The sequence below is a fragment of the Pseudophryne corroboree genome, chromosome 1, assembly GCF_028390025.1.
Source record: "Pseudophryne corroboree isolate aPseCor3 chromosome 1, aPseCor3.hap2, whole genome shotgun sequence".
NCBI classification, from domain to species: Eukaryota; Metazoa; Chordata; class Amphibia; order Anura; family Myobatrachidae; genus Pseudophryne; species Pseudophryne corroboree.
The window spans coordinates 464,888,662-465,032,840 of NC_086444.1; positions in this window are offsets into that span (position 1 = coordinate 464,888,662).

The window sequence follows — 144,179 nt, forward strand, 5'->3', positions numbered from 1 at the left end:
CTGACCACCAGTATATATAATATTAGTAGTATACTATCTCTTTATCAACCAGTCTATATTAGCAGCAGACACAGTACAGTGCGGTAGTTCACGGCTGTGGCTACCTCTGTGTCGGCACTCGGCAGCCCGTCCATAATTGTATATACCACCTAACCGTGGTTTTTTTTTCTTTCTTTATACATACATACTAGTTACGAGTATACTATCTGTTTATCAACCAGTCTATATATTAGCAGCAGACACAGTACAGTGCGGTAGTTCACGGCTGTGGCTACCTCTGTGTCGGCACTCGGCAGCCCGTCCATAATTGTATATACCACCTAACCGTGGTTTTTTTTTCTTTCTTTATACATACATACTAGTTACGAGTATACTATCTCTTTATCAACCAGTCTATATATTAGCAGCAGACACAGTACAGTGCGGTAGTTCACGGCTGTGGCTACCTCTGTGTCGGCACTCGGCAGCCCGTCCATAATTGTATATACCACCTAACCGTGGTTTTTTTTTTCTTTCTTTATACATACATACTAGTTACGAGTATACTATCTCTTTATCAACCAGTCTATATATTAGCAGCAGACACAGTACAGTGCGGTAGTTCACGGCTGTGGCTACCTCTGTGTCGGCACTCGGCAGCCCGTCCATAATTGTATACTAGTATCCAATCCATCCATCTCCATTGTTTACCTGAGGTGCCTTTTAGTTGTGCCTATTAAAATATGGAGAACAAAAATGTTGAGGTTCCAAAATTAGGGAAAGATCAAGATCCACTTCCACCTCGTGCTGAAGCTGCTGCCACTAGTCATGGCCGAGACGATGAAATGCCAGCAACGTCGTCTGCCAAGGCCGATGCCCAATGTCATAGTACAGAGCATGTCAAATCCAAAACACCAAATATCAGTAAAAAAAGGACTCCAAAACCTAAAATAAAATTGTCGGAGGAGAAGCGTAAACTTGCCAATATGCCATTTACCACACGGAGTGGCAAGGAACGGCTGAGGCCCTGGCCTATGTTCATGGCTAGTGGTTCAGCTTCACATGAGGATGGAAGCACTCAGCCTCTCGCTAGAAAAATGAAAAGACTCAAGCTGGCAAAAGCAGCACAGCAAAGAACTGTGCATTCTTCGAAATCCCAAATCCACAAGGAGAGTCCAATTGTGTCGGTTGCGATGCCTGACCTTCCCAACACTGGACGTGAAGAGCATGCGCCTTCCACCATTTGCACGCCCCCTGCAAGTGCTGGAAGGAGCACCCGCAGTCCAGTTCCTGATAGTCAGATTGAAGATGTCAGTGTTGAAGTACACCAGGATGAGGAGGATATGGGTGTTGCTGGCGCTGGGGAGGAAATTGACCAGGAGGATTCTGATGGTGAGGTGGTTTGTTTAAGTCAGGCACCCGGGGAGACACCTGTTGTCCGTGGGAGGAATATGGCCGTTGACATGCCAGGTGAAAATACCAAAAAAATCAGCTCTTCGGTGTGGAGGTATTTCACCAGAAATGCGGACAACAGGTGTCAAGCCGTGTGTTCCCTTTGTCAAGCTGTAATAAGTAGGGGTAAGGACGTTAACCACCTCGGAACATCCTCCCTTATACGTCACCTGCAGCGCATTCATAATAAGTCAGTGACAAGTTCAAAAACTTTGGGTGACAGCGGAAGCAGTCCACTGACCAGTAAATCCCTTCCTCTTGTAACCAAGCTCACGCAAACCACCCCACCAACTCCCTCAGTGTCAATTTCCTCCTTCCCCAGGAATGCCAATAGTCCTGCAGGCCATGTCACTGGCAATTCTGACGAGTCCTCTCCTGCCTGGGATTCCTCCGATGCATCCTTGCGTGTAACGCCTACTGCTGCTGGCGCTGCTGTTGTTGCCGCTGGGAGTCGATGGTCATCCCAGAGGGGAAGTCGTAAGCCCACTTGTACTACTTCCAGTAAGCAATTGACTGTTCAACAGTCCTTTGCGAGGAAGATGAAATATCACAGCAGTCATCCTACTGCAAAGCGGATAACTGAGTCCTTGACAACTATGTTGGTGTTAGACGTGCGTCCGGTATCCGCCGTTAGTTCACAGGGAACTAGACAATTTATTGAGGCAGTGTGCCCCCGTTACCAAATACCATCTAGGTTCCACTTCTCTAGGCAGGCGATACCGAGAATGTACACGGACGTCAGAAAAAGACTCACCAGTGTCCTAAAAAATGCAGTTGTACCCAATGTCCACTTAACCACGGACATGTGGACAAGTGGAGCAGGGCAGGGTCAGGACTATATGACTGTGACAGCCCACTGGGTAGATGTATGGACTCCCGCCGCAAGAACAGCAGCGGCGGCACCAGTAGCAGCATCTCGCAAACGCCAACTCTTTCCTAGGCAGGCTACGCTTTGTATCACCGCTTTCCAGAATACGCACACAGCTGAAAACCTCTTACGGCAACTGAGGAAGATCATCGCGGAATGGCTTACCCCAATTGGACTCTCCTGTGGATTTGTGGCATCGGACAACGCCAGCAATATTGTGTGTGCATTAAATATGGGCAAATTCCAGCACGTCCCATGTTTTGCACATACCTTGAATTTGGTGGTGCAGAATTTTTTAAAAAACGACAGGGGCGTGCAAGAGATGCTGTCGGTGGCCAGAAAAATTGCGGGACACTTTCGGCGTACAGGCACCACGTACAGAAGACTGGAGCACCACCAAAAACTACTGAACCTGCCCTGCCATCATCTGAAGCAAGAAGTGGTAACGAGGTGGAATTCAACCCTCTATATGCTTCAGAGGTTGGAGGAGCAGCAAAAGGCCATTCAAGCCTATACAATTGAGCACGATATAGTAGGTGGAATGCACCTGTCTCAAGTGCAGTGGAGAATGATTTCAACGTTGTGCAAGGTTCTGATGCCCTTTGAACTTGCCACACGTGAAGTCAGTTCAGACACTGCCAGCCTGAGTCAGGTCATTCCCCTCATCAGGCTTTTGCAGAAGAAGCTGGAGGCATTGAAGAAGGAGCTAAAAGGGAGCGATTCCGCTAGGCATGTGGGACTTGTGGATGCAGCCCTTAATTCGCTTAACAAGGATTCACGGGTGGTCAATCTGTTGAAATCAGAGCACTACATTTTGGCCACCGTGCTCGATCCTAGATTTAAAGCCTACCTTGGATCTCTCTTTCCGGCAGACACAGGTCTGCTGGGGTTGAAAGACCTGCTGGTGACAAAATTGTCAAGTCAAGCGGAACGCGACCTGTCAACATCTCCTCCTTCACATTCTCCCGCAACTGGGGGTGCGAGGAAAAGGCTCAGAATTCCGAGCCCACCCGCTGGCGGTGATGCAGGGCAGTCTGGAGCGACTGCTGATGCTGACATCTGGTCCGGACTGAAGGACCTGACAACGATTACGGACATGTCGTCTACTGTCACTGCATATGATTCTCTCAACATTGATAGAATGGTGGAGGATTATATGAGTGACCGCATCCAAGTAGGCACGTCACACAGTCCATACTTATACTGGCAGGAAAAAGAGGCAATTTGGAGGCCCTTGCACAAACTGGCTTTATTCTACCTAAGTTGCCCTCCCACAAGTGTGTACTCCGAAAGAGTGTTTAGTGCCGCCGCTCACCTTGTCAGCAATCGGCGTACGAGGTTACATCCAGAAAATGTGGAGAAGATGATGTTCATTAAAATGAATTATAATCAATTCCTCCGCGGAGACATTGACCAGCAGCAATTGCCTCCACAAAGTACACAGGGAGCTGAGATGGTGGATTCCAGTGGGGACGAATTGATAATCTGTGAGGAGGGGGATGTACACGGTGATATATCGGAGGGTGAAGATGAGGTGGACATCTTGCCTCTGTAGAGCCAGTTTGTGCAAGGAGAGATTAATTGCTTCTTTTTTGGGGGGGGTCCAAACCAACCCGTCATATCAGTCACAGTCGTGTGGCAGACCCTGTCACTGAAATGATGGGTTGGTTAAAGTGTGCATGTCCTGTTTTGTTTATACAACATAAGGGTGGGTGGGAGGGCCCAAGGACAATTCCATCTTGCACCTCTTTTTTCTTTTCTTTTTCTTTGCATCATGTGCTGATTGGGGAGGGTTTTTTGGAAGGGACATCCTGCGTGACACTGCAGTGCCACTCCTAGATGGGCCCGGTGTTTGTGTCGGCCACTAGGGTCGCTAATCTTACTCACACAGTCAGCTACCTCATTGCGCCTCTTTTTTTCTTTGCGTCATGTGCTGTTTGGGGAGGGTTTTTTGGAAGGGACATCCTGCGTGACACTGCAGTGCCACTCCTAGATGGGCCCGGTGTTTGTGTCGGCCACTAGGGTCGCTAATCTTACTCACACAGCTACCTCATTGCGCCTCTTTTTTTCTTTGCGTCATGTGCTGTTTGGGGAGGGTTTTTTGGAAGGGACATCCTGCGTGACACTGCAGTGCCACTCCTAGATGGGCCCGGTGTTTGTGTCGGCCACTAGGGTCGCTTATCTTACTCACACAGCGACCTCGGTGCAAATTTTAGGACTAAAAATAATATTGTGAGGTGTGAGGTATTCAGAATAGACTGAAAATGAGTGTAAATTATGGTTTTTGAGGTTAATAATACTTTGGGATCAAAATGACCCCCAAATTCTATGATTTAAGCTGTTTTTTAGTGTTTTTGGAAAAAAACACCCGAATCCAAAACACACCCGAATCCGACAAAAAAAAATCGGTGAGGTTTTGCCAAAACGCGTTCGAACCCAAAACACGGCCGCGGAACCGAACCCAAAACCAAAACACAAAACCCGAAAAATTTCAGGCGCTCATCTCTAGAAAATATAGGATAAACCTACAAAGATCAAGTAGGATCTGTGTCTTGCTGCTGATGCCAGCTCACTCTTGTCAACTCAGCGGACGGGGGTTTTAGTCGTTGTGGTTTAGGAGAGGCTGGAGTAGAAGAGGTAGGGTTAGGAAGCAAGTTCAGTTTGGGTAAAAGGTCTTGACCTTGGGTTAAGGTCTTTATGGGGAACATGGTGTTGTTGGCAAAAACTTGTAGAAGAAAGGGAAATACCCATCTATAATGAACTTAATTTTGATGCAGTATCTCCATAACAGGTTGTAGGTCTCTTCATTTCTGAATGGTAGAAGGAGCCAGGTCCTGATATATTTGCAATTGCATATTTTGGAAGTAGATAGTTGAAGAGTCACGGGTAGAGAATAGAATATTTTCTTTCGACTTGTAAAATAATCGGGCTATCACATCTCTAGGAGGTTGAGAAGCATAAGATTTTCCCCTCAGGGCTCTGTGTGCTCTATCGCACAGGCAGATGTCATCTGTCAATTCCGGAACTAGATGCTGAAAGAAATCATTAAGAAAGGGTTGCAAGGAAGAGTTGGATATTGATTCTGCACTATTCCAGATTCTAAGGTTATTCTGTCTGGAGCGATTTTCCTGATCTTTCTCGTTAAGTAATTAAATTTCATCATGAAGTCGAGTAAGTTCTGTATCCATACGTTGTTGGTACCGACATAGGTCGTCGTTTTTTTCTCTCTAAATCATCAGTCCTGGTACCCAATGAAGCAATTTCTGTCTTAAATTCTGAGATCACTTTGGTAAGTTCTTGGTTAAAAGCGGACTGTGCACCCTCCAATAGATTGGTCATTACGGCTTGTATCTGTGGATCAATACCAGAATCTGAGGAATGTGGTGAAGAAGGTTAGTCCAGGAGAGAACCCTGGGTCTGTGCATTTTTGGTTTCCAAAAAAAATTGTGGAAGAGACTTGGCCTTTTTTGTTTCTCTGTGCCATGGTTGGTGCTAGTAGGTAAACGGTGATAAAGTACACTGTGAGAGAGAAAAAAAAAAGGGGGGGTCATTCAACAGGTAGCACTACAACAGAATTGGGCACCAGGGAGAACGCTGATCACAATGTAGGGATGCTTTACATTAAAGCATCATTGATGATCTACCATAAAAAATGCACTGGCACACAGTAAAGCTGAGAGCATGTGTCTAAATATATAAACTTGTCCTTCCACTGGCTCCTGAGAGTAGCTGAAATGGGCTCACTAGTGAAAGTGGGTGGTAAACTTATTGTTTACCGGTTGAGTCTGCGGGACCGCACCCCTTAAACAACTCCAATAGTACAACTGTGGCCCCCGGGGAGGGAAATAGGTGTCTAGGGGGCCCCGAGATCCTCCGTCGATGGGACCCCAGGTATCTACAGGCTGCTGAAGACTGTGTTCTGTGGGCCCCATGTGACCCAGGTGGCACTGCCGGTGTTGACCCACAATCAGCAAGCCAAATGCAGATGGTGACTAAGAATGAACTTACAGGCGTTGGCCGAGGAATTCTGAATCACATTACGAATGTGGGTAAGGGTGTCCTGATGTACAGGCTAACTCAGGCTGGGCGTCCACCTAAGAAAGTATTTATATAACAATAAAAGAAAGTGGCTGGTAGATCCCCTTCTGCCACCGTACTGCCTGCCCAATGTTACAGTCAATACTTCAGGAGGGGAGACACAATGAGGCTGCAGGGACTAAGCCTGCTTTATCACTCACCCCTCCTCTGGTGGATGTGATAGTGGCATGTACAAGTGGAGGGTATCGATCACGGGCCAGCCAGTGACCAGGACACCACAGCTGACCATCTGGGAGCTACTCCAGTTGGCACAGGGATCAGAAATAGAGAGTCCAAGATGGCCACCGTCTGCAGGAATCAGAGCCTGAGAAGCAGCAGCTGCAGCATCGGAGACCTCAGAGACAGGTGAGATAGGCTCCTGCCAGCATGCGGCGGCTTCAGTGAGGGTCCATGACTTGAGAGGAGATGGATACAGGGAGTCTGGCCGGCTCTCCGGCTCACAGTGCTTCCAGACCCACAGCTCCGGGTGACCCCGTCGGCTGATGGAGGAATTCGAGGCCCCAGCTTGGCAGGGACTGGCAGGCCATAATCCACGGAACATGTAAACACGTCCCCCGATTCCTCAGACATAACCCGCCGATCCTGTATGGTATAAAGGGGATTGGGTGTGGCAATGAGCCGAGAGTGAGTGCTCTGGGAGGGGATACGAGAGTTTTCATACCCTGTAGAAGCAGGAGGGAGAACACATCTGTGCAGTTCAGCGTCCAAGCCACGCCCCACATTTATCAACTATCACACACCGAAAAAATATAAGAACATTTGTCAATGTTTCACCACTGACAGTATCTGAAAATTATTTCCCTCTACGCAATTACTATAATTCTCAAAGGCTCTCTTTACTTCCCTCAAGTTCAAGTAACTTTAACAAGCCTGCATAATCCGTACAATAAGCAATTTCAATACAACACATATAATACAGTTAACCTATACTGCGTAGGTGTTCAATCAGGTACCCGTTAAATTACCAATGTCCCAGAATAAGTCCCCTTTTTTAATTACCTGTCGACTGGTTGGAGGTCCCGGACTTTTTTGATATGTATATATGCATATATAAAGAAGTTCAGCTCTATATGAGTGTTTCTTTGAGAGCCACAATGAACTTCTGATGAGTCCTTAACTTTTGTAGAAATATAGGGAGCAGGGACAGAGGTGACACTGGACAACCACTTGAAGGTCGATAATTCCTCTTCTTGTCTCCCTATTATTCTGGTAGCCTAGCAGGGAATCATATAACCAGATGTGAAGGCATATGGGATGATACACTAGCAGAATATTGAAATCACAATCACAACGCTAGATGAGCACAATTTCAGTAAACGGCCTCCCACAGTTTCATTCACTAGATGGTGCTGTTCCAGCACTTGTAATCACAATTAAGGCATGGGTGGTAGAATCACTTTTATGCTAAACCTCTCATCTACAGGGGAATGGTCTCTGGTACAGTCTTAGTTGCACAAGTATACAGCCACTTGACTTATTCGCCCGTGTCAACTATATAGGAGTAACTCAGCCCCTTCATGCCTTATAATTCTTTGGCCTCAGAACAATATACAAAACAGTCATTAGGGGAGGTTATGGCTACCTGGGAGCGTGGAATGCTGACGCTTTGTACAGCAAGCGTTGGGTAAGGTACAGGCCCCACATGGACAGAAGCCCTCCTACTTGTAATAGGCTCTCCTCCGTGTCTCTGCTACTCAGACCCTAGGAATGCTCCCGTCCGCTGGGATGCCAGCTCCCTGTACAGTTCTCCAGGTGCAGCCTCTCTGCTACAGACCTCTTCCAATAGCAACCATGCCAGGTAACTTTCCACTCTTCTGCCTTTCGCTCGGCACTGCCCGCTACAGTCTCTGGTTACAGATTCCCCGCAGCGGTTCACTGTCACAGGGACCAGAGTGTGCAGACTCTGCTTCCAATGTTTAGACTTCTCTATGGCACTCAGATCCACTCACTGCGGTCCACACATGCTGCTTTCCTTCTATCACAGTGTTCCAACACCCTGGGCTTCTTCACTCCACTGGAGAACTGTCCGTGTCCAATCCAGTGGCTCCCTACATGTGTCAGTTGAACATCACATGTTCTGCCCCTCCCTGCATTACCATGACACAGTGGAGGCCAGTAAACTCTCTACTGTTCACCTACAATGTCTAAGTCTTTAGCATACCAGTCAATGGGGCAGATGTATTAACCTGGAGAAGGCATAAGGAAGTGATAAACCAGTGATATGTGCAAGGTGATAAAGGCACCAGCCAATCAGCTCCAATATGTAAATTAACAGTTAGGATCTGATTGGCTGGTTCGTTTATCATCTTGTACATATCACTGGTTTATCACTTCCTTATGCCTTCTCCAGGTTAATACATCTGCCCAAATGTCTGCTGAGCAGCTTGGTGTCACACATGCACCTCTTTATTGTATAGGAACACAGAGGTGTATCTACCCATTGGCCAAGATGGCACTCACCAGGGGCACCGGGCAAGTAGGGGCAAAACGCGGCGGTGCCACCCGTGGTCAGGGGGTAGAATCAAATAGTAGTGTCAGTACTGTACCTGGTAAGCCTCTGTTACTGCCGACGCCGGTGTCCGGCATCAATGCGCTAATGATCAGACTCAAAATAAACTACAGCTCCCAGCAGCCCTTGTTGCTGGGAGCTCGCAAGGGCTGCTGGAAGCTGTAGTTTATTTTGAAGTCTGATCACTAAGGAAAAGGGGGGCCACAGGACTGCACGGCTTTGAGCTGTACTAAGGAGGTGGACGGAGTGGAAGCAGGGGGCGAGGCTACATGACACTCAGTGACTGCCAAGCAGCCTAGCAGCATGGAGGAGGGGGGTCAAGACAGAGCTACTACATGCAGTGAGTGTACCCTGTGTGTGATGTGAGAGAGGAAGCACTATATAGTCTGTTTGTATGTGTGTCTGTGACATACATACATAGTCACATATACAGTCAGGTCCATAAATATTGGGACATCGACACAATTCTCATATTTTGGGCTCTATACACCACCAAAATGGATTTGAAATGAAACAAACAAGATGTGCTTTAACTGCAGACTTTCTGCTTTAATTTGAGGGTATTTACATCCAAATCAGGTGAACGGTGTAGGAATTACAACGGTTTCTATATGTGCCTCCCACTTTTTAGGGGATCAAAAGTAATGGGACAATCGGCTCAAAAGCTATTTCATGGACAGGAGTGGGCTATTCCCTCATTGGTTCATCATCAATTTAGCAGGTAAAAGGTTTCGAGTAGATTCCAGGTGTGACATTTGCATTTGGAATCTGTTGCTGTCGACTCTCAATATGAGATCCAAAGAGCTGCTGCTATCCGTGAAGCAAGCCATCATTTGGCGGAAAAATCAAGACAAACCCATCAGAGAGATAGAAAAAACATTAGGTGTGGCCAAATCAACTGTTTGAAACATTCTTAAAAAGAAAGAACGCGCTGGAGAGCTCGGCAACACCAAAAGACCCGGAAGACCACGGAAAAGATCTGTGGTGGATGACAGAAGAATTAATTCCCTGGTGAAGAAAAACCCCTTCACAACAGTTGCCCAGATCAAGAACACTCTCCAGGAGGTAGGTGTATATGTGTCAAAGTCAACAATCAAGAGAAGACTTTACAAGAGTGAATATAGAGGGTTCACCACAAGATGTAAACCATTGGTGAGCCACAAAAACAGGAAGTCCAGATTAGAGTTTGCCAAACAACATCTAAAAAAGTCTTTACAGTTCTGGAACAACATCCTATGGACAGATGAGACAAAGATCAACTTGTACCAGAGTGATGGGAAGAGAAGAGTATGGAGAAGGAAAGGAACTGCTCATGATCCAAAACATACCACCTCATCAGTGAAGCATGGTGGTGGTAGTGTCATGGCGTGGGCATGTATGGCTGCCAATGGAACTGGTTCCCTTGTATTTATTGATAATGTGACTGCTGACAAAAGCAGCAGGATGAATTCTGAAGTGTTTCGAGCAGTATTATCTGCTCATATTCAGTCAAATGCTTCAGAACTCATTGGACGACGCTTCACAGTGCAGATGGACAATGACCCGAAGCATACTGCGAAAGCAACCAAAGAGTTTTTTAAGGCAAATAAGTGGAATGTTATGTAATGGCCAAGTCAATCACCTGACCTGAATCCGATTGAGCATGCATTTCACTTGATGACGACAAAACTGAAGGGAAAATGCCCCAAGAACAAGCAGGAACTGAAGACATTTGCAGTAGAGGCCTGGCAGAGCATCACCATGGATGAAACCCAGCGTCTGGTGATGTCTATACGTTCCAGACTTCAGGCTGTAATTGACTGCAAAGGATTTGCAACAAAGTTTTAAAAAAGTGAAAGTTTGATTTAGGATCGTTTAGTTTGTCCCATTACTTTGGTCCCTTAAAAAGTGGGAGGCACATATAGAAACCGTTGTAATTCCTACATCGTTCACCTGATTTGGATGTAAATACCCTCAAATTAAAGTGGAAAGTCTGCAGTTAAAGCACATCTTGTTTGTTTAATTTCAAATCCATTTTGGTGGTGTATAGAGGCCAAAATATGGGAATTGTGTCGATGTTCCAATATTTATGGACCTGACTTGTATATGTGTGTGACTATGTATGTATGTTTGTGTGTGTCAGGGGCGCATCTAGAGAGGAGGAGGCCCATGTATAGGCTCCATCTAGACTCTCCTCTCTAGCCGACAGCGCTGTAGCTCTGGGAACTAGGGTCACTAGGAGACCCTAGCGCTGTCCCAGAGTCTAGTGCATATGTGCAGGTCTCTGGAAAAATGGTGTGGTGGCCATTTTCCTAGTGATTTCCTAACCGCGCATGCGCGAAATGTCAGGAAAATGTCCGGCGCTCCATTTTGCTGGTGATTTCTGCAGTGCTGCTATTGCGGCGCAGTACTCTGGAATGTAAGTATTGAAAAAAATGGTGCAGAGTGTGCAGTGTGTGCCTCCCTGGACCCCAGGGGCCCATGTGCACAGGACACACTGCACCCATTATAAATATGCCAGTGGTGTATAATTATCTGACTGTATTTTAGTGTGTATTATTGTGTGACTGTATGAATGTAAATAAGTGTGTAAGTATGTATGTGACTGTATACAGTATGTGTGCATGTATGTAACTATGTACAGTATTTGCTATGCAAAGCTTCAAATGGCACTGAAAACCCACCTATTCATCAAAGCGTACCCTTCCGATGCATAGCCTAGTCCTGAGGCTGCCCCTCCATCCCCCTGCCTCATGCCTTGACCATCTCTGCTTTGCTTACATACTGCCATCAGGCTACGTCCCGCTTGCTTGCACCGCACCTTGCTTGCAACTAGATTGTTAGCTATTCTGTGTAGGGCCCTCTTTCCTCTTGTTGTCAAAGCCCTCTTCTCGACAAATTTCACTCACAGCTCTCTCCTACTCAGTGATCATCTTTACCCGCTCTTTCTCCTGCTGGTAAAGGCTCCTCTGTATCTATGGCCACCAGCCCCAAGTAGTATGATGATTACTCCATCGCTACTTACATCTTAGCTGTATTATGTTTTGAGAATTGTGGTGCTCTTTGTTACCTGTACTCTATTTTTGTTATTTATTTACTGTAATGCTAAGTTTTGTCTCCCTGTACTGTCCTTTGTATGGTGCTGCAAAAAACTTGTGACGCCTTATAAATAAAATTTAATAATAATAATAATAGTGCTATATGTGTGACTGTATAGCATATGTATGTGTTTTGTGTGTGACAGTATGTATGTAGGTGTATATGTGTGTGCCTATGGGTGGGATCAGATGTACAAATGGCAAAATGCGGTTTGACCCCATTCCCCATTTTAAAATAAAATTATATTGGGGGGCGTGGCTTGGAGGCTGAACTGACTGGCAGCATTTTCAGTGAGCTCATTCATACTCACTGGGCTTTTGGGCTTAATATCATTCCAGAAGTGACCTACGAGCCACAGATTAACCACCCTTGCAGAGGAGACGGACGTGCTTGTGGTGGGCCAGTGCTGTGGAATCGGGCAGCCGGTATCCTGGCTCCTGCGGGTTGCGGCCTGCCACCACCTACAAGCCGGGGCCTCGATTTGTGGATGGCACCTGCGGCCGTGTAGTTATCCTTCCTGGAGTGCCTGACGGGAGCCTCTGCTCTTTGCTCCCTCCGCCGGACCATCCCTCCTGTGCCGCTGGGACCAGCCACACAGAGGGAGAGAGGTGAAACGCGCGGGTGCTGGTGACTTAGAGCTCCATCGACGGCCATTTTAGAACCCGGGTGCCGGTGGGAGACGCAGTGGACACTCAATGGGGGCGACCCCCTCGTGGCAAGGTGAGCTTCTCCCACTGCTCCAGCCTGCTTGCGGTGTCCTCCTCCTCCACAGCCTTGCACACACATTTTGCCGGCAGATACTGCAGTCCTTACCAAGCCGCCGGACCAGACGAGATGCCGAGCCTTGCGCGGGCTCACCCTGGGGCTGGCCCCTTGTTCCCCTACTGCCTTTATTGAGTACCCTGCTCCCCCTTGGGACACCCCGTCCGACCTCTCCTTGCTCCCAGGAACATTACAGCAAGAGGTGGGGAACGAGCCTTCCAGCTGCGGCTTACAGATAGACCTCCAACCGTGTCCCCACTCATCTGTGGTCCCTGGACAGTGGGCCTGCCTCACACAGCATTGCGGAGAGCAGACCTGCCTGAGATACCCCCATGAGGCTTCATAGAGGCTCTGAAGTGTGGATTATAGGTTACACGGGTTGTCTGTTTCCTGTGTTCGGGGCCCCTCTATTAGGGGATGCTGCTGGTCGCTCTCGTGAATCGGATCTATCAATGTTGTGCTGAGATGTGACCTCCTCTGCATTATGTTCTCCTAGTGCCTCCCTGCAATCACTCTAGCCGACACATTTCTACACGCGACACGGTTGTTCTTCTATTGGATAGAGGTCCCGCTCCTGCGACTGGCTCAACATCCCCGACCATGCTGTCCTCTCCTCTAGCATCTACTTCCCCTTCCAATGACTCCCCCTCTTCACCGCGTCTAGAGGATGGCGAAGCGTTAACAGTGGGCAGTATGAAGCTGCTGTTGCATCAGTTTAAAGACGAAGTGACATCTGAGTTTAGAGCCATGTTGAAATCCTGCCAGAGCTCTATCGAAGATCTGGGCGAGAGGGCCGGTCAGATGGAAATGAAAATGGGTGAGATGGTGAGCTCTCATAATTCTCTTATTGACTCTCATGATACCCTCGAGGGAGAAGTTGCTGCCCTGCGGGATAAAGTAGCGGATTTGGAAGACTGCTCACGCAGAAACAAGCTTAAACTCAGGGGGGTCCCTGAATCGGTTTCCAATAGCAGCCTTCATGACTATACTATAGAGATCTTCAAGAAATTGCTGCCTTCTGCCACTTCTTCGGATTTGCTTATAGACCGCATCCATCGGGTTCAGAAGGCCCAGAGTGCTCCAGAGGGTTCGTCAAAAGATGTTCTAATGAGAGTTCACTTCTTCCATATTAAAGTCCCTGCTTAAAGCGGCTAGACATTCTTCTGACTCAGCAGAGGCCTTAGGCCAGCTTCAACTCTTTGGAGACTTGTCGCAGTACACCCTTACCAAAAGACGCTCTTTCCAACCTGTTACCGTAGCTCTTCAGAAGGCTGGCGTTGTCTATAGATGGGGCTTCCCCACGCATTTACTAATCTCCAGAGACGGTTCCACTATTGCTATTTCTTCAGTTGAAGATGGTATGAAACTTTTGCGTATATGGAATCTGGTGGGAGATCGCGGATCTGGCTCTCCTGACTGCCGACTCCAGCAGGACTGGTCGACGGTTGAGAAGTAGAGCTATGCTTATGTTACACCTATTTGCCAAGAACGACCTACGTTTAGCTGATATTACCTTTCCAGGATGTCTTACTGCAGAGACTGCTATAGTTAATGCATATATTGATTATTGTCATTGCGTTTGCTCTGTTGTTCCTTTTCTCCAGGTTTGACCATGTATGCGCAGTTTGGGGTTTTGTTTTAGGAGTCAAGGATATGTATTGTATTATACCTAATTTTTATGTTTTTGCTGTTGACTTTAGGTTAACCTGTCTATTCTGGATCTCAGTGATTTGCTTAGGACAGCATGCTTAAGTAGGTTTACATTTATATGTTATGTATGTCACGTGGATTTATGCATGTCGAGACTCACAACCCTCGGCTGTTTGATTGTGGGGAGGTTGGCCACCAACCTCTCTATCTAGTTGTGTGAGGCGCTGGATTTTTGGGCGCCTTACTATGGCTCTGTATCTCTACGGGGTCTGTTTCTTTCCTTTCTTTCTTTTCTCTCTCTTTTCCACCCCTGTGTGTTCCCCTTGTGTATCTTGTCTCCCCCAGGGTTTTGTTTCCACTATTTCACAAAATTTAGGATACGGTATTCTTGCTGATTACATCTGTTGGTCTAAGCGGTCACTTCGCTTCCCAATTAATTAGCTATGGTCCAAATAGTCTCACTAAATGTTAAAGGGTTGTACTCCCCACAGAATCGTAAATTGGCTCTGTCCTCCTTCTATAAAATGAAGGCAAATGTGGTTGCAATTCAAGAAACTCATTTTAGGAAATTAGACCCCCCCAGTTTTCTGAATAACCGTTTCCCTACCTGTTATATCGCCAATGGTCCCACAAAAAAAGCTGGTGTAGTGATATTATTTTCCCTAAACTGCTCTTTCACCCTAAAATCTCAAATTGTAGACCCTGAAGGTCGGTACCTCATATTGATAGGATTGCTTGAAAATGTCATGGCCACTTTAGTCTCATGCTATGCACCTAACTCTGGTCAGCTTGTGTTCTGCAAGAAATTATGTTTCTTAATACAAAAGCACACTAAGGGGGCAGTTCTGATTTTGGGGGATTTCAATCTAGTTGTTGATCCTATTATGGATAGATCTCATACTACTACAGGTACCCTATCCGGGAATCAGTCCATTCGAGATGGGAAGACTGGCCTACGCCACCTACTAGGTGAATACGATCTTTATGATGCATGGAGAACCAAACATCCCGCTGTGAGAGACAACTCTTTCTACTCGCATGTTCACTCCTCGTATTCTAGAATAGACCTCATTTTGAATAATAAAAAGACTCTAACAGCCATTCGGGAAATAACTATTTTGCCAATTACTTGGTCCGACCATTCCCCATTATCGGTAATAAGGGATCCGGAGGCCTGTAAAGTTTCTCCAGGGCCCTGGAGGCTGGGGAATTTCTTACTTAGCCGCCCTGAAGCTTTTCTCGCTAACAACAATTTATTAAGTTACAGTATACCTAGACACTAATAAACTGGAGGATACCTTGATCTTTAGTAACTGGTGCTCCTTTAAGGCAGTAATTCGGGGATCGGCCATTCAAACAGCTTCTAGGCTTAAACGCTCTCAACAACTTGAGCGCTCGTTAGCTGATAGAGAGGCTTCCAGACATGAATTGCTGCTTAAAGCTGACCCCCAAAATAGGTCTGTTTTCAAGCTGCTACTAACTGCTAGGGAAAAGGTTAACGTATTCTCTCTTCAGGAGGTGCAACGTAATATCGCACGACTGAACCAGAGGTTTAATGTACATGGTAATAAGCCGGGTCACCTCTTGGCTCGGAAGCTGCGAGGTAGGAGAGCAAGAGCTAGAATACACTATGTTTGTTCCTCCACGGGATCTAGAGTGTCTGACCCTTATGATATTGCAAACACCTTTGCAGAGTATTATTTCCGACTATACGGTTTACAATCGGACCCAACTACTCCCCAACCCAGAGCAGCTGATATCCAGTCTTTCCTGAAGGGAATCTCCCTCCCGATGCTGAACTCCGCGACCTGCCTGTACCTTAGCTCCCCTTGGACAATAAATGAACTGGAAGCAGCTATTGCTGATCTCCCGAGAGACAAGGCCCCTGGCCCTGATGTCTTCCCTTCTAATATTTATAAATCATATAAAGCAGACTTGGCCCCTGTGCTGTTGTCTGTTTTTAATGAGGCATCGGTTGTAGGGAGGTTTCCGAGGGAAATGCTTTAGGCACAAATAGTTGCTATTCCTAATCCTGGTAAACCCCCTACATCCGTCCAAAATTACCGCCCCATAGCTCTATTGAACACAGACATTAAGCTTTTTGCAAAGCTTATCGCCAACTGACTCTCCCCGCTGCTTCCATCCCTCATAGCTGCTGACCAGGTTGGCTTCATTCCAGGCAGGCAGGCCACGGACAACACTCGGAGAGTGTACAACATATTGGAATATTGCGATGCACATAAAACGCCCCTTCTTATTCTTTCATTGGATGCCGAAAAGGCGTTTGACAGACTCCACTGGGGATATCTGAGAGCTGTTCTGGATAAATTTGGATTTGTTGGGAGGTTTTTGGACTCTATTTTGGCTTTGTACTCTGCTCCCTCTGCAAGGGTGTTTGTCAATGGTTGTTTGTCAGGGGGCTTTGACATATTGAATGGCACTAGACAGGGCTGCCCCTTGTCGCCTCTCATATTCGCCTTAGCTATTGAACCTCTAGCCGAAACCATTAGGTCCGAGCCGACAGTTACGGGTCCAGAGATAGGAGGTCTGACTCACAAAATTAGTTTATTTGCTGATGACATTTTGCTTTGTTTAACCCACCCTGATACCTCCCTTCCTGCCCTCCATAGTATCCTGGATCGATATTCCAGAATTTCCTAATATAAGTTAAACACTTCCAAAACGGAAGCTCTACCGCTTCACACTACACCACGCACTGTGACTTGGCTCAAAGACAGGTACCGATATGCTTGGCAAGGGAGATCTATCAAGTATTTGGGTATTCATCTCTCTTTAGATAGGGATTTATACACCCCTATTAAACGCTTTTGAAAAAGAATGGTCCCTTCATGAAATTTCCTGGCTAGGATGTGTATCTGCAACTAAGATGATTTTACTCCCTAAACTCTTATACCTGTTTCGGGCTATCCCTCACAGCTTTCCCAAACCTCTTAACATAATGGCTAACAAAATTATTTCTCAATATATTTGGAAGGGGTCTAGGCCTCGCATTGCTAGGCAGGTTCTGATGTTACCCAAGAATGTTGGAGGGGTAGCTTACCCTAACCTAGGAGTGTACCACACTGCCTGTCTTCTCAGTCAGGCTCGGGATTGGTTCAATATGCACAACCCCAAACCGTTTGTCCTCATCGAACGCTCTTTTCTGGGTCTGATAGACATGAGAGATCTTTTTTGCTGCCTATTCATAGCATCCCAAAATGGCAGGGACCAGGAGAAGCGATTAGAAGCACCTTGAAGCTTTTGCATTCGGTTGTTGCATCTGACCCAACTATTTCGCTGCCGTCGGCTGACTTATCTATTAGAACTATTGCATGTATCATACCTAATCTTGCGCTGGACGCTTGGATTGATGCTGGGATTGTGCATTTGAAGAATCTCTGCTCGGAAGGAGGTTTAGTGACCTTCTCTAGCTTACAAACCCATTCAGTTATACCAAAATAGGACTTTTTTAAATACCAGCAAATACATCACTGGCTTCATTCCTGTACTGGTAGATTTGTGGGCCCCGTTCCCCTCCCTACTTCCTTACACTCTAGACTGTCTTCCCCTGCACATGGAGATGGGATTTCTAAATGGTATCAGTACATTGTTTTTCTGACTAAGCAGGGTAAGACTCCCTCGCAGCTGAAATCAGTGGCGTGCGGTGAGGTCAGTGGCTGGTGAGGCACTGCAGCCATAATGTCCACCGGATCCTGGCGATGACCCCTACTGCCACCGAGCCAATGCCCGCTACTGCCTCTGAGCCAATGCCTGCTGCCACCGCCAATGGCTTACAAACTTGCCTACCATCAACTGACCCAGCCCTCCGCCACTAATTTGCATCTCAGTCCGATGCCGCCAATGCCCGCTGCCTGCCTGCTGTCAGGAATCGTCTTACCAGACTGGCATCCGTCCGCCGCTGCGGACTCCGTCCTGGCTCCCTGCGGTCACCTGTCACCTATGCCCCTGCCATGGGACATCATCTGGATCCTGGGGGCACTCCTGAACCAGCGGGCGTGTGCGCGCCGCGTCCCCGCTAGGCCGCGGCGTGGGCGCCGCCATGACAGTCTCCAAACAGCTAGTATGCTGCGGCCAATCCGGTGCGTGGCCGCACCCACTTTCCTTTTCTCCATCCAATCCCTGCACACCATGGGGTATATAGGAGGCACAGTTTCACCTCACAGGCATCCTGGACTTTGTGTCATTCTGACAACCTGCATGAAAGGATCAGCTCCTGTCTCTCCTGAGTTCCTGCTAGAACTTATACTCCTGGTGATTCTGCTTACTCCCGTGGAACTTCAAGGCTCAGCAATACCTGCAACCTGCATTGGGCTTCACACTCATCACCACCTTGTGTGCTTCAGCCTGCGGTTGAAGACTAAACTCCAGGTGTGTTCATTTCCTTCACCTGTGACACAGCTTGCTGCTGCCAGTGCCCCATCACCTGCACTGTGAGTTGGTCTCCTGCTAATGCTCAGGTTTGCAATACTTATCATCTGCCTTAGTTCTCCGTTTTAAACCCTGCTCTGGTTCCCACACCAGAATCATTCCATTGACTTTCATTCCGTTGTTTATAATTCTGGATATGATTTCTCAATTCACCTATCACCCATTGCCATAGACTTTGTTATCATTTCAAGTATTGACTTTTTCATCTGCTATTATTTCTGCTGCATTTCTGTTATAATTATCTGCTGAATAAATACCATTGCGCTCATGCGCAAGAACGTGTTACAACCTCCTCGTCTCTTTCCTCCTACCTCCACTGACCCACTAGCGCCCCCTCCGGGGACACAGACCAAACACAATCTGACAGTAAGTCCAGGATCGATGGACTCGGATGGTGGACGGAGTGTGGGGTCAGAGGCCTTGCAAAATCTGGTCTCCCGTCTGGATGGTCAAGAGGTTGCGCAGCAGCAGATGCTTCACTTTCTACAAGGGATGTCCTCCCGATTGGATACACTGCAGCAGTCTCTGCCAAGTGTACTCTCACCTACTGTTACCCCAGCACCTGCCAGTGCTGCAAGTTCTTCTGTGTCGGCTGCATCAGCTCCAGTGTCACGTCTGCACCTGCCCGTGCCGAGCAAATATGATGGCAGTCCTAAATCATGTCGCGGGTTCCTAAACCAGTGCGAAATACAGTTTGAGTTATTGCCACATAACTTTCCTACACCAAGGTCCAAGGTTGCCTACATCATTTCCTTACTCTCTGGATCTGCTCTGAATTGGGTGTCTCCCCTGTGGGAACGTGCTGATCCCCTGATCAGTAACTACTCTGACTTCGTGTCAACCTTTAGACGGATCTTTGACGAGCCCGGTCGTGCAACATCAGCTTCGGCAGACCTAATCCAAATTCGTCAAGGTAATCGAAGCATGGGACAATATGTCATCCAGTTCCAGACGTTGGCTGCAGAGGTTCAATGGAACAACCAAGCTCTGGTAGCAACCTTCTGGCACGGACTTTCGGATCGGATCAAGGACGAACTGGCAACCCGTGACATTCCTGTTCAACTGTCTGACTTGATCTCCCTGTGTATAAAGCTGGACTCTCGCATCCGCGAACGCAATAATGAACGCGCTCGGAATGAGTCTCGCAGAGTAAGGTTTATACCTCCTGTACAGTTTCAGCCTCCCTCTTCTTCTGACGAGCCTATGCAGGTAAATAGGTCCCGCCTAACCCCTGAGGAACGGGCAAGAAGAATACGAGAGAGGCTCTGCCTATACTGTGCTGCTGCGGGTCATCAAATTAACTCCTGCACAATGCGTCCGGGAAACGCCAGGTCCTGACTTGTATGGAAGGAGTCAAGTTGGGATCATTCTGTCAAGCTCCTTCTCAACAGGATCTCATTCTTCCAGTGACGCTAGAAACTTCTGCTGGGCTCCAGTCTGCGTCAGCATTAGTGGACTGCGGTGCTGCAGGAAATTTTATCTCCCAAGCTGCGGTAAACAAATTCTGCTTGTCTACCTGTGAACTTTCTTGTCCTGTTTACATTACTGCTGTGGATGGTAGTAGAATCACCAAAGGGAACATTTCACATCAAACTACCCCAGTGGTTCTGGGAGTTGGATTTCTCCATTCAGAAATTATCAAGTTCCTGGTCATTCCTCAAGCCACCCAGGAGATTGTCTTGGGTATGCCTTGGCTCCAGCTACATAACCCACAGTTCGACTGGACAACGTTGCAGCTTACCTCATGGGGTTCACACTGTCATCAATCCTGCTTAGCCCAAGTGTGTCCTCTTAAGTCCACCGAAGTGAAGTCACAGCCAAGTCTCCCAGCAGTCTATCAAGACTTCGCAGACGTCTTCTGCGAAAAAGCTGCTGATATCCTGCCGCCCCATAGGGAATGGGATTGTCCCATTGATCTCCTTCCTGGCAAGAAGCCACCCAGGGGGCGCACCTATCCTTTGTCTGTTCCTGAAACAGAGGCGATGAGTAACTACATTAAAGAGAATCTTCAGAAAGGATTCATCCGTCCGTCATCGTCACCCGCTGGCGCAGGTTTCTTCTTTGTCAAAAAGAAGGATGGAGGACTGCGTCCATGCATTGATTATCGGGGTCTCAACGACATTACTGTCAAGAATAGTTATCCCTTACCACTCATTACCGAACTGTTTGATAGAGTTAAGGGGGCTCGCATCTTCACCAAGTTAGATCTCCGCGGTGCCTATAACCTCATCAGAATCCGGAGTGGTGACGAGTGGAAGACAGCCTTCAACACTCGAGATGGCCATTATGAATACCTGGTAATGCCATTTGGGTTGAGTAATGCTCCAGCGGTATTCCAACACTTCGTGAACGAGATTTTTCGTGATGTCCTGTATAAGTACCTCGTTGTTTACTTAGATGATATTCTTATCTTTTCTCAAGACCTTCCATCTCATCGCCTACAAGTCTGTGAAGTTCTCCGACGTCTTCGTGAGAACCGTCTCTACGGGAAGTTATCCAAATGCACCTTCGAAGTTCCCTCTATACCCTTCCTGGGGTATATAATTTCCGGATCGGATCTTCAGATGGACCCGGCAAAATTGGAAGCCATTGCCAATTGGTCCATTCCAAACTCCCTCAAGTCTATCCAGCGATTCCTGGGTTTTGCCAACTATTATAGAAAATTTATTCGAGGATTCTCCACTCTCATCGCTCCTATTACCAACCTGACTCGGAAAGGGGCAGATCATTCCAACTGGTCAGAAGAAGCCTTGGCAGCCTTCCGGAAGATCAAGCTAGCCTTTATGTCTGCTCCAGTGCTGTCACAGCCAGATGTCAACAGGCCGTTCGAGTTGGAGGTAGATGCCTCTAATGTTGGGGTTGGAGCTGTTCTCTCCCAGAAGGGATCTGATGGGAAAGTCCACCCTTGTGGATTCTATTCTCGCAAGTTTCTACCTGCAGAAGCTAACTACTCCGTGGGAGATCAAGAGTTATTGGCAATCAAACTGGCTCTCGAGGAATGGAGATATCTCCTAGAAGGGGCCAAACATCCGTTTAACATCTTCACGGATCATAAGAACCTGCTATACCTAAAAGCAGCTCAGTGCCTTAACCCCCGCCAGTCCAGGTGGGCTATGTTTTTCTCACGTTTTAATTTCAGGCTTCATTTCCGCCCAGGTTCACAGAATGTGAAAGCCGATGCATTATCCCGGTCCATGGAATCAGAAGAGGGAACATCTGACTCTGTGCCACATTCCATCCTGAGTCCCGTGGTTTTCGCTACCTCTCAAGTCTCTCCAGCTCCACCTCCGGGTAAGACTTTTGTTTCCCCAGAACTCCGTCCCAAGTTGCTAGCTTGGGCCCACCAATCCAAGTTTACTGGTCATCCTGGTGTCCTGAAGACATTCAAGTTCCTTTCTGCGTCATATTGGTGGCCAAAGATGAAAGTGGACATCCAGGATTTCGTGGCATCCTGTCCAAAATGTGTGCAGCACAAGACTCCTCGTCAGTCTCCAGCAGGTCAGTTACAACCCTTATCAGTCCCCAGTCGTCCTTGGTCTCATCTATCAATGGACTTTATCACTGATCTTCCACCTTCTCAGGGACATAACACTATTTGGGTTGTAGTGGACAGATTTTCCAAGATGGCTCATTTCGTTCCTCTCCAAGGTCTCCCTTCTGCCCCGAAACTAGCCCAGATCTTCCTACAGGAGATCTTCCGTTTACACGGGTTACCCTCCGAAATAATATCTGATCGGGGGGTACAGTTTGTTGCTAGGTTTTGGAGGGCCCTCTGTTCTGCCATGCAGATAAAATTAAAATTCTCGTCTTCATACCATCCTCAGACGAATGGGCAGACAGAGAGAGTCAATCAGGAACTTGAGACTTTCTTACGGCTATATGTGACATCCTCCCAGGATGATTGGTTTAATCTGCTCCCATGGGCCGAGTTTGCCCATAACTTTCGTTACCACACTGCTACAGACACGACACCCTTCTTTGCAGTCTATGGGCAACATCCCCGAGTACCTGAGTTTCAAGAACTTCCTCACGTAGATGTTCCTGCTGCCACTACTGCTCTGACCCAGTTTTCCTCCATTTGGAAAAGAATCCACGTTTCCCTCAAAAAAGCCTCCAGTCGTTACAAGGTCTATGCCGACCGTAAGAGACGTGCGGTTCCCCATTTGAAACCGGGGGACAGGGTTTGGTTATCAACCCGCAACCTTCGTCTCAGGGTTCCATCCATGAAGTTCGCACCACGCTTCATTGGTCCTTACCCTATTGAGAGTGTCATCAACCCAGTGGCTTACAAGTTAAAGTTACCACCTACACTTCGTATTCCTAATGCCTTTCACATCTCTCTCCTCAGACCTCTAGTCCTAAACCGCTTTCAGAATACTCTTCCAGCAGGTCCCAAGGTTCGAACTCAGCGGGGCGTGGAATTTGAGATCAACAAGATTCTGGACTCTCGTTGCCGGTATGGACGTCTCCAGTACCTGGTCGATTGGTTCGGTTATGGTCCAGAGGAGAGAAGCTGGGTGAATTCATCTGATGTCCATGCTCCTAGGTTGGTCCGTGTTTTCCACAGCACTCATCCCTCCAAACCACGTGGGTGTTCGGTGTCCACCCCTAAAGGAGGGGGTACTGTCAGGAATCGTCTTACCAGACTGGCATCCGTCCGCCGCTGCGGACTCCGTCCTGGCTCCCTGCGGTCACCTGTCACCTATGCCCCTGCCATGGGACATCATCTGGATCCTGGGGGCACTCCTGAACCAGCGGGCGTGTGCGCGCCGCGTCCCCGCTAGGCCGCGGCGTGGGCGCCGCCATGACAGTCTCCAAACAGCTAGTATGCTGCGGCCAATCCGGTGCGTGGCCGCACCCACTTTCCTTTTCTCCATCCAATCCCTGCACACCATGGGGTATATAGGAGGCACAGTTTCACCTCACAGGCATCCTGGACTTTGTGTCATTCTGACAACCTGCATGAAAGGATCAGCTCCTGTCTCTCCTGAGTTCCTGCTAGAACTTATACTCCTGGTGATTCTGCTTACTCCCGTGGAACTTCAAGGCTCAGCAATACCTGCAACCTGCATTGGGCTTCACACTCATCACCACCTTGTGTGCTTCAGCCTGCGGTTGAAGACTAAACTCCAGGTGTGTTCATTTCCTTCACCTGTGACACAGCTTGCTGCTGCCAGTGCCCCATCACCTGCACTGTGAGTTGGTCTCCTGCTAATGCTCAGGTTTGCAATACTTATCATCTGCCTTAGTTCTCCGTTTTAAACCCTGCTCTGGTTCCCACACCAGAATCATTCCATTGACTTTCATTCCGTTGTTTATAATTCTGGATATGATTTCTCAATTCACCTATCACCCATTGCCATAGACTTTGTTATCATTTCAAGTATTGACTTTTTCATCTGCTATTATTTCTGCTGCATTTCTGTTATAATTATCTGCTGAATAAATACCATTGCGCTCATGCGCAAGAACGTGTTACAACCTCCTCGTCTCTTTCCTCCTACCTCCACTGACCCACTAGCGCCCCCTCCGGGGACACAGACCAAACACAATCTGACACCTGCTCATCATACTTGTGATATATTGCACATTTTTATAGAAAAAAAAATAAAAATTAGTGTTTGGGACTGGGAAGGGAGTGGGAGGAGGACATGAATGCAATTTTGTTGTCCAGGGCTTCCATTAACTTAATGTAGAAGGGTCTTAATAGGTTAAAAAATGTAAAAAAAAAATGCATGAGGTCTCACCTCCTAAGCATAACCAGCCTCGGGCTCTTTGAGCCGGTCCTGGTTGTTTAAATACTGGAAAAAAATTGGACAGGGGTTCCCCGTATTTAGACAACCAGCACCAGGCTCTTAGACCGGTCCTGGTTCCAAAAATATGGGGGACAAAAGATGTAGGCATCCCCCGTATTTTTAAAACCAGCACTGGGCTCCACTAGCCAGGGACATAATGCCACAGCCGGTGGACACATTTATGTAGGTCCCTGCGGCCATGGCATTACCCCCCCAACTAGTCACCCCTGACCGGGGTTACCTGGAGGAGTGGGGACCCCCTAAATCAAGGGGTCCCCCCCAGGCACCCAAGGGCCAGGGGTGAAGCCCGAGGCTGTCCCCAGCACCCCTGGGCGGTGGGTGCCGGGCTGATAGCCATAAGTGTGTAAAAAAAAAAGAATATTGTTTTTTGTTGTGGAGCTACAAGGCCCAGCAAGCCTCCCCCGCTTACTGGTACTTGGAGAACCTCAAATACCAGCATGCGGGGAAATAACAGGCCCGCTGGTACCTGTAGTTCTACAACAAAAAATACTCAAATAAAAACACAACACACACACCGTGAAAGTAAAATTTTATTAAAACACACTTACACACTCACACATACTTACCTACATCCCACGCCGGTCACGTCCACTTGTCCATGTAGAATCCAATAGGTGGTTCCTGTAAAAATGAGAGAGAGATTACTTACCTACATCCCACGCCAGTCACGTCCACTTGTCCAGTAGAATCCAAAAGGGGTACCTGTAAAAATGAAAATTATACTTACAAACGAAGTAATCCACAGGAGGAGAGAGAGAGAGAGAGAGAGAGAGAGAGAGAGAGAGAAATGAATGAATATTATGCCCTCACTGACGCGGGAGGACGTTAGCACAGACAGGGGAGAGTGCTGCTGCTGGCTGGGAGGATGGAGCAGGCGCCCCCAATAGTTATGAGCCCAGTAGCTGTGCCCCTCAGTAGTTGTGACCCCTCTAGCTGTGCCCCCAGTAGCTTTGCCCCCCTGTAGCAGCGCCCCCTGTAGCAGTGCCCCGAGTAGTTGTGACCCCTGTAGTTGTGCCCCCAGTCGCTGTGCCCCTTGTAGTTGTGCCCCCTGTAGCTGTGCCCCTTGTAGTTGTGCCCCTGTAGCTGCGCCCCTTGTAGTTGTGCCCCTGTAGCTGCGCCCCTTGTAGTTGTGCCCCTGTAGCTGCGCCCCTTGTACTGTGCCCCTTGCAGTTGTGCCCCTGTAGCTGCGCCCCTCTTACTGTGTCCCTTGTAGCTGTGCCCCTGTAGCTGCGCCCCTTGTACTGTGCCCCTTGTAGCTATGCCCCAGTAGCTGCGCCCCTTGTAGTTGTGCCCCTGTAACAGCGCCCCTTGTAGTTGTGCCCCTGTAGTTGTGCCCCTGTAGCTGCACCCCTTGTAGTTGTGCCCCTGTAGCTGCACCCCTTGTAGTTGTGCCCCTTGTAGTTGTGCCCCTTGTACTGTGCCCCTTGTAGTTGTGCCACTGTAGCTGCACCCCTTGTACTGTGCCCCTTGTAGTTGTGCCCCTGTAGCTGCGCCCCTCGTACTGTGCCCCTTGTAGCTGTGCCCCTGTAGCTGCGCCCCTTGTACTGTGCCCCTTGTAGTTGTGCCCCTATAGCTGTGCCCCTGTAGCTGCGCCCCTTGTACTGTGCCCCTTGTAGTTATGCCCCTGTATCTGCGCCCCTTGTACTGTGCCCTTTGTAGTTGTGCCCCTGTAGCTGCGCCCCTGTACTGTGCCTCTTGTAGTTGTGCCCCTATAGCTATGCCCCTGTAGCTGCGCCCCTTATACTGTGCCCCTTGTAGTTGTGCCCCTTGTAGTTGCGCCCCTTTACTGTGCCCCTTGTAGTTGTGCCCCTGTAGCTGCGCCCCTTGTACTGTGCCCCTTGTAGTTGTGCCCTGTAGCTGCGCCCCTTGTACTGTGCCCCTGTAGCTGCACCCCTTGTACTGTGCCACTTGTACTGTGCCCCTGTAGCTGCGCCCCTTGTACTGTGCCCCTTGTAGTTGTGCCCTGTAGCTGCACCCCTTGTACTGTGCCCCTTGTAGTTGTGCCGCTGTAGCTGCGCCCCGGCTTGTACTGTGCCCCTTGTAGTTGTGCCCCTGTTGCTGAGCCCCTTGTACTGTGCCCCTTGTAGTTGTGCCCCTGTATCTGCGCCCCTTGTACTGTGCCCCTTGTAATTGTGCCCCTGTTGCTGTGCCTCAAACACACACACATAAAAAAAAACAAATACACACACACACATACTTACCGCTCCTGCAGCGCTGCCTCCGTCTCCGTCCACCGGCTCCTCTCTGCTGTACTATGGGAGAGACGTCATGACTCACGACGTCTCTCCCACTGTAGCGCCGCTCGGACACTAGGGGTCAATTATGACCTCTAGTGTCAGTCAGCGGCGCCGGCTGCAGCGGGCGCCCACACAGCCCACGGCGCCAGCTGCAGCCGGGAAGGGGGATCGCTAGTGATTGGAGAGCGGATCCAGCACTGGATCCGGTGGGCCAATCACATCTGGGGGAATGACAGGGGCGTGCATTCATCGGGGCTGAATGCACGCCCCTGTCTTTGAGGCATCAGTAAAGGTGCCACTTCCCCGTTCTTTTTCAATGGGCTTTCACAGTGCTGCGCCCAGCCCCCTGCCCGCCCCCCGCTGCCCGGACTTTAATGTTAGGTGCGGGAGGCACCTCTCCCGCAGCCTCCCAGCCTAACATTTTCACGGGGGGGAGATTATTAAAATAATAAAAGAATATATTTATCACAGACTCTGTAATAAATATCTTCTTTTTATTATTTTAATCATTATGACAGGGGAGGCACTGCCTCCCCTGCCTTCCCTGACTGCACGTCCCTGGCTGAAATGGGAGAGAGACCTTTCTATTGTTCTTCGAGGGGAAGAGTGGGATTCCATTTCTTCAATGTGCTTTAAGATTTCTAGATGCCTCCAACATTCTGAAATGTATTATAAATTATGCCACAGAGCGTACTTTACTCCGCAGCGGCTTCATAGCATTTGGCCATCGGTCTCCCAGCTTTGCTGGAGAAATTGAGGCCATGTGGGTAATATTTTTCATATTTTCTGGGAATGCCCGACTCTGAGACCACTGTGGACCGAAGTGTTCTCTCTTCTGCGGGAGGTGCTGAGGGTGGAGGTACCAATGAATCCTATGTTTGCTTTATTTCATTATTCAACGTTTGACTTACTGCTATGTGACAGAATTGTTGCTGGCCATGTCTAATATCCACCAAGGCGGCAATTGGACAGCTGTGGAAATCACAGTCAATACCCAACATCCAAGCCATTATCAATAATACCCACAAGCATTTCTTATTTGAAACAGCGGGTGGGATATATTCAATGTTGCTTCCTTTAGTGCAGAAAAAATGGTTAAAATGGAAGGAGTTTCGGAAGCGGCGAGGGCTTCCTATGGCTATTAATGGCTCTACAGATCTGTCACAATTACATTCCCCACAATCTGATACTACCTGATTACAATTGACATTTCTTACTTACCTTTACATATCAATGTTTGATTATGCCGTTTTAGGAACACTCCTATAGTGGAATCTGGCCTGTGTTTTTATGTTTCCCTATTTGTGTCACTGTATTGTCTCTCTCCTCCCCTTACTTTTGTAACTGCACTATCTGTTGTTTTCTTTGATCTCTATCTGTTTGTTACCAAATTTAGTAGTACACGATTAGCAAATTGAACATTCTGTTGTATGGCTATTGTATTATGTACATTTTTGTTGGTGGCTCAATTCTGTCACCCTTCTTAGATATCTTATGTAATGTGTACTATTGCTTTTGGTTTTCTGTTTGTTTAAAATCTAATAAAAATCATTATATAAAAAAATAATAATAATTATATTTATTAGCACTGGTCCACATATCTATTTTCTATTCACATTCCCCATATGCCTTCTATAGATGGTATTTCCTATAGGGGTCTACTGTGAGGCACAACGTTAATAGGAGACACTACTATGTGGGGGTAATGTGAATAAGGGACACTACTGTGTGGCATAATTTGAATTGGGGGTTCTATTGTGTGGCCACACCCCTTCCCCACAAGACCACACCCTTTTTGGATACACACACCTTCTGCAATTCAAATACATGTGTGTGTAGGGGGGAAGGGGGGGGGGGGGGCAGACCCTTACTTTGCCAGGGGCACTCAGACCCCTAGATACACCCCTGTATGAACAGTTCATAAATGGGCAACATTTCTATAGTACTTTGTAACACAGGAATGTCAGTACAGATTGGTAGATAACACCATGTCAGTACACCAGAGAGTAAAATTATTATACTGATAGTCATAACATGATTACATTTTAACAAATGTTTGTGCAGGTCCAATGTTGAGAATTGCCATTTTATTTCCTGTTACACACTGACCAAAGCACAGCTGGATTAATGCTTTGGGGGGCCTGGGGCACTTAAGACTGGGGGTCCCTAAAGAGCAACATTGGGATATGGATTAGGTCCTTGTTTGCGTACATACATGTCAAACACCAATACCCATACATACACACATACTTACTGTCACGCATATAGTCATACACATATATAAACAGTCACACATAGATACACATACATACAGTAGTTACTGTCTGTCTGCTCGCTCCGGCATCACAAAAAAACTACTGGATGAATTTGGATGGCATTTTCACTATTGTATAGCTTATTGACATAGAATAAAACTGAGGTATGTATGATCTCGATGTGACATCAGGGACAGGAGCAATAAAGGAAAAAAATAGACGCTGGACACTCAGTACGTGCAGTGTGCAGGCTCCTCAAGTCCAACTTGACTATACAGTATGTGTGGAATTTCTGAACTCAGTGCAGTTGGACTTCAAGCATACAGCACTGCACTGAAAGTTGGTGTTTAGATCATGCTTATGTGGAACTTGACTATGCCCAAGTTAAAGTAACTGCCCTGCAGAGGAACCTACAGTAATTGAGGCAGAGATTCTAAGGGGATGTGGCGCAGGTGACCAAGTATACACTTTATCCCCAATTTTTCTTTTCAATTCAAATGGCTTTAGTTTCCTGTAAGCGTCTGCTTTGCTATAACAATCAACAAGGCGCAGGGGTAAATGCTCAGGGCCGCAGACATAGATCTCAGGACCAGCTGCTTCTCCCATGGGCAGCTTTACATGGCTTGATCACAAGTTCGTAGCCCCAAGCATCTTTTTGTGTTAATCCCTGAAGGAAAAACTGCAAATAGTGTTTACAAAGAAATTTTGTGATTAATATGTATAATCTAAAATATACATCACAATATTACATGGCACTACTGTCTTTGTAAAATTAGTCCCGCTGAGCAGTAACATATCCACATAAGCGAAGCCGCGAGCAAACGTTAGTAGATATATAGACGCACATATATGCACATACATATTCACACATATGCACACAAACATAGTTTCTCTTACTTTATAAACTGGCTGGCCACTAAAGAGTCTTCAGCATAGATATACTGTACAGCAGATCCTCACATTTCTCTCTTCCATGCTGCTGGCACTAACTGTACAGTGCCGTGTAGCCTGACTCCTTGCTCAGACTTCCGTCCCTCTTCTCTTCTCCAGCTTACAGTGCACTGCGGATGTAATTGATGGATGGGGAGGCCTGGCACACATGCATCCTGTGCAGCCCCTCCTCAATCTGGCTCTGGACCTAGGTGGAGCTTCATTGGATTAAGGAGTATTTTGGATATGCTCAATGCACATACAGCTGACCTCTGTTTACATATTGAAGCCCATTGTTTCTAAACTCCATTCCTCAAGTACCCCGAACAACTCATGTTTTTTGGACTTTTATCAACATACACAGGTGATTTAATCTACTTTGCTGCGGCTGTAATTTTACCACCTGTTTCCGTAGAAATCCTAAAAATATTAATTGTTAGGGGTACTTGAGGACTGGTGTTGAGAACCACTGCTCTAACAAATTATAATAAATGATCACCCTATATACAGTATATGCTATTTACTTATGCAGTAAGACATTTAGGAGGATTATTAAAAAATACTGTATTTCAGTAATTTTAGCTAATTTGAATTAAATACAGTGGTGCATTGAGGGGCAGGTATACTTACAGTCAGGGGTGTAGAGAGGGTGGAGCGAGTGGAGCTTGAGCTCCATGCGCCGCTGGGGACAGAAGGCGTCGGCTCTCTGTAACAGAGCTGGAAGCCGGAACTCAGGGTAGGAGGAGGAGATGACTAGAAGAGAGGGAAGGGGTGGCCACCACACTGCCTGCATGTTCCATGTCACTGATTGCAAGAGAGTCAAGTGCAGTGCAGTGTGGTGTGTTATTAAGGAAGAGGGGAGGTTTGGAGGCTTGTCAGAAGAACCTTCCTGGCTGTCAGGTACTGTATCTGCATTCAGTGATATGGAACATGCAGGCAGGGTGGTGGAACCCCTTCCCTTTCCTGAGTCCTTTCCTCCTACCCCCCGAGGCCCAGTCTGTCAATCACATGGAAGCTCCGCCCCTCCATGCTACAATGATGAGCTTCTGCCCTCTTCTTGGTGAGATTTGATGTGTGTATACTGTGTGTATATGTGTGTGTTTATGTGTATGTGTTTATGTCTGTGTATACTGTCTGTTTATGTGTATATGTGTGTATATGTCTGTGTGTATATGTATGTATTTATGTATGTATGTGTTTGCGTGTGTTAATGTGAGTGTGTGTAAATGTGTTTATATGTGTGTATATGTCTGTGTGCATATGTGTATGTTCATGTGTATACGTGTATATGTCTGTGTATATATGTGTGTATATGTGTGGTCATGTGTATGTCTGTATATATGTGTGTGTATTTGGATATTTCTTTATATACAGTATGTGTGAGTATATGTGTGTGTTTATACATGTCTTTGTGTATATGTGTATGTCCATGTATATCTGTGTGTTTATGTGTATGTCTGTGTAAATATATCTGTGTATATGTGTGTGTGTGTGTGTGTAAATATGTGTGTCTATGTATGTCTGTGCCTATATGTGGGTGAATATATATATATATATATATATATATACAGAATCTGAGGGCGCTAGTGACTTATTGCAGACAATCAATATAGTTTAAAATTTATTCTTAAAATACAATGTATGTCTCTACTTCATCTTTTCAAATAACATTGTTATCATACAGGATGGATACAACATCAACAGATTTCGATATACACCAATCAAGTTTTGGCTCAATTACAGTACCCAATTCAAATATATACCAATCAGGTTTTAATCAGATGTAGAACCCAACGCGTTTCGTCCCTTAGGACTTCTTCAGGGGTATTAGATCTAATGGACTCATAGATTGAAACCAGAGAGACAATTCCTTTGACTATTATTTATAAAAACAGTCAAATATTGGTGAAGTAGGTCTATAAAATTAAAACAGACCCATATAATAGGTGTTTTGTACACCACTGGATAGATAAAAGATTTTAGTTGGCCTCAAATCATGTGGTTTGAGTGCTTCAATACTGCCACCTCTCACAAAGTCCAGTGCACTGGACTTTGTGGTGTACAAAACACCTATTATATGGGTCTGTTTTAATTTTATAGACCTACTTCACCAATATTTGACTGTTTTTATAAATAATAGTCAAAGGAATTGTCTCTCTGGTTTCAATCTATGAGTCCATTAGATCTAATACCCCTGAAGAAGTCCTAAGGGACGAAACGCGTTGGGTTCTACATCTGATTAAAACCTGATTGGTATATATTTGAATTGGGTACTGTAATTGAGCCAAAACTTGATTGGTGTATATCGAAATCTGTTGATGTTGTATCCATCCTGTATGATAACAATGTTATTTGAAAAGATGAAGTAGAGACATACATTGTATTTTAAGAATAAATTTTAAACTATATTGATTGTCTGCAATAAGTCACTAGCGCCCTCAGATTCTGTATGTATTTATCATTTGTGAATCCTTGCTGACGAGGGATTCTTCTAGAGGTGCTGCTTTTTCATATCCCGAGCGCAACTTGATACCATTCTTGTGTATATATATATATATATATGTACAATATTTTTTAAAGCGCTATAACATGTATAGTAGATATGACCACAGTATTCCTATTCAAATAAAATGATTGTGCTGCTTCCTCAAAGATAGGCCCCTAGCCAATATGGACCAAAAGAGATATTATCAAAACATATTTTTTGAGGAGCGCTCTGATTAGAATTCTCTCAGGATTATTGTTAAACCTTAGGAATTGTATGGACCAAGGATGAACTTATACTCCCTTATACACAAATATACCAAATATATTTTCAATATACTATTAAAAATAGCTTTATTAAAATGTAACTAAAAGAATTAGTGAATTATTATAAATGATAATAATAATAATAATAATAATAATAATAATAATAATAATAATAAAGTGAACAATTAAAAATTAATTTTTACAGACATCTTTTCACAAGAAATACATCAATTTACAGGCTTTTTTTTTGCCCATTAACTTTTATTTTGCTTATTAATAATAATAATAATAATAATAGACAAAACTTTTTTATCCAACACGTTTCGTCTAATGCGACTTATTCAGGGGTGTCTTTGGATTGTGAAAAAAAGAAAGGAAAAAGGTGTTTTAATATGCAGAACAATTCAATAATTACTAAGATGAATATAATTTTAGAATTCGACAATATTCGGTATGGAGATATACATAATATACTATTTCACTCAATAAAGGATTTAACAGAATTTATACAATCAACAATGTCTTATTTTACTTCCATATGTTGTTATAAATAAACAATTTGATTATACATTATTTATTTCTTAATGATGGTCAGCTGAAAGACTTCATAGTCAAAACCCATTTTTTTTAAATTACTTTATGACGTATTCCAAACTCATGTGAAATCTATACAGATGTACTTACTATTTTCATAACCATCTGATGCTCATGTTTTGATGTTAGAAATAGTTTTCACTCATAGATGACTGGTAATAATAGTGCACCACAAGCAATGGCAAACAAATGTGCCTGTTCAAATAATAATAAAATAATTAAACCCTCATTCTGACTTTGATACTATCCTATTTTTTAAAATTTTAATCATGAAAAGTAATAAAACCAGTTGTTATCATTTATTACCTACTATAGTATATATAGGGGTATATGCAATTCCGGCCGAATTGCGTCTTTTTTTCGACCGTTTTAGGATTCGACTGTACTCGACAGCCGAAACCCTCCACCCGGGACCATGAATTCGACATATTCGATACAAAACGCATTCGACACTCCCCTTGTCGAATAACGGACCAATCGTCGAGTAGTGGGCGTCCTGGATTCGACTTCCCGCCGTTTGGAGCCCTTTATAGGGCTTGTTTGCTGCGTGCTCAGCAGCCATTTTGTGAACCTGCAGAATGGAGTGGACAGAGACAGCCATAGGCATAGGCAAACTAGGCAATTGCCTAGGGCATTTGATATGCCTAGAGGCCTCAGCAGCTTCTGCTGATTAAAATGATATGCGGCATGCCTATATTCTGTGTGTAGCATTCATATGCAGATACAGCCACAGTCTCACACAGTATATAGGCATGCTGCATATCATTTTAATCAGCAAAAGCTGCTTGTGCATCCTAGCCACATACCAATGCAACTAAGATGCATTTTCATAAAAAAGGTGCCCGACGTTAGCATTGAGGCAAGATATATGAGGACACATCTGTTTCCAAGCAGAGGCAAAGGTCACAGTGTTAGTGGCAGTGTGAGTGATGTGTGCATGTGAGTGGGTTGGTTGTGCAATAGTGTTCGGAATATGTGTAAGGAGCATTATGTGTGTCATGTAAAAATGCATTAATAATGTGCAACATATGTGTAAGGGGCACTGTGTGTCATTATGTGTATGAGGGCATTAATAATGTGCGACATATATGTAACAGGGTTCTACTGTATGTGTGTCATTATGTGTATAGGGGCACTAATAATGTGCAGCATATGAGTAGGGGGCACTAGGCATGTCATGTGCGGCATATGTGTAAGGGACATTATGTGTAAAAGGGCATTAATAAAGGTTGTCATAATGTGTAAGGCGCATTATGTTTATAAGGACATTAATAATGTATCTCATATGCGTAAGGGGCATTACTGTGTGGAATTACGTGTATAAATGCATTACTAATGTGTGGTATTATGTCTATAAGGTGCTCTACTATATGGCTTTGCATATAGAAAGGGCACTACTGTGTCGTTTAATGAGAATAAAGAGCAATAGGGTGTGGTGTAATGTGAATAAGGAGCAATTCAGTGTGATGTAATGGGAATAAGGGGCTCTACTGTGAGTAGTAACGTTTATAAGGTAAAGTGATACTACTGTGGGATGTAATATGAATTATGGACACTATTACATGATCAAATGTGAATAAAGTTGCAGTATTGTGTGGCGTAATTGTAATTGGGGTTACTATTGTGTGGCCATGCCCCTTGCCAGCAAAAACACACCCCTTTTTGGGCTGTGCGCTAAATGTGCGTATTGTTCCTATTTAAAATATAGGGGGTACAAACTCCAAAATAAGGACTGCGATGGGTGAGGGGTGATGGTGCTGGGAAAGAGGTGCAAGGTCAGAGGCGGAACAAGCGGTGGTGCTAGGGGGCACCAGCCAAAATCTTGCCTAGGGCATCATATTGTTTAGGGCCGGCTCTGGGAGTGGAGGTGCTGCAGAGCTAGCAAATTGGTTATTTGCTGTGGTATCGTTTGGACACCCAGCAGGCTTTAATCCAGGACGGACAGGAGGATACCTGTTACCCCGGAGGAGAGTCGTTTTTGGAGCGATTTCTACATTTGTAGATAAGTACCACATGTGGTCTGGCGTTGCATGTATGTGTTTGTGTAGTGGGGGGGTGCCATGAGGTGTATATGTGGCGTTGCTTTGGGGTGTTTGGGGTATGTATATGTGTGCAGGTATGTGTATATAGCTCCTGCTTGTATTGCTGCATGTTTTTTTGGGGGGAGTTTTGTGTTTGGGGGTAGTTTTTCACGTTTTTTTTTTCATGAAATGTTTTTTGGGTCATGCTTTTGCATTGGTGTACCTCCAGCATGTGCGGGAATAATTTTTGGCTTGTTTGGGGTGATTTTAGAGTGTGTCGGTATCTGCCATGTGGCTGACATGTGTTGTTGTTTGTTCCCCAAACATGTTTTTTTGCTCCTATTTTAGCACTGGTGCATCCCTGCACATGCTGGAGGTACTTTTTGGCTTGTTTGGGCTGATTTTGACTGTGTCGGTATCTGCCATGTGGCCGACATGTGGTGTAGTTTGTTTCCAAAACATGTTTTTTACTCCTACTTTAGCACTGGTTGACCTCCGGCATGTGCAGGGATGCTTTTTGGCTTGTTCGGGGTGATTTTAGAGTGTGTTGGTATCTGTCATGTGGCCGACATGTGTCGTTGTTTGTTCCCAAAACATGTTTTTTTGCTCCTATTTTAGCACTAGTGCATCCCTGCACATGCTGGATGTACTTTTTGGCTTGTTTGGGCTGACTTTAACTGTGTCGGTATCTGCCATGTGGCCGACATGTGGTGTAGTTGTTTCCAAAACATGTTTTTTGCTCCTACTTTAGCACTGGTTGACCTCCAGCATGTGCAGGGATGCTTTTTGGCTTGTTCGCGGTGATTTTAGAGTGTGTCGGTATTGTTAGGGTCTCCTGCCCTGTGCTGCCACGTCGTCATGGCAACCGGGAGACAAGTGCTAGCGGAGTGACCTGAGCGCAGCTGATACTCCTGTTCGGGTCTTTTGCTGTGCAGTGGTTATAGGCTCTGCGCATGGCAGGGGATCCGGTGCTGGTTTTTGTGCTCACAGTCTGTGAGGTCTGAGTGGGGCGTGGACAGCACCTGCTTTATAAGGCCTCTTCTCAGGGTAAGCAGATGCTGCTGAATCTTTGTTGGTTAGTCAGTTTCTGAAAGTTAGCCAGTACTGTGTAGCTTTGTATTTGTTTGTTGCTTACTGCAATTAGGCCTGGGGATTTGGTATTACACTCTGCCAATCCAGACCTAGCAGTAAGACTGGAGTCAGTCGTTTAGCTTGCTGGGGTTCTGTTACTACTCTGTGAACTTAGCAAGTTTGCGGCTGTATTCTAAGACTTGCCTGTCTAATCCTGTCTCACTGTGCTAGGTGTCAGGGGTCAGTTTAGTGGCAGTAAGCTGAACCTGTGCACTGCAAGTGAGAATTAGGATTGTGGAGACTCTCCTTGTGTCTATCATTCCATCTCTGACCAAGGAGTTTACTGCCACACCCGTTGGTAACCCTTTAGGGTTTTGCTGTTGCCCTTAGCAACAGCATTTCGGGTTCTCTACGTATTAAAACACAACATCTTGCTTTTCCCATTTGAGCAGTTCTAATACAAGGGAGATACCCAGTTCCTTAGCCTCTGGGCTTCTCTGTTCACTTTGTGTGTATTTTGTTACCCTATCACCTTCTGTGTACGTTATGTCATATTCCCCAGTCTGTCTGTAAGTCCATTTGTTTTGCATAACATATTCAGCAGCCCAATACTCCTGTTGAAATTTTGTGGGAATATGGAGCATACCCCTCAAAATACGTTGCAACAGGTGGTCGATCAGGTGCAGGTCCTGACTCGACAATTTAATGATTTGTCCATTAAAATGCACACCTCCCAGGCTGCTGGCGGAGCTCCCGCAGCAGCAGCACCTGCAGGGGTTAAGGAGCCGAAAGTAAATCTCCCGGATCGTTTTTCTGGAGATCGCTCGCAGTTCTTTTGTTTCAAGGAGAGCTGCAAGCTATACTTCCGGCTAAGGCCTCAGTCTTCTGGGTCGGAGATTCAGCGGGTGGGCATAGTGATTTCCTTGCAACAAGGAGACCCACAGGTCTGGGCATATGGGTTGCAGCCTGACTGTCCGTCGCTTAAAAGTGTTGATGCTTTTTTTACGGCACTGGGCATGTTGTATGATGACCCTGACAAGACGGCCTCAGCCGAGGCTCAGATTTCGATCCTTAAGCAAGGGCGAAGGCCAGTTGAGGTTTACTGTACGGAGTTTCGGAGGTTGGCCCATGATACCCAGTGGAATGACCCAGCCCTGAGACACCAGTACCGAAGAGGTCTTTCTAACCAGATAAAGGACCAACTGGTACAATATCCCTTGCCTGATAGCTTGGATCAGCTCATGCAGTTATCCATCCGGGTGGATAGACGGCTGAGAGAGCGTAGGCTTGAAAGGGAGACTGAGATTTCCTTCCTTCCCAAGGGAACCTCAGACTCTGAGGAATTTTCTGAGGAGCCTATGCAGATTGTGGCTACCCGCCTCTCCTCGCGTGAGAAGACGCGTAGGAGACAGCAGGGGTTGTGTTTGTACTGTGGGAATAAAGGTCATGTGGTAGTATCATGCCCAGAAAAGCCGGAAAACTTCAGGGCCTGAGGGTGATGGGAAATATCCTATCAGGCCAGAAGTCAGAATTTCCCAAGAAGACTTTTATCATTCCGGTGACCTTGAAGATCCTCGGTCAAACTGTCAAGACTGAGGCCTTTGTGGACAGTGGGGCCGATGGGGTTTTTATGGACCGCCAATTCGCCCTGAAACACTCTGTTCCCTTAGTACCCTTGGCATCGGAAATTGAGATTTGTGGGTTAAACGGGGAACCATTATCCCAAGGTAAAATTACCTCTTGCACTAGCCAGATTTCTTTGTTTATTGGAGCCACACACTCTGAAAAATTGTCCTTTTATGTGACTGTCTGTACTTTTGCCCCATTGGTGTTGGGGTTACCCTGGTTAAGGGCCCACAATCCTCAATTTGACTGGGTCTCTGGGGAGATTCTTAGTTGGGGTACTGATTGTTTCAGGAGTTGCTTGAGCCTTCCAGTCAGGCTCTCGCAGCTAAGTTTGCCAAGATTGCCAGGGTGTTATGCAGATTTTGCGAACGTGTTCTCCAAAAAAGTTGCAGAGGTACTACCTCCCCATCGCCCCTATGACTGTGCCATTGATTTGTTGCCAAATGCTAAGCTTCCCAAGAGCAGGTTGTACTCCCTGTCACGTCCTGAGACTCAGGCTATGGAAGAGCACATTCAGGAGAACTTGGCTAAGGGATTTATCAGACCTTCACAGTCTCCAGTTGGGTCGGGGTTCTTCTTCGTGGGTAAAAAGGACGGTTCGTTGCGACCCTGCATCGACTTCAGGGAATTGAACCGTATCACGATTAAAAACTCATACCCACTGCCTCTCATTTCGGTCTTGTTTGACCAGCTTCGTACTGCCACCATTTTTTCTAAGATTGACCTACGCGGTGCGTACAATCTAATCCGAATAAGAGAGGGGGATGAATGGAAGACTGCCTTTAATACCCACTCAGGGCATTATGAATATTTGGTGATGCCTTTTGGGCTCTGTAATGCCCCGGCAGTCTTCCAGGATTTCATGAATGATGTGCTCAGGGAATATTTGGATAGATTCTTAGTTGTATACTTAGATGACATCCTAATCTTCTCCCATTCCCTGGAGGAACATCGGAAGCATGTACGCTTAGTCCTCCAGAAACTCAGAGACCACCGGCTTGGGGCGAAGCTGGAGAAGTGCGAATTTGAAGTTCAGCAAATCGCATTTCTAGGATATATTATCTCCCCAGAAGGTTTCCAAATGGAGGGTTCCAAGGTACAGGCAGTCCTGGATTGGGTGCAGCCCACTAGTTTGAAGGCGCTTCAGCGTTTCCTGGGCTTTGCGAATTTTTATAGACGATTTATCGCTGGATTTTCGTCTGTAGTGGCGCCCTTGGTGGCACTCACTAAGAAAGGGGCGGATGTTGCTCACTGGTCTTGTGAGGCTAAAGCGGCTTTTGCCCGTCTCAAAAGGGCATTTGTTTCGGCCAAGGTGCTGCGACACCCAGATCCAGAGCGTCCTTTTGTGGTGGAGGTGGATGTCTCTGAGATGGGTATTGGGGCAGTGCTTTCTCAGATGGGAGTGTCTGATAATCGCCTTCATCCCTGTGCTTACTTTTCCCGTAAATTTTCGCCTGCCGAGATGAATTATGACGTGGGTAACCGGGAATTGTTGGCTATTAAGGATGCACTCGAGGAGTGGAGACACTGGCTTGAGGGGGCTAAGTTTGTGGTCTCAATTCTCACTGACCATAAGAATCTGGCATATTTAGAGTCAGCGAAGCGTCTCAATGCCAGGCAGGCACGATGGGCTTTGTTTTTTGCTCGCTTTAATTTTTTGATAACATATCGCCCTGGGTCAAAAAACATCAAGGCTGATGCGCTCACGCGGAGTTTTGCTCCAATCCGGGAGACCACCGAGGAGCCGTTGCCCATTGTTTCCCCATCATGTATTAAAGTGGGCATTACCCAGGACCTCTTATCATTAGTCCTTAGAGCACAGGAGCAGGCTCCTCCAGACCTTCCGGTAGGTCTTTTGTTTGTGCCTCCTAGGTTAAGACAGCGAGTGTTCCTGGAATTCCATGCCAAGAAGTCTGCAGGTCACCCGGGTATTGCCAGAACTCGGGAGTTGCTATCTAGGGCGGTGTGGTGGCCCTCGGTGGCTAAGGATGTGGATCAGTGGGTTCGGGCATGTGACATCTGTGCCCGAAATAAGACTCCTAGAGGGGTTCCTGTTGGCCCATTACATCCACTCTCTATCCCATCTAAGCCATGGACCCACATTTCAATGGATTTTGTGGTGGACTTGCCCAAATCCTCGGGGATGACAGCCATCTGGGTTGTCGTTGACAGGTTTTCGAAGATGGCGCACTTCGTTCCACTGGTTGGGCTGCCATCGGCCAGACGCCTGTCTGAATTATTTATGCTGCATGTTGTGCGTCTCCACGGGTTGCCACTTGAAGTGGTCTCTGACCGCGGATCCCAGTTTGTGGCCAAATTCTGGAGGGCATTTTGTTCCGATCTCCAGATTTCTGTCAGCTTGTCGTCGGGCTACCATCCGCAGTCTAATGGGCAGACTGAAAGGGTGAACCAGTCCTTGGAGCAGTTCCTCAGGTGTTATGTCTCCAAGTGTCAGACTGACTGGGTTGCTCATCTGTCCATGGCGGAGTTTGCCTATAACAACGCGGCTCACTCTGCTACAGGGATCTCTCCCTTCCTTTGTGTGTATGGGCATCATCCTAAGGCCAATTCTTTTGACCCCCTGGACTCCACGCCTGGTGGTTCCTCTGTGGTTTCGGTCCTTAGAGGTATTTGGCGGAAAGTGAAGAAAGCCCTTGTGTCTGTGTCATTAGTGACCAAAAGGGTTTTTGATAAGCGGAAAAGACCCTGCAGCTTCAAATTAGGAGACTTCGTCTGGTTGTCTACCAAGAATTTGAAGTTGAGACAGCCATCTCATAAGTTAGGCCCCCGGTTCATCGGCCCTTATAAGATCACCAGGGTTATCAATCCGGTGGCATTTCAGTTAGATCTGCCCCGTTCTTTGGGTATCAATAAAACATTTCATTGTTCCCTTTTAAAACGGGCGATTAGTAATCCTTCTTCCAGTGGAAGACCTTCCCCTCTTCTGATACGTGGCCAGAGGGAGTTTGTTGTTGAAAGGATTCTTGACTCCAAGGTGGTTCGGGGTCGGCTGTCATTTTTGGTGCACTGGAAGGGGTATGGCCCGGAGGAGCGGTCGTGGGTGCGCAGTTGTGATCTTCATGCCCCCAGACTGATACGCTCTTTCTTCTCGCAGTTCCCCGATAAACCCGGTGGTAGGGGTTCTTTGACCCCTCGTCAGAGGGGGGGTACTGTTAGGGTCTCCTGCCCTGTGCTGCCACGTCGTCATGGCAACCGGGAGACAAGTGCTAGCGGAGTGACCTGAGCGCAGCTGATACTCCGGTTCGGGTCTTTTGCTGTGCAGTGGTTATAGGCTCTGTGCATGGCAGGGGATCCGGTGCTGGTTTTTGTGCTCACAGTCTGTGAGGTCTGAGTGGGGCGTGGACAGCACCTGCTTTATAAGGCCTCTTCTCAGGGTAAGCAGATGCTGCTGAATCTTTGTTGGTTAGTCAGTTTCTGAAAGTTAGCCAGTACTGTGTAGCTTTGTATTTGTTTGTTGCTTACTGCAATTAGGCCTGGGGATTTGGTATTACACTCTGCCAATCCAGACCTAGCAGTAAGACTGGAGTCAGTCGTTTAGCTTGCTGGGGTTCTGTTACTACTCTGTGAACTTAGCAAGTTTGCGGCTGTATTCTAAGACTTGCCTGTCTAATCCTGTCTCACTGTGCTAGGTGTCAGGGGTCAGTTTAGTGGCAGTAAGCTGAACCTGTGCACTGCAAGTGAGAATTAGGATTGTGGAGACTCTCCTTGTGTCTATCATTCCATCTCTGACCAAGGAGTTTACTGCCACACCCGTTGGTAACCCTTTAGGGTTTTGCTGTTGCCCTTAGCAACAGCATTTCGGGTTCTCTACGTATTAAAACACAACATCTTGCTTTTCCCATTTGAGCAGTTCTAATACAAGGGAGATACCCAGTTCCTTAGCCTCTGGGCTTCTCTGTTCACTTTGTGTGTATTTTGTTACCCTATCACCTTCTGTGTACGTTATGTCATATTCCCCAGTCTGTCTGTAAGTCCATTTGTTTTGCATAACAGGTATCTGCCATGTGGCCGACGTGATAAAGCAAAATATTTATCTTATAACATTTACTATATATATGGGTAAGAGACTCAGTACGCAATTGGCGTATGGGGTACCGTAACGGTACGCACTTAGCGTAGCAGACGCTTAGCCGTGGTCGAGACGCACATGCGGCACGCTCGCCCACAGCTTAACGCTTGGTGTCGAGCACGCTATAGGCGGCCGACTACCGTAATGCTACGCAAACAGCATAGCGGACGCTCGTGACCACGAGGGGAACACGAGCGGCGCAGACGCTCACGGGATGACACTCAGTAAACCTTGTATGCAACACACTGAAAGATTGAGTTTGTACTGTAAACCTTACTACTGAAATACTGTAGCGATATAACGCTGCTTAACCTTGCTAATATAAAAGCTGCTTGAGCGATTGAGACGCTCCGAGTATCCTCAGCAATGTAATAAACACACAATACCTTGCTAAGGTTCCAACACCTTTACTAACAATATTTAGCTAAGTAAAAAGGGGAAAACAGTTAACAGTTCATACACTACAGGCTAACATAAATATCTAACAGAATAACTACACGTGAATATACAATAGCGGCACAATCACAAACACAAATACATAGACTAAGAATGAACGGCTAACATTACATGGGTAACAAAGTGGCCACAGAGAAACATACCATACGGGGAACACTCGCTAGCGCAACCGGATCCAGTCCTCCAATTATCAGAGATAAATGTTGATGAGAGAGAGTACTGGCCGGTCTGGTGACAGTGACCCTTATATACACAATATACAGTGCACTACAAAGGGTCCTACAATCTTATTGTTCATTGGACACAGGAATGTCTCTCCGCATTAAAACAAAAGGTCATAGGTTGGTTTGAACAGGTGGGCTGTGACTATATCGAACTGCTCAGGTGGGAGGGAATCTCAGGATTCCCGCCGCATGGATAATGAACCGCAAATATAGTAAATGTCCAGAAACTACTAATAGACATAACTATACGCAGGAGCGATTAATCTTTACCTAACCAGCGCCGGATTGTTTCTAATAAAATGTTCTTTAGTTAGGTACCAAACACCACTGCTCAAACCCTGTCTGACCCTTCGTATCATGCAAAGAGGAATTCCTCTGTCCAGCGACCAGTTACAATAAACAAACTTACAGTTATTATTAAGGGGAACATTATCTATAAAACATACTATTTGGATTTATTATGTAACGATTGAGTCGCCCGCTAGACGCACACAAACTCTACCGTAAATGCACATACCACGCGCCTGAGCGCACACCTGTGGAGGCGCCGTCACGCAACTGCGAATATGCGCACGCACGGGAGAAAATGTGCACGTGCAGCGGGCACGCGCATGGGGTGAATATATGGCAATGTGTAGCATGATATTTTTCGACTTTGACAGACGTGTCGTTGTTTGTTCCCAAAACATGTTTTTTTGCTCCTATTTTAGCACTGGTGCATCCCTGCACATGCTGGAGGTACTTTTTGGCTTGTTTGGGCTGACTTTGACTGTGTCAGTAGCTGCCATGTGGCCGACATGTGGTGTAGTTTGTTTCCAAAACATATATTTTGCTCCTACTTTAGCACTGGTTAACCTCCAGCATGTGCAGGGATGATTTTTGGCTTGTTTGGGGTGATTTTAGAGTGTGTCGGTATCTGCCATGTGGCCGACATGTGTTGTTGTTTGTTCCCAAAACATGTTTTTTTGCTCCTTTTTCAGCACTGGTTGACCTCCAGCATGTGCAGGGATGCTTTTGGGCTTGTTTGGGGTGATTTTAGAGTGTGTCGGTATCTGCCATGTGGCCGACGTGTTGTTGTTTGTTTCCAAAACATGTTTTTTTGCTCCTTTTTTAGCACTGGTTGACCTCCAGCATATGCAGGGATGCTTGTATGGGGGTTTTGGCTTGTTTGGCTGAGGTTTTTTTCAATTTTTAAAATTTTTTTTGTTGTGTTTGGTCCTGCTTGAGCACTGGGGTCCCAGCAGCATGACGTGTGGTTGCATGTAATTATGTAATGTGTGTTAAATTTGTAAAAATATATTTTTTTCTTTTTACAACAGAGATGTCCAGGGACAAGCGGCCACGATCCCCCCCTTCCCCCCACCCCTCAGAAGCATTTTCACTGCACAGCAATGAGAAGTGGGAGCCGACCCAGGAGGAGGATACAACCAACCAGGTATGCAGTGATCAGCCGCGGTCGTCAAGGGACCAAAGACAGAAGCAAAAGAAAAAGAAAAGGCCTAGACAGGTAAATACTGACAACACCTGCAGACACAATAGCATCCAACTTGACACACCCTAGTTTGCGCACTGCCATGCACACCTACAGTTATCTTTGCGCACTGCCAGGTACATACCAATCTTATTAAATGCATGTTTTTTTTTAATCCCTAAAGGCAAGAAGCCAGCCAGAGGATCAGTTGGAGGAGGAAGCCTATGGTTAAGACGCAGGACAGAAGAAGCCGCATGGACCCAGATACACTGAGGCGGAAAACTGTGCCCTAGTGGATGGCGTCGACAGGCCCTACGACGTTCTGTATGGACCAAGGGCACAGACCACAGCAGCTAAGACCAATCGAAACATCTGGGATGCCATTGCGAGACAAGTCACTGCAGTATCTGGAAACCGCCGGAGCACCAGAAACTGCATGAAGTGGTACAGTGATTGCCGCAGACAGACCAAGAAGAAGATGGGGATTCAGCGCCAACACGAGACAGCTACGGGAGGTGGTCCGGCTCTCAATCTGAAGTAGCTACCCTCGGAGAACGTTATTAGAAGGCGCATGAACCCTGTTATGATCCAAGGAGTTCGCGGAGGTGTGGACTCCAGCTGTCCTGCTGGCTTTCCCGAGGAGGAAGAACCGCCCAGAAGACGGAAGACGGCGGGAGACAAGCAGTCCAAAAGGAGGCCTGATGGTAAGAATACATTCAGATGAGCTGTACTAAATCTTTTTTTTTTTTAAATTTGCTAATGTGTTTGTTCTTTTTCCCCAGACACGCCTGCCAGGAGGACATCACCTGCGCGCATGACATCGGCAGCGCGCGGACCATCACCTGCGCAGCAGGTATCGGCAGAAGCGCGCGGACCATCACCTGCGCAGCAAGCATCAGGAGCGCGCAGATCATCACCTGCGCGCCACACACTGTCAGCGCGCAGACCATCACCTGCGCGCCAGACATCAGCGCACAGAACGTCACCTGCACGCCAGACACCGTCGGCGACCACACCACCAGCTCGGCGCCAAACTACATCTCCTGCGCGCAGGCCATCACCAGCTCGTCATCTCTCCAGGAGCTCTCGGACTGTGACCGAAGAGCCTTAATAAGACACTACCCTTGTGGACCCGTCACCCGAACTGTTTGAGTCTACAGGGTTAACGGACGAGACTTTTCTTGGTTTTGAGGACAGCCATGCAGACGTATCCAGCCATACCCTTGAAAAGTCTCCAGAATTGAGGATAAGTGAAGCTCCTGGAGCAGCGGCACCACAGGATGGAGAAGGTTTTTATTTTTGGGGGGTTTTGGGGGGGGGTCGCCATTTTTGTATAGTTTATTAACTTTATTTTATTTTTTTCTTCTTTTGCAAACAGAGGTGCCACGGACCAGCAGCGGACTTGTGTCGGGGATTGGTCCCTTCTTCAGGCTGGATCTCCTACAGGATTCGTCGGACGACGAGGTGGAAGTGCAGCAGCCTGTTGTTTCTACATTTCTGTGTGAGTAATTATCAAATTGTGAGCCTTCAAACAAATGTATGAATGTGTATACTAATTTCTAATTTTCTTTTCAGCTGCACAAATGCAATTGGTGGCAGACGTACAGGAAGGGCAGGATCCCTCAAATGTTCAGAGGGTACACACCCTGGCAGCAGAGATGACCGCCCGCCAGGATACCTACACGAATGTCGTTGAAACCAGACTGGACGCCATTGAGAAGATAATGGAGAAGATGGCAAACGGTCTGGTTGAAATGCAAAAGGCTCTTGCCGACAGCACGGCATAAACGCAAAAGACCAGATGAGAAGATCACAGGGAGACTATGGACATCCTTCAAGTTCTGGCCACATCCATCAACCGGCTGGTGGATAACACATCATGCCTGGCACACAGCGTTGACAACATGTCGGAGAGCCAACGACATTCGGCATCCAGCCACCAGATCATCGCAACCACACTGCAGATGATGTACAATAAGCTCCCAGAGCCAGCTCATCAACACGCTGGTGAACCACCACATCCGCCATCACAAGCCACATGGACGCCTCCTGCCCTTCCTCCACCACCATCCTGGTATGGACGGTCACATCTGTACCAAGGATGTACAGGGATGTACCCCACCCACCAGATGCCTCCACCACCAACACCGGCCGCATCATCTACACCCGCACGGCCACCGAGGCCGAGTCAACGAACTCCACAGCCGCCCAGGGCATCGACGCCCCATCAGGAGGAAGAGGAGGATCCGGACGGACAACCACCATAAGCCCGGTCGTATTGTTTTATTATTTACTATTTATGTTTTTCATGTTTCCCTTTCTCCCCCTCCCATTAGTTTGTTTTTTTCCATACTATTGTTTTATATTTTGTGTTGGGCTGCCCCACCCGCGACCGGATACTACCAAGGAGCTATGTCTAGGCATACATGCGCGGGCATGTATGTGGGCGCGTGTGGTAACTGATGAAAGCTCCTTGTGGTTACATGTATGATGGGCCAAAGAGCTATTCTGATACCACTTTAAAAAAAAAAAAACTCCTTTTTGTATTGGTGTAAAATAGGCTTTCACTGTTGTGTGAATTTACTATTCACTAGTGTTTATTTTTGGCTTCTTCATAGGATTGGGTGGAAAATTGAAGTGGACGGCGTAGTTCGTGTTGTGCGTACCAAGGTGAGTAAAGCCATGTTTCAATGTATATATTCAAGAAACTTTGGACCGCCTGCCCTTGGGGAACAACACAGTCCAGCAATGGGTCATGCTGGGCTGTGTGGTTCCACAAGTGCAGGTGTGTCAAAGTGCTGACCACTGACACCACTCTGCCACTTTAGAACGCCTGCCCTTGGGGAACAACACAGTCCAGCAATGGGTCATGCTGGGCTGTGTGGTTCCACAAGTGCAGGCGAGTCAAAGTGCTGACCACTGACACCACTCTGCCACTTTGGACTGCCTGCCCTTGGGGAACAACACAGTCCAGCAATGGGTCATGCTGGGCTGTGTGGTTCCACAAATGTTCTTGGGAAAGGAATGAACATGACATCATTACTGTCTTTAGTTAATATGGAATTTCTTTTTTTTCACAGATCTCTACACAAGAAAAGAATGTAAAGAAGAACAAACACTACTTTTTTTGTTTTTATTTCAATTTATTTTTTAATCCAAAAATAAATACAATTTTAATTCTTCAATTAATTTTTAAAATGAGAAGTTTTGTGTGCTTTTTCTTTAAATTATTAGTTGATAAAATGTAAAATGGCATTTCAGAGATGCAGTGGTATTGTGGTAGGTTGCCAATGGTACAGCAGGGGAACTGTCTTGTCCCTTGACATCCACGCTGGTTCCTGTACCTTGGGAAGGATACTCCGCAAGACCTGTGGAAGAGAATAGTATGAGGTTCCAGGTATTTGTGTCAGCCAAAGACAAGGTACAAGCAGGTTACATTGGCCTTTGTCCCAAATGCAACCCTCCGGCACTTGAGAAACTAGACATCCAAACATTCCCTGAAACAGCGTAAGCATTGCAGTGTCTGGGCATGATTGGATGTGCAGTTTTACAAATGCTGGAGGGCTGCACTTTGGACATGCCGGGGTTACTTGGTCAAGAGGGAGTTTTGGGCAATACATCTCACCTGAGGGGGGGTGTCTGCTACATGGCGGAGGTTCAGGTCCACATCACAAGTAGGTCGCCCATGGTACATCAGGGGAACTGTCCGGTCCCTTCATCCACGCTGGTTCCTGCACCTTAGGAAGGATACTCCGCAAGACCTGTGGAAGAGAATAGTATGGTGTCATCCAAAGACAAGGTACAAGCAACACTTGGAAACAAGCAGGTTACATCGGCCTTTGTCCCAAATGCAACCCTCCGGCATTTGAGAAACTAGACATCCAAACATTCCCTGAAACAGCGTAAGCATTGCAGTGTCAGGGCATGATTGGATGTGCAGTTTTACAAATGCCGGAGGGCTGCACTTTGGACATGCCGGGGTTACTTGGTCAAGAGGGAGTTTTGGGCAATACATCTCACCTGAGGGGGGGTGTCTGCTACATGGCGGAGGTTCAGGTGCACATCACAAGTAGGTCGCCCATGGTACATCAGGGGAACTGTCCGGTCCCTTCATCCATGCTGGTTCCTGCACCTTAGGAAGGATACTCCGCAAGACCTGTGGAAGAGAATAGTATGGTGTCATCCAAAGACAAGGTACTAGCAACACTTGGAAACAAGCGGGTTACATCGTCCTTTGTCCCAAATGCAACCCTCCGGCACTTGAGAAACTACACATCCAAGCATGCCTGACACAGCGTAAGCATTGCTGTGTCAGGGCATGATTGGATATGCAGTTTTGCAAATGCCGGAGGGCCACAGTTGGGACATGCCTGGCTTACTTAGACAAGAGGGAGTTTTGGGCAATACATCTCACCCGAGGGGGGGGGGGGGGGGTCTTCAACATGGCGGAGGTTCAGGTCCACATCACAAGTAGGTCGCCCATGGTACAGCAGGGGAACTGTCCGGTCCCTTCAAATCCAGGATGGTTCCTGCAAATCGATCCACAAGACCTGCGGAAGAGAATAAGGAGGTAATTTGAGAGTGTTTCCTCCACCCTGGGAAAGAACAAAAGGTCCCAGCAACACTGCGCATATACACAGGTTACTCAGACAAGATGGAGTTTTGGCCAATACATCTCACCTGAAAGAGTGATGGCGGTGGTTCAGGTCCACATCACAAGTAGGACGTCCATGGTAGAGTGGGGTTAACTGGTCCAATACTGGAGTGGTTTTGCAGAAGTGTATCCTGGGTAAAACTGTTGAAGCATGGGTACATTCCCCTCAGCAGAGTGAAGAAAAAAATATTCTTTTTAAAAATCTATTAAAAAATACTTGTGGGTCAAAAATAGACAAACCAAGTACATAATCCCTTTTAATAAAAATAGATATGCTATTAGCAATAAATAACACACAAAAAAAACATGTTTTTAAATTTTTTTATTAGATTCCGCCAGCAAAGTGAGGCGGAATGAAATTGACGAAATTACTGTCGAAAAGCACTGTGGTCGAATCGACATTCTTCAATTGAATATACTTTTGTCGAAAAGGCGCATTTTGACCATTGCAGACATGTCGAATTTTGAAACTGTCGATTTGCAAAAAGTCGAATCTGAAACGGCAGGTATTTTGTTGAAAAGTACTGTATTGCATTGTCGAATCCAATTCGACAGGTTTTTTTTGTCGAAAATGCCCCGTTTTTCGACTTTCGCAGCAATTCGACCGCAATTGCATATACCCCATAGTGATCTTATTTAATTTCTTCAAGAAGATGAATTTTAGCCTGAGTTCATACTGTATAGGCTCCTGTAATATGCTGTTTCAAATGTAGGAGCCTATACAGTATATATATATATAGTGGTGGTAAGGGGGGGGGGGCATGACCATGCTTCTGGTGTCATGTCTTCATACTAAGCCTCTGCGCACACTAAACACATTCCTTATCTATTACATGGCAACAATCTGTTTAATAAACAGAAAGTGTCGAGCACATTGACCACAAAGTTTGCACTGTGTAAGTTAAAGATTGTGGTCTGTGGCCAGACAAAAGTAAGAGGAAGTAGTTTAGCTAGTACTCTGAATAAATAAGAGTTTCTAAATGTCCTTCATATTTTAACAGTGCATTTAGAAGAAAACTTTACCAAGAAGTTTGAAACTTAACATAACCTAGTTACATACTGATGGTATATTTTGTTTAAGGAATTCTTTAAGAATACACAGGTTGCAATTCCATATGGTGCTGCACAAATATACCCTTATATGTTGATAATATATCACTATAGGTCGGATTCAATTAGCCGTGGCAATTAACCACGGGCTAATTGGTCGGTCAGGACTATTCAATTACAACCCACAATAATTTTGAAGGTTTAGAGTCAATATCAAGCGCTAATTATGGTGGTGTTTGTGTGTACTGAGAAAACATGTGTTATGCACACCAGTGCCTGCAGGAATGTACTGGTGTCAGAACGGATAGGTATGCAAAACAAATGAACTCACAGACAGACTGGGGAATATGACATTACGTACACAGAAGGTGATAGGGTAACAAAATACACACAAAGTGAACAGAGAAGCCCAGAGGCTAAGGAACTGGGTGTCTCCCTAGTATTAGTAATGCTCAAATGGGAAAAGCAAGATGTTGTGTTTTAATACGTAGAGAACCCGAAATGCTGTTGCTAAGGGCAACAGCAAAACCCTAAAGGGTTACCAACGGGTGTGGCAGTAATCTCCTTTGTCAGAGATGGAATGATAGACACAAGGAGAGTCTCCACAATCCTAATTCTCACTTGCAGTGCACAGGTTCAGCTTACTGCCACTAAACTGACACCTGACACCTTGCACAGTGAGACAGGATTTAGGCAGGCAAGTCTTAGAATACAGCCGCAAACTTGCTAAGTTCACAGAGTAGTAACAGAACCCCAGCAAGCTAAACGACTGACTCCAGTCTTACTGCTAGGTCTGGATTGGCAGAGTGTAGTACCAAATCCCCAGGCCTATTTGCAGTAAGCAACAACAAATACAAAGCTACACAGTACTGGCTAACTTTCAGGAACTGACTAACCAACAAAGATTCAGCAGCATCTGCTTAACCTGAGAAGAGGCCTTATAAAGCAGGTGCTGTCCACGCCCCACTCAGACCTCACAGACTGTGAGCACAAAAACCAGCACCGGATCCCCTGCCGTGCACAGAGCCTATAACCACTGCACAGCAAAAGACCCGAACCGGAGTATCAGCTGCGCTCAGGTTACTCCGCTAGCACTTGTCTCCCGGTTGCCATGACGACGTGGCAGCACGGGGCAGGAGACCCTAACAGTACCCCCCCTCTGACGAGGGGTCAAAGAACCCCTACCACCGGGTTTATCGGGGAACTGCGAGAAGAAAGAGCGTATCAGTCTGGGGGCATGAAGATCACAACTGCGCACCCACGACCGCTCCTCCGGGCCATACCCCTTCCAGTGCACCAAAAATGACAGCCGACCCCGAACCATCTTGGAGTCAAGAATCCTTTCAACAACAAACTCCCTCTGGCCACGTATCAGAAGAGGGGAAGGTCTTCCACTGGAAGAAGGATTACTAATCGCCCGTTTTAAAAGGGAACAATGAAATGTTTTATTGATACCCAAAGAACGGGGCAGATCTAACTGAAATGCCACCGGATTGATAACCCTGGTGATCTTATAAGGGCCGATGAACCGGGGGCCTAACTTATGAGATGGCTGTCTCAACTTCAAATTCTTGGTAGACAACCAGACGAAGTCTCCTAATTTGAAGCTGCAGGGTCTTTTCCGCTTATCAAAAACCCTTTTGGTCACTAATGACACAGACACAAGGGCTTTCTTCACTTTCCGCCAAATACCTCTAAGGACCGAAACCACAGAGGAACCACCAGGCGTGGAGTCCAGGGGGTCAAAAGAATTGGCCTTAGGATGATGCCCATACACACAAAGGAAGGGAGAGATCCCTGTAGCAGAGTGAGCCGCGTTGTTATAGGCAAACTCCGCCATGGACAGATGAGCAACCCAATCAGTCTGACACTTGGAGACATAACACCTGAGGAACTGCTCCAAGGACTGGTTCACCCTTTCAGTCTGCCCATTAGACTGCGGATGGTAGCCTGACGACAAGCTGACAGAAATCTGGAGATCGGAACAAAATGCCCTCCAGAATTTGGCCACAAACTGGGATCCGCGGTCAGAGACCACATCAAGTGGCAACCCGTGGAGACGCACAACATGCAGCATAAATAATTCAGACAGGCGTCTGGCCGATGGCAGCCCAACCAGTGGAACGAAGTGCGCCATCTTCGAAAACCTGTCAACGACAACCCAGATGGCTGTCATCCCCGAGGATTTGGGCAAGTCCACCACAAAATCCATTGAAATGTGGGTCCATGGCTTAGATGGGATAGAGAGTGGATGTAATGGGCCAACAGGAACCCCTCTAGGAGTCTTATTTCGGGCACAGATGTCACATGCCCGAACCCACTGATCCACATCCTTAGCCACCGAGGGCCACCACACCGCCCTAGATAGCAACTCCCGAGTTCTGGCAAATACCCGGGTGACCTGCCGACTTCTTGGCATGGAATTCCAGGAACACTCGCTGTCTTAACCTAGGAGGCACAAACAAAAGACCTACCGGAAGGTCTGGAGGAGCCTGCTCCTGTGCTCTAAGGACTAATGATAAGAGGTCCTGGGTAATGCCCACTTTAATACATGATGGGGACACAATGGGCAAAGGCTCCTCGGTGGTCTCCTGGATTGGAGCAAAACTCCGCGAGAGCGCATCAGCCTTGATGTTTTTTGACCCAGGGCGATATGTTATCAAAAAATTAAAGCGAGCAAAAAACAAAGCCCATCGTGCCTGCCTGGCATTGAGACGCTTCGCTGACTCTAAATATGCCAGATTCTTATGGTCGGTGAGAATTGAGACCACAAACTTAGCCCCCTCAAGCCAGTGTCTCCACTCCTCGAGTGCATCCTTAATAGCCAACAATTCCGTTACCCACGTCATAATTCATCTCGGCAGGCGAAAATTTACGGGAAAAGTAAGCACAGGGATGAAGGCGATTATCAGACACTCCCATCTGAGAAAGCACTGCCCCAATACCCATCTCAGAGGCATCCACCTCCACCACAAAAGGACGCTCTGGATCTGGGTGTCGCAGCACCTTGGCCGATACAAATGCCCTTTTGAGACGGGCAAATGCCGCTTTAGCCTCACAAGACCAGTGAGCAACATCCGCCCCTTTCTTAGTGAGTGCCACCAAGGGCGCCACTATAGACGAAAATCCAGCGATAAATCGTCTATAAAAATTCGCAAAGCCCAGGAAACGCTGAAGCGCCTTCAAACTAGTGGGCTGCACCCAATCCAGGACTGCCTGTACCTTGGAACCCTCCATTTGGAAACCTTCTGGGGAGATAATATATCCTAGAAATGCGATTTGCTGAACTTCAAATTCGCACTTCTCCAGCTTCGCCCCAAGCCGGTGGTCTTTGAGTTTCTGGAGGACTAAGCGTACATGCTTCCGATGTTCCTCCAGGGAATGGGAGAAGATTAGGATGTCATCTAAGTATACAACTAAGAATCTATCCAAATATTCCCTGAGCACATCATTCATGAAATCCTGGAAGACTGCCGGGGCATTACAGAGCCCAAAAGGCATCACCAAATATTCATAATGCCCTGAGTGGGTATTAAAGGCAGTCTTCCATTCATCCCCCTCTCTTATTCGGATTAGATTGTACGCACCGCGTAGGTCAATCTTAGAAAAAATGGTGGCAGTACGAAGCTGGTCAAACAAGACCGAAATGAGAGGCAGTGGGTATGAGTTTTTAATCGTGATACGGTTAAATTCCCTGAAGTCGATGCAGGGTCGCAACGAACCGTCCTTTTTACCCACGAAGAAGAACCCCGACCCAACTGGAGACTGTGAAGGTCTGATAAATCCCTTAGCCAAGTTCTCCTGAATGTACTCTGCCATAGCCTGAGTCTCAGGACGTGACAGGGAGTACAACCTGCTCTTGGGAAGCTTAGCATTTGGCAACAAATCAATGGCACAGTCATAGGGGCGATGGGGAGGTAGTACCTCTGCAACTTTTTTGGAGAACACGTTCGCAAAATCTGCATAACACCCTGGCAATCCTGGCAAACTTAGCTGCGAGAGCCTGACTGGAAGGCTCAAGCAACTCCTGAAACAATCAGTACCCCAACTAAGAATCTCCCCAGAGACCCAGTCAAATTGAGGATTGTGGGCCCTTAACCAGGGTAACCCCAACACCAATGGGGCAAAAGTACAGACAGTCACATAAAAGGACAATTTTTCAGAGTGTGTGGCTCCAATAAACAAAGAAATCTGGCTAGTGCAAGAGGTAATTTTACCTTGGGATAATGGTTCCCCGTTTAACCCACAAATCTCAATTTCCGATGCCAAGGGTACTAAGGGAACAGAGTGTTTCAGGGCGAATTGGCGGTCCATAAAAACCCCGTCGGCCCCACTGTCCACAAAGGCCTCAGTCTTGACAGTTTGACCGAGGATCTTCAAGGTCACCGGAATGATAAAAGTCTTCTTGGGAAATTCTGACTTCTGGCCTGACAGGATATTTCCCATCACCCTCAGGCCCCGAAGTTTTCCGGCTTTTCTGGGCATGATACTACCACATGACCTTTATTCCCACAGTACAAACACAACCCCTGCTGTCTCCTCCGCGTCTTCTCACGCGAGGAGAGGGGGGTAGCCCCAATCTGCATAGGCTCCTCGGAAAATTCCTCAGAGTCTGAGGTTCCCTTGGGAAAGAAGGAAACCTCAGTCTCCCTTTCAAGCCTACGCTCTCTCAGCCGTCTATCCACCCGGATGGATAACTGCATGAGCTGATCCAAGCTATCAGGCAAGGGATATTGTACCAGTTGGTCCTTTATCTGGTTAGAAAGACCTCTTCGGTACTGGTGTCGCAGGGCTGGGTCATTCCACTGGGTATCATGGGCCAACCTCCGAAACTCCGTACAGTAAACCTCAACTGGCCTTCGCCCTTGCTTAAGGATCGAAATCTGAGCCTCGGCTGAGGCCGTCTTGTCAGGGTCATCATACAACATGCCCAGTGCCGTAAAAAAAGCATCAACACTTTTAAGCGACGGACAGTCAGGCTGCAACCCATATGCCCAGACCTGTGGGTCTCCTTGTAGCAAGGAAATCACTATGCCCACCCGCTGAATCTCCGACCCAGAAGACTGAGGCCTAAGCCGGAAGTATAGCTTGCAGCTCTCCTTGAAACAAAAGAACTGCGAGCGATCTCCAGAAAAACGATCCGGGAGATTTACTTTCGGCTCCTTAACCCCTGAAGGTGCTGCTGCTGCGGGAGCTCCGCCAGCGGCCTGGGAGGTGTGCATTTTAATGGACAAATCATTAAATTGTCGAGTCAGGACCTGCACCTGATCGACCACCTGTTGCAACTTATTTTGAGGGGTATGCTCCATATTCCCACAAAATTTCAACAGGAGTATTAGGCTGCTGAATATGTTATGCACACCAATGCCTGCAGGAATGTACTGGTGTCAGAACGGATAGGTATGCAAAACAAATGAACTCACAGACAGACTGGGGAATATGACATTACATACACAGAAGGTGATAGGGTAACAAAATACACACAAAGTGAACAGAGAAGCCCAGAGGCTAAGGAACTGGGTGTCTCCCTAGTATTAGTAATGCTCAGATGGGAAAAGCAAGATGTTGTGTTTTAATACGTAGAGAACCCGAAATGCTGTTGCTAAGGGCAACAGCAAAACCCTAAAGGGTTACCAACGGGTGTGGCAGTAAACTCCTTGGTCAGAGATGGAATAATAGACACAATCCTAGTCCTCACTTGCAGTGCACTGGTTCAGCTTACTGCCACTAAACTGACACCTGACACCTTGCACAGTGAGACAGGATTTAGGCAGGCAAGTCTTAGAATACAGCCGCAAACTTGCTAAGTTCACAGAGTAGTAAAAGAACCCCAGCAAGCTAAATGACTGACTCCAGTCTTACTGCTAGGTCTGGATTGGCAGAGTGTAGTACCAAATCCCCAGGCCTATTTGCAGTAAGCAACAACAAATACAAAGCTACACAGTACTGGCTAACTTTCAGGAACTGACTAACCAACAAAGATTCAGCAGCATCTTCTTAACCTGAGAAGAGGCCTTATAAAGCAGGTGCTGTCCACGCCCCACTCAGACCTCACAGACTGTGAGCACAAAAACCAGCACCGGATCCCCTGCCGTGCACAGAGCCTGTAACCACTGCACAGCAAAAGACCCGAACCGGAGTATCAGCTGCGCTCAGGTTACTCCGCTAGCACTTGTCTCCCGGTTGCCATGACGACGTGGCAGCACAGGGCAGGAGACCCTAACAACATGCAAATAAACAAATATTACAGTAAAAGCACTTTGCATAAAACCAATTATGTTTGCAGCTCTTTTTAGAACTTGTGGTAAGAACAGTGCAGTTTGGCAATGCACAAAGTTCAGAGTACGTTGGTGGCACAGTATGAGCTGTGCACTGTCCCTGTTCTTACCCTAACCAGCAGTGATCTTCTCCCTTCAGCCGGGCACTGTATGAGGCAGCATGCAGCAGCCCGGCACTCAGCGATTATGTCACCGGCTTTACGAAGCATGGCTGGGGGTGTCCAAATGCCGAACTATCAGTCTCTCCCGGCTGCCTTGGTTTTTTCTGATGCGTTTCACGCCACAGCGAACGCTTAGTCATGGATAAAGAAGTCTTTACACATAGTTCTTTCTATAGTATTCAGTACTTTTTCATTGGTCCAAAACCGGAACCGGAAATTGATGTAAAAGGCGGGGAGCAAATGTAGTCCCATTATATATTAAAAAAATTGGGAATAAATCCTTTAATTCATAAAATCAAAATTTTAAAATTTTGTTGTCTTTCATTAATAATCTATATGTTTTATTTGCTGTATTTCCTCAATTTCTATTTTATTTTTCATGATTCAGAGGTATTAATGTGTGTTTCTGAGGAATACTGTAAGGTCACTGTCTATATTTAATCCTTGTGGTTCCAGTGTGTTCATTTCATATATCCACTTTGTTTCTTGTTTTTTTAAAGTTGTTACAATGTCACTATTTCTCCAGTTTGGGGTCACTTTTTGGATACCTATAAATTTTAGACCTGTTGGGTTTTTGTTGTGAAATTTTAAGAAGTGTGCTGACACACTGTGGGACTCCAAGCCTCTTCTGATGTTGTAGAGGTGTTCTTATATTCTTTTTTCAACTTCCTTTTTGTCTGTCCAATGTACTGTTTCCCACAAGGATATTCAAGTAAATATATTACTCCTGCTGTATTGCAGGATACCATTTCTTTAATATTTGTGCTGTTTATTGGTCTGGGTTGAAGTGAATATTTCTGTACGTTGTATGCTTGTTTTCTGATTCCTAAATCCTTTACAATGTAGACAGTAGTGGAATCCCTTTCTGATATTTCTTTTTGGTTCCTCTTTTTTAATGTAACTTTTTGTCAATTCTTTCTTAAGATTATGTGCTTTTCTATAAATTACTTTGGGATGCTTTGGTAGTTCAGATTTCAGTGTTTCGTCTAGCTGTAATACATGCCAATGATTTCATAGGATTTTTGAAACTTCCTTGAAATTACTGGTGTATTGTGTTATGAAACTGACTTCCGGTTGTTGCTCTTTCTGTTTCTCTTTGTATTGTAACATATCCACACATTGAAGTTTGGAGATTTTGTCAATTTCTCTTTGTAGAAATGTTTTTCTTTTTCTAGGAAATCTTGTTTCATTTTATTACTTTGCAGGGTATCCGTACAGTTTTGTTTGAGTCGTCTAAATTGTCCTCGGGGTATATTCTTGATCCAATTTCGATGGTGATTACTTGAAACCAATAAGGCATTGTTTCCATTGACTTCCTTTGTATGTGTTCTGGTTTTTAGAGTGTGGTTCTCAACGTATACTTCGAGGTCAAGGAAGATGATAATTTCTTTGCTCTGAGTTGTAGAATATTCTAGATTCAGATCATTGTTAATCATATATGCCTTAAAGTCTTCTAAAATTTCTCCAGGACCTTCCCATACAAAGAGAAGGTCATCTATATACCTTCTCCAACAAACGATATGTTGTCTGTATATGTTATTGTTCCAGATGTGATTTTTTTTAATGTTATCAATTAAAGGATTTTTCCCGATTTTTAAAATATATATAATGGGACTAGGATCAGTACGAGATCCCGCCGGACGAGATCCCGGCGGTCAGAATACAGACACCGGGATCCCGACTGGCACAATCCTGACAGGGGAGCGAGCGCCACGCAGCCCCTTGCGGGCTCGCTGCGCTGCGGGCCCGGTGCCTCGCTACGCTCAGCAAACTAATTTATTCTCCCTCTATGGGTTTCGTGGACACCCACAGAGGGAGAATATGTCAGGATTGTGCCGGTCGGGATCCCGGTGTTGGGATTCTGACCGCTGGGATCCCGTCCGGTGGGATCTTGCCCGCATCCCATGGGACTACATGTGCTCCCCGCCTTTTACATCCATTTCTGGTTTCAGTTTTGGACCAATGAAAAAAAGTGCTGGATACTATAAATAAGAACTATGTGTAAAGACCACTTTATCCAGGACTAAACGACCGATGTGGCGTGAAACGCGTGGACGAAAACCATGGCAACTAGGAGAGACTGCTAGTTTGGCATTTGGACACCCCCAGCCATGCTCCATAAAGCCGGTGACATCATCGCTGAGTGCCGCGGCTGCTGCACGCTGCCTCATACAGCGCCCGACTGAAGCGAGAAGATCACCGTTGGTTAGGGTAAGAACAGGGACAGTGCACAGCTCATACTGTGCCACCAACATACTCTGAACTTTGTGCATTGCCAAACTGCACTATTCCTACCACAAGTTCTAAAAAGAGCTGCAAACATAATTGGTTTTATGCAAAGTGCTTTTATTGTAATATTTGTTTATTTGCATGCTTTCTCAGTACACACAAACACCACCATAATTAGCGCTTGCTATTGACTCTAAACCTTCAAAATTATATCTGAAAGCAAGCAGCTCAATATATTCAGCGCTAGATGTTAATACACCGATTCTACAACCCACAATAAACCCACAGGCTCCGCTTTACACAGGTTTCTCTCAGGCTCGAACAGAAATCTGTGGGTATTGCAAACGCATAAATGCATGTTAGTCGCAAATTTATCGTGCATGGAAAAGGGGTTGTAATTAAATAGTGTAAATGTCTGTGGCTATCACCCTTTTTCTCACTCTGTAAATTACTGCGGCTAATTGAATCCAGCAATTTGGTAATGTTAAGTATGCAAGAATCTCTGTACTGTAAAGGCCGATACACACTAGACGAGAAAATAAAAGAAATCGCTCAGAAGGGCCATTCTGAGCAAGATCTTTTACAATCTCGCCTAGTGTGTCCACTTAGTATAGTTAACAATGCGCGCTCCCGTGGATCATTAACGACCTCCTCCCTTGTTTGAATATGTACAGACGAGGGAGGTCATCACTAACTGCTATCACCTGACTGTGTATATAGAGAGGTCGTCACTCAACAAGGCTTGATACTTTTGAACAATATTTTTTTTAAATAGCAACGTAATAGATTGAATTGCAATACTCAACTCAGGCCTTCTACAAAATAAGCAAGTAACACGTAATGTGCCCTCTTCATCCTATTGATTACATTTACTGTAGATAATCCCAGTCTGCAAATTAAATGTTAATTTTTTTCTTTGTTTTGCTTCCATACTTTGAAGTTCTGTTCAGTTTGTGATTTGTTTTTCTCTCATAAAACTCTGCCAGCCTGCACCACAAACCCTGTAGTTTGGAAGAGATCTAGTTGCACCAGCACAATTTCAGAAATATAATGTCTTAATTTCACCTAACAGATTTTATTAACATTTGCATGCAGGGAAATAGTTGCAAAAAAGCTTTTTCTTAGTGATGTGTACACATCAGGCTTTCGCAAAGTCAAAGCCTGTACTTGCCGAGACACTCTCCACATGCCCAGTAAGGCAGGTGAGCTGTACTATTTAAATTTTAATGGTGGTAGAACCACTGGTTAATTGTGAAATTAAGACATTGCTCGCTAATACATGAGGTGAGGCTAATAATAATAGGTGAGGCTTGTCGCCAGTATTTTTTTTAGTTCAATTTTTTTGCCTTAAAGCCATGATATGAATTTTTTATTATACACTTCATGCATAGTGTTGTGATAGTATTGGGCCATAATGAAACAAATGTATAAAGTGGAATCTAAAATCACAAAGTCACCTTTTATTGACATCTGGAGTATTGTCTCCTTTGAAAATATTCTGTGTTTCCATAAGATTGTATGTGAGAGGTCCGCCAGTTGCATGATAGGAAAACACAGATTGCACTTGACGACATGCATTTTAAATACATAGGCCCATAACTCAATACTTAACCTAATAACTAACAACCTCCAAATATCTTGAGGGTAACTGTGTAACCTAACAAGTGACAAAAAAACCCTCTTTATTGTGACAAATCTTCAAAGAGAAATTCAATATAAGAGAAATGTCAACTTTTAAAGACAATGTTATAACATATTTATGTGCAACATTTGCCTGTTCATAAAGTTATATTTATTATTTAAATCCAAATCTAATCATTATGTAATTTAGTAGTGGAGACAAATAACATTTGAAGAACTGTGAGTCAAACCAGCTTTTGAACAGAAAAGTCATAAGTAATTGTAAATATTTATTAGCATACACACATATTAGCTGTAACATAGTAACATAGTATTTGAGGTTGAATAGAGGCAAATTGCCTATCGTGTTCAACCTGTTTTAAGTTGTGATGATTCTACATACTTGCTGAATAATGTTTTATGATTAGTTAGCCACTATAACTCATGTTACCCCCTGATTAACCACGTTGATATTTTAAGTATTATAACCTTGGATAGCTTATTCATTCAGAAATTTATCCATTCCTTTTTTAAATCCAATTACAGAGTCCGCTATTACCACCTTCCCTGGCACGGAATTCCACATCCTTATTGCCCTAACAGTGAAGAACCCTTTCCTCCGTTGCGTTTGGAACTTTCTCTCCTCCAGTCGCAGCGAGTGCTCACGTGTCCTAAACTGTGTTCTTTTAATAAATAATTCCTCTGATAACTCTTTGTGATGCCCCTTTACATATTTGAAGATATTAATAATATCTCCTCTTAGGCGCCTCTTTTCTTGTGTATACATATTCAACCTAGTAAGTCTTTCCTTATAGTTCAGTCCTTCTAGGCCTTTAATGAATTTAGTAGCTCGCCTTTGAACACTTTGAACACTGATGTCTTTTTTATACAATTGTGCCCAAAACTGAACACAATATTCCAGGTGCGGACGTACCAATACCTTATACAGCGGCATGATTACATCCGAGTCCCTTGTCTCAATTCCCCTTTTTATGCACGCTAGCACCTTACTTACCTTACTTGCCTTCTTCACTGCATTTTGACATTGTGTATGGTTATTAAGCCTATTATCAACGAATACCCCCAAATCTTTTTCCAACTCTGTTTCCCCTAGGCGTTCCCCATTTAATATGTAGGCTGCAAGTTTGTTTTTAGTCTCAAAATGCATAACCTTGCATTTGTCGGTATTGAACCTCATTTTCCATTTAGACGCCCAGAGTTCAAGTTTAGATAGATCATTCTGCAAGGACTCCACATCCAATTCTGAATTAATTACCTTACACAGTTTAGTATCATCTGCAAAGATTGACACTGTGCTTTCCAGGCCTATTTCTAGGTCATTGATAAATATGTTGAACAGTAGTGGTCCGAGAACGGACCCTTGTGGTATTCTGCTGACTACTGGGGACCAGGTTGAGGACTTCCCATTGACCACTACTCGCTGTACCCTGCTATCTAACCAATTGCTTATCCACATGCAAATAGTTTTTCCTAGGCCAAGCTCCTTTAATTTCATCATCAGTCTCCTGTGAGGAACTGTATCGAAGGCTTTTGCAAAATCTCGGAAGACCACATCCACTGCTTTTCCTTGATCAAGATTATTGCTCACTTCCTCGTAGAAGCTAATTTAGTCTGACATGACCTGTCCCTCACAAACCCATGCTGGTTCTTGCTAATAATCCTAGTGGACTGTATATACTCCTGTATGCTGTCCCTTAGAATTCCTTCCAATATTTTCCCCACTATAGATGTTAAACTAACTGGTCTGTAGTTTCCAGGAAGATTTTTGGATCCCTTTTTAAATAATGGCACTACCTCAGCTATACGCCAATCCTTCGGTACCATGCCTGGTCTAATTGAACTATTGAAAATCAAGTATAGGGGTCGTGCTAGTTGTGAACTAAGCTCCATAAGAACCCTCAGGTGAAGTCCATCAGGACCAGGTGATTTATTAATCTTCATTTTGCTTAGTCTCTCCCGGACTACTTCTTTGCTTAAACAAGTATCTAACCATGAATCATTACTGTCACAATTGTTATGCTCTACTCCCACCATCAGTTCTTCACTGGTGAATACTGATAAAAAGAAGCTGTGATTCTGTAAGAGGAAGTGGGGAGTGTGTAGCTGGAATGAGCTTATAATGTCATAGGGTATGGGTCGTTGGGTCGACTCAACATAGGTCGACAGTCATTAGGTTGACCACTGAAGGTCGACATGGCCATTAGGTTGACATGCAGTAAGTCAATGTGGGAATTAGGTCGACAGGTCAAAAAGTCGACCTGAGTTTTTGGACTGTTTTTGGTGTCATTTTCTTCGGAAAGTGACGGGGAACCCCAATTCGTGTCCCCTTTCATGGCTTGCTTCACTCGCGCCATGCTTCAGGCAGGTTACCGTTCCAATTGTAGTCCACGTGAATAATCAAGTATAGAAAAATCCAAAACATTTTAAAAAAAGTGAAAAACTCATGTCGACCTTTTGACCTGTCGACCTAGTACATGTCGACCTAATGACCCTGTCAACCTATTGACCATGTCGACCTAATGCATGTCGACCTTTAGTAGTCAACCTAATGACTGTCGACCTAAGCTGTGTCGACCTAACAACCGTATCCCATGTCATAATATAGGTATGAAGTGGTCAGTTCTTGGGAGTGAAATTCATGGCTAGAACTGTTTCAGAATGCATGCTTCTCCTAGTAGATTTGACCAGGGGTTAAAGTGAGGGGGAACGATGTGGAACTGAGTTCCACCACCTGTAATGGTAGGGGGAACTAGTTCCACCTCCTCCATTGCCCTGTACAGTAATTCTAACAGAAAAGCCTGCCCATAACCTAGGTCAATCGATGATGCAGGCTGCGCTAGTGTTACTGATGAGCTGCAGCTTCCTCCCCCTTCCTCGGGTCCTGGTGGCTTCATGGTCTTCCTCCATCCACAGCCCACACCTCCTGGTACTCATACACATATGTGTGGCATAACATATATAAAGAGTACTACTATGTAGCGCAATGTGAATAAAGGGCACTACTGAGTGATGTAACCATAATAAGGGGCATTACTATGTGGTGTAATATGAATCAGGGGCACTACGTGTGGTGTAATGTGAATAAAATTGTGCAACTGTGTGGTGTCATTTGAATTGGGGGTACTATTGTGTGACTACATTGCTTCTTTGTATGATCATTGTCCCTTTACAAAGTATGGGAAGTAGGACACTAATTTACAGTTTGAAGGGGGTGCCAAAAACACTAGCACTGGCTCCGCTTAATGTGAAGGGAGGGGGGGGGGGTAGGTTTCCAGGTAAATGAGTTCCACCACCTCTCCAGGACCACTTTAAGCCCTGGTTTTGACCATGTAATGAAACTTCCTTTTTATTTTATCTTTGTTAGACACTATTTCTTAAGAGGATCTTTGGAATTATGTCATTAATTGTTGTTTCATTTTCATTAAGTATAGTATTTTCTCAGATTAAATAATTTAATACATTTTGTTTCTGTGTTCTTATAAAATTCATGTGCCAACAAATTCACTATAAACAATGGATACTGTAACTGGTATGCAGGTTATTATTAGGCTAATGGGATCATCTTAAAGTTTAATGGTAGTGCGATAAAGAAGGTGATAATGACTTTGATTGCCACATGGTGCAGAGTGAGATATATTTGTGAACTAGACAAATTTAAGTGAAACTGCACTTGTTTTACCTTTCCACACAAATACTGTATAGTGACACACATTTATCCATTTACTTGGTGAGTCTGAACAGAAGCTTTGTCTTAATGTACTGTCTACTATTTATTTTTTGTTTACTTTTGAATTTTGGAAAACTCCTTAATGTAAACCTTCTTTCTTTTAAAATAAAAGTGCTATTATCTATTATTTATATTTTACATAACAGATTACAATAGATAGATGTCAGTATATCATTGTTTATTTATCATGACTTTATATTTTGAGCTTTTACAGGACCATTGAACTTTCTAAAAAATGTCATTCATCTCACGTAATATAAACAGTACCTCTGTGCACTTTCTAACCTTATTCTGGAGTGCTTTAGTTAAGAGTACTGCTGGAGTTAAAGGTTTTGGCCTACAGTACATGAACAGGGAACCTTTATTTGGTGGCATACACCAAGTTTATCTATTAGGAATACCTATCCCTTTTACACTATTTAGACCAGAAGGTGTCAGTGGAGATCACAACTGATATACAGTAGTACTTAAAAGACTATAAATAATGTGTTAAATTGGATATGCCTCTAAATATAGACATTCATGTCTTACTAAAGTTTCTTAGAGTGATCATCTCATAAATTAAATCAAATGCATTATTGTGGAGTGATGCAGTCAGTTTACCGGCTATCGGGATCCCAGCGTTCAGGAGACTGACGCAGTAATCCAGCCACCAAGTGATAAATTGACAGCCGGAATCCAGACACTGCCCGGAATTCCCACTCGGTTGGTGGATCCATGCCACCAGCCGAGTGGAAATAGAACCTGTGATGAGCTCAGCGAGCCACTGGGCCCGAAGCGTGGCGAGTGCAGCGAACACATGAGGGGACTCACTGCCTCACTTCCGGGATTCCACCAGACGGGACGCTGCTGTCTGTATAGTGACAGCCGGCATCCTGTCTGCGAGATATCACATGTATCCCATTCAGTGTTGCAAAGAGGGGGGGTGGCAGGTACTATTTGCCTGGGCCCAGTCCTGATGGAGGGGCCCAGCAGGGACCCAAAACTTCCCTGTTACTTTTCTAAGTGTGCAGGGCCACACCTCCCATGATTAGGCCATGACCCCGTAAAGTATATACCAGAATTTGTACAGAGCACTCATGTTCCATCTAACATAGTGAAGAGATACAGTCCCCCTAAAATCAATGCTAGTTTTTTGTACTAATCACTTTGTAGAAACTAACACTCTTCTCCCAACTGTCATGTTTGTGTTTGTGGATCTGGATTCGAGCCTATGGCTAGATTGGGTTCTGAAGTAGATGACTTGGAAGATGGGAGGTTCAATATAGTCTCTGCTGTTGGACTGGAGTCTGAAAGAGAGTGTACTGTGGGAGATGCACTGTGATGTTAGTGACTGGTGTGGACTTGTTGTTAGCAGACAGAGACACTGGGATTACAACAGGAGTCTTAGAGAGTCACTTGAGAAGGATATCGCAGTACACACTGATACAGATAACTGAAGGGAAGTAGAGCTTAATGGTACACTATGCCCGGGCTGGATCCGGGTTAGTAGTCGGTTGAAACAAAAAGAAAAGAAAAGACCCGGCGCTTTTTGGATTTAGGCAAGACTAATTACAAACCAATTAAGAGCAATGGTATAATTCACAATAAAATGTACACACGATTTCTTCAGCCGACGTAATATAGAGGCTATTCTACCCCTGATTCACAACATAGGACAAAAACAAAGAAACAGCGCTTTCCAGAAATCGTGTATATTTTATTTTCTACACATAAAATTAAAAAACATTAAAAACTACACACAATACCGGCCAGTAGTAATCTACAATTCAAATCCAGTTAGGAAGGAGTACTTAACCACTTATAAAGCCATGCAGCTAGAGGACCTTTAATTCATGCAGCTTTTTAGTAACCAAATTAGTCCTGGTCAATCAGTGTATTAGTCCTTATGTTAGTAGCGCTCATAACAATGTTAGTAGTGGGTTGGTTGGAAACTGGAATAGTTCTGTGCTGGATTGGAACCGGAGGATAGTAGACTGGACTGGAACTGGTGAATGCTGGACCAGACTGGACCTAGACATACTGGACTGGAATTGGAGATACTGGACTTGACTGGAACCAGTGAATGCTGGACTGGACTGGAATAAAAGGTACTGGCCCGGACAGGAACTGGCTTGTACCTGGCTGCTGGGCTAGAACCAGCTAGCAACAAAGATATCATTCTGGGACTGACTAGTAACACTAGTACTGAACTGAGAGCAGTTAGCAATTCGGATATTGGGCTGGGACCAGCTAGTAACACTGGTACCAAGCTGGGAGCAGTTAGCAACAAGGATACTGGGCTGGAACCAGCTAGTAACAAGGATGAAACTCTGTACTGGCTTGATATAACTGCTTGGAGAGGAAGAAACAATCCCAGGATGCTAGTGATAGACTGTGCTGCAGGGTGCTGATACTTTGGCTGAAAGTAGAGATAATGTACTCACTGAATCTAATGCAGGGGATTCAGGGGTTAACAGCACAACAGGGTTCAGGCTCTCGCAAGAAGATTGGAAAGCACCAAACCAGCAAGTGTTTAATGAATCTGTAATATCACTGTACAATAGGGACCTGCAAGATGGCAACACAGGTGGCCCGCTCAGGTGAATGATTAGTCTGAATGGATACTCAGCAGACAAAGACACAGACACTTTGCACTAGTTGTAGCTATGGCAGTCTGGTAACCAGTTTTGCACAGGAAGTTACTGAAGTCTCTGAACAATAGCAAAGTCTGTTGTTACACTGGGGATGCAGAGGCATGACAGTCAAGATTATACTGGATAATCTGGCTGGATGGAACTGAGGTCTTCTGTATTCTAGAGCTAGGTATTGCAATATAGCTAGTTGTTAGCAGGTACTAGGAAACTCTGGAATAAGACTAGGGTGAAGTGTAATAGGGTGTGAGAATCAGAAGTGAGATTTCTTGAGAGTTTTCTGAGTTTTTTAAAGTGGCAATTATTTAAGCAGCAAAACCAAGTTGATTAGGATGTGTAAATGATTTAACTTAAAAAAAAAATCAGAAAACTCGCAAAATCTCTCACTTTCTCATTCTCACACCCTATTACATTCCTGCTATTGCTCTGGCATGGGACTAATGGCCAGGGAGGTCTTACTTAGGAATTGCAGATCACTAATAGGTTGCTGATGTCTGCTGAGGTAAGAAGCACTTTAACTGGAGGGATGCAATTAGCTGACATGCTCCAAGATGGTGATGTCTGTGTATCCGTTTCTTAAACAAGGATAAGCAGGAATCCTGGCCTGCAGGACAAGTGGCAGAGTAAGTCACAAGACAAGTTACTTAGAAATAGAGAGAAGGAAGACAGGATCGTGACACCAACTGATTTCTTCCTACCAAACCGCCTCCAAGATTTTGGCTGTGCTACTCCATACCACTGAAACTCTCTCCTTTTCATTATAAGACTATCTACCACTCTTCAAAACTTCAAATGTGCTCTCAAGACCCACTTCTTTAGCAAAGTTCAGCTCTTATCCTAACCTACTACTCCATGCTCCTTACTCACTGTCTTTACCCTCTGTGTCACCCCTCTTTGTATCCTACTTCCCTTTCAATCGCAAGCTTTCATGAGCAAGTCCTTCTTCCCTTCTGTACATTTATTTCCCTCACTTATACCATCATCTCCTCCTTACCATGGCACCAAACCCTTGTGTTTGGCTGTCTCACTACTTATTTGGGTCTTATGACTGGTGATGCAGCAAGGTTTATAATACCACACGAAAATTAACCAGGCGCTAATATATCACAACCCAACTATAATGGTTGTGCTAATAGAGTATTTAATATCGATATTTAAAACAATACAATATATATTCAAGCTGCAAGGAATACTTGACTTGGGGTAAATCAAGTCAAAAAAAGAGAAACCGGCACTTTATAGTCTCCGGTAACTTAGGAACAACAAACACATTTACTCCTGCGCTAATTAATTCTACAATATGATATGGCTCAGAGTTTGCTTGACTCAATAAAAACAAAACAAAAGGATAATTTATTATATTTTATATGATTCTTTTTTATTTTTATCACACATACATATATGTATAATAAGAATTAATTAAGAATAAATTGATTAGACCGGTCTAAATAAAACACTAATCAAAAAACAAAAAATAATAAGCTAAAGGAGGTGGATCATAGGTAAACTACTGTGCACAGAAAAAATCAATAAAATTGCTAAAAATCAGTCCATGTATAGGATCATGCAGATAGTTTAACCAGCTATAAATTGCACCTACGTTGTAGACAGCGTAACGTTGTGTTTTATTGTATTAGATACTCTTCATCAAATTGCCACTCAGCCAAAATGCAATAGGTAAGTGCAACAAACGCTCCACAACGGAGCTTTACATATGGTTCGCACCTGAAGCTGTCATGCGGAAAAGGAGAATAATATAAGAGACGGTCTCGGGCTGCGGGAAAGGCGCTTCGCTGGCGCCTGCTGTGTTGTTAATGTTAATTACCCCGACTTCCAGGCTCTGTGAGTCCGCGTCTCCGGGTGCCGTATGCAGACACCTGCGTCCCGTTGGTAAGCACACGTTCACCGTTAATTCTCCAGATGATGCCGCTGAAGCCCGACTTCCAGGCTCTGTGAGTCCGCGTCTCCGGGTGCCGTATGCAGACACCTGCGTCTCAATGGTACTCACACGTTCACCGTTAATTCTCCAGATAATGCCGCTGAAAATAATATGTTGTATAAGTGCAATTTAGCTGGTACAAAAGGTCCAAATAGGCTGCTTCTGACGCGTTTCGCTTCTCTTATGGGGGCTTCCTCATAGAATGGACTCTCAATAGTCCAGGACCCTTATAAAGTGGAGATCCTAGCTCCTATTGGTGTTTCAATTATTGAATGGAAAACACCTGGTATAACGTTTACCTGATTCCACCTCCTGATCCTACTTCCTTATAGACATCACTTAATCTGGAGCCAACAATATTATGTTTACAAAAATAATATAATATAAATATATACAAATATAAATATCAATAAATTAAACTATATGAATTTGTAGATAATTTTTAAACACTGATACATATTAAATTAAATATAATATACACAAGCCCGCTTGTCCGTCCAATGTCTTTTATGTATAATATATATTCAACTAATTCTTTAATCAATAATTCAAAAATAAAAATAACAAATTAAATGAATTTATAAATAAAAATAAAAAATAATAATAATAAAAATAAATATAAAAAATAAATTATAAATTAACAATCCAACATGTGAATTGAACCGAGTACCCTATCTCTCATAGTCCGGTGTTCTACCATTACTCTATCCTCAGTCTCCATGAGCATGTCTAATTCCAATAGTATAGATAATTCGAAACTTAGCATTGTTCACAGGAGTAAGTTTGAGCACAAAGTATGTAATTCCCATAAAGGTGGATATTTATCAAAATAGATCTCGTGTATTATACATTTTGAGAGATAAAAAAAAAAAAAAAAAAATATATATATATATATATATATATGATAAAATAAGATAAATTTACCACTGCAATGCCCAGTATTATTAGTCTAGAAAAAACAATATTGGACTCTAATTAACAATCCTTGTATTGAACTCATAATCACATCTATCCCAAACGGTTGATCTACCACTACCCTACCTGACCTTTCTATACCCAAAGCTTTTAATTTTTTATATATGTATATATATGATATATTCGACTTCCCCCGTATAAATGTGACATTTAACATGATTACACTATTTAGTTATTGATTATTTTAAATCAATTTAAATTGTTTAAGCAAATGATTCGAACTCAATACTCTCATTGAGTCCTTGTGGCGATATGGTTCTCAACTGAAAGATCCACAGTGATTCCTTTCTGCAAAGTTTCCGAAAACGGTCTCCCCCTCTGATAGTCCCCTTCACATGATGAACCCCTATGACTCTGAGACCTGTTGGATTTGATTGATGTACCAGACCAAAATGACGGGAAACACTGTGTTTATTGAAACCCTTCATAATATTAAGACGATGTTCCCTAAACCTGGTTTTTAGGGAACGGGTGGTCCTACCTACGTACTGCAGGCCACATGGGCACTGCAGTACGTAAATACAATAAGTAGTGTCACAGTTGATGAATTCTTGTATACTGAATCTCTCTTTTGTGATAGATGATTCTATCTCACTCGACTTATTAATTATGTGACCGCATGTCAAACATTTGCCTTTTCCACACCTGAAACAACCCACAATCGGTTTCCCTAGCCATGATGAAGAGGTGGAATGATTTGGTTCCCTAGAGAACTTTCTTAACATGCTGGGTGCTAATATATTCTTCAAATTACGATTCTTTTTGAATATAATTTGTGGGTCCGGTAAGATAGCTGTTTGTAGCAAGTTGTCCTGTAATAAAATTTTGAAGTTTTCCTTCACTACCCTTTTTATTTCTATAGATTGACTGTTATATTTAGTAATGAACTTCATCTTAACTGGAGTCTCTCTGTTGTTTAACCCATGTGGTATTACGCTTTTTTTCTTAGTTAATAGTGTATTCCTGTCACTCCTTAATACTTTATCACTTTTGTTTTGTTTTTATTGAGTCAAGCAAACTCTGAGCCATATCATATTGTAGAATTAATTAGCGCAGGAGCAAGGTTTATAAACCTAAATCTACATTGTGCATTTAAGTGTTTTGTACTGAAAGTCACTTTTTTTTATTCTTGTTTTGTTCATACTGTACCTGTTTATGTACTTTGTAAAGCACTGCAGGCCCCCTATGGCACAATACAATTATTAATAATAATAATAATAATAATAATAATAATAATAATAATAATAATAGAAGAAGGTGCAAGACATAACAAAGCAGGAAACAAAGGCTTTAACTTTGTAGACTTTGTTCCCCACACAATAAGTAACTTTTAATGTGTTTTTAAAATGCTAAGTATTGCAGTTGTGGGACTTAAAAAGCAGAAGTTAGTTTCTCATTACTTTTTTTGAGATCAGGGCCCTCATTCCGAGTAGTTCGCTCGGTAATTTTCTTCGCATCGCAGCGTTTTTCTGCTTAGTACGCATGCGCAATGTTCGCACTGCGACTGCGCCAAGTAATTTTGCTATGAAGATAGTTTTTTTACTCACGGCTTTTTCTTCGCTCCGGCGAACGTAATGTGATTGACAGGAAATGGGTGTTACTGGGCGGAAACACGGCGTTTTATGGGCGTGTGGATGAAAACGCTACCGTTTCCGGGAAAAACGCAGGAGTGGCTGGAGAAACGGAGGAGTGTCTGGGCGAACGCTGGGTGTGTTTGTGACGTCAAACCAGGAACGACAAGCACTGAACTGATCGCAGATGCCGAGTAAGTCTGAAGCTACTCTGAAACTGCTAAGTAGTTTGTAATCGCAATATTGCGAATACATCGTTCGCAATTTTAAGAAGCTAAGATTCACTCCCAGTAGGCGGCGGCTTAGCGTGTGTAACTCTGCTAAAATCGCCTTGCGAGCGAACAACTCGGAATGAGGGCCCAGGTTCTTCTCTGAATGCTCAAACACCAAAGATAAAAGTTTCATTTTACAAAATATAGATATGCTTTCTATCCACCCTCCCTTTAAATGTCAGCATCAAAATATGACTTTGTCAAGCTTTATTTGCCTTTCAGTTGCAGGGAACTTGATACGGATGTAAACTTTACATAAGGAACAGAAAATCCAAATTGAATTTCAAACTCTCTTATTTATTATTTATGTGCATAACACGTAATAAAGACCAGATGTGAAATCTCTCCTGTGATCTATATTGCTTCCTTTAGCGTCTCCCAGTCTGTAGTACACAGGAATAAAGTAGAAGTTATCACTGTGCTAGGAAAGAATTATGTACACGAATAATACATATATACACTGCTCAAAAAAATAAAGGGAACACTAAAATAACACATCCTAGATCTGAATGAATGAAATATTCTTATTAAATACTTTGTTCTTTACATAGTTGAATGTGCTGACAACAAAAGCACACAAAAATTATCAATGGAAATCAAAATTATTAACCCATGGAGGTCTGGATTTCGAGTCACACTCAAAATTAAAGTGGAAAAACACACTACAGACTGATCCAACTTTGACGTAATGTCCTTAAAACAAGTCAAAATGAGGCTCAGTAGTGTGTGTGGCCTCCACGTACCTGTATGACCTCCCTACAATGCCTGGGCATGCTCCTGATGAGGTGGCGTATGGTCTCCTGAAGGATCTCCTTCCAGACCTGGACTAAGCATCCGCCAACTCCTGGACAGTCTGTGGTGCAACGTGGCGTTGGTGGATGGATCGAGACATGATGTCCCAGATGTGCTCAACTGGATTCAGGTCTGGGGAACGGGCAGGCCAGTCCATAGCATCAATGCCTTCGTCTTGCAGGAACTGCTGACACACTCTAGCCACATGAGGTCTAGCATTGTCTTGCATTAGGAGGAACCCAGGGCCAACCGCACCAGCATATGGTCTCACAAGGGGTCTGAGGATCTCATCTCGGTACCTAATGGCAGTCAGGCTACCTCTGGCGAGCACATGGAGGGCTGTGCGGCCCCCCAAAGAAATGCCACCCCACACCATTACTGACCCACTGCCAAACCGGTCATGCTGGAGGATGTTGCAGGCAGCAGAAGGTTCTCCTTGGCGTCTCCAGACTCTGTCACATCTGTCACATGTGCTCAGTGAGAACCTGCTTTCATCTGTGAAGAGCACAGGGCGCCAGTGGCGAATTTGCCAATCTTGGTGTTCTCTGGCAAATGCCAAACGTCCTGCACGGTGTTGGGCTGTAAGCACAACCCCCATCTGTGGACGTCGGGCCCTCATACCACCCTCATGGGGGTAAATTTACTAAGATGGGAGTCCTATTTAAGATGGGATGTTGCCCATAGCAACCAATCAGATTCTACTTCTCTTTATCTAGCACCTTCTACAAGATGATACCTGAAATCTGATTGGTTGCTATGGGCAACATCCCATCTTAAATAGAACTCCCAATTTAGTAAATTTACCCCACGGAGTCTGTTTCTGATTGTTTGAGTAGACACATGCACATTTGTGGCTTGCTGGAGGTCATTTTGCAGGGCTCTGGCAGTGCTCCTCCTGTTCCACCTTGCACAAAGGTGGAGGTAGCGGTCCTGCTGCTGGGTTGTTGCACTCCTACGGCCTCCTCCACGTCTCCTGATGTACTGGCCTGTCTCCTGGTAGCGCCTCCATGCTCTGGACACTACACTGACAGACACAGCGAACCTTCTTGCCACAGCTCGCATTGATGTGCCATCCTGGATGAGCTGCACTACCTGAGCCACTTGTGTGGGTTGTAGGGAGGTCATACAGGCACGTGGAGGCCACACACACCACTGAGCCTCATTTTGACTTGTTTTAAGGACATTACATCAAAGTTGGTTCAGCCTGTAGTGTGTTTTTCCACTTTAATATTGAGTGTGACTCCAAATTCAGACCTCCATGGGTTAAAAAATTTTGATTTCCATTGATAATTTTTGTGTGATTTTGTTGTCAGCACATTCAACTATGTAAAGAACAAATTATTTAATAAGAATATTTCATTCATTCAGATCTAGGATGTGTTATTTTAGTGTTCCCTTTATTTTTTTGAGCAGTGTATATTTTGACTGTGGTCCACAGTTCTGTGCATAAAACAGACATTGCTTGACTGAGATGAGATTAGTTATTAGTTATAGTACCATTATTTATGGTGCAGATACAATTCACATACGCATTATTATTGTGTAGTGCCCAGCTGTGGTTTGGGGGTTCTCCTCCGGAAATGATGTTGCTGAACCTGAGGCAGAAAGGCCATATTGATTAATAGTATTAAGTCCTCTACTAATTTACTAAATAAGATAGTCTTTTTATTTTTGTACAAGATATAGCTATTTTGGTACTTAAATCACTTTAAAATGGACAAATAATGTTAATCTTATACCAAAGTATCTTCACAATATTTCTTACCATGTTATCATTCAAATATTGGGGGTAATTCCAAGTTGATCGCAGCAGGAAATTTTTTAGCAGTTGGGCAAAACCATGTGCACTGCAGGGAGGGCAGATATAACATTTGCAGAAAGAATTAGATTTGGGTGGGTTATTTTATTTTGTGCAGGGTAAATACTGGCTGCTTTATTTTTACACTGCAAATTAGATTGCAGATTGAACACACCACACCCAAATCTAACTCTCTCTGCACATGTTACATCTGCCTCCCCTGCAGTGCATATGGTTTTGCCCAACTGCTAAAAAATTTCTTCCTGCAATCAACTTGGAATTACCCCCATTGTCTTTAAGAACAAGATACCTTCACACAGTTATAGAACTTAGGTCCTTTGCGTCCTTAAATTTATTTTTAGCAATTATAATTATTATTGTTATTATTATTATGTTATTTATATGTCACCACCAAACTTGGTGTACATGAAAAAATTACAGTAAAACACAAACACTTTAAATAAAATGGTACAGACAATACAAGGAGCAAACAAATAAAACAGTGAATTATTTAGTCAACTTTTCTGAGCAACAGTTAAAAACAGTAGCACTCACTGCCCAGTACCCTGGGAAGGGTGGACAGAAAGAATCAATTGCTCACTTGGGATATCGCTGAAGACAGGGATAGTGCTAGGAGAGAACAACAGGTTGAAGAATAACGCTCATCAGCTTTTATAGGTCAAATTTACAAATATTTGATTTATCTGGTGGGTTGAAACCAACTTAATTTACAGATTGATGGCAGTTTAGAGATCTCATAACTTTGAATTTCCAAAATGGCAATTTGACTTTCTAAACTAAAATCACCATTGATGGTGGCGTGGGAAGACATGGCCATAGTGGCAATGGCGTAGGACACAAGTTTGCGGGATCTCCCTCCAAATCTCCATTTTTCTTACACTGCAGACTTGGATCCGGCGGCAGTCCAAGGTCAGTGTTGGTCCGCTGGCATACAGTGCCCTCGGGGGTCGGTGTGGTTTTTTTTCTTGGGTGAAGGTGGAGTATTGTCTGGTGACTGTTTTGGTTTGTTGCCTAGTGGATGCTCTGTTTTCCGCTGGAGCACCTTTCTTGCCATAGCACTGCCTATTGGGTGAAGTTTACCAGCTCTGCTGTCCTTCAGTTAGTGTGTGGGGAGCAAAAGGGTCCCTCTCCTTCCTACAAGTGCCGGATGTTTGTCCCTCTTTCTGTCTGGCTTCAAGATGGGTTCAGCTGGTGGTCACCATTTCCTAAATACTCCATGGCTGTGCCTCTCCCACCTTCCTTATTTTCTATCTGTCTGCATTACTCTGGTGGCCTGTAATCCCCTAATCAGTGGGGTCAGGAGGGGGTGTGAGGGCTGCAGCCCGCACCCAGGTGTCACCCTCAGAGGGAGTGACACCAAAATGCTAGTTTCACACCTACAGGAGCTGGGTGCTGCAATGTGACATTTCCCTGCAGCACCCGGCTCCTATCACAGAGTAGCAGCTGACAATGCGGGCACTGGTCTCTGGGGGCAGACCAGCAGCTTCGGGGATGCTGGGATGTCACTGGAATCCCCTGCGATGCCACGCCCCTCCAACTTAGACAACACACCCTTTTTGCCCATGAATGCACCTCTGGCGCATAAGTGCGCACTTGGTGTCACCAGACCATGTTACACCTCTAAACCCTAGTCCCCTTTTTTCCTCACAATGAGTAAAACAGGTCATGCAGCAGCTAAATTGGCATGCAATGCATGCTCCTTTATCTCACAGGCACTTCCACTGCTGACAATCAGGGTCCATCCTCACCGTTTGACTTTACACCCTGACAAGCTTTGGGTCTACCTGAATCTCAGGAGGGCACCTTACGGCAAATGCTGGAGGCTGTTACTAACAGTACAAAATTTGACCCCTTATTATTATGACAAGATTTGTAGAGGATCCGTGAATGAGTGAAGACTAACATTTCCACTTTAAAGGTCTCCCATTTTCCATTAAAGGCTCAAGTTGTTACCTTGGTGACTCAAATGTCTGCTATGCAGCATAACATGTCCAAAATGGAGTGTTACCATACAAACTTTTATATGTCGCATAAAGCCTAGTATTTTAAAATTAAACTATTAAAAGCTAATTTTTAACAAAATTTATTTACAAGTGTGCCCCAGAACAGGCGTATAGTCTTTCTTTTTTTTACATCTCTGTAAAAATCCTTTCTGTTTACATATAGTCGGTTTTGACTATTTACCTGGGAGCACCACCAACTTAGTGCCACAGAGAATTTGGATCCATATGTAGCCCTTATGTTGGTTTCTAATAACATTACTCACTAATATATATCAAGGGTCCTGTGCGGTTTCAAAATATCTTTGTTGTTCTGTCTCTCAGACACATGTATTACTTGCTCCCACTCAAAATTCTAATCCATGGTCTAATTATCTCCAGTATTGATTATTGCAGTAGTATTCTTACTGGTCTTACTAAAAAGAGACTCTCACTATAATCCATTCTGAATGCAGCTGCGAGGCTAATCTTCCTCGCTAGATGCTAATCCTCTGCAGATCTGTATTCAATAGAAAATAGTTTTACTCCCACACAAGGCCATTAGCCAAACTACACCTATGTACATCTCTTCACTTATCTAAAAATATCTCCCAACCCGACCTATTCGCTCTTCACAAGATCTACTTCTCTCATCCACACTCATTACTCGCTCCCATGCACGATTGCAGGACTTTATCCGGGCTTCAACCACTCTGTGGAATGCCCTCCCATGCACAATAAGACTCACCTCTAGTTTCCAAACCTTTAAATGTTCCCTGAAAACTCACATCTTTAGACAAGCCTATAAAATTTCAGATCTACCCACATAACCTTCAGTGCTTCCCTATCTAATTATATCCTCTCTGAGTCTGTATAGAACACACAACCTTACATATTTTGCATTTCTTTACTCACACCCTCATGACCATTGGCCAACATTGCTGGGTGATCATATCATACAACCCATTAAGAACCTAACAATCTGGTGGACCATTATGCAATAGGTAGCATCTATCCTTGTGTATCAATGCCTATTTCCCTATAGATTGTAAGCTTGCGAGCAGGGCCCTCCTACCTCTATGCCTGTCTGTTTTTGCCCAGTTTATTTTATTACTGTTGATCTAATTGTAAAGTGCAACGGAATATGGATGCGCTATATAAAAAACTGTTGATAAATAAATAAACATATATATATATGTGTATATATATATGTGTATATATATATATATATATACAAACAATTGCAGCAGCACTCCCAACCAACAGACTCTCACTGGCCGGTGCCCTCCTAAACCCGTATGGCAGCGGGTCATCAATAGCGTATTGTCGGCGGCACTCCGGTGTCATAAACAAGGCAACAGCAGGTTTGCAAAAATAACATGCTGTTGCCTTGTTTATGACACCGGAGGGATGTCATATATATATGGGATGCGTTTAATTTGCTGGCTGTCGGGATCCCGGCAGTCAGAATACGGATGCTGAAATCCCGACAGCCGACAATACAGGCGGCTGCTATATCCACTCGTTGGTGTCCACACCCAGCGAGCCATCAAGCCCACAGTGTGGCGAGCGCAGCAAGCCCGCAAGTATACTCTTAGAGCTCTCCTTGCTGCCGGCAAAATCATATGAAAGATATATATATATATTTATATTACACATACACAAGTTGAAGATTCCCAAGGGATTTATGTATTACCGACACTGGACCCCATCTGACAGGAGTTACTTCCTGAGGTGCACCTCCCCATCACTAGCGCAGATTAAGGGATCAAGGTCCTAAAACTTACACACACACACACACACACACACACACACACACACACACACACACACACACACACACACACACACACAGTATGGCCATTCTATGCATTGCCATACGTTATTTGTATATGACCATACATCTGGAGTTAGAGGGCAAGGAGCAAGATCAGCTAGTCGTAGGACATTTTAAAAGCCAGACACACAATTTATCCAGTTTAAAATATTAAAATTGGCTGGGTACCTCCACTTATTAGAGGAGGAGACAAGACGAAATTACTTTTGAAAACATAAGCTACTGTTCAACCATCGGGACTCAATGAACACTTCATTAAATTGTTACCATTGATCCCTGCATTTGCATAATTAGCTCTGCTGCATTATTTTTGTGTAGTTATAAGTGAGTACAGCTATCTTATTATGCATAGGCGCTGGAACAGTGGGGGAAGGGGGGCAAAGAGGCAACTGCCCCTCCCGCCAATATTTGAGAGGTGCCAGTCAAAGTACTGGGTATGGGGTGCAGTGCGGCCACCATCTACAGTTAATATGGGCAGTGTCAGAATGGAGATAATACCCTTTCCTGCTGCTCCAGCTCCGCCCTCCCCACAGCCTCTCTGTCTGCCTCCAGGGCCCTACTTCCCCCCAGCTCCAACCCCTACAGTGTGTGGCTAGTAACTGTGCCCTTCTCACCTCCCACTTCATAAGTTTCTCACCTCTTCCTCCTTAGCTTCCCTTTGTCCTCCATCTTACCTTGTGTCACATTACCTTCCATGCACAGCCTTAGCCAGGATGTGAGCTATAAGTGGATTCTGTCTCTATGTGTTCTACATAAAGTCACTCACATGTTACAGTTATGGTTTTGGGGCATTTTTATTTTACACATTTTGTGGGAAATCACCTAAAAAAATCGGGATACCCTTGAAATGTAAGTATTTACCAGGAGAGGCATTGACCGGATCCTTCTCCAGAAACAGCCATTAGTGCATCCGCTGTCTAATGAGCAATCATGTGCAGTTGGTCCGCAGCATAAAGTTAACTGATCCCTGATGTGAACACTTTAGTTTACACATTGCTGGGATGTGCTCATATCGGAGCGTCTGTCTCTGGATGGGATTTTTAATACATCTGGGTGGAAATTAATTTCTTAGTGCCTGAATAGTGGCAATAAGAGATTATAGTTATCAAATCTAAACTTCAATAAACAGTAAACAGGCTCCTTAATGTTGTATTGTTCCTCTAATACACTATTACCTACATTCCCCATAGTGTCTTCTAAGCTGCTATGTACATAATTGTGTAGTTATGTGTGTGTATGTATTTAGATATAAAGATATGTATATAAAGATATAAATACTGTATATAAGCATTTCAAAAAATATATACTGCAGGAAGACTAGTCAGATGCCACTGTATAGGTCATTGGTACGGTCTCATCTAGAATACTGTGCTCAGTTTTGGAGGCTATATCTTCAAAAGGATATTAATACATTAGAGACTGTACAAAGAAGGGCAACTAAAGTGGCAGCGCACTTTACAGCACCGGCGGTCGCCGCAGCGCACAGGATCAGTCGCCGGGCAGCCCAGCAGGAACAGCGTGGACCGGCTCCCTGGACTGGTGAGTATATTGATCTTCTGGAGGGGGTCTGCGGCGCACGGGGGCAGTCGCGATGGGGTGGGGGTGTCAACCTGGCGGCGGCAATGTCGGCAGGAGCGGCGCATGCGCAGCAGGACATCAGGTATTTTTTTTTTTAAATCATCGCAGGGCCAGAGCTTGACCGCAAGCTCTGTCCTTGCACGCGATAATTGATACATCCATGCGATGTAGTCAATTATCGCAGTGCGAGTTGGGGCGATTTTATCACCTGTCTTCCGCATCCTGGAAGCGGATGGTGATAAATAGGCCCCTTAGAAATCTCAATATGTATAGTTTGGAGCAGAGAAGGGAAAGGGGGGACATGATAGAAACTTTCAAATATATCAAAGGTTTTAACAAAGTCCAGGAGGGAAACATTCTTCAAATGAAGAGAAGCAACAGGACGCAAGGACATGATCTGAGACTGGGGGGGGGAGGTTCAGGGGAAATTTGAGGAAAAATTACTTCACAGAAAGGGTGGTGGACAAGTGGAATAGCCTCCCATCAGAGGTGGTAGAGGCTAAGACAGTGGAGCAATTTAAGCTTGCATGGGATAGACATAAGGATATCCTTAAAAAGAAATGAGGATCAAATAAGGTTTGAGATAAAAAATATGGTAAAAAAAAAAAGGGGGGCAGACTAGATGGGCCAAGTGGTTCTTATCTGCTGTCAAATTCTATGTTTCTATGTTAGTATTTAAGGCAATCCTTACTGACAAATATTCAATAATTACCATAAGTTCCCTTGAATGTAATTTTGTCAGTGATTTCAGCTTAATATGCTTTCCTTCTGTAACTACATATAAGACATCTGTTTTATACTTGACCTATAGTTAAGATTCTTCTGTTTGGTTTCACTCTACATGTCCATGTAATCTAATTACAAGTTACAAAGCTCCAACCTACCTCCATGGTGCATTTGGTGGTTCCTATAATTACCAGACAGTTCTTACTATGTTCTGAGATGTTCGTTGTAAATACACATTTCATATTCATATGTATAAGTTTCACAACCACAAAACACTTGTTTTAAGCTCCATATTTTCAAAAAATTAACTCTTCAATGCTTTGAAAATAGCAATAGTTAATTTCCATACACACACACACACACACACACACACACACACACACACACACACACACACACACACACGTATATGTGACAAGAGTACATTACACAAATAAATATATATATATATATATATATACACACACACACATACATACATACATACATACATATACTGTACACACCTATAAATATATACACACACGCACACATGTATGTCACAGTCACACATACATTGTACGCACACACACACACACACACACACACACACACACACACACACACACATCTCTTACTTATAGCAGCTGCATGTTGTAAATGGGAGCAAAATGCCATGATTCGCGGGTCTTCCGGGAGGGGACGTGGCCAAAGTGACGCGATTGTAATGGAATAGAAATGCATCATATCTCTGGGTCTTAGTAATATCGTGCCCACTATTTAAAAGTTGGCCATCAATTTAACAACTATAATATACTCTGATAGAAAATCCCTAACTGAGTAGCTTGTGCTTTGGGAAAGAAAGGTACAGTAAAATGTAATATATGATACCTAAGGAAGACATTATTAAAGATATATCACAGCATCAAAATATTTACAAGCAGTGATTTCCCAGAGACCATTACATCCTTGAGCACTACAAACTACCTAGACTCTACCTGTACATCGAGGTACCAGCTGTACTGATCTGTGTAAAGGGGTTTTCTTCCCAAATGAATAATGGCATTCAATTTTCTGTTTATATTAGCTTAGCAAGTAATTTCATTGATGATCAAGCCTTGTACAGAGACTACTTGGTTTCATTATGTGTTATCATCATAGATTGTAAGCTTGTGGAGAATATTCAATTGAGAACGGGAATTAAAAAAAAAAAAACCACAGCGAAGGGTTTTGGCTGTAGCCACAGGATTTTACAATTCAATTAGAAGGTTTTGCTATTCAATTGTAGGACAGAAAATGATACGCAGTGATTTCTATAGAAAGTAAGTCATATTTTTTTGTGTGTATCCCAAGGCACTTGCACCATTCTCTGTAGCAGCATCCACCTGGTTACACTACTCGAGTGCTAGGCCACGCCCCTAGGCATTTCATCACTGACAAAGTCCAAGTGACAAAACGCGCAAGGACATGACCTAGCGTTTGAGTATCCTCTGGTTGACCTAAACCTGTAATATCTGTTCGTACTACTCAGTCAAGGATGTTGCATCCCCATGTGTATCATGGCATAATGTCAGTGTCACTTAAATTCAAGTCAGCATCAGATTTAACAATAGGTGACATTTCTGATACCATTGCTAAAAACATTATAGTGGTTAGCCCAGGGAATTCGTTATTATTGTTATTTTTTTTGTATTATTTACCAAAATTTGTTCTCTAGGGATAGATAGGCACAATCCTTTGCTTAAATTAAAGCCTCAGCCTCATATCCCCTTTGTAAGAACTTCACTATCATGGAATCAATGTGCTCAGTAGCAGTGTCAGTATTATTGCAAATCCTGGATGCACGTATAAACTAAGAAAAAGGTAAGACATACAGTATATGGGGTTTTGGTTTTAATTGCTTGAATGTAAAAAAGTGTTTCTATCTGTAGGTTTGAAACACAAATCCGTACAGATTTGCCCATCGACCATGCTTACTTGAACATCCAGAAAATGAACCCTTTTCTCATGAATTGTATATGAAAATTTAATTGGGCTAGCAGAGGTGTTATGTCTCTCAATAAATTCCACAAATTGTTCTTTAGTGCCCCTCCCAATGCAAATCGGATCAGACTTCTCGTGGGATTTTACGACCAGGAAGCATCCAATTTTTTTAAACCAACTGCAAAGCGTCTTTTAGTATAACAGTATCAATTATAAAAACCATATGAGGATCAATGATGTAGGCTCAAAGTTAGCATAGTGCCAGATATACGGGCAGTATTTGGGTGATTCCATACTGGGAACTAAATGGACAGTTCAAAAGCAAGCTTTGTCTTAAGGCAATCGTCCAGTTTACAAATATATTACCAGCTCTGTGTTCAATAGTTAGGATCCAACTGGCGATGGTTCTAGGTGGCAGCGGAACCCAACATACAATGAATAGTATCCACAGTTGTTAGTCTCTGGCAGGTTCAATACTAGTATTCGTCCACCAGGTGTCGCTATTGAAAACCACCATTGCACATGTGTGAAGTCCCCACTGTAAAGTCAAAAGTCAAATGATGCTTGTAGTTTAAGAACTAATTTTTTTTAGATGATCCCTACAACAAGTAGAATTTTGTGAACACACAGTTCTACACAGCTCTCTTAAAAAAACCAATCATTACAATCAGTGATAGAGACAGTGACACACAGCACTATAATTGTTTTTTTACAATGAGCGACATCACTATGTCACTGCAGGTGTCAGTCAACTGTCTCCATGGCTTTCTTGGCATAGTGGTATCAACAATAGTTACCATGTTACCATGCCTGTGAGCTACGGTTTGATTCCAATGAAGGACACACTTGTAACATATGTGTGTGTGTGTGTGTGTGTGTGTGTGTAAAAAGTAGCATGCACAGCTTTTTCTAATTTTCCCAAAACAAGCTCTGTCATGCTTCATATACAGAATTAGACATGCACACAGATATACAGTCAAAATTAGAAATAAGCTGTCATGCTACTTTTTACACATATATACAATACACGGGCCAGAACAGGCTCCCTTGGTTCTCCCAAGCGCATTCTTACATGAGGTCCGTTTGGACCCTATCCCCCCTAAAATAAGTCCAGGATCCAACTGGACTACCTAGCATTGGTTTCACCCCAATTGGTGTGCAACTGCATAATTGGACACACAAACAAACAGATCGATAGATATATATATATAGAGCCCCGGCCCTGAAAGAGATGGATTTTGGTAGTTTAAACCCTGCCAGTTTTTTAAGTTGGATAATGAAGGGTATGTTTACCCAGGGGTTAAAGTGAGCCAGAACAGGGCAGAACTGCGTTTCTTAAGTTTCATTTGGAGATGGAACCAGTTCCTTCTACTCTGGCTCACCTAACCCAGGGAGATGCCCGGTACGCAGGGAGATGCCTAGCTACTTCCCCACAGCAGCAGCCGGAAGCAGGAGCTCACTCCTGAGCTCCGGCTCTGGAAGTTTGTGCTATGAGAGATGTCATGATGTCTCTCCGTTAGATCCGAGGAGCGGGTGCCACATGGATGGCAGTATTCGGACGCAAGAGCTGGGCTTAATGTGAGTATTGTGTTTTGTTTTTTTGTGTGTGTGTAATGGGCACTACCCAAACGGGCATTAATACTGGGGGCACTACTACTGGGGCATTACTAGGAGCACTACTACAGGGGGCATTACTACTGGGGGCACTACAAATGGGAGCAATACTACAGGGGGCATTACCACTGGGAGTCCTACTCCCACTGTGTGTGTGTAATGGGCACTACCCAAAAGGGCATTAATACTGGGGGCACTACTACTGGGGCATTACTAGGAGCACTAATACAGGGGGCATTACTACTGGGGGCATTTCAACTGGGGGCACTACTACAGGAGGCATTATTACTGGGGGCACTACTAATGGGGGCACTGCATAAGGGGCACCAGTGGCGTCACAAGGCAGGTGCGGGGGGTGCAACATGCACCCAGGTGTGACGCCTGGAAGGGGTGACACCAAAATGTCAGCTCCTCCGCAGTGTCAGGAGCCAGGTGCTGCAGTGTGAAAGTCTGCTACAGCACCCGGCTCCTGTCATAGAAGAGGAACCAAAAGCGCTGGTAGACAGCCTCCGGAGCCAGCCCAGTACAGCCCAGTATCTCCAGAGATGCTGGGCACGCCCCCGGAGTTACGTTCCCACAAGGCCACGCTCCTTTAATTTACAGCCACGCCCCCTTTTGCCGCGAGCATGCCTCTGGCACGCTACAATATCAAGGGTGCACTCTGGGAGTCACCACACCCGGTGACGCCTCTGAGGGGCACCAGTACTAAAGGGGCACTACCACTACAGTGGGCATTGTATAAGGGGCACTACCACGACTTTGTAGAACTGTTTTGTGTGAGATTTTCAAACTTGGACTCCATTACACCGGCAGAGTTGTATGTTTAACATGGGGAAAACATCTGGCTCTGACTTTTTACTGGGCGCTCTCTTTAAGAGTAGAAAACATCCAATGTTGCATGTAATCGGACGCTATTACATTTGATTTGTAAAAGGTTAGAATTTTGTGGCATAATCAGACATTTTACAAACTTGGCTCATACTCGGCTTCCATTACATCCCTGCCATAGTCATCATAGGAAAATCATTAGAGACATCCAGTGTAAGAGAAAACCCTAACTCTGAGGGACTGATATAGAATTAGGTGTACTTATTAGATGGATGCAAAAATTGTTAAGTTAATACACAGTCCCAAATTTTAATGTCTAAGGGGGAGATGTGTAAATGTTTGGAGAGAGCTAAAGTACTAACCAGTCAGCTCCTAACTATCATTTTTCTAGCGCAGCCTGTAAAGTGACAGTTACAGTACATGTTGATTGGTTGGTACTATGGGGGTCATTCCGACCCGTTCGCACGATGCTGTTTTTCGCAGCGGTGCGAACGGGTCGGGTCTGTGCATGCGCGGCGGCCGCAATGAGCAGGCGCGTCGTTGCCCAGCAACGGGCGTCGCTGGGTAGTGACAAGAAGAATGAAGAAAGCGATCGCTGCCGTGATCGCAAGAAGATTGAGACGAGGAAGGCATTCCGGCTCGTCAACTGACCGTTTTCTGGGAGTGATGCGGCAAACGCAGGCGTGTCCAGGCATTTGCAGGGTGGGTGTTTGACGTCAATTTCGGGACCTGACAGGCTGAAGACACCGCAGCGGGTAAGTAACTACAGAGCTACTCAGAAACTGCACAAAATATTTTTGCATAGCTCGGCTGCACAAGCGTTCGCAGCCTTGCAATGCAAAAAAAACCCTCCCCCAAAGGCGGTGTCTAGTTGATCGCACAGGCAGCAAAAAGTTGCTATGTGCGATCAACTTGGAATGACCCCCAAAATCTCCACTTTATTTCTCAGCAATCTTTAATAAATCTGCCTCTAAAAATGGTTGGATGACTGAGAGCAAAATGGACTGCAATAGTATCAAACTTTTTAACTGTCCCCTTGTCTAAACAAATGGGAAATACATTTTTAAATGTTCAATATTTTTTTGGGCATAATCATCAACCCGTGCGACCTGCAGAAATGTAAAGAAAATGACCAAAGTGTAAACAGGCATGCACATCATGATTAATAGCTCAGTAGCTATATAATCGGACTGCGTACAGTTGTCAGTTCACAAGATGTATGGGTCTGGATCAGATCCAAAAATCTACTGAATATACATTAAACAGATGCAAAGTCATTAAAGTGCAATATTTTAAATTGAAAATGTAAGTGTGTCTCAAACTCTATAATAGCTCTAAAATTATATATATATATATATATATATATATATATATATATATATATATTGCAGTGGGTGTTGCCCTGCCCACTTCACATGAGTAGTGCGTAGAATCCCAGAGGGTTGTCCCAAAATTTGGAATCTATCAGAAATTCAGAGAGAGAAGGCAAGCATGCCTCTACATTTATGCTTGGTTTGTTACTAATCAGCACCTGCCACTTTATAGGGTTAGAGGGCTTAATGAGGGGGCTGTCTGGATTCTGATTGATGGGATGCCGCTGTCGGTATACTGACCGCCAGCAGCCCATCCATCGGTAACTCATACTGAACCCGCTATAAGCGCCACTTATGGTACTACCCATAGGGCGAGATTGGGCCACAAGGAGAGCAAGTTCCTTTACCATGATCAGCATTGTTACGCAGTTGCTACTGCATCTCTCTCCCGTTACTTGTAATTGAATTGAGCCCTTTATGTCCTACAAACATAATTTTAGTCTGGAGGAGGAGAGTTCCAACATGGGAGGCAGAGGGCAGAGTCAAAAGCTGTGCAGTACTTTCTCTGACAATCAGAGAAACTATTAGTCATGTGACATTCTGACATTTGCGCGGCTTCTGTCAGTCTGACTTATGGCAGTGGAGAATGGTGGGTGCAGGATGGGCAGACCATGTTTTAGGGACAATGTTTAGTATTACTGGTCACCTACTTTGGACCGTGGATTTTTTTGGGTTGTTGGTGTCAACTGGGTTGTGGTCTAGGGTGAGATAAGACATTGGAAGGGGTGTGCATTATTATTGTGCCTGTTTCTATATCATTCCCTATAGTGAATGTGGCAGGTAAAGTAAAAAAAACCTCAAAGACAAGCTAAGAAAATTATAGTAATTCATATGCAGCATCAGAACTATACTGCCAGGAATTAGGTAACAGGCTTACCCCATGTTCAATTATATGTGTCAACATCATTTTACATTGACATTATGGAACAATTTGCAGACTAATGTACAGAGTCCAACTTTTTTCTAAGATGAAAAATAAAGATGACATAATGTTACTACCCAACAGTGGAATTTTAGCTGTAATACACTGTATGATAATTGTATGCATCTTAAGTAAGTATTTAAGTAATGAAACTACCAAGAGTTCCTACCCAACCATCGATGTAGAATTTAGAATACATAAATAAGGTATCCAGACTATAGGCCAACAGCCAATAGGTCGAACACTAATGGTCAACATGCATTAGGTTGAAATGTAAAAGGTCAATAGTGCTTACGGTCTACAGGTACAAATGGTCGACATGACAATGGTCGACACACATATGATTGATACAACTTTTTAAGGTTTTTTGCATTTTTTTCCCACCTTCTTCATATTTTTCGATCCACGTGGACTACAATTGAGAATAATAACCTGCGAGTGAAGCCAGCCATGTGAAGTGATGGGGTATACTAATTGGGGTTTCATGTGCTCTGACAGCGAAAAAGACCCCCCCCCAAAAAAAAAATGTAGTGTTGATCATTTGCTATGTCGACATTTTCATGTGTTGCCATTTTGAACCTGTTGACCTTTTCCATTGTCTGCAATCTTATTTCCTTTTCAGTTTGCACTCCTGTTTCCTGCATTTTAATTAATCGTATTTTGCTTTTATTATGTCAGTTGTTATGTAATAAATTCTGTTTAATATTTTATCATACATCCTGACTTGAGGTGTACTTAATAGTTACGTACACCAATTATTTCATAACATTCTTGATTAGAGTTTCCATTCAGAATAAATAGTTATCTAGAATCAGGGCCTAGTAGGGAGAGTCACCATCCCATTTTTCGCTTGTTCAAATTGGGAGTTTGTTCAGGGGAGCTCCAGCACTCTTCCCATCTTGCTTAGGATCCTGATTACAGTGTAGTCACCCACCCCGCTCTTTCTTTGCAAATTGTCTACCTTTTACCTGTCAACGTAATGACCCTGTCAACATTTTCACTATGTCGACATTTCCCATGTCAGCCATATGGGGTCAACCTATTGACCTAATTAGGGTCGACCTGATGATCCACATCCCATAAATACATATTGGTTTCCTTACACTTTGCATTTATGCCTTTTTGGATAACTAATGCTGTTTCATCTTGGATGTCATCTCGCCACCTCAAATTTAATATTTCCAAAACAGAGTTAATAATATTTCCATCGTACAATAGTAGTTACCAACCTGATATCTCCATCACTGTTGAGAACTCGGCAATCAATCGTACCCCACAAGCTCACTGCCTAGGTGTCATCCTTGACTCTGAACTGTCCTTTGTTCCCCACATTCAATCTATCTCAATATCATGTTACATACATCTAAGAAACATATCCACAATACGACCTTATCTTACAAAAGACACTGTAAAAACTGTAATCCATGCTCAAATTATCTCCCGTATTGCTTATTGCAATAATGTTCTTACTGGTCTTACCAAAAAGAGACTCTCACCACTACAATCCATTCTGAATGCAGCTGCGAGGCTAATCTTCCTCGCTAGATGCTAATTGTCTGCAGAGCCACTCTGTCAGTCCTTCCATTGGTTACCTGTATTTTACCATATTCAATAGAAAATAGTAATACTCTCACACAAGGCCATTAACCAAACTACACTTATGTTTGGAAAAAAGTATGGTTGGTGGCGCGCTACTTCCCTTTTTAATCAGTATAATATATTCAAGAAATGTCTTAGGTTTGTCGAACTTGCACCTTAGTTCCACAGGATACCCTGCAGATGGCAGCTCAATCCTTCAGGGTGTCACTAGGTTTAGTGACAAATGAATCTGGAAAAAACGAGGAGAGGACAAGCGCCTAATAGTGCAGTAACTTCACACCAATTTTGGTTATTTATGATGAAGTGTCTATAGGTAATCTGCGTACCAGAAGTTGGATTTTTAGCAGGCACATCAAAACACAGCGGCTGATTCCTCCAATTAATTTATCTGCATCACAACAGGTCACGTAGTAAAATAAACGGGTGTGTCAGAAAGGATATCTTCCAGTCAGTCTGTTCGCAGGAAAGCGCGGTCTGTAATCAACCAAAGAGAGAGATGCCTCTCATAGTGCAGAAATTATTTATCAAATAAATTGGGGTTCACACAAATCGATAGGTATTTAGCGTACCAGAAGAAAAACACCATACAGCATATCATAAAGGTCTTTTTCAGGAGTGATCGTCCTTCATGAAGGTGTATAATACCGGAGTTCGTAATTCCCCGAGCATAAATGAGAATCACAGGCTAAAAGACATAGATTTTATTTCATATACTGAGGGTGGCAATAAAAATAACCTTTAAAAAAGAGAAAAATAAAAAGTTCATAAAGCTTATCTGGATAATTCGATAATTTTCAGGCAGTCCGGGGTATGTCCACAGTGCATGCCCAAGTTCAGGGGTGTTCAGAACAGGTCCTCTACGCGTTTCACCTATCAAGGCTTCTTCAGGAGTGTCTATCACTCCTAAAGAAGCCTTGATAGGTGAAACGCGTAGAGGACCTGTTCTGAACACCCCTGACCTTGGGCATGCACTGTGGACATACCCCGGACTGCCTGAAAATTATCGAATTATCCAGATAAGCTTTATGAACTTTTTATATTTCTCTTTTTTAAAGGTTATTTTTATTGCCACCCTCAGTATATGAAATAAAACCTATGTCTTTTAGCCTGTGATTCTCATTTATGCTCGGGGAATTACGAACTCCGGTATTATACACCTTCATGAAGGACGATCACTCCTGAAAAAGACCTTTATGATATGCTGTATGGTGTTTTTCTTCTGGTACGCTAAATACCTATCGATTTGTGTGAACCCCAATTTATTTGATAAATAATTTCTGCACTATGAGAGGCATCTCTCTCTTTGGTTGATTACAGACCGCGCTTTCCTGCGAACAGACTGACTGGAAGATATCCTTTCTGACACACCCGTTTATTTTACTACGTGACCTGTTGTGGTGCAGATAAATTAATTGGAGGAATCAGCCGCTGTGTTTTGATGTGCCTGCTAAAAATCCAACTTCCGGTACGCAGATTACCTATAGACACTTCATCATAAATAACCAAAATTGGTGTGAAGTTACTGCTCTATTAGGGGCTTGTCCTCTCCTCGTTTTTTCCAAACTACACTTATGTACATCTCTTCGCTTATCTCAAAATATCTCCCAACCCGACCTCTTCGCTCTTCACAAAATCTACTTCTCTCATCCACACTCATTACTCGCTCCCATGCACGATTGCAGGACTTTCTTCGGGCTGCACCCACTCTGTGGAATGCCCTACTACGCACAATAAGACTCTCCTCTAGTCTCCAAACCTTCAAGCATTCCCTGAAAACTCAATTATTCAGACAAGCTTATCAAATTCCACAACCTCTCGCATACTGTAACCTTAATAAGTTTTCCTATCTCATTATATCCCCACTGTACAGTCCACACATATCCTCACATATTTTCTTTTTCTTCACTCTCCCTTCCTCCTGACCCGGGTTCATAATTGCTGTGATGTGATATCATGCAGCCCACCGAGAACCTTTGCAATCCTGGATGCAGTCCTGCTCAAGGGAGGAAACCACTCTGGCAGTGTCATCAATTCAAATAAACGGTGATAAGATCATTTATCACCCTTCAATTTGGCGCTGCTGCGGCTGTCAGTATCCCTGTTCTCTGCTGGCCACAGACTGCAGTGCATGCTGGGCGGAGGGAGGAAGGAGGCCACGGGAGCTCTGTATATTCAGCTGCTGCAGTGAGCTTTACCATGCCGGAGACAGAGAAAGCCAGCCAGGCTATGAAAAGTATGTTCATCTATCCAGCATATATATGGAGATACATATGTAATACCGACAGACGGGATGCCGGCTGCCAGTATACCGACAGTGGTATCCCATCTGTCGGAATCCCGGCAGCGAGTCCCTCGATGTACTAGAATAGTTCTAGATGGAGTGAGGTGCATGCAGGTCTTTGGAAATCTTCTTCTCGCTACAAACGATAGGCAGATAGGAAGAGAAGAGTGATTCCAAGTCTTAAAGTTGGAGATCAAGTTTGGCTCTCTACTCAAAATCGGTTATGTGTGCCTACCATTACATTTTCACCCCGTTGTATTGCTCCTTTTTCAATTATAGAGGTTAATAATCCCTTGGCATATAAACTCAAGATATCTCCTACCTTCGGGTTCCTAACTCTTTTCCTTACTAAAAACCTTTAACCCTTCGTCAGGCACACCTCTGGGACACCCGGGTTCAGGCGCCTGTTCGAAAATCGTCATTAGCACCTAATTATCTCAATTCTAACGCTCTTAAAGTGATCCATGACCTTCATTAGGACGTACAAAGAGAGAAATCGTAGGTTTTACAGGCCATTTCAGCAGAAAATCTGAAGCAAAAAAGAGAAAACATGAACATCAGTATAAGTTTTGGCGCAGTGTGCCCGAGAGACCACCCTGGACAAACCTACATATTTCCGCAAAATATCCACAACCTTTGTAATTTTCATTCATAAAATGAGGAAAATAAACAATTAATAGATGAAAATAAAAGAAAAAACGAACCTTCAAAAGTCGGAGGAGTTTGGGCGCAGTGTGCCTGAGAGGCCAGGAGGGTCACTACTACACTCTGTGCAGGCGTCTGGAAAACTGACTAGGTGGGTTTCGAACAGCACCTAGTGAGAGAAAGGTAGGGTCAATGTTGAACCCTTTCCAGAAGAATCTGCCCCTTGGACAAGAGGAACAATCTTGGGAGAACTCTTCAGATGTCCATGCCCCAAGTCTGATTCACAAGTTCCATGCAAAGAATCCAAGGAAACCTAGAGTGTGTCCTGAGGCCACCCTAAAAGGGGGTGTAATGTCATGGCCTGGGCACAGGGAGGACTGGGGAAGTGATACTTGCCCGTTCATGCGCTCTGGTGTGGTCTGTCCGGTGAAGGCTGCTAGTGGGGAGGGCGGCAAGTGTGGACAGGTCCGTGGGGCTCCCTGTATCTTCCTCAGGTTCGTAAAGGCTGGTCTTCTTCCAGCGGCACTGTTGCTAGTGCCACCATCTTGGTTTTGGACATTCCAGGAGTTTCAGCCAATCCAGTACTGGGCGCTAGATTAGCTGATTGCTCAGCTAAAATCCTGGCCACAGGTGTAAAGGGGGAAATTGGCAGTGGCTGGGCGCCCTTGCACAGTTGCACACTGCCTGTTTCCTCTGTGTCAGTGCTTCTCTGGTAAGCATCCACTTGTTCCTGTGCACCAGCCTGCGAAATTCTAGTGACTGTAAGGCAGCTCCAGCTGGCTGCAGTTGCCTCCTCTAGCTCCCGATGTCAGGTCTGTGTCTGTTCCCGGAGGGGTCACTAGTGGGTCAGTGGTGGTGCGATGGAGGAAACGAGGAGGCTGAAGTAAGTTCCTGCGCATGTGCGCAAATGGTATTTATTGAGTACACACTGGAAATATAAGTAACTGGAGCAATGTAAATGTAAACGTATGATTCAGCATGGAAGCTGAGTCTCTGAAATAAACAGTCACTTAGAGATAGTTCTGTTTGGGTACCGATGGTAACTAGGAGCAACCGATGATCGGTCTGGGAACTGATGGAGACTTGTAGCAGATGACGATCGGCCTGGGAATCGATGATGAACAGGAACAGATGACTATCGGCGATGATGAACAGGAACTAGCGATGGTCGGCCTAGGAGCCAATGGTGAACAGGAACAAATGACTATCGGCCTGGGAACCGATGGTGAACAGGAACAGATGACTATCGGCTTTGGAAGCGATGGTGACAACTTCCAGTAAATGATGGTCGGCCTGGAAGCCGATGAAGACTTGAAACGGAGCTTTACACATATACTGTCAGGAATCGTCTTACCAGGCTGGCATCCGTCCGCCGCTGCGGACTCCGTCCTGGCTCCCTGCGGTCACCTGTCACCTATGCCTCTGCCATGGGACATCATCTGGATCCTGGGGGTACTCCTGAGCCAGCGGACGTGTGCACGCCGCGTCCCCGCTAGGCCGCGGCGTGGGCGCCGCCATGACAGTCTCCAGACACTTTGTATGCTGCGGCCAATCCGGTGCGTGGCCGCACCCACTTTCCTTTCCTCCATCCAATCCCGGCACACCATGGGGTATATAGGAGGCTACAGTTCCACCTCACAGGCATCCTGGACTTTGTGTCATTCTGACAACCTGCATGAAAGGATCAGCTCCTGTCTCTCCTGAGTTCCTGCTAGAACTTATACTCCTGGTGATTCTCCTTACTCCCGTGGAACTTCAAGGCTCAGCAATACCAGCAACCTGCATTGGGCTTCACACTCATCACCACCTTGTGTGCTTCAGCCTGCGGTTGAAGACTAAACTCCAGGTGTGTTCATTTCCTCCACCTGTGACACAGCTTGCTGCTGCCAGTGCCCCATCACCTGCACTGTGAGTTGGTCTCCTGCTAATGCTCAGGTTTGCAATACTTCATCTGCCTTAGTTCTCCGTTTTAAACCCTGCTCTGGTTCCCACACCAGAATCATTCCATTGACTTTCATTCTGTTGTTTATATTCTGGATATGATTTCTCAATTCATCCATCACCCATTGCCATAGACTTTTGTTATCATTTCTAGTATTGACTTTTCATCTGCTATTATTTCTGCTGCATTTCTGTTATACTTTCTGCTGAATAAATACCATTGCACTCATGCGCAAGAACGTGTTACAACCTCCTCGTCTCTTTCCTCCTACCTCCACTGACCCACTAGCGCCCCCTCCGGGGACACAGACCAAACACAATCTGACAGTAAGTCCAGGATCGATGGACTCGGATGGTGGACGGAGTGTGGGGTCAGAGGCCTTGCAAAATCTGGTCTCCCGTCTGGATGGTCAAGAGGTTGCGCAGCAGCAGATGCTTCACTTTCTACAAGGGATGTCCTCCCGATTGGATACACTGCAGCAGTCTCTGCCAAGTGTACTCTCACCTACTGTTACCCCAGCACCTGCCAGTGCTGTAAGTTCTTCTGTGTCGGCTGCATCAGCTCCAGTGTCACGTCTGCACCTGCCCGTGCCGAGCAAATATGATGGCAGTCCTAAATCATGTCGCGGGTTCCTAAACCAGTGCGAAATACAGTTTGAGTTATTGCCACATAACTTTCCTACACCAAGGTCCAAGGTTGCCTACATCATTTCCTTACTCTCCGGATCTGCTCTGAATTGGGTGTCTCCCCTGTGGGAACGTGCTGATCCCCTGATCAGTAACTACTCTGACTTCGTGTCAACCTTTAGACGGATCTTTGACGAGCCCGGTCGTGCAACATCAGCTTCGGCAGACCTGATCCAAATTCGTCAAGGTAACCGAAGCATGGGACAATATGTCATCCAGTTCCAGACGTTGGCTGCAGAGGTCCAATGGAACAACCAAGCTCTGGTAGCAACCTTCTGGCACGGACTTTCGGATCGGATCAAGGACGAACTGGCAACCCGTGACATTCCTGTTCAACTGTCTGACTTGATCTCCCTGTGTATAAAGCTGGATTCTCGCATCCGCGAACGCAATAGTGAACGCGCTCGGAGTGAGTCTCGCAGAGTAAGGTTCATACCTCCTGTACAGTTTCAGCCTCCTTCTTCTTCTGACGAGCCTATGCAGGTAAATAGGTCCCGCCTAACCCCTGAGGAACGGGCAAGAAGAATACGAGAGAGGCTCTGCCTATACTGTGCTGCTGCGGGTCATCAAATTAACTCCTGCACAATGCGTTCGGGAAACGCCAGGTCCTGACTTGTATGGAAGGAGTCAAGTTGGGATCATTCTGTCAAACTCCTTCTCAACAGGATCTCATTCTTCCAGTGACGCTAGAAACTTCTGCTGGGCTCCAGTCTGCATCAGCATTAGTGGACTGCGGTGCTGCAGGAAATTTTATCACCCAAGCTGCGGTAAACAAATTCTGCCTGTCTACCTGTGAACTTTCTTGTCCTGTTTACATTACTGCTGTGGATGGTAGTAGAATCACCAAAGGGAACATTTCACATCAAACTACCCCAGTGGTTCTGGGAGTTGGATTTCTCCATTCAGAAATTATCAAGTTCCTGGTCATTCCTCAAGCCACCCAGGAGATTGTCTTGGGCATGCCTTGGCTCCAGCTACATAACCCACAGTTCGACTGGACAACGTTGCAGCTTACCTCATGGGGTTCACACTGTCATCATTCCTGCTTAGCCCAAGTGTGTCCTCTTAAGTCCACCGAAGTGAAGTCACAGCCAAGTCTCCCAGCAGTCTATCAAGACTTCGCAGACGTCTTCTGCGAAAAAGCTGCTGATATCCTGCCGCCCCATAGGGAATGGGATTGTCCCATTGATCTCCTTCCTGGCAAGAAGCCACCCAGGGGGCGCACCTATCCTTTGTCTGTTCCTGAAACAGAGGCGATGAGTAACTACATTAAAGAGAATCTTCAGAAAGGATTCATCCGTCCGTCATCATCACCCGCTGGCGCAGGTTTCTTCTTTGTCAAAAAGAAGGATGGAGGACTGCGTCCATGCATTGACTATCGGGGTCTCAACGACATTACTGTCAAGAATAGTTATCCTTTACCACTCATTACCGAACTGTTTGATAGGGTTAAGGGGGCTCGCATCTTCACCAAGTTAGATCTCCGCGGTGCCTATAACCTCATCAGAATCCGGAGTGGTGACGAGTGGAAGACAGCCTTCAACACTCGAGATGGCCATTATGAATACCTGGTAATGCCATTTGGGTTGAGTAATGCTCCAGCGGTATTCCAACACTTCGTGAACGAGATTTTCCGTGATGTCCTGTATAAGTACCTCGTTGTTTACTTAGATGATATTCTTATCTTTTCTCAAGACCTTCCATCTCATCGCCTACAAGTCTGTGAAGTTCTCCGACGTCTTCGTGAGAACCGTCTCTACGGGAAGTTATCCAAATGCACCTTCGAAGTTCCCTCTATACCCTTCCTGGGGTATATAATTTCCGGATCGGATCTTCAGATGGACCCGGCAAAATTGGAAGCCATTGCCAATTGGTCCATTCCAAACTCCCTCAAGTCTATCCAGCGATTCCTGGGTTTTGCCAACTATTATAGAAAATTTATTCGAGGATTCTCCACTCTCATCGCTCCTATTACCAACCTGACTCGGAAAGGGGCAGATCATTCCAACTGGTCAGAAGAAGCCTTGGCAGCCTTCCGGAAGATCAAGCTAGCCTTTATGTCTGCTCCAGTGCTGTCACAGCCAGATGTCGACAGGCCGTTCGAATTGGAGGTAGATGCCTCTAATGTTGGGGTTGGAGCTGTTCTCTCCCAGAAGGGATCTGATGGGAAAATCCACCCTTGTGGATTCTACTCTCGCAAGTTTCTACCTGCTGAAGCTAACTACTCCGTGGGAGATCAAGAGTTATTGGCAATCAAACTGGCTCTCGAGGAATGGAGATATCTCCTAGAAGGGGCCAAACATCCGTTTAACATCTTCACGGATCATAAGAACCTGCTATACCTAAAAGCAGCTCAGTGCCTTAACCCCCGCCAGTCCAGGTGGGCTATGTTTTTCTCACGTTTTAATTTCAGGCTTCATTTCCGCCCAGGTTCACAGAATGTGAAAGCCGACGCATTATCCCGGTCCATGGAATCAGACGAGGGAACATCTGACTCTGTGCCACATTCCATCCTGAGTCCCGTGGTTTTCGCTACCTCTCAAGTCTCTCCAGCTCCACCTCCGGGTAAGACTTTTGTTTCCCCAGAACTCCGTCCCAAGTTGCTAGCTTGGGCCCACCAATCCAAGTTTACTGGTCATCCTGGTGTCCTGAAGACATTCAAGTTCCTTTCTGCGTCATATTGGTGGCCAAAGATGAAAGTGGACATCCAGGATTTCGTGGCATCCTGTCCAAAATGTGTGCAGCACAAGACTCCTCGTCAGTCTCCAGCAGGTCAGTTGCAACCCTTATCAGTCCCTAGTCGTCCTTGGTCTCATCTATCAATGGACTTTATCACTGATCTTCCACCTTCTCAGGGACATAACACTATTTGGGTTGTAGTGGACAGATTTTCCAAGATGGCTCATTTCGTTCCTCTCCAAGGTCTCCCTTCTGCCCCGAAACTAGCCCAGATCTTCCTACAGGAGATCTTCCGTTTACACGGGTTACCCTCCGAAATAATATCTGATCGGGGGGTACAGTTTGTTGCTAGGTTTTGGAGGGCCCTCTGTTCTGCCATGCAGATAAAATTGAAATTCTCGTCTTCATACCATCCTCAGACGAATGGGCAGACAGAGAGAGTCAATCAGGAACTTGAGACTTTCCTACGGCTATATGTGACATCCTCCCAGGATGATTGGTTTAATCTGCTCCCATGGGCCGAGTTTGCCCATAACTTTCGTTACCACACTGCTACAGACACGACACCCTTCTTTGCAGTCTATGGGCAACATCCCCGAGTACCTGAGTTTCAAGAACTTCCTCACATAGATGTTCCTGCTGCCACTACTGCTCTGACCCAGTTTTCCTCCATTTGGAAAAGAATCCACATTTCTCTCAAAAAAGCCTCCAGTCGTTACAAGGTCTATGCCGACCGTAAGAGACGTGCGGTTCCCCATTTGAAACCGGGGGACAGGGTTTGGTTATCAACCCGCAACCTTCGTCTCAGGGTTCCATCCATGAAGTTCGCACCACGCTTCATTGGTCCTTACCCTATTGAGAGTGTCATCAACCCAGTGGCTTACAAGTTAAAGTTACCACCTACACTTCGTATTCCTAATGCCTTTCACATCTCTCTCCTCAGACCTCTAGTCCTAAACCGCTTCCAGAATACTCTTCCAGCAGGTCCCAAGGTTCGAACTCAGCGGGGCGTGGAATTTGAGATCAGCAAGATTCTGGACTCTCGTTGCCGGTATGGACGTCTCCAGTACCTGGTCGATTGGTTCGGTTATGGCCCAGAGGAGAGAAGCTGGGTGAATTCATCTGATGTCCATGCTCCTAGGTTGGTCCGTGTTTTCCACAGTACTTATCCCTCCAAACCACGTGGGTGTTCGGTGTCCACCCCTAAAGGAGGGGGTACTGTCAGGAATCGTCTTACCAGGCTGGCATCCGTCCGCCGCTGCGGACTCCGTCCTGGCTCCCTGCGGTCACCTGTCACCTATGCCTCTGCCATGGGACATCATCTGGATCCTGGGGGTACTCCTGAGCCAGCGGACGTGTGCACGCCGCGTCCCCGCTAGGCCGCGGCGTGGGCGCCGCCATGACAGTCTCCAGACACTTTGTATGCTGCGGCCAATCCGGTGCGTGGCCGCACCCACTTTCCTTTCCTCCATCCAATCCCGGCACACCATGGGGTATATAGGAGGCTACAGTTCCACCTCACAGGCATCCTGGACTTTGTGTCATTCTGACAACCTGCATGAAAGGATCAGCTCCTGTCTCTCCTGAGTTCCTGCTAGAACTTATACTCCTGGTGATTCTCCTTACTCCCGTGGAACTTCAAGGCTCAGCAATACCAGCAACCTGCATTGGGCTTCACACTCATCACCACCTTGTGTGCTTCAGCCTGCGGTTGAAGACTAAACTCCAGGTGTGTTCATTTCCTCCACCTGTGACACAGCTTGCTGCTGCCAGTGCCCCATCACCTGCACTGTGAGTTGGTCTCCTGCTAATGCTCAGGTTTGCAATACTTCATCTGCCTTAGTTCTCCGTTTTAAACCCTGCTCTGGTTCCCACACCAGAATCATTCCATTGACTTTCATTCTGTTGTTTATATTCTGGATATGATTTCTCAATTCATCCATCACCCATTGCCATAGACTTTTGTTATCATTTCTAGTATTGACTTTTCATCTGCTATTATTTCTGCTGCATTTCTGTTATACTTTCTGCTGAATAAATACCATTGCACTCATGCGCAAGAACGTGTTACAACCTCCTCGTCTCTTTCCTCCTACCTCCACTGACCCACTAGCGCCCCCTCCGGGGACACAGACCAAACACAATCTGACATATACTTGGCAATATCGATGATCGGCCTGGAAACCGATAGTAACGTGAAACAGGAATTGTATAGGCAATTGGAAATGCAGATGATCGGCCTGGAAACTGATAGGAACTTGAAACAGAGTCAATAGGCAATGCTTACATACAACAACAGAACCAGGTTAGGTTATTGCAGGAGACAGCTGAACTTTAAGCTGGATGCTTTAGTGCAGGTTGAATAGCACAGTGCTGATGCAGAGTAATAACAAACAGGGGAGAATGATATGCAGCACCTGGAGAGGGTTCCGGTATGATAGATAGACAGTGTCTAGTTAGACAGTCAATAGATAGACACCATATGTTAGATGGACTTTAGGTCGACAGGGTCAAAAGGTCGACAAGGTCAAAAGGTCGACAGGTCAAAAGATCGACAGGGTCAAAAGGTCGACATGAAAATGGTCGACATGAAAAAGGTAGACATCATGTTTTTTGCATTTTTGTGGTTTGTGTGGATAGTTTTGTCATCTGGGACCCCCAATTGTAGAAAGGCATACCCTCGTTGGGCTCGCTTCGCTCGCCACGCTTCGGGCACAGTGGCTCGCTGCGCTCGCCACAAGGTTTATAACCAACTCTATGCCGACATGGATAGAGAAAGTATGAAATAATCCAAAAACATGTTACATTAAAAAAAAACACATTTGTCTATCTTTTTTATGTTGATCATTTTCATGTCGACCTTTTGAACATGTCGACCTTTTGACACTGTCTATCTATCAAATGGATAGGCCTGGAGAGAGTCTCTTACTGCAAGTGATTGTAGGAGTAGAGTGTAACTGAAGCTGAAGACAAACTGGAAGGCTTTTACCTTTAGTTCCATGGAGCACTGACACAGGAGACTGCTAATGAATGCTGGAGCAGAATGCAGATGGATCTGCAACTGAACTGGATGGCTTGTGCCTGTAGTTCCATGGAGCACTGACACAGGAGAGTCTCTGTAGACAGGAGACTGGAACCAGGAGCCGCTTGTTCAAGGCAATGATACTGAGCAGGTACTCTGGATATATATCAGTAGGGATTGGAGAATCAAGTCATGTGAGCGCTCCAGTGCACAGGAGTGGATAGCACCACGTCAGCTGACTTCTGGTGTCATGGCAGCACCCATACTCTGGAGATGGTGGGAATACATTGGGGTACACGCTGTATGGCAAGCGGGGTACACACTGGAGAGAGTCTCTGCACATTGCAGGCAATCATGGAACATGCTGCCAGGCTGAGGATGTGACCTCCGGAGACCCAGCACATCAGACCACCGGTAAGTGACATGAAGCAAATGCAGATTCCTGACACCTGACACTTACTCTGTCCAGCACGGCCTCCGAGACCAGCTCCGCTCTCAGCCTGGATGCCTCAGTAACAAAACCCACTGCAAAGGGGCCGCTTAGCCCTGGATCATGGTATTCCGGTTCCCTGACACTTCCAGTCCAGTTGCAGGGGGTTCGACTCAAGTGTGTAATCTGTTATAATAAACCCTATGAAAAGAACTTTCATTTGTCCAGCCTGTCTTCTGTTTCATCAATCCATGTCCCCTGATTCATCTGCATTCCTTCTTTACCTAACCCAGATCCGGATCCTTCTTTACCTAACCCAGGTCCCAAATGTGCTCCGAGCGTGACAGCACTAGTGTGGCGTAATGTGTTTACAGAGCAGTACAGTGTGTCGTAATGTGTTTAAGGAGCACTACATGTGGCCTAATGGGTATAAAGAGCACTACTGTGTCATGTGTTTACAGTACTCTGCTGTGTGGCATAATATGATTACGGAGCACTACTGTGTAGCGTAATGTGTTTAAGGAGCACTACTTGCGGCATAATGGATATAAGGAGCACTACTGTGCGGCATAATGTGTTTACGGAGCACTATTGCGTGGCATAAAATTTTTAAGGAATACTATTGTGTGGCATAACTTGTATAAGGAGCTCTACTGTGTGGCATAACGTGTATAAGGAGTACTACTTTGCGGTGTAATGTGAATAAGGTTGCACTACTGTGTGATGTAATTTGAACTGGGGGGTAATACTGTGTGACCACACCCCTTTTCAGTGATGCCACACTCTCTAATTCTGGCGCTGACATATACATTTAATAAAATTGTAAGAACTGTGTCTGTAAAGCAATTATTTTGAGAAATAATATTCTAGGGACTGCTTATGAACCATGAACCACCAAATTCTGAGTTTTTGTCTATCTGTTTGACTGCTGGTCCGCCTGTTCATTCACGCAAAAACTACTGGATGACCCTGGATCGCATTTTCACTATTGTATAGCGGGTGTGGATCATAGGGTCGAAAGTAGCTAGGTCGACATTCATTAGTTTGACCACTATTGGTCGATAGTGACTAGGTCGACATCTGAAATAGGTCGACACGGTCATTAGGTCAACGTGGATAAGGATGGGGGGAAAAAAGGTCGACATGCGTTTTTATTTTTGTGTGTGTCGTTTTCTTCATAAAGTGACCAGGAACCTGATAATGCCGTTTTATATGCAGGAATGAAAAGATATACCTTATACACACTTTAAATACACTTTACCATGGAGCCGCTGCAGCCGCTAAACTTAATACACACTCTACGTACCTTTTACGCTGTAAGCGTACAGAGTCCCGTACCGTGTACGGACTTTGCGTACAAATGCCGCGCTGACGGTACAAAGTACACACAGCGCGTACACACCCAATGAATACACTGTAAACCTTATGCAGCAATGCAGTGCGATGCTATTACACTTTAAACCTTAGCAGGGAAAGGAAGACACGACACCAGTCTGTAGTTAAACCACTGGGTTCCGACACCACAGCGTATTATTGCTGAAAGGGGGTTACAATATAAACAATACAATACAACAGAATAATGGCTACAATCAATGGTACATACGTGATTGGATTCGACGCGCTACCCGGTCCGGTCCTCGGTCATCTAATAGATAACTTTGTGAGTCTTGTGTCTGACCAGGCCTGCTGCAGGCTCTCTTTATACAATTCATCCAAAACATAACACAATGGATACTGTAATCTCTTTGTCCATTGGACACAGGGATGGTCATTTACAGTACAGGAGAGGTCATAGGTCGGTTTGAATAGGTGGGCGATGTCTGTACCAACTGCTCTTGTGGGTGGTCTCCTTTGGATTCCCGCCACATACATAATGTACAGTAAATACAGTTTATATCTATATTATGCTCCTGCACATAACTATCCGCAGGAACATGCGATCTTCCTCAAACCAACACCAGAATGTTACCCTTAAAATACCCTACAGCTGGATACCAAACACCACCTTATAACCTTGTTCTGTCCCCTACTATCCTGTAAAGGTGAATCCCTTTGTTCTGTTACCATTTAAACTGCTGTTAGGGTGTGTACACACGGTGAGATCCTTGATATGTCCTATTTTTACTTGCGATTTCCCTTGAACTGCCCAGAGGCCAGATAGGACAGATTATGACTAACTTTTCTTGAGATATGGACTATGTGTGCTTCCGATTTTGGCTTATGTGAGATTTTGGCTTATGTGAGATGTCATTGACATGTGAGATGAACTAGATAGTACACCGATCTAGCAAGGATTGACTTGCCTGCACAGTCTATTTTTTCTTGCGATGCCGACCTGGCGGGACCGCGCATCGGGATCGCAAGGTGACTTTTACCTTGCGATCTGCACTAACTTTTCTTACGATTTTGACTATATAGTCAAAATCTTAAGAAAAAATCTCACCGTGTGTACACACCCTTACTTACTGATGTGGTGCAGGGAGACTATGTGTACATTGTGCACTATTTGGATTAAATATGTAATGTGTTTTGATAGCTTTCCATGCGTTCACAAACTCTACCGTAAATACCCATACCACGTGCTAATGCGCAGAACCGCGGGAGCGACCATACGCAAATTGCGGATATGTGCACGCACGGCAGAACCAGTACACGCGTGGAGGCCATCTGTGTGTAGTTTGTACGTGATGTGTGTACTGCAATATTTTTCGACTTTAACAGTCCACCCTTTGGCAGTCACCAATAACTGCCACTACCTAATCACTAAACAGAAAAATATCTATACAATATCTACAGATGATCGGGGAGAGTTGTAGGTGGTAAATGTATGACCTAGTGGGATAGTAAAAAGCATGTTTTTATGAATCGATGTCTGAGGGGCATGTATCATCGTGCCATATATGTTCTATAAGCTTCGAGGTATTGCGAAGTATACATTAAATCCTTCTCATCCCGTATTAAGGGTCTGTTAGTGGGCCAACAAACACTACTGAGCTCTTTTCGGCTTCTTGTTCCAACAAATGGGGTGCACATTTAGTTGATGATACATGGAGGGGGAAACATATGTGAGTGCTAGTATATGTGGATATCACCTGTCGACTATGTGTGACATTAACTGGAGGTTGCAGAGATGAAGATAAGACACATATCTAAAATAAATTCACATAAACATTTTGGGTAGGGCTGATGTCTTTCACCGGATGGATGTATCTGGGCAGAGGTGGAAACAAAAGAAAAACGGGTGAACAAAACAGGCCATGAAATTCATTTGCAATCCTTATCATATCACAGTCTCTATGGATGGGTCGTAAATTAAATCTGCTGCTGTAACAGTACCCTTGCTCCTTAGACTCATCAATTTTGTGCTGTGCTTGCGCCGCGTCAGAATTCGAACACACCTAAATATCAAACCAATAATTATGACGACTCCTAGGATACAAAGGAGAAACTTCCCTACACTCATGATGACATTTTGAGCCCACTCTCCTAAACCTGAGAACCAATTGCGTGGATTCAACCATGAGACCCAGCCAGTCAGTTCATTACTCACAGTCGCCAAGGTAAAGTTGTGCTTCCTCCTGAACTCCCACTTCAACTGCAAGATATCATCCATCTTTTGATCGATGATCTCCGTGGGGTCGTCAGTGCTGTTCGTAATATACGTACAGCACTTCACACCATATTGAGTTGCCAGAGTAACACAGTACCCACCTGTCACGGCTGTGATATAATTAAGGACCATCCTGTGCTGAATCAGTTCCTTCTTGTAGGCTTGTAACTCCCTCCCCGTATACTTGAAGGTGTCGTCATACATCTCAGTGATATTATCTATCAAGTTCGCTAGCGCATGGATATACCTATAATTTATAGTTCCTCTGGCTGTACGGGTGATGTCTAATGCGAGAAGGAACTGAATCCCGGTGGATTCGTGGATTAAATCAGAGGCTGCGTGCTCTGTCCTATCGATGAGGTGTCTCTTGATGATGTGTTCATAGTGAGTATGAGTATAAGGAGCCTGAGCACTGCGGTGAACGTCTTTCATCTTATCATGGGTTATGGTCATGACCTCTGGCAGTACTCTCCCAATATAACACAATCCCTCTGAGCTTGGGGCAAGCCACTTGTACGCCTTCCTCCCACATATGAAATAGGCATCATCTGGGAGAACATAGGGGCAAAGTATGACATCACCATATTACAAACTTTCCAAGTAAAGAAACCAATCCCTAGTTCTCCCATCTGCTCAGTACAAGTATCAGGCTGGATGATATGGGCACAATACCCTGGCGATACTTTTCCAACCCACATGGTCTTGCTTCCACGAGTATACCTATAACGATAATACCTCCCACTTTTGCCTATTTGGGTATACTATCAGCTCTGTGTGAAAAGGTCATTGTCTGGTTATTCCACGTCACTTCCCAATTTCCCGGTTTTCGGTAATTGGAAATATTAAAACATAATAAGGACCTGTCTACATGATACTAGTGGAGCTTCAAACTAGGGGGCCTAGAGATATTGAATTTCTTGTCCACCGGTCTCCCACCCCGTAATTCGAGTACCTCATCTATTGCTAAAGGGTACGGTACTAATCCTGACTTGCTCTGACCTTGAGGTACCTGTGAGCACACCCAGCATTCTGTCTGGTTTAAGACCTTACCCACTAGTAAGTGGTAATCACTCAACGGATGATGGTCCATGTTGATATTAAGGTTGGACCGACATCTCTGGATGCACCCATCCTCAACTATATTCTCACAATTCCTACAAATACAATATTCATCAGACAATAACCCGTCACAGTGCCTCCGAGCTCCCTGACTACCAGAGCGCTTACTGATGCCAGCCTTTACTAAAGTGATGCGCTGATCCTGAGATCCTACAAATTCATACTCGTCATCAGATCCCATTCCAGATCCCTGCTCGACCTCTCTGGGACCCTCACCAAAACAAACTGTCTTGATCAAAACCAGAATTACTAATAGAACCCGAAGCGCAGTCTCTTGTGATCGATCCATTTCGTTTAGGGAAAGGAGGAAAATAAGAAGGGGAAAAGACAGGAAAATGCAGGGGGAGGTGAAAAAAAAGAATGATACTACAACCGTTCTAGATCTGTGCTCGCGTGCCCTTCAACAGTCCTGCCTCTCAACCTTCCCGGAACAGACACTCCAGTGATACGAGGTTCTCTACACTCTGCTCTTTGTCACGAGTTCTCTCCGGGTCAGCGACCTTTCTGTAGGGAACATAAATCTTGCATTTCAATGTGTTTAACTGTTGTGTATTATCAGTTGTGTGAAGTAAACCATCTGTGGAAAGTGAAAAGAGAAAGGAAATAATAAAAAGAACATTTTTCAGATTTGTGTTCACCATCAGGCTGTCACGCCATCATGCATATCGGTGTCTATATACAGTCTCCCTTCACCCGTATTCCCATTCTCCACCCTTTGTGCATGACCAGGCACACTGATACTGGTGTCCCTATGCTGGTGAGATATACTGGATTTGGGCAGAACTCTGAAAGACCGAGTAGGCCTGTGGCGTCTGAACTGTAACCCTGTCGTGAACGTAAGAGATGAAGAGGAAAATTTGAAGACAAATCACATAGAGTTTAGTAACAGATAAGTTGGTAGAGGCAAAGAAGATTTTACAAAGTTTGACATCTGGATTGGGCACTACGGGGAATGATTCTCTAGTCGGTCTGCTCCCCCCCAAAAAAATCTATGTGTGTTATATCTCTACTGGGACTATCCCAGCCATCAATCCAGTGTCCTGTCCATTCTAAGTTCATAGGGAACCCGGTATCTTTGAGATAATTTCCTCTACCTGATGGACATGTATCTAGAACAGTGAAATGCAACCTTAGTCTTCGTGGGTATCCAACATAATTCGTACTTCATGGGCGGGAGCACGCTATATGTATACCATCTCTAACAAAACTTCTGCTAAATTAATTAGAGGTCACTTCTGCTAGAAAAAGAAGCAGAAGTTTAAAGACCTCCTCCTAACCCCAGTAAGTTCTGTCAAAAGGGTAAAGTTGCATTTATTCCATTCTTCCCATTAACCGAATCTGTGTTTTCTATATGGCTCGTGACTCCTTACTATATGTCCCTTGATCCCGTCTATGTGTTTAATAACGTGGCTTGTTTTCTCTGTCTAGGGGTCTATATTGGCTATGTGCTCTACTACTCTTGCAATCTCTAGCAAAATGTCCTTTATTTTTTTACAAATGTAACAATTTCTCGGTCTTTTCTTACCACCAGGGTTTTGGGGTTTAGGCTGATGAGACTCTGGTGTAAGAGCCTGTATACTTTCAATCCTCAGCCTCTCCTCCTGCAGTTCTCTATGCCTAGCAATATTCTTATGGTGTTCAATTGCGCACTGTCTAAGACAAGCTACTGTGACCCCTCTCCAATTAGGCAAAGATGTTTGTACCATGTCCCTTACTGTCTTATTGAGTCCGTCCATTAATACAGAAACAGCTACCTCCCTGTAATTGGCATCATTCCCTGTATCTGATACCCCCATGTATCTATCCATTATTTGCAGGTCCCGATGGAAATATTCAGATGTCATTCCATTTTCCCTCTGTTTTATGGAGAAAATTCTTCTCCACTTAACAGTTGTGGGGAAATACAACTCTAGTTGCATGTTAATTTGCTCTAAGTTCTCCTGATTGTGTTTTGTCATAAGACTATCCGACTCTAATCTACAATCAGTGATACATTTTTGGGTGTCAATATTAGGAGGTAGACACGCTTTCAAAAATATCCGCCAGTGTTTGTTTGTCGGTTCATACGCATTACCCAGATCTCTGAAAAATTTCTGACATCTGGCTAAATGCTTCCGAGGGTCGGGGAATTCTGAAATGATTGATCACAGCTCATCTCTGGGCCACGGGCAATACATTGCATTATTCCTGGTGAGGATTATTCCCTGACTATCGGTTCCCCCATTGGGGGTTACTATTTCCAAGACAGAGTGTAATCCTACCATTCCGTTCCTAATCTGTTTACTGTGAGGTGTTGTTGTCTTTGTGCAATAACCTGTCTCACACTTACCGGTAGCTGTGACCTCACCAGTTCTTTCATTGGGGAATATTGTTACTGCTCTACCTGGTTGGACAGGCCCCACCTGAGTTTCCTGCAGCAAGGTGACTGCTTGGAGGAGAGCTGCGATTTGGCTGGATATATTTGTTATTAAAAAAAGATATAGATTCAATATATATATTACAAAGTACAGTATACCTATAGTTACAACTCATACAGTAAGCAGTTAAAACATACAGTTACATACAATTACAGTTACAGGCCAGCGATACAATTACCATTCCCTCCAATGCATCTTATGTCTCTCTCTCTCTGTAAATAAATACAGGAACTGATCTGCCAGCAAGTCCATCATCCTCTTGTGACCTATAACCTTGAAAAGACTTCAAAAACAGGATATATCTTGCAAAAAATAATTAGGGTTAATACATTGTTTTTACATACTACTATATTTTACGGATATACCATTGACTGTAGCCATCTTCTCCCCCGCAATATACGGTAGTGGTGGTGGTGCGGTTGCCATTATTTTACTGCTAGGTTTGGAACCTGCTGCGCAAGCTAATTCTCTTTGTATATCCCCCTCCTGTTGCCATAAATTTAAACAATCTGTATGTCTAATCCTTTGTCTCCTGGATTTTATCAGACATATCCTTATCCTTAAGTTCTGCAGTACCTCTGGTTCAAAGCTGCCCACCCTAGGGAATGGTTCCCTATCTTTGTTAGTCATACATACCCATTCATTGCAAAAAGCCTCCGTGTGTGAACCATACTTCTCACACATAATAAACCTTGCTGACCCTCTCAGTCGCAAATCTGACCTTTTCGGTCCCACTTCTTCAGCCTGAACCCTAGCTACTGAACGCCCACTGCTTGTGCAATTGGATCCCATCGCAGACTTTTTGCCAATAAACGCAATCCCCAATGCACACCGCAGATAGACGGTGAAAGACACCTAGCGCTTTCACTCGCTCCTTCTCCACTGAGTACCACGACTCACTGCAATAGTGAACACCGCGAACCCAGCGAGGCCCTATCTAGTTTCTATTTACTGGAAGTGTTTAGGAGTGACTTACCTATTCCAGTAAATATACACCGCTGGAGATTTTCCTGAGAGAGACCAGCGAAAACTCCCTATAACCTTATACACAAATCACACTTGCGTATGCCCTATACAGCACTACTGATACCGCGGTTTTACGCAAAAGCTCGTAAAGGGGTATCAAGTTGCGCTATATATATCACACCCACAAATGCGCGGTCCAATCGTACAGCGTATAGGTACTTGTTACCTATCTGCCATACAACCACGGGTCGATGTACAAACTGCGACCCTCAGCCCGGAGCGTAATACAAAAATCTTTTTACTTCAATATTTCGCAATACTTATGCACTATCACGCTCCTTTGCAAATCACCTCACAATTTGCGTATTTCAATCTATATTAACGTGAGTCAGCCGCCTCACGCCACCAAGCCTCTACTTACTTGGTGTACCACGGGACCCGATTTCCGGAGTTCAATACGTTCACTCTTACATTCGCTCACTCAAATATACTTTGTTTTTCTGTACAGAAAATTTGGATTCATTCAGGTAGGCAGCTTTACCCCCAGAGGCAATTTAAATAAAATAATTTATACAAAATTTAGTTTTTATACAAAATTGTTTTTTTTTAGAAACCGGGTAGTTTTGTGCTAATGTAGCGTGGCTACTGTCCCACCTTTAAACTAAACAACACTATTGTGTAATTTGTACCTAGCGCATGTAATCTTACGCACTTTGCGTAAACACGCGATTGTGCGTGTCTCTTACGCTGCGTGCGCAGTACTGTACTTTGTCCGAGACACGTGTACAAAACCGTACGTCCGCAATTAAACAAATCCCACAACTTCTATAAATGTGAGAAATACCAACTATAATTGCTCACTTAACACAACACACATTCTTTCTGTATAAACCCTATTACAACTGGGCGAGACCTGCGTTTTGTGTCTTTTACATTTACTTACTTAAACATTTTTTTTTGTCTTAACTATATAGCAACAAATGTATTCGGTTTCACACAGATCTATATGAATCTAGCAATGATCAATAATTTAAATGACATGATTCAGATTGGATAGCCATCTTGCAGAACATACATTGATATAAACACACACATAATTATAATATTATATATATGTACCATTCACTGGTCTCCTATGAGACTCATTTACCCATTCAGTGCTTTTAATTTGCATATCAATGCTATGTGCTTTTGGCTGGCTGTAAAAGTGGTTTTTCACTGCTAAGAAAAAGCAGTTACACAGGTTAATTTGCATTTCAATGGCTATCTTATAGCAAGCAGAGTTAACTATATCCTAGAGGTAAAAGGAAAAAAACTTTGTTTATATCTGTGTGTAATTCTTACATCAAGTATTCATCTCACTATTAACTTTCACTAGGCCCAATTGAAACTATTTGTAATTGACTATGGCATGGGTTAAATAAATGCATTGGTAACTCATAAATTGTGCTTGATGTGACCAAGGAAAGCTGATTATTCTGAGCAGACTGAAAATCAGCCATTTAGAAAAATGACCTTCCCAAAATGGCCGCTGCTCCTCCCCCTTCCACATCCATGAGGATTATACAAAATGGTGGACAGGCCATGTGGCTAGTCCAAAATGGAGGACAGACCATGCGGCTTCCTTTGTCACAAAAAAATCACACATCATACAAGCACCAGAAGTTATTTTAGGCCTGAGTTTAAAAAAAAAACTATATCAAGGCTATGCAGCAACTTTTAAATACACTTTTAACCCTACTTAACAGATAAGCAATCCAATCTGAATCAAACACAATATGACTTATTTGAACCTTGTTTTGCAACAATAAAAATAAATGTTAGCATCTTAAATATTATGAGAAACGCATTGTCCCTTGAATTTCATATCAGCGGATTACTGATAACACAACAATACATTAACGTGGATGTTATTTTCATCAGCTCCTCGATGCGTCCATCGGAGCTGGTCAATTACAGCCGCGTTTGTAATGTACAGTGCATCATTAAGAACATGATATCCCGTGAGAGCCCCCAATTGATAATGCCATTTTATATGCAGGAATGAAAAGCTATACCTTATACACACTTTAAATACACTTTACCATGGCGCCGCTGCGCCGCTAAACTTAATACACACTCTACGCACCTTTTACGCTGTTAGCGTACAGAGTCCCGTACCATGTACGGACTTTGCGTACAAACGCCGCGCTGACAGTACAAAGTACACACAGCACATACACACCCAATGAATACACTTTAAACCTTATGCAGCAATGCAGTGCGATGCTATTACACTTTAAACCTTAGCAGGGAAAGGAAGACACGACACCAGTCTGTAGTTAAACCACTGGGTTCCGACACCACAGCATATTATTGCTGAAAGGGGGTTAAAATATAAACAATACAATACAACAGAATAATGGCTACAATCAATGGTACATACGTGATTGTATTCGCCGCGCTACCCGGTCCGGTCCTCGGTCATCTAATAGATAACTTTGTGAGTCTTGTGTCTGACCAGGCCTGCTGCAGGCTCTCTTTATACAATTCATCCAAAACATAACACAATGGATACTGTAATCTCTTTGTCCATTGGACACAGGGATGGTCATTTACAGTACAGGAGAGGTCATAGGTCGGTTTGAATAGGTGGGCGATGTCTGTTCCAACTGCTCTTGTGGGTGGTCTCCTTTGGATTCCCGCCGCATACATAATGTACAGTAAATACAGTTTATATCTATATTCTGCTCCTGCACATAACTATCCACAGGAACATGCAATCTTCCTCAAACCAACACCAGAATGTTACCCTTAAAATACCCTACAGCTGGATACCAAACACCACATTATAACCTTGTTCCGTCCCCTCCTATCCTGTAAAGGTGAATCCCTTTGTTCTGTTACCATTTAAACTGCTGTTACTTTCTGATGTGGTGCAGGGAGACTATGTGTACATTGTGCACTATCTGGATTAAATATGTAATGTGTTTTGATAGCTTTCCATGCGTTCACAAACTCTACCGTAAATACCCATACCACGCGCTAATGCGCAGGACCGCGGGAGCGACCATACGCAAATTGCGGATATGTGCACGCACGGCAGAACCAGTACACGCGCGGAGGCCATCTGTGTGTAGTTTGTACGTGATGTGTGTACTGCAATATTTTTCGACTTTGACAAACCCCAATTAGTGCACCGTGTCCCCTCACATGGCTCGCTTCCCTCAGTTTACTATTCCCAATCATAGTCCACGTGGATCGTAATGTATGAAAAAAATTCATTTAAAAAAAAGTCATGTCGACCTTTTCATGTGTCGACCATTGCCACGTCGACCTAATGCATGTTGACCAACAGTGGTTGACCTAATGAGTGTCGACCTAAGTACTGTCGACCTAAAAACCGGATACCTGTATAGCTTAGTGACCTAGAAAGAAACTACTGTATGTATGTTCTTGATCTGACGTCAGGAAAAGGAGCAATTCAGAGAAAACCATAGCTGCATAGCTCTCAGGACCAGATGCTTCTCCCATGGGCAGCTTTATGTGGCTTGCTCACATGTTAGTAGCTCCAAGCATCTTTTTGTGTTAATTCCTGAAGGCAAATTGCAAATATTATTTACATAGAAATTTCATGAAAAATGTGTACAATATAAAATATACATCACAATATTAGATGGCACTACTGTAAAATTAGTTCCACTAAGCAGTAACAGACATCTATGTGAGCGAAGTCACAGGCAAGCACTAACATATAGAGCAGCTACCATTGTCGTATGTGGACACCTTATGGATTACAAACTTCTGATGTGTTGGTGATAAAACACCTCCTACTAAATGTGAGTACTGGTTCTTGTACTTTTTCATTAAGTGAATGTATATATATATACACATATATCTCTATCTCTAGCTCTCTATCTATCTCTCTATCTATATAAAAAAGAGGGGGTACCCAGTTGCGCTATGTAGAAGTCTGGAGCAGCACCTCTAGATGGACCTTCTGTTAGCCAAGGTTCAAGAATAACAATTAACAAACAAATCTGAGGGCGCTAGTGACTGTCTGTGATTTAAACCATCTGTAATACAATGATTATTTGAGATAATTATTGTAAAACACGTACATCAAAAAAATCTTACTTTTGTTAGCGTAAAATTTAATCACAGTATAAAAATGCACAATAATACATAAAGAACATCTGTACAATTTTACAGAAACATGCTTTAAGATTTACCTGGTTTACATTAGTTTCAATATATTTCTTTGTTGTATAAATTCAGCATATGACATAGCAGCGAAGCAACTGATGGAGCCAATGCGTTTCATCCCTTAGGGACTTCCTCAGGGGTATAAGATCTGGATGGTAGGGTGAAACAACTAAGTGTTTGAACAATAACAATTTCAGAATAAAAGATACAATAAAGTACAGCAGTACATACCAGATGCCCAAGAAAAGATGTGATAGAGGTAACTTGATGAAACGCATACAGTTAAGTACATCACTAATTGTACCAAATTAGATGAATATAAAACCTGATGGATAAAATAATATATTAATTTATTAATTTGGGCTTGGGAGTGGAGATGGAGGAATAGGTGGTAAGAGGAGGTGGAAATACATACCAGACTATGTCTAGTGTGTTTAATCATGACGTGATGAGACTCCGTGATGTAGGTGAGTCCATTCACAAACAAGTAGCATCGAGACCAGTAGTCTAAATTAGACCTGTGTGTGAATAATTAGGAATGGGAGAAATTAGCTAACTCCTCTCTTTAATCTAGCCCTGATAATTGGTCCAGAAAGAGAAGGTTATACATACCAGTAAGGTGTGAAAAAATATCTAGCCCTGAACTTTTAGTAGATGGTGCACAACCTTCTGCATAAATTAGTAGAAATTAAATACCTAGAATGGTAAATTAACAAATTTCAAAGAAAAGCAGCTACCTTAATCCGATGTAATAATATACATTATATGTAAACAGATCATAATATAAATGGTATCCGGTTATTAGGTCCACATGAGTTAGGTCGACATACATTGGGTCGACCACGTTTGGTCGACATACATTAGGTCAACATGTTCACTAGGTCGACATGGTCATTAGGTCGACATGTACTAGGTCAACATTGAAAAAGGGCGACATGAGTTTTTCACAAATGTTTTAATTTTTTTGACCGTTTTTCATACTTAACAATCCACGTGGACTACGATAGGAATGGTAACCTGTGCCGAGTGCAGCGGTAGCGGAGCGAGGCACCTTGCCCGAAGCATGACGAGCGAAGCGATCCATGCGAGGGGACACGGTGCACTAATTGGAGTTCCTGGTCACTTTATGAAGAAAACGACACCAAAAAAAGTAAAAAAAATTCATGTCGGCCTAGCACATGTTGACCTAATGACAGTGGCGTAAGTTTGTCCCAGTTGCCCAGAGGCAAGAAAAATATTGGTGCCCCCCTATAAATATATATATATATATATATATATATATATATATATATATATAAATATTTATTTGCTCCTACATAGTAAGCCTGCAGATTCTAACTACATGAAGCTACTACAAAACCGTTGCAACTAGGCAGATCTTTGTAGGGGTCCAGCCAAACACTACATAGATCTGCTCAGTCACTCACAATGCTGATCATTTCTCTGACAATTAATTTGCAAGTGTCATACCCAGGATTAGAACCCACAACCTATTACACTGGAAGCATGCACCTAACTGATGGAGATATCTGCTATTGCATAGGAAGTATGAGAATTCTAACTACATGAAGTTACTTGTAATTGTTAGAGAAATAACTTCATATAGTTAGAATTCTCATGCTTCCTTTATAGGAGCAAATAGCTTCATCAGTAAGGTGTCTGCTTCCAGTATATCTATAATAAAGAGGGAGTGATTTGTAAGGTAGAGTGACTAGTGGGGAAGTCGGCTACGGAAGAGATACCGGCTGCTGTCAATTAACTTAATTGTTTAATGTAGCTCTACACATGGAACAGGAGGTGAGGTGCCCCCCTTCAAAGCAGGAGCCCGGCGGCAGCTGACTCCGTTGCCTCCCAGAGTTCTGCCTCTGCCTAATGACCATGTCGACCTAATGAACCACACCCAGCGTCAACCCAATGTATGTCGATCTAACTCATGTCGACCTAATGAACCACACCCAATATAAATACATTGTACAAAAGCATCATAATTTATAGTAGATGTAAACCACACCATAGTCAATACATAATCAATGGTGTGTAAACATTGGCATGGTACAAATAACATAATCCGCAAACAAAATGAGCAAATATATGCAACACAATATATAGGAGTTACGAGGTAGCAGATATATTCAGCATCAGTAAATATCACATCATTGGTAGATAGTAATAGTTTATATAAAACATCAGAGGAAAAAACATCCGTACCATAATTAAAATTATATATGTGTGTGTATAGTGTATATATATATATATATATATATTGTGTATATATATATATATACTGTATATATATATATATATATATATATACACACACACACACACACACACACACACACACACACACACACACACACACACACACATAGAATGAACCTTATAATGTGGGTTCAAATATGGCAATATTAGCATCCATTAATGGGAACAGTAAAACAGGGCTTTGGTGATACTTCAAGAGGGTAGAAGAGTTCCTCTCAGATTTCAGTGAATAACTGTGAATGAACTCTGGAGCCACTATTTATAGCCCCTGGGGGTTGACCTTACTTCCACCTCATGATTTCAATAGGACTAAATAGGAGGATAGCGAGTGGACCAAATTAGATACAAAAATGGTCTCACATTAGTAAATATATATGGCAAGAGGGGCGTTTACACAGCCCAATACATTAATATGTCTCTAAACTTGAGGACAATGAGTAAAAGAGACTTAACAGAAGCCATATCAATGACTTGGATGTAACTGCCAACATATGAAAAATAATTAGTACTGTAGTTTAGTCGCTGCCCAGTGTCATTTTTGTTTTTGGGGAGTCACCAGTAGCCATGGTCTCCAGCTTTTCTTTCTGTTCAGTTTTATAATCACTTTTCCATTGCGAGATGGGTTTAAAGTTTTCCATAAGTTATCAATGTTGCTACTCCAAGGCTTTTGGGTACACAACATTTTTTGTCAGTTATTTTAGTTACATAATGTATGGTTATTTCTAGAGATGAGCGGGTTCGGTTCCTCGGGATCCGAACCACCCCGAACTTCTCCTATTTTACATGGTTCCGAGGCAGCCTCAGATCTTCCCGCCTTGCTCGGTTAACCAGAACGCGCCCGAACGTCATCATCCCGCTGTCAGATTCTCGCGAGATTCGTATTCTATATAAGGAGCAGCGCGTCGCCGCCATTTTCACTCGTGCTTTGAAGATTGAACTGAGAGGACGTGGCTGCATTCTCTCCCTGAAAAGCTTCGTAATCTGTGCTCAGTGTGCTGAAAATATCTGTGCTCAGTGTGCCGAAAATATCTACGTTCTCTGCCTAAAAACGCTCCATATCTGTGCTCAGTGTGCTGCAAATATCTGATCAGTGTGCTGCATTGTGGGGACTGGGGACCACCAGTATATAATCTATACTTTTCTATAGCTTCTATACTGCTTGTCAGGACACGTGTCACAGTTACACTGCTCTGTACTGATATACAGTAATATATATACTTTTCTATAGCTTCTATACAGCTTGTCAGATGGTCACAGATACACCGCTCTGATACACCACAGATACACCGCTACAGCATGGTCACAGATACACCGCTCTGTACTGATATATTGTTATGCACACCAGTGCCTGCAGGAAAGTACTGGTGTCAGGACTGTTATGCACTCCAGTGCCTGCAAGAATGTACTGGTGTTTGAACTGTTATGCAAAACAAATGGACTTACAGACAGACTGGGGAATATGACATAACGTACACAGAAGGTGATAGGGTAACAAAATACACACAAAGTGAACAGAGAAGCCCAGAGGCTAAGGAACTGGGTATCTCCCTTGTATTAGAACTGCTCAGATGGGAAAAGCAAGATGTTGTGTTTTAATACGTAGAGAACCCAAAATGCTGTTGCTAAGGGCAACAGCAAAACCCTAAAGGGTTACCAACGGGTGTGGCAGTAAACTCCTTGGTCAGAGATGGAATGATAGACACAAGGAGAGTCTCCACAATCCTAATTCTCACTTGCAGTGCACAGGTTCAGCTTACTGCCACTAAACTGACCCCTGACACCTAGCACAGTGAGACAGGATTAGACAGGCAAGTCTTAGAATACAGCCGCAAACTTGCTAAGTTCACAGAGTAGTAACAGAACCCCAGCAAGCTAAACGACTGACTCCAGTCTTACTGCTAGGTCTGGATTGGCAGAGTGTAAAACCAAATCCCCAGGCCTATTTGCAGTAAGCAACAAACAAATACAAAGCTACACAGTACTGGCTAACTTTCAGAAACTGACTAACCAACAAAGATTCAGCAGCATCTGCTTACCCTGAGAAGAGGCCTTATAAAGCAGGTGCTGTCCACGCCCCACTCAGACCTCACAGACTGTGAGCACAAAAACCAGCACCGGATCCCCTGCCATGCACAGAGCCTATAACCACTGCACAGCAAAAGACCCGAACCGGAGTATCAGCTGCGCTCAGGTTACTCCGCTAGCACTTGTCTCCCGGTTGCCATGACGACGTGGCAGCACAGGGCAGGAGACCCTAACATATATACAATAATATGTATACTTTTCTATAGCCTCTATACTGCTTGTCAGGAAACATGATCACAGTTACACTGCTCTACTGATATATACAATAATTGTAAATACTTTTCTATAGCTTCTATACTGCTTGTCAGGACAAACATGGGTCACAGTTACACCGCTCTGTACTGATATATACAATAATATATATATACTTTTCTTATTTTCTATAGCTTCTATACTGCTTGTCAGGACACATGTGTCACAGTTACACTTCTCTGTACTGATATATACAATAATATATATACTTTTCTATAGCTTCTATACTGCTTGTCAGGACACATGTGTCACAGTTACACCGCTCTTTACTGATATATATACAATAATATATATACTTTTCTATAGCTTCTATACTGCTTGTCAGGACACATGTGTCACAGTTACACTTCTCTGTACTGATATATACAATAATATATATACTTTTCTATAGCTTCTATACTGCTTGTCAGGACACATGTGTCACAGTTACATTGCTCTGTACTGATATATACAATAATATATATACTTTTCTATAGCTTCTATACTGCTTGTCAGGACACATGTGTCACAGTCACACTGCTCTTTACTGATATATTCAATAATATATACACTTTTCTATAGCTTCTATACTGCTTGTCAGGACACATGGGTCACAGTTACACAGCTCCGTACTGATATACAGTAATATATATACTTTTCTATAACTTCTATACTGCTTGTCAGGACACTTGGGTCACAGTTACACCGCTCTGTATTGATACATATACAATAATATATATACTTTTCTTATTTTCTATAGCTTCAATACTGCTTGTCAGGACACATGTGTCACAGTTACACTTCTCTGTACTGATATACACAATAATATATATACTTTTCTATAGCTTTTATACTGCTTGTCAGGACACGTGTCACAGTTACACCACTCTTTACTGATATATATACAATAATATATATACTTTTCTATAGCTTCTATACTGCTTGTCAGGACACATGTGTCACAGTTACATTGCTCTGTACTGATATATACAATAATATATAAACTTTTCTATAGCTTCTATACTGCTTGTCAGGACAAATGTGTTACAGTTACACTGCTCTGTACTGATATATACAATAATATATATACTTTTCTATAGCTTATATACTGCTTGTCAGGACACATGTGTCACAGTTACACTGCTCTGTACTGATATATACTAGAGATGTGCACCGGACATTTTTCGGGTTTTGTGTTTTGGTTTTGGATTCGGTTCCGCGGCCGTGTTTTGGATTCGGACGCGTTTTGGCAAAACCTCCCTGAAATTTTTTTGTCGGATTCGGGTGTGTTTTGGATTCGGGTGTTTTTTTTCAAACAAACCTAAAAAACTGCTTAAATCATAGAATTTGGGGGTCATTTTGATCCCATAGTATTATTAACCTCAATAACCATAATTTCCACTCATTTACAGTCTATTCTGAACACCTCACAATATTATTTTTAGTCCTAAAATTTGCACTGAGGTCGCTAGATGACTAAGCAAAGCGACCCAAGTGGCCGGCACAAACACCTGGCCCATCTAGGAGCAGTGTCAGACAGGATGGCACTTAAAAAAATTAGCCCCAAACATCACATGATGCAGAGATAAATAAATAAAAAAAGAGGTGCAAACCTTATGTTGTATAAAGAGGACATGCACACTTTAACAAACCAATCATTTCAGCGACAGGGTCTGCCACACGACTGTGGCTGAAATGACTGGTTGGTTTGGGCCCCCACCAAAAAAGAAGCAATTAATCTCTCCTTGCACAAACTGGCTCTACAGAGGCAAGATGTCCACCTCCTCCTCGTCGTCCGATTCCTCACCCCTTTCACTGTGTATATCCCCCTCCTCACAGATTATTAATTCGTCCTCACTGGAATCCACCATCTCAGGTCCCTGTGTACTTTCTGGAGGCAATTGCTGGTGAATGTCTCCACGGAGGAATTGATTATAATTCATTTTGATGAACATCATCTTCTCCACATTTTCTGGAAGTAACCTCATACGCCGATTGCTGACAAGGTGACCGGTTGCACTAAACACTCTTTAAGAGTACACACTGGAGGGGGGGCAACTTAGGTAAAATAAAGCCAGTTTGTGCAAGGGCCCCCAAATTGCCTCTTTTTCCTGCCAGTATACGTACGGACTGTCTGACGCGCCTACTTGGATGCGGTCACTCATATAATCCTCCACCATTCTTTCAATGGTGACAGAATCATATGCAGTGACAGTAGACGACATGTCAGTAATCTTTGGCAGGTCCTTCACTCCAGACCAGATGTCAGCACTCGCTCCAGACTGCCCTGCATCACTGCCAGCAGGTGGGCTCAGAATTCTTAGCCTTTTCCTCGCAGCCCCAGTTGCGGGAGAATGTGAAGGAGGAGCTGTTGACGGGTCACGTTCTGCTTGACTTGACAAGTGTCTCACCAGCAGGTCTTTGCACCTCTGCACACTTGTGTCTGCTGGAAAGAGAGATACAACGTAAGCTTTAAACCTAGGATCGAGCACGGTGGCCAATATGTAGTGCTCTGATTTCAACAGATTGACCACCCATGAATCCTGGTTAAGCGAAATAAGGGCTCCATCCACAAGTCCCACATGCCTAGCTGAATCGCTCCGTTTTAGCTCCTCCTTCAATCTCTCCAGCTTCTTCTGCAAAAGCCTGATGAGGGGAATGACCTGACTCAGCTGGCAGTGTCTGAACTGACTTCACGTGTGAGAAGTTCAAAGGGTTGCAGAACCTTGCACAACGTTGAAATCGTTCTCCACTGCGCTTGAGTCAGGTGCATTCCCCCTCCTTTGCCTATATCGTAGGCAGATGTATAGGCTTGAATAGCCTTTTGCTGCTCCTCCGTCCTCTGAAGCATATAGAGGTTGAATTCCACCTCGTTACCACTTCTTGCTTCAGGTGATGGCGGGGCAGATTCAGGAGTGTTTGCTGGTGCTCCAGTCTTTGGCACGCGGTGGCTGAATGCCGAAAGTGGCCCGCAATTCTTCAGGCCACCGACAGCATCTCTTGCACGCCCCTGTCATTTTTTAAAAGATTCTGCACCACCAAATTCAATGTATGTGCAAAACATGGGACGTGCTGGAATTTGCCCACATGTAATGCATGTATAATATTGGTGGCATTGTCCGATGTCACAAATCCCCAGGAGAGTCCAATTGAGGTAAGCCATTCTGCGATGATGTTCCTCAGTTTCCGTAAGAAGTTGTCAGCTGTGTGCCTCTTATGGAAAGCGGTGATACACAGCGTAGCCTGCCTAGGAACGAGTTGGCGTTTGCGAGATGCTGCTACTGGTGCCGCCGCTGCTGTTCTTGTTGCGGGAGGCAATACATCTACCCAGTGGGCTGTCACAGTCATATAGTCCTGAGTCTGCCCTGCTCCACTTGTCCACATGTCTGTGGTTAAGTGGACATTGGGTACAACTGCATTTTTTAGGACACTGGTGAGTCTTTTTCTGACGTCTGTGTACATTCTCGGTATTGCCTGCCTAGAGAAATGGAACCTAGATGGTTTTTGGTACCGGGGGCACAGTACCTCAATCAATTCTCTAATTCCCTCTGAATTAACGGTGGATACCGGACACACGTTTAACACCACCGCAGCTGCCAAGACCTGAGTTATCCACTTTGCAGCAGGATGACTGCTGTGATATTTCATCTTCCTCGCAAAGGACTGTTGGACAGTCAATTGCTTACTGGAAGTAGTACAAGTGGTCTTCCGACTTCTCCTCTAGGATGACGATCGACTTCCAGCAGCAACAACAGCAGCGCCAGCAGGAGCAGTAGGCGTTACACTCAAGGATGCATCGGAGGAATCCCAGTTAGGAGAGGACTCGTCAGACTTGCCAGTGACATGGCCTGCAGGACTATTGGCGTTCCTGTCTAAGGAGGAAATTGACACTGAGGGAGTTGGTGGTGTGGTTAGCATGAGCTTGGGTACAAGAGGAAGGGATTTAGTTGTCAGTGGACTGCTTCTGCTGTCACCTAAAGTTTTTGAACTTGTCAATGACTTCTGATGAATGCGCTCCAGGTGACGTATAAGGGAGGATGTTCTTAGGTGGTTAACGTCCTTACCCCTACTTATTACAGCTTGACAAAGGCAACACACGGCTTGACACCTGTTTCTGTTGAAATAATTCCATACCGAAGAGGTGATATTTTTTGTAATTTGACCAGGCATGTCCATGGCCATATTCATCCCACGGACAACAGGTGTCTCCCCGGGTGCCTGACTTAAACAAACCACCTCACCATCAGAATCCTACTTGTCAATTTCCTCCACAGCGCCAGCAACACCCATATCCTCATCCTGGTGTACTTCAACAGTGACATCTTCAATTTGACTATCAGGAACTGGACTGCGGGTGCTCCTTCCAGCACTTGCAGGGAGCGTGCAAATGGTGGAAGGCGCCACCTCTTCCCGTCCAGTGTTGGAAGGTCAGGCATCGCAACTGACACAATTGGACTCTCCTTGGGGATTTGTAATTTAGAAGAACATACAGTTCTGTGCTGTGCTTTTGCCAGCTTAAGTTTTTTCATTTTTCTAGCGGGAGGATGAGTGCTTCCATCCTCATGTGAAGCTGAACCACTAGCCATGAACATAGGACAGGGCCTCAGCCGTTCCTTGCCACTCCATGTCGTAAATGGCATATTGGAAAGTTTACGATTCTCATCAGATGCTTTTAATTTTGATTTTTGGGTCATTTTACTGAACTTATGTTTTTTGGATTTTACATGCTCTCTACTATGACATTGGGCATCGGCCTTGGCAGACGACGTTGATGGCATTTCATCGTCTCGGCCATGACTAGTGGCAGCAGCTTCAGCACGAGGTAGAAGTGGATCTTGATCTTTCCCTATTTTACCCTCCACATTTTTGTTCTCCATTTTTCAATGTGTGGAATTATATGCCAGTAATATATCAATAGCAATGGCCTACTGTACTGTACTATATATGTATACTGTTGGTCACCAAAATGCTGTACTGTAATACTAGAAGCTATAGAAAAGCATATATATTATTGTATATATATCAGTACAGAGCAGTGTAACTGTGACACATGTGTCCTGACAAGCAGTATAGAAGCTATAGAAAAGTATATATATTATTGTATATATCAGTACAGAGCGGTGTAACTGTGACACATGTGTCCTGACAAGCAGTATAGAAGCTATAGAAAAGTATATATATTATTGTATTTATCAGTACAGAGCGGTGTAACTGTGACACAAGTGTCCTGATAAGCAGTATAGAAGCTATAGAAAAGTATATATATTATTGTATATATATCAGTACAGAGCAGTGTAACTGTGACACATGTGTCCTGACAAGCAGTATAGAAGCTATAGAAAAGTATATATATCTTATTGTATATATCAGTACAGAGTGGTGTAACTGTGACACGTGTCCTGACAAGCAGTATAGAAGCTATAGAAAAGTATATATATTATTGAATATATCAGTACAGAGCAGTGTAACTGTGACACATGTGTCCTGACAAGCAGTATAGAAGCTATAGAAAAGTATATATATATTACTGTATATCAGTAGTAGTACAGAGCGGTGTAACTGTGACACATGTGTGTCCTGACAAGCAGTATAGAAGCTATAGAAAATGATTTAAAATTATTGTATATATCAGTACAGAGCAGTGTTGAGGCTATAGAAAAGTATATATATTATTGTATATATCAGTACAGAGCGGTGTATCTGTGACCATGTGTCTTGACAAGCAGTATAGAAGCTATAGAAAAGTTTATATATTACTGTATATCAGTACAGAGTGGTGTAACTGTGACACATGTGTCCTGACAAGCAGTATAGAAGCTATAGAAAAGTATTTATAGTACTGTATATATCAGTACAGAGCAGTGTAACTGTGACCATGTGTCCTGACAAGCAGTATTGAGGCTATAGAAAAGTATATATATTATTGTATATATCAGTACAGAGCGGTGTATCTGTGACCATGTGTCCTGACAAGCAGTATAGAAGCTATAGAAAAGTATATATATTACTGTATATCAGTAAAGAGTGGTGTAACTGTGACACATGTGTCCTGACAAGCAGTATAGAAGCTATAGAAAAGTATTTATATTACTGTATATATCAGTACAGAGCGGTGTAACTATGACCATGTGTCCTGACAAGCAGTATAGAGGCTATAGAAAAGTATGTATATTATTGTATATATCAGTACAGAGCGGTGTAACTGTGACCATGTGTCCTGACAAGCAGTATAGAAGCTATAGAAAAGTATTTATATTACTGTATATATCAGTACAGAGCGGTGTAACTATGACCATGTGTCCTGACAAGCAGTATAGAGGCTATAGAAAAGTATGTATATTATTGTATATATCAGTACAGAGCGGTGTAACTGTGACCATGTGTCCTGACAAGCAGTATAGAAGCTAAAGAAAAGTATATATATTATATACTGGTGGTCCCCAGTCCCCACAATGCAGCACACTGATCAGATATTTGTAGCACACTGAGCACAGATATGGAGCGTTTTCAGGCAGAGAACGTAGATATTTTCAGCACACTGAGCACAGATTATTTGCAGCACACTGAGCACAGATATTTTCAGCACACTGAGCACAGATTACGGAGCTTTTCAATGAGAGAACGCAGCCACGTCCTCTCAGTTCAATCTCCAAAGCACGAGTGAAAATGTCGGCGACTCACGGCTCCTTATATAGAATACGAATCTCGCGAGAATCCGACAGCGGGATGATAATGTTCAGGCGCGTTCTGGTTAACCAAGCAAGGCGGGAAGATCCGAGGCTGCCTCAGAACCGTGTAAAATAGGTGAAGTTCAGGGGGGTTTGGATCCCGAGGAACCGAACCCGCTCATCTCTAATATATACAATAATATATATACTTTACTTTTCTATAGCTTCTATACTGCTTGTCAGGACACATGTGTCACAGTTACACCGCTCTGTACTGATATATACAATAATATATAAACTTTTCTATATCTTCTAGTATTACATTACAGCATTTTGGTGACCAACAGTATACATATATAGTACAGTACAGTAGGCCATTGCTATTGATATATTACTGGCATATAATTCCACACATTAAAAAATGGAGAACAAAAATGTGGAGGGTAAAATAGGGAAAGATCAAGATCCACTTCCAACTCGTGCTGAAGCTGCTGCCACTAGTCATGGCCGAGACGATGAAATGCCATCAACGTCGTCTGCCAAGGCCGAAGCCCAATGTCATAGTAGAGAGCATGTAAAATCCAAAAAACAAAAGTTCAGTAAAATGACCCAAAAATCAAAATTAAAAGCGTCTGATGAGAATCGTAAACTTGCCAATATGCCATTTAAGACACGGAGTGGCAAGGAACGGCTGAGGCCCTGTCCTATGTTCATGGCTAGTGGTTCAGCTTCACATGAGGATGGAAGCACTCATCCTCCCGCTAGAAAAATGAAAAGACTTAAGCTGGCAAAAGCACAGCAAAGAACTGTACGTTCTTCTAAATCACAAATCCCCAAGGAGAGTCCAATTGTGTCGGTTGCGATGCCTGACCTTCCAACACTGGACGGGAAGAGGAGGCGCTTTCCACCATTTGCACGCCACCTGCAAGTGCTGGAAGGAGCACCCGCAGTCCAGTTCCTGATAGTCAAATTGAAGATGTCACTGTTGAAGTACACCAGGATGAGGATATGGGTGTTGCTGGCGCTGAGGAGGAAATTGACAAGGAGGATTCTGATGGTGAGGTGTTTTCTTTAAGTCAGGCACCCGGGGAGACACCTGTTGTCCGTGGGATGAATATGGCCATTGACATGCCTGGTCAAATTACAAAAAATATCACCTCTTCGGTGTGGAATTATTTAAACAGAAATGCGGACAACAGGTGTCAAGCCATGTGTTGCCTTTGTCAAGCTGTAATAAGTAGGGGTAAGGACGTTAACCACCTAGGGACATCCTCCCTTATACGTCACCTGGAGCGCATTCATCAGAAGTCATTGACAAGTTCAAAAACTTTGGGTGACAGCGGAAGCAGTCCACTGACAACTAAATCCCCTCCTCTTGTACCCAAGCTCATGCAAACCACACCACCAACTCCCTCAGTGTCAATTTCCTCCTTAGACAGGAACGCCAATAGTCCTACAGGCCATGTCACTGGCAAGTCTGACGAGTCCTCTCCTAACTGGGATTCCTCAGATGGATCCTTGAGTGTAACACCTACTGCTGCTGGCGCTGCTGTTGTTGCTGCTGGAAGTCGATCGTCATCCCAGAGGAGAAGTCGGAAGACCACTTGTACTACTTCCAGTAAGCATTTGACTATCCAACAGTCCTTTACGAGGAAGATGAAATATCACAGCAGTCATCCCGCTGCAAAGCGGATAACTCAGGTCTTGGCAGCTGCGGTGGTGTTAAACGTGTGTCCGGTATCCACCGTTAATTCACAGGGAATTAGAGAATTGCTTGAGGTACTGTGTCCCCAGTACCAAATACCATCTAGGTTCCATTTCTCTAGGCAGGCGATACCGAGAATGTACACAGATGTCAGAAATTACTCCTCATTGAAATGGCGGCGCATGAATACGCTGCGGCTGTACCTGCTCAGGTCGTAGCGAGCGGTGTGTGTCCTGTCCCTGACGCCGATGGTGTGTGTTCTGCCCCCGGCGCTGGTGGTGTGAGTGCCCGGGGAGGCTCCTGCATGACTGTGATGCTGATGGTCCTGGCCGCACTCGGCATCCTGCTGGAGGGTTGCAGTGGCGGGACGGTGTACCCTCGGGAGGTGCTGCTGGGGCTCCGGCTGCCTCCCGAGCTGCTGCCTGCGCCCCCCGCACTGCCTTTGATGCTGCTGAAGCCGCGGTGGTCTGGAGCGGCGGGCCCTGCACTGCGAATCATCAGGGGAGTCGGAGCGGCTGTGATGACCCCGTCGGCTACTCTAAGCTTGGGCAGCGGAAGCGCTGCAGCGCTGACCCTGACGGCTTCTGTGAGGATGGGCAGTGGACGTGCCGCTGCGCTGATTTCAACGGTTCCTGCGAGTACTGTGAGTACTGGCTCAGTGGGAGCCGTGGCGGGCGATCCTGTCGATCCTGTCCACAGGGCTGCAGAGGTGTCTATTCCTCTCGCTATTGGCGATGCTGCACTGAAGGGTGCGGATGGGGGTTTCGAATTTAGCCCCCCCGGATCTGGTTCCTCCATTTCCCGGCCATCACGAATGCAGGACTGCCAGGAGTCTGTTCCCGGATTACACGTGAGAATGTCTATGTCCCCTCAGACTGCGCAGTACGGACATAATTATGATTATTCAAGGGGTGGGAGCAGTCAGCGTCCCAGAAAAGGGAATAATCATTATTATCGGATGTGGAGCCCCAAGTTTGGCTGGTCACGACAAAAGAGGAGGGAGAGGAAGCAAAAGCGGGGGAAACGTGCTGGCATAAAAGCCAGACTTAGCTTGTATTCACTGAGGCCCCCTATACCTAGTTTGTTTCTGGCCAATGTTCAATCACTAGCTGGTAAGCTTGATGATTTATATGTAACCTGCACGAATAAGAATTATTTGAAGTACTGCTCATTATATATTTTTACTGAAACCTGGTTAAAGGACTCTGTCCCGGACTCAGCTGTATCGATTGATGATAGAATTTTATTTAGGGCGGATCGGACTCTGTCTTCTGGAAAAAGTAGGGGTGGCGGGCTCTGTGTTTTTATGCATAGTTCATGGTGTGCCGATGCTACTTTGCTTGATTCTTTTTGTTCAGTGGATATTGAATATTTGATTGTTAAGTGTAGACCTTTTTACCTACCTAGGGAAATTTCTGTTATAATTATTGTTGCTGTTTATATACCCCCTAGTGCGAATGTTAATCAGGCTTTGGAGATTCTTTTTAATGTTGTAAGCTCTCTACAGACTAGTTATGCTGAAGCATGTTTTATTGTGGCAGGTGATTTTAATCAGGCGGATTTTAATAAAGTTATGCCAAGATTTCATAAGTATGTGCTGGTCCCCACGAGGGGTACGCACACTCTAGATCAGGTCTATTCTAATTTTAGTTTAGCATTTGAGACTTTCGCTTGTCCTCATATTGGCAACTCTGATCATTTGTCCCTATTCTTGCGGCCTATTTATAAACCACAGGTTAAAAGAGTAAAGCCTGAGGTTAAAATTGTTACTATCTGGCCTGATGGGGCAATGATTAGGTTACAGGATATGTTGGAATTTACAAATTGGGAATTGTTTATTGAAGAGAGTCTGACCAATGGATCAATTGAGACTGATTTATTGGCTTCTCTGATTTTTTGCTATATTAATACATGTATAGAGAGTGTCACGATAAAGAAGGTAATAAAAACTTTCCCAAATGAGAAACCTTGGTTAAATGGGGAGGTTCGTGCTTTGATTAAAGCCAGGGATAGAGCTTTCAGGGGTGGTGACCAGGCTGCTTTAACACTTGCTAGGGCTCAACTTAGGGTAGGTATAAAAAAGGCGAAAATGAGCTACTCAAAAAAGATCGAAGATCTTTGTTCCCTGAATAGGAATCCAAGGAGCCTGTGGCAGCTGATATATGAGGTGACGGGGTGTAAAGCTAAGAAGCGTGACTATGGTGTGACTAGTAAGGCACTGGTGGAGGATTTGAATTTATTTTATTGCAGATTTGAGGAGAGTAACAACTTATCCCAGTTACCGCTGTGTCCTAGTATGGGTGACTCCCCCCTAATACTTGATGAGGACACTGTGGCTAAATGTCTGCGTCAAATAAATCCTGGTAAGGCAGCAGGTCCTGATGGCATTCAAGGGAAGGTTCTCCATGGTTGTGCGGAGCAATTGTGTGGAATATTAACAGTTTTGTTTAATCTATCACTCATGAACTGTGTAGTGCCGAGGTGCTTTAAGATGACCAGTATTGTCCCCGTCCCGAAGAAAGGGCTAGTAAAAGGCTTAAATGACTATCGGCCTATAGCATTAACACCTCTTATAACAAAATGTTTTGAGAGACTGGTACTGAATCATATTAAATCTTTTTTCCCTGCCGATTTTGATCCATTTCAGTTTGCCTACAGACAAAACCGATGCACTGATGATGCGATTATTTCACTGTTGCACTTTACCCTGTCTCATTTGGAAGAGAGTAATGCCTATGTTAGGATTTTATTTGTTGATTTTAGTTCAGCTTTTAACACAGTGATTCCAATTTCCTTGATTAATAAATTATCTGAACTAGGCCTTGATTGTTTTACCTGTAATTGGATTTTAGCATTTTTGACAAATCGTCCTCAAGTGGTCAAAATGGGCAGTACCACGTCTGATGAGGCACAAATTAATACAGGTGTACCCCAGGGTTGTGTTCTTAGTCCTTTTTTATATTAATTGTTTACTCATGATTGTGTATCAGCGGACGCATCAGTCAAATTGATTAAATTTGCGGATGATATTGCCGTAGTTGGGTTAATTAGTGGTAATGATGAGCTGGCATATAGGACGGAAGTTGCAAAGTTAGTCAATTGGAGTAATGAAAATCATTTATTTTTAAATAGTGGGAAGACTAAAGAACTGATTATTGATTTTAGGAGAAGGCAGCTGCCGAAGTCACCAGTGTTAGTTGGTGATCAGGAAGTGGAAATGGTCACCTCATTCCGTTTTTTAGGCATTCAGATCTCGTCATGTTTGACTTGGTCTGAGCACCTGTTATTGATAGGGAAAAAGGCTCAACAACGACTTTTCTTCCTGCGGCGTTTAAGGGCCGCAGGTGTTGGTGCTCAGACCATGTTAAATTTTTACAGGTGCTCGATAGAGAGCATTCTTAGTTATGGGATCGTGGCTTGGTATGGTGGTTGTACTCTAAAAGATCGATGGGCATTAGAAAGAATAAGGAAAATGGCAAGTAAAATCATTGGTATGCCACTGCCTAGCTTTGATGACTTGTACAGGAGTAGGGTTTTAAGCAAAGTCAGGTGTATTTTACTAGATAGTGCGCATCCTTTTAATATGCTTTTTGTAAAACTTCCTTCGCTAAAGAGATTTCGTTCTCTGATAGCTCGTACCAACCGGTTTAGGGTTAGTTTTATTCCATCTGCTGTACGTATGTTAAATGAATGATTCATTTTTATGTCTGTTTTATGTTGTCGTCTGCTACTACTTGATGCTTTGTACAATGTAATTTCGTCTGTCAACTTGTTTTGGCTGATGACAATAAACTTGAAACTTGAAACTTGAACTTGAACTTGAAAAAGAGTCACCAGTGTCCTAAAAAATGCAGTTGTACCCAATGTCCACTTAACCACGGACATGTGGACAAGTGGAGCAGGGCAGACTCAGGACTATATGACTGTGACAGCCCACTGGGTAGATGTATTGCCTCCCGCAGCAAGAACAGCAGCGGCGGCACCAGTAGCAGCATCTCGCAAACGCCAACTCGTTCCTAGGCAGGCTACACTTTGTATCACCGCTTTCCATAAGAGGCACACAGCTGACAACCTCTTACAGAAACTGAGGAACATCATCGCAGAATGGCTTACCCCAATTGGACTCTCCTGGGGATTTGTGACATCGGACAATGCCACCAATATTGTGCATGCATTACATGTGGGCAAATTCCAGCACGTCCCAGCAAAAGGCCATTCAAGCCTATACATCTGCCTACGATATAGGCAAAGGAGGGGGAATACACCTGACTCAAGCGCAGTGGAGAATGATTTCAACGTTGTGCAAGGTTCTGCAACCCTTTGAACTTGCCACACGTAAAGTCAGTTCAGACACTGCCAGCTGAGTCAGGTCATTCCCCTCATCAGGCTTTTGCAGAAGAAGCTGGAGAGATTGAAGGAGGAGCTAAAACGGAGTGATTCCGCTAGGCATGTGGGACTTGTGGATGGAGCCCTTAATTCGCTTAACCAGGATTCACGGGTGGTCAATCTGTTGAAATCAGAGCACTACATTTTTGCCACCGTGCTCGATCCTAGGTTTAAAGCCTACGTTGTATCTCTCTTTCCGGCAGACACAAGTGTGCAGAGGTGCAAAGACCTGCTGGTGAGACACTTGTCAAGTCAAGCGGAACGTGACCCGTCAACAGCTCCTCCTTCACATTCTCCCGCAACTGGGGCTGCACGGAAAAGGCTTAGAATTCTGAGCCCACCCGCTGGCGGTGATGCAGGGCAGTCTGGAGCGAGTGCTGACATCTGGTCCAGACTGAAGGACTTGCCAACGATTACTTACATGTCGTCTACTGTCACTGCATATGATTCTGTCACCATTGAAAGAATGGTGGAGGATTATATGAGTGACCGCATCCAAGTAGGCACATCAGATGTATACTGGCAGGAAAAAGAGGCAATTTGGAGGCCCTTGCACAAACTGGCTTTATTTTACCTAAGTTGCGCCCCCCTCCAGTGTGTACTCTTAAAGAGTGTTTAGTGCAGCCGGTCACCTTGTCAGCAATCGGCGTATGAGATTACTTCCAGAAAATGTGGAGAAGATGATGTTCATCAAAATGAATTATAATCAATTCCTCCGTGGAGACATTCACCAGCAATTGCCTCCAGAAAGTACACAGGGACCTGAGATGGTGGATTCCAGTGGGGACGAATTAATAATCTGTGAGGAGGGGGATGTACACAGTGAAAGGGGTGAGGAATCGGACGATGAGGAGGAGGTGGACATTTTGCCTCTGTAGAGCCTGTTTGTGCAAGGAGAGATTGATTGCTTCTTTTTTGGTGGGGGCCCAAACCAACCAGTCATTTCAGCCACAGTCGTGTGGCAGACCCTGTCGCTGAAATGATGGGTTTGTTAAAGTGTGCATGTCCTGTTTATAAAAACATAAGGGTGGGTGGGAGGGCCCAAGGACAATTCCATCTTGCACCTCTTTTTTTATTTTATTTATCTCTGCATCATGTGATGTTTGGGGCTAATTTTTTTAAGTGCCATCCTGTCTGACACTGCAGTGCCACTCCTAGATGGGCCAGGTGTTTGTGCCGGCCACTTAGGTCGCTTAGCTTAGTCATCCAGCGACCTCGGTGCAAATTTTAGGACTAAAAATAATATTGTAAGGTGTTCAGAATAGACTGGAAATGAGTGGAAATTATGGTTATTGAGGTTAATAATACTATGGGATCAAAATGACCCCCAAATTCTATGATTTAAGCTGTTTTTGAGCGTTTTTTGAAAAAAAAACCACCCAAATCCGACAAAAAATTTCCAGGGAGGTTTTGCCAAAACGCGTCCGAATCCAAAACACGGCCGCGGAACCGAATCCAAAACCAATACACAAAACTCGAAAAATGTCCGGTGCACATCTCTAGTATATATCAGTACAGAGCAGTGTAACTGTGACACATGTGTCCTGACAAGCAGTATATAAGCTATAGAAAAGTATATATATTATTGTATATATCAGTACAGAGCAGTGTAACTGTAACACATTTGTCCTGACAAGCAGTATAGAAGCTATAGAAAAGTTTATATATTATTGTGTATATCAGTACAGAGCAATGTAACTGTGACACATGTGTCCTGACAAGCAGTATAGAAGCTATAGAAAAGTATATATATTATTGTATATATATCAGTAAAGAGTTATTTCAGTCAGTTATTTCAGATAATTGAATTATGGTCATTTCTGTCAGTTATTACCGTTCATTAAAGGTGTCTTCCAAATCCATCCAGTGGAAGGCCCAAAACAGGATCCCTGCTTCACAGCTAATGCCCAGTGAACACCAACAGGAGGTTTGACCAGGACCCCAACCACCTAGTATGTCATCTGGGATCCAATGTCACCACTCTGTGAAGTTTTGAACAAACCCAATCCTGTGGAAGGCTCAAAACAGGTTTCTCGGGCCAAAGTTCACCATGGGTGCCATCTTAAAATTGGCCATCTTGAATCTAAGTCAGTTTTTTCAAATGGAAAGGGGGTCGTGTAACATATCAAACAACATCAGAATTTGCTGAAAAGTTTATTGCTGCAAACAGATTTGAAATAGCAGTTATGGTTAAAAGTTACAACAGCGATCGGGTCCGAAGTGCACCGATTGCGTACTTATGACATATGCAATGCGCAGGCACGTCGTACGAGTGCAAAGCGGATCGGCTCCGGATTCTACGATAATCCGTTTGCACGGGCGTTAGCAAGGAGATTGACAGGAAGGAGGCGTTTCTAGGTGTCAACTGACCATTTTCCGGGAGTGGTTGGAGAAACGCAGGTGTGTCCAGGCGTTTGCAGGGCGGGTGTCTGACGTCAATTCCAGGACTGAACAGGCAGAAGTGATCGCAGTGGCTGAGTACGTTTTGAGCTACTCAGAAACTGCACAAATTGTGTTTGCATCTCTCGGCTGCAAAAGCGATTGCACCCTTGCACAGCAGATATACACTTCCCGGTGGGCAGCGACTATGCGTTCGCATGGCTGCTAAAAACAGCTAGTGAGCGAACAACTCGAAATGACCCCCCCATGTTCGGAACATACCCTAAAAGATAGCCCACCTCACCCATACCTTACTGGAGTATTCAGTTTTCCCATTTCCTGTAATGCGACTTTTGAATCACCCTGTATATATATATTACATATATATATATATATATATATATATATATATAAATACAGTGGGCCGGTGCGGCACTCCAAGCGGCTAAAACAAACAGGCAATCAGGTCCTCGTTGTAGACAACGTTGCAATGCATTTTAATCTTGCATTTTCATCAGGTCATGAAAAAAAACCCAAATGTGCTCACCTATATACCCAACGTTTGCAGCATCCGACACGCGCTTCCGGAGCACAGGCACCCGCAAGGCTCTTTAGCGCTGTATGATGATATATATAGCACAGCAAATGATATACAGACAATAACATAATGGGTAATAAAGAATACAAATTACACAATTGCAGCAATAAAGCATAAACAGGAACACTATCATATTGAGCACATAGAAAACGGATATATATATACAACCAATGCATAATGAATAAATGCATAATTTGGAAAGACCCAACGTACAAAACCCAACAATGCACACATAACACAGCTAGGCTCATCGGACATCATAATAAAGCATGGAGGCCTAGTTGCTCATTGAGACCCTTAGGTTGTAGGGTCCCAAGACGATGCATCCAGCTAACCTCACGTTCTAGCAGTTTATGTCCCCTATCACCCCTTCGTATAAGGGGGGGGACATGGTCGATCATGCGGTAGCGTAGTGCCACTAGTGGATGTCGCGCCATTAAGAAATGCCGAGCAACCGGCTGGTCACTCGAACCCTTGCTTATGGCTGTTTTGATAGCCGACCTGTGGGCTGCCATACGTTCCTTGAACATACATTCGGTCTTACCAATGTAGGACAGCCCACAGGGGCATAGAAGTTGGTACACAACAAATTTGGATGAACATGTAACTGTAAAGTTGATGGTCATGGGTCGTCCCGTAAGGGGATGTTGAAAGGTCCTACCGCTGATCATAAACTGGCAGGTGGTACAGGTGCATCTGATATAACCACGCGGGTTAGTATGCAAGCCAGCATGGGGATTAGGGGAAATGTCTGATTTAACCAGGATATCCCTAATGTTACGCCGTCTGGTATAACATGACATCAGGCGTGTATCTTGAAGATCCAAATCCTGATCTGATTGTACTATATGCCAAAGTTTTTTGGATACCTGATTAATTCCGCTGCTGGCAGGACTAAATTGGCCTACCCAAGGGATAATTTTACTCACATTAGAAACTTTAGGGTCCTGTTGCAAGAGTAGGGCACGGTCTAATGACATAACTTTGGATTTGGCTTGTTGAAGTAACTGTGCAGAGTAACCTCTGCGCAGGAACTTACTGATCATAGTCAACATCTGTGACTCAGCCAACTCAGGATCAGATGTGATCCGACAAATTCTTAACAATTGGGAGTATGGCAGGCCACGCTTTAACGAAGGAGGATCGAAACTGGAAAAATGAAGGAGATTGTTCCTATCAGTAGGTTTACTGAACAACGATGTGTGAATACAGCCATCATAAACGGATATATTCACATCAAGGTAGTGCACCGATTGCGTACTCATGACATATGTAAATTTAACCGGGTGATTATTGTCATTGTGTCGATCAATAATCTGTTTTAACCATTCTGGACTGCCCTTCCATAAGATGAGTAAATCATCTATATAACGATAGTAGCTGATAATATCAGCAGCTATCGTGGGATCGTCGAAGAACACTTCTTGTTCAACTTTAAACCAGTGATGAGCGGGTTCGGTTTCTCGGAAACCGAAACTCCCCCGAACTTCACCTTTTTTACACGGGTCCGAGGCAGGTTAGAACCTTCCCGCCTTGCTCGGCTAACCCGAGCGCGCCCGAACGTCATCATCCCGCTGTCGGATTCTCGCGAGATTCGGATTCTATATAAGCAGCCGCGCGTCGCCGCCATTTTCACTCGTGCATTGGAGATGATAGGGAGAGGACGTGGCTGGCGTCCTCTCCGTTTATTGTAGAAGTCGATTGGTTTATTGCTTAATTGTGGGGAGGATTGGGGAGCAGCTGTTAGGAGGAGTACAGTGCAGAGTTTTGCTGATAAGTGACCACCAGTTTTTATCCGTTATCTGCCTGAAAAAAACGCTCCATACCATATCTGTGCTCAGTGTGCTGCATAATATATCTGTGCTGAGTGCTCACACTGCTTAATTGTGGGGACTGGGGAGCAGCTATAGCAGGAGTACAGTGCAGAGTTTTGCTGACAGTGACCACCAGTATACGTTGTCTGCCTGAAAAACACTCCATATCTGTGCTCAGTGTGCTGCTTTATTGTGGGGACTGGGGACCACCAGTATAATTAATATTATATAGGAGGAGTACAGTGCAGAGTGCACTACTGTACCTACCAATGTGTCGTCATCCATTAAGTATACTATCCATCTACATTCTATACCTGTGGTGCATTTTAGTTTTGCAGTTTGCTGACAGTGTCCACCAGTATACTATATATACTTATAGCAGTACGGTAGGCCACTGCTGTAACTACCCATCTACATTCTATACCTGTGGTGCATTTTAGTTTTGCAGTTTGCTGACAGTGTCCACCAGTATACTATATATATCAGTACGGTAGGCCACTGCTGTACCTACCTCTGTGTCGTCACTCGTCATCCATTAAGTATACTATCCATCTACATTCTATACCTGTGGTGCATTTTAGTTTTGCAGTTTGCTGACAGTGTCCACCAGTATACTATATATACTTATAGCAGTACGGTAGGCCACTGCTGTACCTACCTCTGTGTCGTCATCCATTAAGTAGTCTATCCATCTACATTCTATACCTGTGGTACATTTTAGTTTTGCAGTTTGCTGACAGTGTCCACCAGTATACTATATATAGCAGTATGGTAGGCCACTGCTGTACCTACTTCTGTGTCGTCACTCATCATCCATTAAGTATACTATCCATCTACATTCTATACCTGTGGTGCATTTTAGTTTTGCAGTTTGCTGACAGTGTCCACCAGTATACTATATATAGCAGTACGGTAGGCCACTGCTGTACCTACCTCTGTGTCGTCACTCGTCATCCATTAAGTATACTATCCATCTACATTCTATACCTGTGGTGCATTTTTTTTTGCAGTTTGCTGACAGTGTCCACCAGTATACTATATATACTTATAGCAGTACGGTAGGCCACTGCTGTACCTACCTCTGTGTCATCATCCATTAAGTATACTATCCAGCTACATTCTATACCTGTGGTGCATTTTAGTTTTGTAGTTTGCTGACAGTGTCCACCAGTATACTATATATAGCAGTACGGTAGGCCACTGCTGTACCTACCTCTGTGTCGTCACTCGTCATCCATTAAGTATACTATCCATCTACATTCTATACCTGTGGTGCATTTTAGTTTTGCAGTTTGCTGACAGTGTCTACCAGTATACTATATATAGCAGTACGGTAGGCCACTGCTGTACCTACCTCTGTGTCGTCACTCGTCATCCATTAAGTATACTATCCATCTACATTCTATACCTGTGGTGCATTTTAGTTTTGCAGTTTGCTGACAGTGTCCACCAGTATACTATATATAGCAGTATGGTAGGCCACTGCTGTACCTACCCCTGTGTCGTCACTCGTCATCCATTAAGTATACTATCCATCTACATTCTATACCTGTGGTGCATTTTAGTTTTGCGCAGTAAATATAGTAGTAGGCCATTGCTATTGATACTGGCATATAATTCCACACATTAAAAAATGGAGAACAAAAATGTGGAGGTAAAAGGGAAAGATCAAGATCCACTTCCACCTCGTGCTGAAGCTGCTGCCACTAGTCATGGCCGAGATGATGAAATGCCATCAACGTCGTCTGCCAAGGCCGATGCCCAATGTCATAGTAGAGAGCATGTAAAATCCAAAACACAAAAGTTCAGTAAAATGACCCAAAAATCAAAATTAAAAGCGTCTGAGGAGAAGCGTAAACTTGCCAATATGCCATTTACGACACGGAGTGGCAAGGAACGGCTGAGGCCCTGGCCTATGTTCATGGCTAGTGGTCCAGCTTCACATGAGGATGGAAGCACTCATCCTCTCGCTAGAAAAAAGAAAAGACTTAAGCTGGCAAAAGCACAGCAAAGAACTGTGCGTTCTTCTAAATCACAAATCCCCAAGGTGAGTCCAATTGTGTCGGTTGCGATGCCTGACCTTCCCAACACTGGACGGGAAGAGCTTGCGCCTTCCACCATTTGCACGCCCCCTGCAAGTGCTGGAAGGAGCACCCGCAGTCCAGTTCCTGATAGTCAAATTGAAGATGTCACTGTTGAAGTACACCAGGATGAGGATATGGGTGTTGCTGGCGCTGGGGAGGAAATTGACAAGGAGGATTCTGATGGTGAGGTGGTTTGTTTAAGTCAGGCACCCGGGGAGACACCTGTTGTCCGTGGGAGGAATATGGCCATTGACATGCCTGGTCAAAATACAAAAAAAATCAGCTCTTCGGTGTGGAATTATTTCAACACAAATGCGGACAACAGGTGTCAAGCCATGTGTTGCCTTTATCAAGCTGTAATAAGTAGGGGTAAGGACATTAACCACCTCGGAACATCCTCCCTTATACGTCACCTGCAGCGCATTCATCATAAGTCAGTGACAAGTTCAAAAACTTTGGGTGACAGCGGAAGCAGTCCACTGACCACTAAATCCCTTCCTCTTGTAACCAAGCTCCTGCAAACCACACCACCAACTCCCTTAGTGTCAATTTCCTCCTTACCCAGGAAAGCCAATAGTCCTGCAGGCCATGTCACTGGCAAGTCTGACGAGTCCTCTCCTGCCTGGGATTCCTCCGATGCATCCTTGAGTGTAACGCCTACTGCTGCTGGCGCTGCTGTTGTTGCTGCTGGGAGTCGATCGTCATCCAAGAGGGGAAGTCGTAAGACCACTTGTACTACTTTCAGTAAGCAATTGACTGTCCAACAGTCCTTTGCGAGGAAGATGAAATATCACAGCAGTCATCCTGCTGCAAAGCAGATAACTCAGGCCTTGGCAGCCTGGGCGGTGAGAAACGTGGTTCCGGTATCCATCGTTAATTCAGAGGCAACTATAGACTTGATTGAGGTACTGTGTCCCCGGTACCAAATACCATCTAGGTTCCACTTCTCTAGGCAGGCGGATACCGAAAATGTACACAGACCTCAGAAAAAGACTCACCAGTGTCCTAAAAAATGCAGTTGTACCCAATGTCCACATAACCATGGACATGTGGACAAGTGGAGCAGGGCAGGCTCAGGACTATATGACTGTGACAGCCCACTGGGTAGATGTATTGCCTCCCGCAGCAAGAACAGCAGCGGCGGCACCAGTAGCAGCATCTCGCAAACGCCAACTCGTTCCTAGCAGGCTACGCTTTGTATCACCGCTTTCCAGAATAGGCACACAGCTGACAACCTCTTACGGCAACTGAGGAAGATCATCGCAGAATGGCTTACCCCAATTGGACTCTCCTGGGGATTTGTGACATCAGACAACGCCAGCAATATTGTGCGTGCATTACATCTGGGCAAATTCCAGCATGTCCCATGTTTTGCACATACATTGAATTTGGTGGTGCAGAATTATTTAAAAAACGACAGGGGCGTGCAAGAGATGCTGTTGGTGGCCCGAAGAATTGCGGGCCACTTTCGGCATTCAGGCACCGCGTACAGAAGACTGGAGCACCACCAAACATTCCTGAACCTGCCCTGCCATCATCTGAAGCAAGAGGTGGTAACGAAGTGGAATTCAACCCTCTATATGCTTCAGAGGATGGAGGAGCAGCAAAAGGCCATTCAAGCCTATACATCTGCCCACGATATAGGCAAAGGAGGGGGAATGCACCTGACTCAAGCGCAGTGGAGAATGATTTCAACGTTGTGCAAGGTTCTGCAACCCTTTGAACTTGCCACACGTGAAGTCAGTTCAGACACTGCCAGCCTGAGTCAGGTCATTCCCCTCATCAGGCTTTTGCAGAAGAAGCTGGAGACATTGAAGGAGGAGCTAAAACAGAGCGATTCCGCTAGGCATGTGGGACTTGTGGATGGAGCCCTTAATTCGCTTAACCAGGATTCACGGGTGGTCAATCTGTTGAAATCAGAGCACTACATTTTGGCCACCGTGCTCGATCCTAGATTTAAAACCTACGTTGTATCTCTCTTTCCGGCAGACACAAGTCTGCAGAGGTTCAAAGACCTGCTGGTGAGAAAATTGTCAAGTCAAGCGGAACGTGACCTGTCAACATCTCCTCCTTCACATTCTCCCGCAACTGGGGGTGCGAGGAAAAGGCTAAGAATTCCTAGCCCACCCGCTGGCGGTGATGCAGGGCAGTCTGTAGCGAGTGCTGACATCTGGTCCGGACTGAAGGACCTGCCAATGATTACTGACATGTCGTCTACTGTCACTGCATATGATTCTCTCACCATGGAAAGAATGGTGGAGGATTATATGAGTGACCGCATCCAAGTAGGCACGTCAGACAGTCCGTACGTATACTGGCAGGAAAAAGAGGCAATTTGGAGGCCCTTGCACAAACTGGCTTTATTCTACCTAAGTTGCCCTCCCTCCAGTGTGTACTCCGAAAGAGTGTTTAGTGCAGCCGCTCACCTTGTCAGCAATCGGCGTACGAGGTTACTTCCAGAAAATGTGGAGAAGATGATGTTCATCAAAATGAATTATAATCAATTCCTCCGTGGAGATATTCACCAGCAGCAATTGCCTCCAGAAAGTACACGGGGACCTGAGATGGTGGATTCCAGTGGGGACGAATTAATAATCTGTGAGGAGGGGGATGTACACAGTGAAAGGGGTGAGGAATCGGAGGATGATGATGAGGTGGACATCTTGCCTCTGTAAAGCCAGTTTGTGCAAGGAGAGATTGATTGCTTCTTTTTTGGTGGGGGCACAAACCAACCAGTCATTTCAGTCACAGTCGTGTGGCAAACCCTGTCGCTGAAATGATGGGTTCGTTAAAGTGTGCATGTCCTGTTTATACAACATAAGGGTGGGTGTTAGGGCCGAAGGACAATTCCATCTTGCACCTCTTTTTTCTTTCATTTTTCTTTGCATCATGTGCTGTTTGGGGACAATTTTTTGGAAGTGCCATCCTGTCTTGATTGACACTGCAGTGCCACTCCTAGATGGGCCAGGTGTTTGTGTCGGCCACTTGTGTCGCTTAGCTTAGTCACACAGCCACCTTGGTGCGCCTCTTTTTTTCTTTGCATCATGTGCTGTTTGGGGACAATTTTTTGGAAGTGCCATCCTGTCTTGATTGACACTGCAGTGCCACTCCTAGATGGGCCAGGTGTTTGTGTCGGCCACTTGTGTCGCTTAGCTTAGTCACACAGCCACCTTGGTGCGCCTCTTTTTTTCTTTGCATCATGTGCTGTTTGGGGACAATTATTTGGAAGTGCAATCCTGTCTTGATTGACACTGCAGTGCTACTCCTAGATGGGCCAGGTGTTTGTGTCGGCCACTTGTGTCGCTTAGCTTAGTCACACAGCCACCTTGGTGCGCCTCTTTTTTTCTTTGCATCATGTGCTGTTTGGGGACAATTTTTTGGAAGTGACATCCTGTCTTGATTGACACTGCAGTGCCACTCCTAGATGGGCCAGGTGTTTGTGTCGGCCACTTGTGTCGCTTAGCTTAGTCACACAGCCACCTTGGTGCGCCTCTTTTTTTCTTTGCATCATGTGCTGTTTGGGGACAATTATTTGGAAGTGCCATCCTGTCTTGATTGACACTGCAGTGCCACTCCTAGATGGGCCAGGTGTTTGTGTCCGCCACTTGTGTCGCTTAGCTTAGTCAAACAGCCACCTTGGTGCGCCTCTTTTTTTCTTTGCATCATGTGCTGTTTGGGGACTATTTTTTAAATCGGCCATCCTGTCTGACACTGCAGTGCCACTCCTAGATGGGCCAGGTGTTTGTGTCGGCCACTTGGGTCGCTTAGCTTAGTCATCCAGCGACCTTGGTGCAAATTGTAGGACTAAAAATAATATTGTGAGGTGTGAGGTGTTCAGAATAGACTGGAAATGAGTGGAAATTATGGTAATTGAGGTTAATAATACTATGGGATCAAAATGACCCCCGAATTCTATGATTTAAGCAGTTTTTTAGGGGTTTTTGAAAAAAACACCCGAATCCAAAACACACCCGAATCCGACAAAAAAATTTCTGTGAGGTTTTGCCAAAACGCGTCCGAATCCAAAACACGGCCGCGGAACCGAATCCAAAACCAAAACACAAAACCCGAAAAATGTCCGATGCACATCACTACTTTAAACATAAAGATGTTAGAGTACGATGGGGCCACAGGGGACCCCATCGCACAACCAGTCTGCTGTAAGTAAATCTTACCATCAAAAAGTTTTTAGTTAAAATCATATGTAACATATCCAAACAAAATTGGAGATCAGGACCCTTGAAATCAGGGTGGCCATCCAAGAAGCCATGTACCGCCTACAAACCACTGGCATGGGGGATAATGGTGTACAGGCTCTGTACATCAATGCTACACAGAGTTGTTGAACAAGAAGTGTTCTATGTTTATTTCTGTGTATGTGTACAGCGTGCAGTTCCTGTTTAGCATTGCATACCTCCCAACTTTGTGTCTCCTCAAAGATGGACACACGCGCGGCTTCGCCGCGCGCGCTCCCGAAAAAGGGGCTTGGCCTATGAAAAGGGGGCGTGACTTCGAAGAGGACCCGCGATCGCGAGCCACGCCCCCGTTTTCATCACTGAGGGGGCATGCCCAGCGCTCTGTGAGCTGCTGGCATGCCCCCTCTCCCTCTGACTCCCCTGAATAGACGCTGTGCGCATGCTAAGCAGGGCAGCGACAGACAGAGCCTCCCAACTGCCCCCCCCCCCCAACCGCGGGACACTGCGGACCGTGGGTGGGACAGCGGGACAGTCCCCAAAAAACGGGACTGTCCCGCGAAAATCGGGACAGTTGGGAGATATGAGCATTGTGTTGCTATGGTAATGGGCACTGGCTGACCACGTCATCATACAGTGCTAACGAGCCTGGCGGGTGCCTGTGCTCCGGAAGCGCATGTCGGATGCTGCACACGTTGGGTATTTAGGTGAGCACATTTGGTTTGTTTTTCATGACCTGATGAAAATGCAAGATTAAAATGCATTGAAACGTTGTCTACAACGAGGACCTGATTGCCTGTTTGTTTTAGCCGCTTGGAGTGCCGCACCTGCCCGCTGTATTTATCCTTCTCCATGTGGAGGCACCCAGCGCTTATGCTTTACTAATGGGAGTGCCGGACCAGCCTGTTGTCTATATATAAATAAATATATATATATATATATATATATATATATATAAAAGTACTGCATATATATATATATATATATATATATATATATATATAGTCCCAGAAGAAAAGAAACCAGCACCTCCAAATTACTGCATAATAAAATCTTTATCAAAAATAAGATCTTAAAAGCACCAGAGGCAAGAAACATTATTAGAAGCACATGGGGTGTCAAAAAACTGCATAATATCATATCACCATTTCAACGTGGTAAGTAGTGCAAGCCTCCAGCAACAATCAGGTAGGTCGACAGCTGTTTCGGTGCTCAGAGGCACCTTTCTCATGGACAGTCAACCTGTGATGAAAAGTGTGTCTCTTATACCCACCAGAAACGAGTAAAATATGCTCACCTAATTGGAAACTGGGCGCAGCTGTATCAATCAGGCATCGTCTCCACAAAACAAACTACAACCTACTAGTAATGGGCAATATTATAGTAAATCATTAATTAATGCCCCAAAACAACTAGATTACAATACTCTATATACTGGCAGGTATATTAGACACACCTAAACATGCTAAACAAAAAAGTGATAAAACAAAAACCAAAAAACCAAGAATAGGAACAAAATAACTTAATCAGGATATATAGAGTCCCTAACAGATTATTGTATCCTATAGAAAGCAACCAAATCCTTGACTCTCATTTAGTCCATTCGGTGCAACAGAATTGAGTCGGGCTATCCAATGGGCTTCACGCTGGAGTAAAATACGTCCACGATCACCCCCTCGTCTCAGTGGGGGGACACAATCTATTGGCATGCAGCGAAAATCTTTAATGGTATGTCCACTCATCACAAAGTGCTTAGCCACTGGTGGTGTATTCAAGTCCAATGTAACATAGGCTTTTTTTATAGAGGAACGGTGCATTGAAATTCTCTCCTTCAATGTCCTAATTGTTTTCCCAACGTATAGTAGACGGCACGGACAGGATATAAGATATACAACATACCGGCTGTTGCAATCCAAATGATGCTTTATTTTGAATCTCTTGCCATTCTGATGATCAAAAAAAGAATCTCCTAACGTCAGGAAACTGCAGTTTGCACACCCATGGCATTTGAAAACACCCAACTTGGGTTGTAACCAACATTTAGATCTGATCGGACCAATATCTGATGGTGCTATAATATCTTTAATGTTCTTATTCCTCTTGTAGCAAAAGAGTGGAACATTTTTGCATAATGTTCCTATAGTCGCATCAGCCTGAATGATGTGCCAATGTTTAAGTATGACATCACGAATATGTCTTGAGGCTATAGAATAAGTAGAGGAGAAAATCATTCGATCAGTTGTGGCATCCTTCTTTCTGGATTCCAAAGCATCCTCCCGTTTGGTATTCATACATGTTGTAATAGCATCATTGATTTCATTTTGTGCATATCCCCTTTGTACAAAGCGTGTGCCCATTTCTTCCAATGCCCGTGGTAGCTCCGCCACATTAGATGTAATACGTACTACTCGTAATAGCTGTGAAAGAGGAAGACCCCGCTTTAAAGGGGCCGGATGGAAGCTATTTGCTGATAGCAACGTATTTTTGTCGGTTGCTTTCCTGTAAATTTGTGTGGATAATTCATCCCCCTGTTTAACTATACACACATCAAGATAGTTGATAGAAATCTCACTAAATGATAACGTAAATCTAATCTTAGTGTCCAGACTGTTCAAAGTATCTATGAAATCAGTGAGGAGCCCCTCACCACCAGTCCACACCATAAAGAGATCGTCAATATAACGAACATAAAAATGAATAAACTGTGAAAAAAATGGGTCTGCCATAATGTGTTGAATTTCATGCAGATGCATATACAAATTGGCATACGCGGGGGCCACATTCGACCCCATCGCGGTCCCCCGTAGCTGTAAATAAAAAGAATTTTCAAACAGAAAATAATTTTTACATAACACAATCTCCAGTAACAAAATCAGAAATTCAATGTTGGGACCCCTATAGTGTGGACTGGTGGATACCAGACTCCTGACCGCTTCAAAACCGGCAGAATGATCAATGTTGGTATACAGGCTGATGATATCCAAGGTAACCAACAGACTCCCCGGAGGTAAGGAACCCAGATCTGAAAGTTTTTTAATGAAATCAGTGGTATCTTTCAAATAATGCGTGGTGTTCTGCACGACAGGTTGTATCCAGAAGTCTATAAATTGTGATAAAGGTTGGCAAAGGGATCCACAAGATGAAATTATAGGCCTGCCAGGTGGACTAATGAGGGTTTTGTGTACCTTTGGTAGTACATAAATCAAAGGAACTCTTGGATGAACCTGCGTAAGAAACTTCGCTGTT